The sequence below is a fragment of the Oryzias latipes genome, chromosome 5, assembly GCF_053564925.1.
Source record: "Oryzias latipes strain Hd-rR chromosome 5, Olatipes_Hd-rR_3.1".
In the NCBI taxonomy this organism is placed as follows: Eukaryota; Metazoa; Chordata; class Actinopteri; order Beloniformes; family Adrianichthyidae; genus Oryzias; species Oryzias latipes.
In genome coordinates this window covers 26,651,880-26,796,058 of record NC_136241.1, presented here as the reverse complement: position 1 = coordinate 26,796,058, position 144,179 = coordinate 26,651,880, and the positions used below count along the sequence as shown (strand labels likewise).

The following is a 144,179-nucleotide window of genomic DNA, read 5'->3' as shown; positions in this document are numbered from 1 at the left end:
TCTTCTTGCTGTCTAAAGATGCGTTCACTCCGAATTCTTCCATTTGCCACATCTTCTAAGAGCGCAAGATCAGCCATTGTGCGTCATTACGCATTGTGATGGGACATTTTATTTCCATCCATTTATTTACATCTGACAAGCTACAGATGTCGGTAATAATCGACGTGGAAATGGGAAATTGTTCAGCGCAAATGTAATTTCTTGTTGCTTTCTGAATGGATGAGACATACGCCATACATTGTTTTATCAAAAATAAAACAAACTAAAGGCATATGCATGAATATCATAATTCTGTAGCCTATGAAGAAATGTTTTACTATGTAAACAACTTTCCCCAGTGGACAATTAATGCATCTCTCTCTATCTATCCATCTGTCTGTCTGATTGCACGTATATCTGCTCCGCCAGACGGACACATTAACGAGAATATCAGTTTTGTACATTATTTCGTTCTGTTAACTTTATTTATGAGGATGAATTGCACAACATGCCAATATTGCAAAACATATTTCACTTTTCTTTTTGCAAATAAGTGTTCATTTGAATTTCTGTTATAATTTTCGTTTGATTTTTTTGTTTGTTTCACTGCTGATCGATCAAACGGGTGTTCGTGTAGGCTGTTAATTGTAAGACTTTCTTTATGAAGTCTTCATGTTATTTATGAGAGGCAGTATTGTCATTTTCACTTTTACGTGTTTCTTCCATCTGCCGACGGCGTCGCCGTTTCTCATTTCACCCGTTTTTGTGCGTACGCCTGGGTCAGAGCTTGCGTGAAGGACCGCACATTTTCCCGTCAAGTTTGCTTTTTATAAATCTCATCTATTGCGTAGAGAGTGGCGTACGCCTTCTTTTGTGCGTACGCAACGTTTATAAATGAGGCCCGTGGTCTGTTGAGAATGTTTATGGTTACAGGATGTACCAAAGTGCAGGATTGTTTCTGTTGAGCCATGCTGCGTTCACACTAAGCGTGATGTTGTGATGTTGCAAATTCACATCGACTGTTTAGGTGTAGCGTCGAATTCCCTGCTCAGCGCTTGTGAGAAAGTGTTCATAAACCTGCCACTTCCGCACTGTGTGGGAGGAGCTATGGTTAAAAGTTTACATGGAAGACACGGATGATGTTGAGAAATCAGGTTTATTTATTAATGATAAAGCATTGATAATCCTGTCTCCAAGTCCGGGTTCATGACATTATTCCGAGCTTCTTGGTGAGGTTCTGAATGACAGCCGCTTTCAGCAGTACTTCGGTCTCTCTGTGACACAGTTTGACAACTTCCTGGTCCGATATAGGAGGGGAAAAAAATGAAAAGATTTTTTAAAAATTATTGTTTCAATGCAAAAAAGAAAAATATCATGAAGTTCAGGAAGAGAACAATCCGCTTCTCCTCCATGCTGGTTTTGGACTCCACCCACTGTTTACGTAACCAACATGTCACGGGCCAAAGCTAAGTTCCTGATTGGTTGATGCAACGCAAAGCTTTGCCAAAGGTCAGATATTTGAACTCTGGAAACATTGCGTTGTTGCTAGAAAATCACTTTGTGCCTGACGCTCAAAACACGCCAGACTTCTCATCACTTCTGAACGTTGGCTTTACATTAAAACTGGACATCACTTTTGCACGAGTGGCATTTGTAGTAAACACAACCAGGCTCTAAGGTTATTGCTGGGTTGCCGTCACCAAACTTTGCGTCTTGGGAACAAACGGGTAAAAATGAGACGTAAACAAGACATCGGTTGTTGTTCTGGAGCTCAGGATCCATCCATAACCTCAATATTTGACGCCTCCTCTGCTGATTTTGGTCATAGTTTTAGAATATAATTACAAATGTATCATATTTTTAGATTTTAGATATTTTTGTTTACATTTCAGTGAATGGGGCCCGACCTGCCCCTTAGTGGTCACCTGCTAAGCCGACTTTGTTGTGATGACATCGGGTTTGCAGTCTGCTTTTTGTGAAGTGACCTCATCCAGATCCCTCAAACTAGTTCTTGTAGCAGAGAGGAACCGAGAGCTGCAGGAGGAACCACACTCACAAGCTCTGAGCAAAAGTCAAAACGAACAAACCATCCAAACTTTCACGAGCGAGAAGATCAATGCATCCTCAGGTGTGCTGCTAGTCCACGATCTTCGCAAACATAACTTTGTTTGAACAAGAAAAAGTCCAGCTTCATTCAAAAAGAGGCAGGATCCTGTGGACGCCCGCAGAACGATGTGCTGATGTGAGCTTTTTAACCGCTGATGGATCTTTAGCAGTAATCTTCTCCATGTTTCATTAAAACGGCTTCTGAGGAGTAGAGATGTTGCCTGAAGGTTCGGAGGCTTTTTGAAAGACGACACCATTGCTCAGCCGGACGGGTTGGGGCTTTGGCGCCGTGCCCGCCGCCGCTTTGTTCTCATCTGCTGCGGGAATCGATAAGAAAAAGGGGGAGCTGGAGACTCTTCTGTCAGTGATGCAGCCTGGTGATGAAACCTTCTTCATTAACGCCCTCGAAGAAGCGGGCGGCTCCAACATTAACACCTGACTTATTGACTTTATGTAAAAACCACGAAAACCAACACTTATTCCTCTGTGGAGGCCTTGCCCTTTGGTTCTTCATCACTTCCAACTTCCTTAAGCCTTCGACACAACCGCCTTTACACGGGCAGAAAATGGTCAAACGGGGCGCGCAGCTGCCTATCAGTGCCGTTCTAGTGAAATGTGCGCACAGCTTGGTTGTTAGAAACAAGGAAATTAGACAGAGTGTGTCTTTGAGTCCTACATGGACCCACGTATCACCTGCACACCCTGATCACAGGGTCAGTATGAGCCGCTGTGCACGCCTCAAATCCGAGTCCCCGATTGGTCCAAGTTCGACCTGGTTTAACTTGTAATGCGCATTCAATGTCGACGCATTTTGTACGTAGAGCCCAAAAATGGTTGTAGAAATGTGTAGTTATGTGTGAGCGCAAGAGTTTGGAACACTGAAGTCTGAAATGCGCATTCACATTGGCTTTTCATTGAAACTGGCCACTTGGACGTGTGTTGCAGATGGCACTGAGAACCCTCCACGGGCCCGGACAACCCAAAAAGCCTGCAGATAACCTGCTTAGATATGCAACTTCTTAAAATGCTTGCTCTCTGTTATTTTGGGAATCAAACACAGCTTCCCCCCCCCCCAGAGAAAGTTCACTGGCGCAACAATGAAACACGGTGGTGGTAGTGTGATAGTGTGGGACTGCTCTGCTGCTTTGGGACCTGGAGAAATCTGACTCCACAAACTCTGTAAAAAATACTGAAGAACCACAAAAAAATGACCCAAACGGCAGCAGATTCTCCTGGTCAAGTAACGGTTCTAGAGCATTTTTGTCTGAATTGGACTTTTCAAAAGAAATTCAGAATAAAATCGTTCTGCAAAGAAAAGTATGAGTGATTGTCATAAACACCTGATGAGTTTGATTCTGTTCAACCTGTCATTGCTAATATTTCTGGGAACATTGTGTGTTCCCCGCCTGTTTCTGGTCCTGACTTCTCGCTCTTGTGTTCCAGGTTCTCCCGATCCGATGAGCTGTCCCGCCATCGCCGGTCTCATTCGGGCATCAAGCCATACGAGTGTTCTCTGTGCGAGAAGAAGTTCGCCCGCAGCGACCATCTATCCAAACATACGAAGGTCCACCGCAGCTCCAGGTCCAGCAGGATTATCCGAGCCACCGTGTGACGCTTGGAGCCGACCCGAACCGTGCCCAGACCGAGCCTGGACCCGCCCCGTCGGCTCTGACTCAGGACGCTGAGGCTTGAGTCTCAGGAGTTTTGGTGCTTAACAAGCAAAACCTTCGGAAGAATCCGAGCCGGATGATGTTTCGGTGTCCGCAGTTTCCTTCCGTTCTCTTCCATGGAGATTGAGCTAAAGCTGCGCCGGAACCGGACTTCCGGTCCTCAGTAAACTGCAAGGAACTTCTCTTCGTCGTTGCTCTTCCTCACAGATCAGGGTTTCTACGTGAAATATCTAAACTCTGCAGCGTCCATCCATGAAGCGTATCAGCAGCCTCCCCTGCAGGAAAGGAAAAGAGGATTTGGCAAACGCTGATGCGTAAAACTTAGGCCTTGTTTTTACAATAATCACACAAAAAAAACCTTCCTTAATCGGACCCGTATGCCTTTTCTTCATTCCCCGCAAAAATCTCCTCGTCGATGCCTTCGTCCTCGCCACAAAATCTCGTCTCAAACCTGCTGCTGTTGGGCTTTCATCAATCTGAACGCGCCCGTCAAATATCCGCTCCTAACAGGTAGGCGGCGCCAATCCAGAAAAGCCTGTGAATGAAAAGTCTCCCCCCGAGGAAGTAAAGAAATCGTGAAAACCCAACAGTGCAAAAACGATGTGAAAAACATTCTTTACTTATTTACAGTAGCACTTACTGAAAAACAGAACAGAAAGGTCTTCTTTCAGTCATAGCAGCAAGAAAAGCTAGTAGTGTAGCGAGCTGTGAAGGCAGCTAACACTTCGTCAATCATTAACTCTTTCAGAACGACCTGTACTGAAACCAGGACAGTGTGTGTACAGCTTGTTGCCTTTATTTAGCAATGTTTTTTTTTTTTAACTGACAGTTTTTAATCAGTGCATTAAGCTATCCGTTGGTGTCTCCGGATAAGGTTTGTTCCGTGATTGTGATCGATTCGTGGAATGTCTGACAGATTCGACCCCAAATCATAAGCTACGTATGCTGATCCCAAGTGCACTTGTGTCTAGAGGAATCATGGGATTGCAACAAAGGAAGAAAAGCGTCACGTGGACGGCTTTACCCACGAAAAAGTGATATTTCGGTGCTTGGCTGCACAGGTCACAGCCTGCACTGGACGTTCTCAGCTGGAGCAACACTGGTGCTTTAGAATAAGCTTGAACGTGGAGCACTTCTCGCGGAGCGCTCACTCCTCATGGCGTGTCGGTCCCGCAGCGGGACGCTCCAGGTTACTACGAGTTAAAAAAAGAAACAAGCTCGCTCTGTAAGGTGGAAGCAGACAGACGGGCAGACGTGTTGATCCGTCTGGACTGGTGCTGTCTTTGTGTCTGAGCCTCCCCAGGCTGCTTCCACTGACCTACATCCAGACCTGAACGCCCCCGTCATCGCCCACTGCTCCCTCTGTCTGCCCGTGTATGTCCAACGTACATCCAACAGACAAACCTGCCTGTCTGTGCTAAAAAGAGAAAACACTTTTTGGGGGGTTATTATTATTTGTTTTTTTAATACAAGAAATGCTATTTTCCTATCTGCAAAAATAAAATGAACAAAAAAAAGGCGGTAGTTGAATCATTCTCTCTCTTGTTTGAAGAATACTTATGTAACCCTTGTGCTATCTTAGATGACCCCACCCTTACATCGACGTGTTCTCCCTACCATGACAAAGGTGGATAAAGGTGGAAAGATTTCATGTAATCCATGGACACCAGTGAAGATCACAAATTATTGAAGAAAAAAGGTTCAGAGCACTGTCTAGTGGGTCTAGATGACCCAACTCCCAATGTTAAAGTGCCTAGGACAGCACAAGGGTTAAAACCTAAGAGCCTGATACCTTTTAAAGACCCACTCCAATCATCCTTTGATCTTTTTTGTAAGCATTCCACGTGGTCTTTTAATTATGATGAAGCCGTTTTAAGCTGAAAGTTAAAAAAAAAGTCACTTTCTAGGACATAGGGGCTACAGGGCAGCTCTAAATCACTAGAACTTTTGAGTTGTAGGGAAGACTGTTAGTAACCCCTCCCCCTTTGGTTGCTGAGAGCTCTTTATTTACACTCTCTTCCCAGCTGACAGGCCCTCACACCCCCAAAGTAACATTAACCAGTGCAACAAAAAGAAGGAGCAAAGCAAAGACGTGCACAGATCTAGTCGTCTGCAAGTGGATGCATTGGAATGGGGCGGAGCAGGAAGCGTGTGCCCCGCCCAAACTATTTACTATGGCACAAACGGCCTTTTTTCCTTTGCTCCTGATTCACGATTTAAATCAGGAAATACTCAGAAATGCAATTTGAAGCTTCATATATGTCATCCGGAAAACACCACAAGAACATTTTAAAAACACAGTTTTCATTGGAGGGGGCCTTAAAAAACATTCCAGTCAGGTTTTTATTTGAAAAATCTTTATTTAATCATGTTTTGAACAATGGAAATTAGCTTTATAAGTAAAACAAAATCATTATAAAAAGTCAAATCATTAAAGCAAAACTCTTTAAATTATAATTGAAAAGTTATGATTGAAACTTTCGGTTTATTTATGACTTCAGCTTTTATTTTTTAAACTCAATTGTTAAAATAAAGGTTAAAAAGCTTTAGCAGACATTAATCAAAAACACTTTTCTGTTGTTTTTGGCTTAAATTCAGCAGTTTTGGCCCACATGTCTTTTTTTTTTTAGGTGGTGGGGCGTGAAGGTTAATCATCTCCATGCATTGGTCTGCTTTGCAGACTTTAGCAATTCCTCCAAACACCTGCTTTGCAGCAGCGCCGTGAATTTCCTGCAGTACGCACTACGCAGCAGGATAAAAAGCTCCCAACAAACAAACAAACACAACAGGACAGAAGCTGCAGGCAGGTCTCAGTGCTGTTTGTCTGCTGCAGCGTGGAGCAGAATCTCAGATCAGATCAGGGATCCGTTTGGAGTTTGGGAGGAAACCGGGGGCGGCTTCAAAGACAAACGCAAGAGCCGCCTTTGTATTCCTGCTCTTTCACATTTGCAACCAGAGTGTGTTGTGCTGTCCTACATAACACTGCAGGCAAAGTGAGGGGAAAAGGAGAAAGGGGGGCTGGCCCCTCCCTCAAGAGAGGAATTGAGGCTGTGGGCGGAAACATGACAGCCAGAGGTTACTAAAGGACAAAGCACTGTACTGGCTTTTAAGGAGGAACTGTGGCGCCGCTAGAAAACTGCAGATTTATGATGGTTAGAGCAAAGTTGATGAGGCCGAATCCAGATCAAATTAAAGTGAATGAAAAACAACACTGACAAATTGGAAAAAAAAAACACATTTATAAATAGTTTTTAAAATCAAAAGTACACATTGTAAATTTGATCATTTGGGAAATGGTCAATATGAAGAAATACTGAAAACCTGAACAATAAAACCCACAAAACTACAAATGTTACCAAATGGAAAATACTTGTTTATTCATAAGCTGCAATTTTGTGTTTTCAACTTTCATTTTTCTGTTTTATTCTTTGGTTTTAGTCCAGACCATTGACTATATATGAGAACTGGACCGAGTGCGTGTGACATCACCCACAGAAAATGACTTTGCCATTTTTTTCACAGTACGGACGTCGCCATGCCAGAAATCATCAGAAAGCAATACTTGGTCTCAGTCAGCATTTCTATGGCAACCACTCTCACCAATCAGGAGGGAGCTTGTAAAAAGACCACACCCCATCACTTGAAAGTTGGCTTCACGAAAACTGTCAATAAACTGCTTCTAGACCACCTAATTTTATCGAGGCATCTGATTGGTCAGTTTGTAACTTAAGAAAAATTATGAAAACAAAAAATTAAAGAACAGGGGGGTATTCCAGGAAGCATGTTTAAATTAGCCTGACCTTAAGCCTCAACTCTGGTTGAAATCCGCCTGAACTTGCTTACTCAGGGTATGTCGGTTCCAAAAGACCGGATATGAGTTGGCGTAATTACTCTCGACTTGGTAACCCTGGGTTAAGGGCACAGCACAGTGCACAGCAGGTACATAAAGACATTCTCAATGGATCGCCGATTTACGGAGTCACCATGGAAACGCGTGTTGAAAAAAAAAAAAGCGCTATACTTCGGTGAGACGGAGTCTGAGATTTTAATGACGGCGTATGAAGATTATACGTCCATCAAAAAAGTAATACGGCTGCATCATCAAAAAAAAGAGTTTCTGCTTGTAGTAAGAACAGACAAAGTAAACGCACAAGTTTTTGATCTTATTTCCATTTTCCTTGTGACGCATACATATATATAACTTATCCAATTTTGCCACCTTAAATGAATTACTTCTATTGGTAACAAGTAATTGAGTTGAATTTATTCAACCTAATTTCTTACGTCTATAAAACTCAGTAATTTTTTTACAACTCAAATTTACATATTTATTTAACTAAATGTAATATTACTCCAATTCAATTAATCTTTTTTCCATCTTAAATAATTATGATTCTTGAACTCTCATATGTCTAAGTTTGAGCCGGCAAATATGCTCATTTTTATAAAAATTAAAAGGACGGGGGGGAAAAATGCACGGAGTGCAAAATTCATTAAAGAATTATCCGTCATTATAACTACAGTCAGAGAAGGTAGGAGTGCTATATAAACTCATCATCCTCTCCTTCACTCTCACTTATGGTGCAGAGACGTAAGCATAGTACGACAAAATAACTCGGCAAAACACAGTAAAACAGCTAAAACAGTTAAACAACTAAACACATTTTGTCAAAAACCCACACTTAAACCCAAATCCGTCCAGACAGGCAAAGGGAATGATATCCCAGAATACCTTGCGGTGCCGATCTAACAGCGGCACCAAAGTTACACCTACTTAATTGAATTAATTTGAATGAAAGGAAAATAATTGTCTGAAACTGTGTGTTATTTTTAAGGTGACCTAACAAAAAATAATTTATCTTAACTGAAGCAAATAATTAAGTTAGATCAAAGTAAAAAAGTTGAATTTTCCAACATCCTTATGTGGTCTTATCACCCCCTCACGGTGGAAAAAGTATTATCTGAGCTTCTTCATCCACTAAATCATCTTCAAATGGACACGCCATGCTGCTTCACCTCTCTGAAAAGGAACTAACCTTCAACTAAACCTGCTCCAGACCAGGTTATGTTCAGAGAATGAGTTGCTATGGCAACTTGACATACCCTGAAACATACCTCCACTTCTGGAACCGAAAACTGAGGTTATCAACTTCCTTAGCCTCAAACTTACCGTGGGAGCTAGCATAACCTGCTTTCTGGAATACCCCCCAGCAGTAGAACAAGACTGGTTATCTGACAAATAGAATGACTGAACAAAAGCTCAGTCCAGTCCTCATATTCAGTCAAGGATTTAAACTTTTCGTTTCCAAAATTGAGCTTCATTTTTCGTGGTTTTGTGTTTAACACTGTTGTAATTTCAAGTTGCGCATGCGTACATTGTAGGTTTTTGACATTCAAGTGTACATGTGAATATACAACTGCAAGTGCACACAGTTAGGCCCAAAACCTATTGTTTTAGTTACAAATCAAGAATTGTGCACACACAAATGTTTTGAGACTATTTCCTCTCTATACTGACCAACTGCAAAGATGATGTAGCTGATGAACAGTAACCCCGATGGATTCAATGTCTCCAGCCTTCCTCAGTACACGGTTCAAGCTCACCCAGAAACTCACAATCAGCTGGTGATTGATTGAAAGCTCCGCCCCTCTCTCCACCACACAAGTAAGTCAGGTGACACAACTAAACATCCTTTCAATGATGATGTGTTAGCAGGTGCACGGATGGAGCCTCTTGTACTCAAACATTGTGGTTCTTATGGACAAACTGTGACTGGCACAAAGGTTGAATGTCAAAGCATTGCGCCGGCACAGCCTTCCAGGCATCACAGTTATCGCTCGAGAAGATGCTGAAGTCTCTTATAGAGTCTCCAGTTGGAGAACTTCTAGTTCCCCACTAGACTCGAAGAAGGCAGAGAACTATGGAGGGCTTTTTGTCCCGAAATATGTTCAAATCATAAAAGAAAGATGAGCAACTCAGTGTTTTTCATAACTAAAAACTTGACTCACAAAGTGTAAAACAAGTCAAATTTGCCAATGTTGACAATCCTAAAATGCCAAAAGCTCACAGGATTAACTGAATGTCAAGTCGGGATTCTAAAACAGCATAATTAACATCTAAATTTGCTCTAGTTAATTGTAGATTAGCTAAAAAAAAAAGTAAAAGTGGAGTCAAACATGTACAAAAACATGGAAAAGTGGCAACAACAAAATAATAATGTAAAAAAAATTAAAGGTAAAGATGGTATTTAAACTAAAACAGCCACACAAAAAAAGTTACGGTATTTGGGAATTAAAGTTGAAAAGAAGTTGAACATTTTTAACTTAGAAAATGCCAAATCAAACCCTAAAGCACAAACTATGAAGGCTAAGTTAGTAAAGAAAGCATAAAGCTAAAAATACAACATATCAATGATGAATAATGCCAGCAGTTTTAAACAAATGCTAACAATGCTAATTTTGTGCTGAAGTCTGAATGTTGGTTTACAGTTGTATTTTTATTTTTATTTTTACCTTTGTTGAGTATAGAACAGTGGAACACTTGATTTCACTAAAAGGTGTCAAATTAAATTAAAATTAATTTAAAAATTATATGGGCGATATGGCCTAAAAATAAGATAGATAGATAGATAGATAGATAGATAGATAGATAGATAGATAGATAGATAGATAGATAGATAGATAGATAGATAGATAGATAGATAGATAGATAGATAGATAGATAGATAGATAGATAGATAGATAGATAGATAGATAGATAGATAAATAGATAGATAGATCGATCGATCGATAGATAGATGTAGAGATTTTATTTTTAGGCCATATCGCCCAGCCCTAATACACACACACACACACACATATATATATATATATATATATATATATATATATATATATATATATATATATATATATATATATATATATATACACACACACACACACACACACAATATTGCATTTTTAAAATATTTAAAATACATTTTTAATTTATAATAAAATGTATTATTTAAAATGTTTTTATTTAATGTTTTTTATTATATTTATTATAGTATTATTATAGATATTTGTTTCAGCTCCACCATCTTTTATGAAGACATTGTTGAAGTCGTGTTGTTTCATTGTAGTGGTCTAGCGCTCCCTGCTGGTTTACAAAAAAACTGACCCCAGCGGTCCCTTTTTAAACTTCCCTAGTTTGGAAGCATTTGTGCAGCATAATTAAAAATAAAACTAAATACCGGAAATGCTTTTTCATTTTCAAAATGAAGCTGCAATTTTTGACTCAAAATTAAAATTAAAAATCAATACTTCAAAATGCTTTTTCGTTTTCTACTTAAAAACCGCTTATTGTGTGTCATAATTAAAACAAAAATGCAAAGAGGGGATTACATTTGCGTTTTCACATCCACCCTGCGAATAGTGTCACATTATTTAATTCGACTTAGCATTTCCAGAGGGGAGACGGGGCGATGAGGTCAGTGTTATCTCCGTGTGTCCTGCTGCTAAAAGACACACACATGCTTGGAGCAGTGCAGCCAGGCTTGTAGCTTTGTGTTAGCGGCAGAGGAGAGGGCTTTGGGATGGTTGTGCTCTTCTGGTGATTCTACACAGCTTCTCGGGGCTTCGTAGCAGCATTTCCGCCTTCCGTGGTCCTCCTTCGGACGCACCGCGGTTCGTCGAAACCTCCTTCCGGACTAGCTTTGCCTTCGGACCAGCAGCCGCCTTCGCATAGCAGAGTGCTTAGCCCCACGATCCGAAGCACATTTAGGACATAGTCTCCTGCAGCTTCGCACTGATTTTTCAATGCCGCAATGAGCATCTTGAATGTAAATATGTGGAAATGACATCAACCTTTATTTTGTCTGGACACCACTGAGAACACAAATTCATAAGATGATTTAGAGTTTCTCAGATCTGCGTAGCAGCACTTCCGCCTTTGGCGATCCGGATGCCGGTCCGAAGACAAAGCTAGTCCTGGGGAAAGTTTCGACGAACCACGGTGCGTCCGAAGGAGGACCGCAAAAGGCGGAAATGCTTTTACGTAGTCCCGAGGCGCTGTGTGCAATCATCAGGAATGCACAACCTTCACAAAGCCGTCCTCTGCCGCTAACACAAATCTACAAGCCTGACACACGGAGATAGCACTGACGTCATCGCCCCGCCTCCCCTCCGGAAATACTAAGTCGAATGAAATAATGCAACACTATTCGCAGGGTGGATGTGAAAATGAAAATTCAATCCGCTCTTTGCATTTTCGTTTTATGAAAATTTTATGACACAGAATAACATTTTTAAGTATTGATTTTTTTATTTTAATTTTGAGTCATTTGATGCAGCTACATTTAGAAAATGAAAAAGCATTTCTGTTAACCCATTTTAATTGTCAAATTAGACATTTCTAAATGAATTTTGCTACACATTTACCAGAGAACTTTTTGAAAATGAAATGTCAAAGACCATTTTCTTTATCATTTTAATTGACAGAATAAGCAGTGTTGAAAAAGAAAAGGAAAAAGCATTTTGGCAGATTGCTTTTTCCTTTTACTTTTGAGTCAAAAAATTCAGCTTCATTTTAAAAAGGAAAAAGCATTTCTGGTTTTGACTTTTATTTTTAATTATGCAACACAAATGCTTTCATACCCTTGTGCAGTACAGATGGCTTTCGTTTTATTTTTATTTTTAAAAATGTATATGACGCAATATAAAGAATTGGTTACAAACTTGAAATAAAAAATAAAAATAAAAGATCACTACGTAGCCCAAATACTTTCATTTATCATTATGAATATTATTTTGAAGTCTGTTTTGTTTTTGTAGAATTTACTTTCGTTTTTATTTTTACAGCAAATTTATTGTTGTAGTATTTTTTAAAAAATAGTCCATGTTTTCGAAACGCATATAACAATGCAAAAGTGAAAGTAAAATTGAGTTTTGAAACAAATCCATTTAGCCATCTGAAGTAATATTATTGGAAAACATATTAGTTTCTTCACTTCACTTCACTACAATGGCCATATGCCAGAAATAGTTTAGATGTATTTTGTTTTTGTTTGGATTTTTTGTGTGTGTGGGGGGGGGGGGGGGGGGACAATCAAAAATAAAAAACATCGATGGAGGAAATGATCTCAACGTGCATTGGTTGAGACGTTTAAGGACTCATAGAACGGTAGGATTTTTTGGTTTACATCAAGTGGACAACGCTTGAATCAATAAAAATGGTCAGTAGTGGAACTTGTTAAATAGTCAAATATACATATAAAATAATAAAGATGTCTTTAATAATATATTTATAATGTTCGAATCTCTTTTTTTTTGTTTAACCAAAGTAAAAACATCTGACTAGAATGGAGGGGCAGAGTCTTGAGATGAACAGATAGCAATGAAGGCAGCATCAGTTCCTGGTCAAAGGATACATCGTCTGTTGAAGCCAGTTTGATGCATTTTCTGTTTTGCTATTTCCTTGACGGCGCTTTTGTGAAAGTTATTCCCCGGGCCATGACACTTCACCACAGTTTCCGGAGATGATTTGGGAATATTTGGGCGCGGCTCGTCGACTCGGACACCCAGCGGGCCCCACCAGAAAGGTACATTTAGCGAAACCAGCTAGCTAACTTGGAGCTAGCGGCTAACACTACCAGTTAGCCCCCCCTCAAAAAACGTCAGTGTCTCGGTTTGTTTTTGTCTCCTCGAGTGCAATGAGCGGCGCCGCACGCGGCACCCTAACCCTGCCGTTCCGACACTCAAAAGCCGCCTCCACTCCAGCCGGGGCGGGAAACTTGTTCATCAACAAGTGGTCCTTCTTTTGGGCGCGTGCGAGCTCAAGCAGAAGCCTCACTTACAGAAAACGTCTGATGATGGCCTTTCTGAGCTCACACTTCTTTATTTTTTAACAATGTTACATAACGTTCCCCGGTAATCTCCCCCCCACCCCCCGGCGGCAGTTTTGACTTCGTCCCATTTTCCCACAGATCTCGCCGGTTTTAATATGACAGTCCGGGACAGATTGTACGAGTGTGTGTGTGTGTGTGTGTGGGTTGCGGTGTGTCCATCCCAGCATGCATGCATGAGTCAGAGCAGATTTATTCGCAGCTATAAGAGGCTTATACACACACACAGACACACACACACACACACACACACACACACACACACACACACACACACACACACACACACACACACACACACATGTGATGTTGACAGGCAGAGTAGAAGTCATCATATTGGTCCTCAAAAACCGGGCAGACCGTGACTGTGAAGGAAAGCGCACAGCCTCTTGAGCAATCTTGCTGATAATAACTTGTGTTATGGCTCATCCTGGCAGAGGGAGTCGCGTGGGCGTGAGTCCTACAGTGTTCATTAACCTGCTGCAGAGGAGAATAAAAGCTCAGAAGGAGCTGCTGGAATCCATCTGCTAGATTTCTCTTCTAAGTCCATTCTGATTTTTCTATAATAATGACAATTTTGCACATTTCTTGCTCTAAAATGATTCACATCATCAAGTAAAATGTGATGCAAATTTAATTTTAGGGAAGTTTTTTGTGTGTGTGTGAAATTTGATGTCTAAATCTGCCTGGGTGTATGCAAATTACTAGTTTCTATCTAAGCCTTGGATTGTTTGGTGAGAAAAACTCGATTTGATTTGAGGAATTTCGTTTAGTTCTTTAAAGATTTGTGGAATTGGGGGGGGGGGGGGGGGGGGGTTCAGCATAACCAACACTTTAAAGACCCACTCTGATGAAAATAGTGTTTTTATCATATTTTTGTTGGATTTTTCTGATGATGTAGGACAAATATAAAGATAAAATGGCACTTTTGTGTATTTTGTTATTCAAACCATTGTGAATCAGGAGCAGATGAAAAATGCAGTTTGGAAAAGATTGTATTTTGTCACCATTACAAGCTCGACAAATCGATCCATGCCTGTCTTTGCTTTCCTTGTTTGAGCTGGCTTCTGGCTCAAAACAGTACATCCTCTCCTGCCCGCAAACACAAAGCTACGAGTCCTGCTGCTCTGCTCAGAGACACGAGTCCTTCTCACGGAGCAGCCGGCCGGTCCTGTTCGCGCTCCAAAGCCTCCTCTGGAGCGCCACACCGTCTACACATGACGTAAAACACAGAGCAGTAGTGACCCACAATCGGAATAAATTGTTGATATGCACCATGATCGGATCAACAATCGGCATAACCCACCTATCGCCATCAGAAAGGAAATTTTGATCTTGTGTTTACATGACGCATTTTTATGCTGGTCGTTTATTCCGATTACTTTTGTCCATGTAACCGCAGCTTATGTCTTTTTTGGTTTTGGCTAAAAATGGCATAATCAAAACGGAAGGACTACTGGAAACACTTTGAAAATAGATTTAAAGATGATCAGTGTGGGGCTTTAAAATCACGTACCAGGATCTCAGTCCTTTCCTTTGCTGCAACCACAGCAAAAATCTTCATGTTGCTATTTTTTTCGGAGGCGGAGCTGCTGCTGTTGCATGATGTTTGCATCATTGTTTTTGTTGCAGAACCGAGATTCTGTTGAGCTTGCGATCATGAACAGATGGACGGCTTCCTGGTGGAGCAGAACTCATGGTTCCATCTATCACAACAGATCCTGAAGCAGCAAAGCATCCCCGCATTATCTCACGACCACTGCCGTTTTTGAGTGTTGCTTTTCTGAAATACTGTACACACTTAGTCCTTTCCACCGTCCACAAAGTCAGAATCTTTGTCCACTACTCTGTCAGCTGTGGCTTAAATAGAAACATGTGGACATTATGACGTTGAAGCTGCTGATTGAAGTTCTCCTAATAGCACTTTTAAAACACTGATTGCTGGGGAAATTTATTGCTGGATTATTAATCCCAATCCTGATCACAGATTTAAATTTTAAAGCCATTTTCAAAGTACACCACTGCGGGTAGTGTGCGCCCTTTCTACTCCTGAAGTTTACACGCATTTGCTTTCACAGGTGTGGTGACTGTGAAGTTAAAATCTGAAGCCTTCTTGCTTAGTACTTTAAGACTTTTTGGCGCTTGGCTTGTTATAAAATTAATTTAAAAATATAAGGTTTATCAGGTTTCTCCACTTCTTTGTTTTTCTCTGCTTCAAAATTCACAGACTGAGATTTGTGTGTCACTGTTTTCTGCTGATAAGTACGCTGAAAAGTTTTACGCTTACCTTTAAAGGTAAAAAGAATTAAAATAAATAACTGCTGCATTTTTAAATCATCTGAACATGTTAGTACAGAATTACAGCTGTTTAATCCTGCAGTAACACATGCATGGATTAGTCTCTCTAGCATCACTCTGAGGGCTCAGACTCTGCCCCCCCCCCCCTCCCCGCCAGCACTGTGTGGAGGAGATGAGTTTTACTCCAGAAGTCCAAACAGAGAGGTGTTGGGAACACAGGAGTTTACTCCACGATTAATCTTCAGTTCATGTGTGGTATTTTATTTTGAAAATCGCTGCTGTTCTTGTACCCCCTTGTCTTTCCATCAAAGGCTTCCTTGTGTGAGTTAACAGACACGTGCTGGTCAAAGTTACTGCATCCGGTGTAATTACTTTAACAGGTGAGTGAATGAAGAAGCTGCAGAAGATCCTTAACACAGAATTCAGAAACGGTTTAGCAAAATTAAAGTCCTAGGACAAAAAAGATGGGACTCAAGGCTTCATGTACAGTGGTTCCTCGTTGTAACGCGGTTCAACTTTTTTGGTCTTGTTGTTTTGCTGATTTTTTTCTCTGCATTTTTGAATGTTTTCTTTTTTCTTTTTAACAGGGCACTGTGTGTGCGTCCTGATTGGCTACAGACCTAATCAATCAATCAGAGGTTTGCACTTTGAGAGTTTAAACAAGAGAGAAAAGTGTGAAAATGTTGACATCTGTCTGAGAAAAGTGTATACAGTGGTGTAGTAAGGAAGAGTTTTACAGCTTTAAAACATCTATATGAATAGTAAAAAATTAAGTTTGACTGCTTCCTGGATTTTCTCTTTAGAATACAACTACCGCGATAACTGAGGGACCGCTGTACTTTTTTTTTATTTTTGCAGATAATTTAAAAAGATATATTTTTCATAGAAGACATTTTCTCTTGTACCATAATATGACAAAGATGGAGTGTTTCCACACTTTAAACATCTGGAGGAGAAGTTGAAGTTCGCTGATTCGCTGCATCCCTACCATCTTCTGATGGTTTTACCTCTCCTAAAGAATCTAAAGTTTTTTACTTCTGGAGGCTGAAACTGTTTTTATGTTTTCCATCCTTTCCTCTGTCGTTCAGACTGAAAAATGTTAATCTCAAGATTTACAGTAGAAAACTAGAATTAAGCAGAGTACAGTCGATGTCTGCACAAAGCTGAATCTAACAGGAGTTTAACCTTAGATCAGACAATGAAAAAAACAAATCTCAGGAAAAGAGAAGGTCATTCCTTTGTTTTGGCTCATATTTTTCATAGCTCACGTGTCAGAACTTGCCGTCCGGTCGCAGTCTTGGACTTCTGGGATTAATGAAATTGATGCATCCGAATTCCTTCAAGGCCTGGTCACTGCCGCCTTCGATTCGCATCACTGCTTCATCCTCAGCTTAGTTGACCTCATCTGTCAGCTGTGAAAGCTCACTTGAACCCTGGTCCTCCTGAGAAGCTGCTGCTTTTCGGTGTTCATGTAGACTAGGGCTGCCCACACTTTTAATGTATTTCTATACAAATATGTCTAAATGTGTTAAACACGTAAATTCTAAATTGATTTTGCTGCCTCAATCCAGGTGGCGCATTGGTTGGGTTCTTGCCTCACAGCAAGTAGGTCCCTCGTTCAAGTCCCGGCTGGGGGCCCTGAAATGAGGGACCTTTCTGTGTGGAGTTTGCATGTTCTCCCGTGCATGCGCGTTTTTTTTTCCAGGGACTTCGACTTCAAAAACATGCTTCAAAGGTTAATTGGTTACTGTAATCGTCCCTAGGGATGTATGGGTGTGTGATTTGTGGCTCTGTGACAGACTGGCGGCCTGTCCAGGATACAACTGGGCGGGATAGGCTCCAGCAGCCCCGGCAGATGAATGAATGAATTGAAAAAATTTGTAAATCGAATAGTTTCTGGAAAATATTGGTGAAACCCAGCCCTACAGATGTGTGCGCCGTATACGCGATATCAAAGTTAAACATTGGTGGTACGGTGGAGCGGTCGTGGAAAGCCACAAATTCCCGGATGCTTCTTGCAAAAATCACACACCATTGCATCTAAACTACGTTAAATGCACATAGACTGCATAATTCTCGACCAATCAAAAATTTCAAACCAAAACTTTTGATCCCCAACCGCTCCACATCATTGTTGAATTTGTTTCTGAAGTTTAGTTTTGGTTTAATTATCTTAATTTCAAAGCTGCACAAGAAGATTGATGAACTTAAAAACGCTCTACACCGCTCCCTAACCTCATATCTGCACAGCATAGAACAGGTCCATCCTAATGTCCCTTGAACCCCATGAAGATGGTGTGACCGTCAGCATACGCCACTCTTTCAATCAGAATAATTTTTTCTGATATGCGCAGAACTATCTACAACACGGGAAATGGCCGTATTAGATGAAGTAGCGAGTCCTGCTGCTCTGCTCAGAGACATGAGTCCTTCTCGCAGAGCAGCCGGCCGGTCCTGTTCGCGCTCCAAAACCTCCTCTGGAGCGCCACACCGTCTACGCATGACGTAAAAGACAGAGCAGTAGTGACCCACAATCGGAATAAATTGTTAATATGCACCACGATCGGATCAACAATCAGCATGACCCACCGATCTCAATCAGAAGGAAATTTGGATCTTGTGTTTACATACGTTCCTCACTAGTGTTTCCTTTTTTTATGTCTCAGTGAGCGACATGGACAACTCTGTCACCCTGTGGCAGTTTCTCCTGCAGCTCCTCCTGGACTCCAGCAACCAGCAGCTGATCCGATGGACCAACGAGGAGGGAGAGTTCAAGCTGCTGCAGGCGGAGGAGGTGGCCCGGCTGTGGGGAGCCCGCAAGAACAAGCCCAACATGAACTACGACAAACTCAGCCGGGCCCTCAGATACTACTACGACAAGGTAAGGTCCGCCTCTGTGCTCCTCCTCCTCTGAGGAGGAGGAGGGATCACATTACTGCTTTATGCATGAAAACATGAAAACAAATTTATGTGGATGTTGATTTTTAAAGGATGTAGCTTCACAGTAAAAGTCAGTTTGAATAGTTGGAAGTGAGCGTCTTCCACTCTGCACGAACGTGCTGAAGCAGTTCTGAACGGAGAGTAGAAGAAGAAAGCGAACGCTCTGTGTCGCCCACTCTGTGGTTTTCCGACCTGTGGGCGTTTAGGGCAGCACTGCAGAGTTTGTGTCTCTTAATTTGGCGGGGACAGGAAGCCACAGGGCCTTGCTGCATCTATTTTGGCCCCCTCTCTTCTTTCACGTTTCCTTTCCTTGTTTGCAGAACATCATCAAGAAGGTAAACGGTCAGAAGTTTGTCTACCGCTTCGTGTCCTATCCTGACATCCTGAAAGGAGAGCCGGCTCGGTCAGAGGACACGCCAACAGCCAAGAGGCCAGACGGCAGCCTGCAGGAGGCGGAGCTCGCCGACAGATCCAGGGTGGCGGCAGCAGCAGCAGCAGCTCTGGGCGCCAGCAGCAAGCAGTCCAACCGCAACGACTACATCCACTCGGGCCTGTACACCTCCTTCCACCTCAACTCCCTGCAGAACAGGCCCCAGCTCTTCAAGTCCATTAAAATGGAGAACCCGGCAGAGAAGATGGAGAAGAGGCTGCTTGCTGTCACCTCGCAGGGACAGGAGTGTCAGCCGCTGCAGCAACAGTCTCCACCTCTGTCGTCAGTCATCAAGTTTGGAAACAGCCCCCCGAAGCCGGCGCCGCTTCCTCCTCAGGTTGCCACAGAACCCGGCTTGATGCCCAACAGCTCAGATCCTTTGCAAGCGCCGCCTCCAAGGGACGAAGACGCCGCCACACACTCCTCCCTGCAGCACCAGCCCGTCTACTCCTTCGAAAGCAGCCGCCAGTCGGAACCGGCCTTCGGCTTGGCGGACATGAGCTCTGCCAGCGCGTCCCCGAACCTCGTGCAGGATTCCTCAGAGGAGCTGGTGATCCTGAGCGACATGGAGGTGAACTCCTCCCAGCCTGAAGATCCCACAGAACAGGACAAGGTACACGCCACGGAAACGTGGCTCCACCCCCTTCTTTTACGTCATCTGTCACATCTGTTTTTAAAGCGAAAAAAGATAAAGAATTCGCTCATCTGCAGATCGTTTAGTTCTGAAATTCAGCTCACAAGTCATTTAAAGTTTCTTTAAATAGCTGACACTGAAACGCACCACGTAGCCTTTAAAAAAAATCTGTAGAAAAAATTGGGAGAGATTAGATTAGAAAAGTTTACACTAATCTAAATTTTCATTAAAAAAAGCAAAAAATTTTCATCAAAATCAAATCTATGATATGAACTTTGCTTTAAAGCAGTTTCTCTTGTTTTGGGGGGGCAAAAATGATTTTCTAAAATATTGTACAAAATTATATTAATATTAGGGCTGGGCGATATAGAAATTTTTATATTATACAATATAGTTTTTTCTTTCATATCAGGCAATAACGATATATCACGATATAATCCAAATAACTATTTTTGTCATATTTGAAAACTGCTGCTCCTAGGAGAAACATGTTATCATCAGCCGGTTGTTTAGATTTAAATATTGATTTCCAATCATACTTTCAACAGAACACTGAAGGAACACAAGTAAAACAAAAGCTTCAAAAGAGAACATAAACAGATCGCTAAACTGTTTGATCTGCTCCATTTAAAAACAAAGCATTAAATCAAGTTTTACTCAAACATAACATTGACAAACATTTTTGTTGACATACTGTAAATAACCCTTGTGCTATCCTAGGCACTTTAACATTGGGAGTTGGGTCATCTAGACCCACTAGACAGTGAGCTAAACCTTTTTTCTTGAATGATTTGTGATCCTCACTGGTGTCCATGGATTACATGAAATCTTTCCACCTTTATCCACCTTTGTCATGGTAGGGAGAACACGTCAAGGTAAGGGTGGGGTCATCTGGACCCCATAGGATAGCACAAGGGATAAGCTAAGAACTAAAAGCAAATTCTCAGAATTTCTTCTCGTAGTAAAATACTTAACACTTTTTATTAATCGGTCTGTTGCTGCTGTAAGTGAAGCAGCTCCAGTTCTGACTTAAAAACCGCCGCATGTTCCGCTGTTTCATCAGCTTAAACTTAGTGCTCCACGCAGGTGAAGTGACCGCGGATGGGACGGATTTCTCACATGCGTTTGTTTATCTCGCGTGGAACCCATGGAATAAAGCTGAAAGTCTGCACTTCAATGTTATCTGAGTTGTTTTCTTAAAAATTCACTGTGGTAATGTACAGAAACTAAATTAGAGAGAATGTGTCTCTGTCCAAATATTTATGGTCCTGACTGTATGTTTGGCCTCCTCACCCACTGTCCGTACCATTAAAAAAAGAACAATTATGCATATCTCATATTATTTTTATGCAAATGGAACATTCATCCAAATCTACCAATTATATCTACCAATGTCTACCAATGAGGTCAAACAATACATGAACACAATATAGAATTCTGACAATAAGAAAGCGATGAAAACACTTGATCTGTGTGTCAGTGTTAATGTCTTTGTGTAACATGTAATCATAACCCCCTGGCATGTTCTTTTCCTGTATTGCACTGTATTGTATTGGATCGTTGTGAGTAATAAAGTTCTTGTTAAAAAAACAGAGAACTTCACTGAAGTAGCTTCAACAATCAAGTTATCTAGTAAATATAGTAAACTATCAACTACAAAAAAAATTCTTAACCATTAAGAAGTAAAAATAGAAAAAAGAAATTATTAACCATTTACTAGAGTTTTCTATTAACTACTAAAAATAGTTAACAACATGATCATACCTGATTTCTGATCAAATGATCAGATAACTCTAATATAAATCTAAGTGTATTTAAATGCTGTTCAATCTGGAAGCTGCACGTGTGAGTTAGAGGTGGAAGGATTTATTTTAACAAGGACTGTTGTTACCGAACTAACTGAACTAAAACCAATCCAGGACATCTTCAGCCGATACTTTAATCAGGGTGACTGAGAGATAAACAGCTGTGTACTGAACAGAGCAGCTGAAGTTTTCCAGATTCTTTCTATTTCTGGCATGATAATCAAGTGTAAATTAAATACATGAACAAGCAAATGAGTAAACAAGAATTAATGACAAATCAATTTACATTTTAGTTTCCTAAAGTTCAGCACAGTTGTTCTTCCACATCCAAATAATCCATTTTTGGAACATTCTACCAAACTGTTATGGCCGCATGTCTTTGCTAAATTCAAAGTCTTTCCACACATTAGACTGGAGTGATGGATTTGTGATCAGTTTTTGCTGACATCACATGTGAGTTGTCTGCTGTGATGCACTTGGTTATTTTTACATTACAGTAAAATAAACCTACCTTGTCTCAATCTAAATGGTATTTGATAATATCGATAAAATTGCTTTCTTTGATTTAAAATGATTTCTAAATCATTTCTGTCAATTCAATTCAATTCGATTAACAACTTGCCTCAGACAGATTAAATCAATTCAGTGATTGTTACAACTCCTAGTGTGAATCCAGATCTAATGGATTGTTTAAGTCTCAATGTTTTTATTGCCCAGCAGGACGTTAGAGATGCAGTTGCTGCTGCTGCAGCTGGAACAGCCTGTTTGGAGGCTTATCGCAGGCTATCTTTACCTGACATGCGATTCAGTTTAATGATCTGAAGACTTTAAAGTAATCCAGAGTGTTTCCCCGACCCCAAGAAAGTAAAGCAGCATTTTTGGTTTTGTCAGGTGGATGGCGGCGGCGCTCAGCCCGGAGACGAGATCAACTTGGTGGACGCGGAGACCAGCTCGTCGTCGGCGAGCAGCAGCACCGCAGCCAGCAATCAGAGCTCCGGGAAGACGCGCAAGCCTCCCAGAGTCCTGCAGATCAGCCCGCCTACTCTGCTGGTCACCGCCTCGGACTTCTCCCCCATGAACAACTGCAGCCCGTCGCTCCCCACCCCCTCTCTCACGCCCGCCATGCTGCAGGTGAGTTCTGCCTGTGAGCAGCAGCAGGAAGCTCCGCCCACACGAGTCAGGGACACATTAGAGTCAGGATGACAACAGAATAAAAACAAAGGTACAGTCAGATCGCAGCCGGACAGGTAAACCCCTCCCCCCCATAACGGGATGCGGTCTGACCAAGGCTTTAGCTGTGGCTTCAACAAACGAAGAGTTAGTGAAAAAACAGCTTTTCTAAATATCTGACGATCATTTTTAGGAAAGCTGTCATCACCCTCCATGTTTTCTGCTTGTCCTGCTCGATTTCTGGATCAAATGATTCCAGCCTCAGATTCACTGAACTCACTGGGTTCAGGTGATCAGCAGCTGGTCAGACATCTGGAAATCAAGCAGATCAGCTCTACTTTAATGCACAGATCTGAAACATGCAATCAGTATTAATGCTTTCTAAAGATTTATAAATGTTAAAAATATTGATTCTGTTTTTCACATTTCCGTTTAAAAGCCACATTTGCTTGATCAAAGTATAGAAATAAAAACAATAAATGGTTATATAAATAGCGATTCAACTGTTACAACTTTAAGAAAACCACTTATTCTCATATTTTAGAAACTGATCTCATAAGTCAACCGATTTTTCAACCAATCTGAATAAAAAACAACCTTTTTAGATTTAAATCCAGCTTCAAAGACATCTATGCTTTGACATATACACAGCTCAGATCTTGGAAGTTTAGAGCAACCAACTTATCCATAAAAGTAAAACACAAATCAGCTTATTAATAATCTTAAAAAAATAGATGCCTTTGAATTGAAAAGAAAAGTGGGCCTAAAGCTGCACCCTGAGGTACACCACATGGAACTTTGATGTCTATGATTCGTACGTTTTTATGATTTGAGCTCACCTTTTATGGAAGCGATTCTGTAGCATTAATAAAAAGCAAAGTCAAAAACAGAAATGCTTTTTCATTTTCAAAATGAAGCTGCATTTTTTGACTCAAAAATAAAATGAAAAAGCAATCCACCAAAATGCTTTTTCTTTTCCTTCCTCAACACAGCTTATTCAGTCACTTAATTAAAATTAAAATGAAAATGGTATTTGACATTTCATTTTCAAGACGTTCTCTGGTAAATGTGTAGCATAATTGATTTAGAAATGTTTAATTTGATGTTTAAAATAGATTAATAGAAATGCTTTTTAATTTTCAAAATGAAGCTGCATTTTTTGACTCAAAATTTTAAAGAAAAAGCAATATACCAAAGTGCTTTATCATTTTATACTTCAACCCAGCTTTTTCTGTCACTTAATTAAAATGATAAAGAAAATGGTATTTGACATTTCATTTAAAAAAAGGTCCACGGTAAATGTGTAGCAAAATTCATTTTAGAAATGTCTAATTTGACAATTAAAATGGATTAACAGAAATGCTTTTTAATTTTCAAAATGTAGCTGCATCAAATGACTCAAAATTCAAATGAAAAAGCAATATTTCAAAATGCTTTTTCATTTTATACTTAAAACCGCTTATTCTGTGTCATAATTAAAACGAAAATGCAAAGAGGGGATTGCATTTGCATTTTAACATCCACCCTGGGAAACTTGTAGCAATATTCATTTCTTAAATGCATTAGCAGAGGGGAGGCGGGGCGATGACGTCACTGCTTTCTCCGTGTGTACGGCCGCTGAGGGACGCACACACACACACACACACGCACCAGGAGCAGACTGTGTTAGCGACAGAAAAGACGGCTTTGAGTTGGTTGTGAACTTCTGATGAGTTTCCACAGCTTCTCAGGACTACATAACAGCATGTCCTTCTTCTGCGGTCCTCCTCCTGACGCACCGCAGACACGCTTTTGTTCTTTGGACCGCCAGCTGCCTTCGCATAGCGGAGCGCGAAGCTCCCGATGATCGCTGAAGGCGGAAATGCTGCTGCGATCTGAGAAACCATCATATGAATTTGTGTTTCCAGTGGTGTCCAGAACAAAATAAAGACTGATGTAATTCCCACATATTTACACATTTATTTGCAGCTTCGCGGTGAATTTGCTGTTTGATGACAGCTGGAGCTCCATCAACAGATAGCAGATTTCTCCATGCTAAACGTTGCTGGTTGGACCAAAAACACTCACTCAGCGCGAAGCTGCAGGAGACTATCTTCATAATGTGCTTTTATTACTGTCATGATTATTATTAAGGGCCTGCTCTGCTCGATCATATGTTTTTAAATCCGTGCGGTCAGACGACGCTGAAGAAGTTGGGTTGCGATTCACAGCTTCTGATTCGCGAGGGAGATAAAGGAACATTCTGCTGCATTTCTCGCATTAAGATACAGGAATCCAGGTTTGAGCAGTCCAGGTCCAGCGGTTTGTGAACAGGACCCGGTTTTAGGTGATCTCAATGCGAACACAGACACACCAGGTCTCTCAGCGACAGCAGCCGTACACACGGAGAAAGCAGTGACGTCATCGCCCCGCCTCCCCTCTGCTATTGCATTTAAGAAATGAATATTGCTACAAGTTTCCCAGGGTGGGTGTTAAAATGCAAATGCAATCCCCTCTTTGCATTTTCGTTTTAATTATGACACAGAATAAGCGGTTTTAAGTATAAAATGAAAAAGCATTTTGAAATATTGCTTTTTCATTTGAATTTTGAGTCATTTAATGCAGCTTCATTTTGAAAATTAAAAAGCATTTCTCTTAATCCATTTTAATTGTCAAATTAGACATTTCTAAATGAATTTTGCTACACATTTACCGTAGACCTTTTTTAAAATGAAATGTCAAATACCATTTTCTTTATCATTTTAATTAAGTGACAGAATAAGCTGTATTGAGGAAGGAAATGAAAAAGCATTTTGAAGGATTGCCTTTTCTTTTTAATTTTGAGTCATTTAATGCAGCTTCATTTTGAAAATTAAAAAGCATTTCTATTAGTCCATTTTAAATGTCAAATTAGACATTTCTAAATGAATTATGCTACACATTTACCAGAGAACGTCTTGAAAATGAAATGTCAAATACCATTTTCATTTTAATTTTAATTAAGTGACAGAATAAGCTGTGTTGAGGAAGGAAATGAAAAAGCATTTTGGTGGATTACTTTTTCATTTTATTTTGAGCCAAAAAATGCAGCTTCATTTTGAAAATGAAAAAGCATTTCTGGTTTTTACTTTGCTTTTTATTAATGCTACAGAATTGCTTCCATAACTTTTACAGGTTAAAACAGAAGTGACTACAGTAAAGTATTGTGATGTGGCCAGCAGGGGGCAGCAGTGCTTCATGGCACACAGCCCCTCCTCCGCTTTTGGGAAGTTTGATTCCTCCAGCAGATGTTGTTAGCAGGTCACATGGCGTCATTCTTCACTGCACAATCAGGCGCTGTTGTTCTTCAGGTCAGGAGATCATCACATCGCAAACGTCACCGTGGCGTCAACAACATCGTCGCTTTGGCCTCATCTCTTTAAATTTAGTTTAACTGGCAATGTTCCTAACATGTCAGCAGAGGGCGCTCCTTTTGTGACTGTTAGTCACTGCTTTAGTACATTTAGGAAATTCTGCAAACACAGGGTCACAAATACATACACATCAGATCAAACCAGTTATTTAGTTTTATTGTTTTTATTTATGTTTAAAATATGCTTTAAATAAATAATACAGGAAAATACTTAAATACCTGGAACCTGAGATGCTTTTATTTGGTAAACATGAACAAGAAAGAATGTTTTTTGGGGTTTATTATCAGTTCTTTTATTTGTTTATATAAAATATATCTTTTTATGAATCTAAAGATGTATCCAGAATGAAATCCTTGCTTTCGGGTCACAGAATGAAGGACCTGGGGCCTGTTTCATAAAGGAGGTTCAACCAACTCTGAGGTTAAACTTGAACTCTGAGTTGGTCAATCGAGAGATTAACAACTCTGAGTTTTCTGTTTCAGTAAAGCTGATCGGAGTTAGGTCAATCAACTCTGAGTGGACTGATTCGGAGTTAAGCGTGCGCACCGCGACTATAAGAAGCCATTATCAATGGAGCGCAGATATTACGAGTCACCATGGCAACCGTGAAAAAAAGAGGTCTGCATATTTTGCGCCAGCTGAACTTGACGTGCTGCTGCAGAGTTACAGTGAATTTGAGCACATATTCCAGAAGAAAAGCAACATCTGCAAAACAGAGACAGTTAGCGTGGGAAAACATAGCTGCTCAAGTTAATGCGTAAGTTTGCATTTAAATCATTGTTATAAAATATTGGCTGTAATAACTTTTCAAATAGCGTAAGGTGTGAAATAAAAAAATGGCGATATTTAGGTGTACTTTTGAAGTGTTATTCCTGGTGTGATTGCATGAAATGCTGCATAGTGTACAGAACCAATCTGGGGGAAAATGCATTTAACGTCGGTAATGTTTAGAGGACTTTTTTGTTAACCTTCCCCTCTTGCAAACGTTGGTCAGTTTAATATTAATACATGCAATTGTGTTTTTAAAAGTGAACCTTTGTCTACCCTTGTATTGATCAAGTGGTATAGGTTTATATGGGATTAAGAAAGTAAGCAGTGCTAGCAAATTGTGTTTCCTAAAAGTAATTGTTACATTAATCTAATTCAATGTCCCTGATTTCATTTTCATGTAGATGCAATCCTGCAGGAATTAAAAGAACATGGCAGCAGCTAAAAATGAAGTATAAAAACATAATTCAATCAGGTCAAATTTGAGCATGTCATGGATGTAGGCTTTGTTGACAATATTTGATATATGAAACATCTACATAGCAATACCTAATGTTGTTTTCATTGTATATATGTAATTGACTGCAACGAAAAACGGTAACGCTCAAACAAAAACGTATGGGGAAATGACAAAAAAATCGAGTCTAGGTCTCAAAATCCTCGCACGACGTAAATGTAATTCTCTACGAATTAATGCAGCCTCCTCGTCTATTGGGTCCTCCAAAAAAGGACAAGCCATTCTTGTCACTTAGACCGTCTCTGTGTGACGGAAATGTGGGCAATGAAGGTTAAAGCGAAAAATACCGCTTCGTCTTTAAAAAGGGGAGGGGACCGGCAGAAACCTTGAGTTTAGAGGATAAAACTTGCTCCCGACCAGGTTAGGTTCACAGCGTAAGTAACCATGGACACTGACTCCGAGTTTAAGTTACCTCTCTTTCAGAAACGGGTTTGACTTACTCTGCTTTCTCTGGTTTAACAAACCTCCCATTCTGAAACGGAAAACCCAGGGTTTCCCTGATTTCAGGGTTAACGCACTCAGAGTTTACACTTAACCTCCTTTCAGAAACAGGCCCCTGTACTTTTCCTCAAGGATCATTTTTTAAAGTGTTGTTTATTTTTTCTTCCCATCAGACTCCAACCATCCTGCTGACTCCCAGCCCTCTGCTGTCCAACATCCACTTCTGGAGCACACTTAGTCCGGTCGCCCCTCTCAGTCCGGCCACGCGGCGTCAGGGAGGCCACCTATTCCAGGTGAGAGGAACAGCCTCCCTGCGCTCTCCTCTGGGATGATGAGCGTTTTAATAACCTCCCTCCTGTGCTCTGTTGCAGTTCCCCTCCGTCCTCAACACCCAGTTCCAGATCCCGATCCACAGTCTGGATGGAACCAACACGCCCGGTCCCATTTCTCCAGACGTTCAGAAAACATAGAAGTCCCACCTCCCCTGAAATGCAAAACAAGCCGCCATCGCCCCCCTCACCGCCTTACCTGGTGCCCCCACATCCTGGACATTGTTGTGGGACCCTGTTCTCCATCATTCCCTCATCCGTGTGGTGCTTTGACTTGCACACTACACCCACGAGAGCGCCCCGACAGGGCGTGAGAAAACAGGCGAGGGTTAGGCGCCTAAACCCTCAGGATGTATCTCTGTGTCACGTCTGCACGCCCAGGTAACAACCATCCTTACAGACTAGCAGAGCCAGAAAGGGTTTCCATGACAACAGTGTGTGGACTGGATCAGAGCAGCCACATATGCCGTGATGGATCGAGGAGATCGCTCTCAACCCGGGTCTTTGTGTGTGTGTTTTTTATTTTTTCCTAAGCTGCTCTCCCCTCTACTGACTGATATTCTGTTGTAACTCAGCTTTGTTTAGAGGAAAGCTTTAACCTCCCAACATGCGGCTCTTTCTCAACCCAAACTTATCCAGACCTGCCTGAGCTGCTGTCTAATCCCACCTGAATCCGAGTGATGCCTCCACGTTTTAGCTGCAGGAGAAATATAAGCAGCGTAGAAAAGTCCTAAAAGCCACTGTGGCCTGTCCCGCCCTCAACCTCCATACTGTAAGCTGTCATGAAGAAAGAAAAGCCATAAACCCTCGCTGTGCGCCGATAATGCAAGCAACCCCACCAAACCAAACCTCTGCCTGTTTTTTTAAGAGGAAACCCAAAGACCAGGGGCCAGAAAGACTCAGGCACCAAAGTGACAGCTGTGTTCAGTGCAGACTTTCCCTTCAGTGGGAATTTATCTGTTAAAGATAACGGTTTTCACAGAGCCCTGGACATGACAGTCTAAAAAGTATTGTTGGAAAAGTATAATCTATCGCTTTGAGATTACTTTTCCTTGTTGCATGTTCAATAAAGTCGAGAAGGAGAAACCACGGAACTCGGCCGGATTAAAGATTAACACATTTATTTCCCTAACAATATTTCTAAAACAGAGTAAAACAAAATAAAACAGATATCCGGTTTCCCAAAGTTTCAGAGCTAGCACAGCGCCAAATTACAAACGTCTTAACGTGTCAGCCTGTTGGGAACAAAGGGAAGTTCCTCCGTCCAGCTGTTTTAACATCTCGGTTTCAGCCGCCTCCTTCGTAGCACAGCATGGTGTCCAGACTCCTCCTCTGGACGCTCGGATTGGCTGGCAGGGAGCCTGCCTACCTCGTCCGTCCATATTAGGAGTTACAGCATTTGGTCCTGGCTTCCTGCTTCAAACGTCCAGGGGGGTTATTTCAAAGACGGACCACTGTCCGACCACCAACGGTGTCCCCATGGGGGTCCAGCACAGCCGCCCGGATCCCTCTCCGCAGGCAGTCAGTCTCAACCCTTTGTCCTTGTCATGCGAGTTGACACCTCCAGGGTTTCCCACGATTTAAATTGAATCCTAGAGACAATTTAATTCTGGTCCATGTCAGATCTACAGTTAAGGCTTCCAGATGGTCTTAGAAGATCAAAGACTGTTTTCTCCTGGAGAGGGATTAGTCTGCAGCTGTAGCATCAAAACCTCTTTACATATGCAATTATCAGGAAGTCCCTTTTAATTGAAATGACTGAAACCCACACACAGTAAACCTGAAAGAAAACCTTCAAAGAAATAAAGATAAGATAAAAACCTAGGAGAAATAAGAACCACAAAAAATAAATTCCTTCAGTATATAAAAATATTTTACATTATTATTTTTATTTATTATTATGATAATTTTAATAATTATAAACATTTGTGGCTATTGTTCACACAAAACAGCATTTTTTTGGCCACAATGTAACATTTTATGGCCTTGAATTTAGTAATTTATGCATACAAATGACCACAAATTAATATTTTGTGCGAACAAATGAGAATTTTTATGGGCACAAAATGAGTATTTTAGTATATGTTCTTTCTACAATTTTGTTACAACAAAATTTAAAAAATGCTTACACCAATTAATTTGTGGAGGGGAATAATTGTTTTTTTAGACTAAACAAACATTACAGAATTAAATTAAGTAAATGTTAGCATTAGCAACATCAGCTAGCATTAGCAGCTAGGCGCCTGCTGCTACAAATTTTAGGGGAATTTTCGTCCAATACAATGTGAACACGTCTAAAAGTCCGTGTGTTAAAACAGCTTTCTGTAAAATTTAATTAAAAGAAAAAAAAAACTACAACAAACAGAATCACTAACAATGTTAAAGCTTTAGCATGCTAACCTTTTTTCTAATTCGTTATAAGGACTTTAGGAAGTCATATCGCCACCTAATGTGTGGGAGAGGTATTGCAGAGCTGTCCATCTTGAGAGGTGAAAGAAGAAAAATCCTAATGCAAAAACTCACTTTTGCTATGTTGTATGCAGCATCAGTGCCGGCGGGTTTTCTCCCTGTTTGGACCTCTATATGCCTTGTTTTTCTCCTCCAACCAGCCCTGCAAGGTTTTCCCCTACTTTATGTCTGACGTTAAAGCCATAAATCTTTAGACGTCCCTCTTACCAAAGTGTCAGTTGAAACCCAGAGATGCAACTTCAACCCCCCCCCCCCCCCCCCCCCCCCACACACACACACACACAGATTAAACTGTGCCTTACCACTTACTGCAGCCAAGCCCTCGTTTGTCCAAAAACGATGCATTACTGCACACAGACAGCAGCAACCATGTCTCTAAAGCTCCTCAAACTTATATATATATATAATTAAATAGAAATCCTGTCAGCTATTTTATGTAACATTATTTTCCTGTAACCATAGAACTTTAAGATTTATTTTTGTAATAGTTATGTCTGCTATTTTTGAGGTACTCCGATTCAATGTTCTCTTTGTGCATGTTCTTTTTTTCTTTCCTTTTGTAGATGTTTTTCGGCGCAGTGACGCCTCAGGTGATGTTTGCTGTTTGAGGAATCTAAAGCCTTACCGGGAGAAATCTATGTTTTATATGTCAAGTGTTTTGATATGGTGTTGATATTGTTGGAAAAAAAGAAAATGCAGCTGTTGTGCACTTAAAATCTGTTTTCTAAGACTCAGATTTGTTTACTGAGAAATGTCTATTTTTCCCCAAAGGGAGGGTGCAGTTATGCACTTGGTTTTTATACGGCGAAAAACAGTCAAATCGAATATTTTACAGCCAATTGTAATCAGGCACTCCCATATTTATTTAATAGAGCTTATAGTGCAATTTAGTATTTTTACCAAATAGTTTTGAAACTATTACAAGAAAAGCTGTAAATTTGGCCCACTTTTAATTCCTTTTTTTGAAATGTAAATTCCTCTTGAATCTGTTTTGTCCCGTTTTTCCTTGTTTCAAACTTTTTCAAATGTTTACAAGCCAAGTTCGTCTTATTGATGTGCGAGCAGTCGAAAGTGATCAGACCAATAAAGAGAGCGTCTCTGACTCCGCCCCCTCTGTGTGATTGACAAACACTCAAACAGGCGACAGGATGATGCTCTAGAATTACGGTTTAATGGGGTTAAGAGTGAGTCTTTGTGGTCAAGAGTGAAGCTTTGGTTGATCATAAGGCTTGGAGGTGAGTGGAAGGTGCAGCAGGTTCCTCTGGTTTTCAGGAGTTCTCCGTCTTTGGCTTCTCTTTTATGTCCATTTGTTTGGAGATGTCTGAAAGGAGAGTCTCTCAGTTAGAACAACAAAAGCGTGAACACACCTGAGACCAAAATGAGACGTCTACACGTATGTGCCTGCTGAAAGAGAAATGGCGGCTTTGATCTCAGCCGCTATGACTTTGTGAAAGGGAATGGGTGACATTGGCGTGTGCCGCGCCCAAATATGCAACAATTTAAACTCCCAGGCTATGTTTATGCTGTAGGGAATTCTGTAATACAGACAGAAGCCAACAATGGTGTTAACCCTTTAACACCAGAGCTTTAGCTCCAGTGTTGACGTTATTTAGCGGAACTCTACAACCGTTTGATGTAATTCCAGTGGATCCTGAAGCGGCCTTCCATATCGGCTTTGTGGTGTAACGGTACGTTCAAATCAGCGGATTCACATTCAACGCACAAGTGGTCGAAGCGTCATGGTGTGTCGAAGAACGTTTGTTATTTAGCCGTCGCTGGTGACATCTCCTCTCTGGTGTTAAAGGGTTAAACAGCATTTGAGCAAGAAAAGAAATTATGTTTACTTTCCACAGACATGAAATATTTAATAAAACTAACTTTTTGGGAGTTATTTAACCCTAAAATCTTGTTAGCTCAACTTCAAACAGCTCTGAAGAACTTGGATAAAATTGATCTGCTGATAGAAATCTTGAGGAAACATTCTGATTATTAGGAGGAGTTTTTAAATGGCCACATGTTTTACATGTTTTTGTTGAAAGTCATGAATTTAAATCCATGCATTTTCTCATTGATGCCATTTTTTACCTTTAGTGTCTCTAAATTCCCCAGTGCATTTGCCAATAACATTGGCCGTTTACGATCACTTGGGGATGATACCGACCCCCCCCACTTTTAAAGTTTTTGTTCAGAATTTATCGTGAAGGTTTCAGTTTTTAGCTTTGATTTTTTTTTTTTTTTCAAAACAAAGTTCCCTTTGTGGAGCTTCACCTGTATTTAAAGACATTTTTGTTATCCTTTTGACTTTGTTTTTCGATTTATCATTTTTATTTATCTTTTTTAAAGAACATAAAAACCACTTCATTTCAATTTTTCCAGGAAAAAAAGAAAATTTAATTTTTCCCCAATTTCAGTTTCCGGTTCTTTGTGGATCGATTGTGTAATATAATAAAAATATGTCTAAAACAAACATAAGATGGGGTTGTACTCAAAATAAAGTGTATATCAAGCATTGTCACAAAAACAGTTTTAAACATAAATTATCAGAGCAAAATGTAAATGAACGCAAAATGAAAAGGAAAACGCTCAAGACGACCCAGATGGTTAAAATCTAAACCTTTACAGATTTGTTTCTACAGATGTTTTTTTTTTTAGACTGAAGTTGTGAAATAAAAAATGTCCAAAAAGTAATGGGGCTGTTCTGACCCTAAATGTCGCCCATAAATCACCTATAAATATTCTGATGTCCTAAACATGAAAATCATGGAATGACAAGATAACAGCTCATTTTTGCTGACTGACTACTTTCTTTTTAATTTAAGAAAAACTACTTTTAAAGAAAAAAAAAAGTCTGCATGGACATACTTCTGTAATTGTTTTTATAATGTGTGTGACGTCTCAGTGAGTTCTCACCTATGTGCTGCTTTCCGTGGATGTGATGTACGTACAGAAGCAGCAGGAAGAGGCAGAATCCGATGCAGGACGCGATCGTACTCGACAGCAGGAAGGAATAACTGCCTTGACTGTGGATCACCTGCAGGAAAACCAAAACTGAAACAGCAGCAGCAGCAGCAGCAGCTTTAACCCTTGTGCTATCCTATGACCCCACCCTTACATTGACGTGTTCTCCCTACCATGACAAAGGTGGATAAAGGTGGAAAGATTTCATGTAATCCATGGACACCAGTGAAGATCACAAATCATTGAAGAAAAAAGGTTCAGAGCACTGTCTAGTGGGTCTAGATGACCCAACTCCCAACGTTAAAGTGCCTAGGACAGCACAAGGGCTAGACCTTAGTGTTTCGTCTCCTTTGTCTTTTTTTGAATAAATTATCTGTTAGTATTTATTTGTTGCAGCTATTTCATTACCATATCCCTGCTTTTTTGTTTGTAAACAAACGACAAACTCAATTTTCATTCTACTGAATAGCAATAAGAATAAACACAGGAAGTAACTACATTGACCCATCTGTTCCATTTTTTTTAAATAAATCTGTTAAAATTCACAGATTTAGTAAAATACAGTATTTTTAAATGAAATGCAACTGAAACTGAAATTTTAATTAAACAACATTTTTTAAAAAAAAGTTCAATTTAGCACTGAAGCTAAAATTAATAGAAAATATTTCAAATGTAATATTCCAAAAATATAATCATAAATGTTGGGTATTGTGTTTATATTTTACAGCTATATTATGTGTTTGCCATCTGTGTTTTTCCCCCTTTCTATTTCTTATAGCAGGAGAAGTTTTCACTTTACATTGTCACAAAAAAGTGAATTGTTTTGTTTCTGTAATTGTTTTGTTGGAAACAAAATAATTAGCATAAAGTTTTACTTTGCTTTTATTCGGGCCGTCTTACACTTTAGCCTCTCTGGATTCCTCTTGTTAATTTGTTTATTTGGAGTATTTTTACAGTAATAATTAGTCATCTTTCTGCTCAATAATTTTTGCTAGTTTAGGTATTAGCAAAAGCATTATTCAGCTTTAATTAGCTTTTTATGTTTCCATTGATTTTTGCATTAGCACTTAGATCAAATATTAGGCCACGTACAAATTTCCCAGACAACCGTTTGCCTAAATTTCCTTGTTTGGACACGAGACAATAACACAGTTGAATTCCTTGCCTACTCAGGATATGCTTCATTATGTAGCGAGTAGTGAAGGAATTTGGACATAAGATTTGAAAGAAGAGAGGTTTCTTACTGATCCGACCAGCAGCTGCAGCAGCATCTCTCCTGCGCTGGCGCTCGTCACCAGGACTGTTGTGGCACAACCTTCAATACACGACATAAAGAAATCAAATTCGAGTCACTTCTGGTGAGCTTTGATCACAAACTCCTTTGTAAAAATGTAAAAATGTGTGACTGATGGAAAGCCTCCAATTTTAAGCCAGTGCCTAGATGAAACACTTTAATATCAAATATTAAAAAACAACAACTGCTAAATTACACCACAAAAAAGTAAAAATAAAATATCATGATCTTTCTGACGAAAACTTCATTCACTAAGGTCAAAGGTCATGCGCACAACTGGCTTTAACCAGACTTACATGACCAACGTTTGTGCCAATGTTCATAACTATGTGAAAGAGTCTTTTTATCCAATCTTAGACGTGAAACCTGTGTTGGTTGCCATGACGATTTTATCCTTTTACTTCTTTTTTTTTTTTAATGGATCCAGATTTTTATGTATTTTCATACTTTATACAACTCTCGAGTTCTTGTCTTAACTGAAAAATGTGCAGTAAAAAAAAAAAAAAGAATAAATATCTCAAAGATTTTCAAACATTGCAAAGTTCTTGCACATCGGGTTGTCAGTGATCACCTTTGTAGTCTAGAGTGTCTTCTGTGAAGGCCAGCATGGACGGAAACACGCTGCTGATGCACAGACCCAACACACAGGTGCAGATGAACAGAAACACACAGCTGCTGTAGAAGAACAACATCAGGAACTGGACCAGGATGACTCCCACCTGTCAGGAACAACAGGAACCACATCTGTGAACATCTGCTTCACCTTCCTCCCAGAGGAACCCACAACACATCTGCAGGGAGCTTCTACAATGACAAAACTGAGGGACAAAAAGGCTTCTACAGGTCGCAGTGCAACTCTGACAGGGACTGAACCACTGACTACAAAGATCCAATTCTGCCCTCAAGTCCCAATTGAAATGATGAACTCAAGCTCAAGTCTCAAGTCTGTGGTTTGAAACTCGAATCTTTGGTCTATTAAAAACAAGATCCTGAGTTTTCATCCAAGTCTTAGTTTATTGGAGCGGAGCATTCAAATGTAGTCTCAAGTCAGAGAAGCAAGTCCAAGACCAGAGTTTTTGATCACAAGTTCAACCTGATTTAAGGCCTCATCAAGCGTGTTTTTTTTTAAACTTGTCCTGTCCAACAGCTGAGCAGACAGATGACAGCTGAAAGCTTCTTGTGTTGGACATGTTCTACTGTTACAATAGGAGTTAGGAATCGTTTGACACACTAGCTGTATATTTAAATAAACCCCTTTTGTAATTTAGGTTAAACATTTTTCATCTTACTCATATCTGTAACAGTCTTTTGTTGGACCGGACAGAAAAGAAAAGAAGGGAACAAGAGAGAGGGATGCCGGGGGGTGTGTATGTGTGTGTGTGTGTGTGTGTAAGAGGGTGATTAAAGAAGAAGGGGGGGTAGAACCGTGAAGCAGCATAAAGCAACAAGTTGCTGGATGTTTACAATTATTACAGTCAGGTTTATAAGTAATATAAATCCAAAAGGGGGCGGGGCCTGTCCACACTTGCACCCAGATGCCACAAACATACCTGTGGGCATAAAAAATGCTCACATACTAAACGTGTCAACATGTACACAATACAACTGATGTTCACACACGCATACATATACATTCAGACTGACCCATGTGAAATTTTTCATTTAATCACTCAAACTATTTGTACAAACCATCCAACATGTTTGGAGTCCCAGAACTTTAGGCCAAAGTTGCAGATCAAATGTTTTAGCATAAACCTCTAGTCCACATGTGTCAAACTCAAGGTCCAGGGGCCAAATGTGGCCCTCCTTGTCATTTTATGTGGCCCATGAGAGCATAAAAGTTTTAAATTTCTTAAAATACAAATTGGTGTGTATTTATTCATATCTAGGGGGAATTGGACTTCAAATTTTGGGCAGCTATACATTAGGACTTAAACATTGTCCATACAACCTAACCTGACAGAATCAAATTTAAAAGGATTTATGCTAGAGTAACAAGCAAACATATGTTTTCTACCCAACTGTAATTGTCACTTTAAAAAGTTATAATAAATAAATAAATAAATAAGTTAATTAACATTAAGTTATGTTTATTTTTCATTACATTTAGTTACACGAATAAGTTATGTCTGGCCCTTTGAGGACAACCACTATGCTGATGTGGCCCTCGGTGAAAATGAGTTAAACACCCCTGATCTAGTCGATTACATTTCTGTGTCTGCACTTCAAAAAAAGTGTTCTGCAACCACAAAGAAGGACAAATCTTCAGACTTTCCCAGCACTGTCGAAGGTACAACCCGCTCGCTCGTGCATAAACGAGTCATCTCTGTATTTACATTTACATCACTGATGGCAAAAACTGAGTCAATGACGAGGCTTACTTTCAGTCTGCCCAAGTGTTGAACTTTTAACACAGATGACTCCTCAGAGTCTCTTCATCCCAATATTTACACCTCCACCAAGTTTAAATATTGACTCTGTTCAGCTTCTGTCACAGGGATCATACCAGGCTAATGGTGAGCAGCACGGGGGCCGAGTATCTGTACGACAAGTAGATAAAAGCCAGTCTTCCCGCCGTGATGGACGCCCAAAACACGCTGTCCAGACAGCCCGCCGCTTTCCGGCCCATCAGCAGAGGGGGGGACACGGCGTAGGTGTAGATGAAGCCGGCGTAGCAGCCCTGTGGGAGCAAAACACTGTCAAGAGGAGCAACAGCCGCTGATCCAGAGCCGAACGAGCACTTCATACATAAAGACTTTGGTCCGTCATATGCACCGGTTGAGTGAATTCCTGCAGAAACCTCTGCTAGTTTTGGCCTGAAGGGGGCCTGGGCTAAACAGACCATATTGTTTTCACAACTCGTTTGTTTTCTGCTCATTTGAGCAAAGATTTGGTCCTGGCACACGCTCAAAAACTCAAATGAGCCCTGTTGAAGTATCTGGGGAAAATGAATTTTTGACATAATGAACGAAAATAAAAGGTTTTGTTGACCTTTGGCCTCAGGAAGAGGCAGCCATCTTGTAGAAATAAATAAATAAAATAATCTATTGCCCCATAACTCCTCAAAAAAAAAAAAAAAGTTGTTTCTTTCCTTTTCAAAACTAACGGCGTTAGCGTGGCAAGTTGGCTGATGTCACGTTCTTTATTGCTAGCACATCTTTACCAAAAGATTGTGAAAATGTAATACATGAATCCTCCACTCAAGCGGACCAAACACTACAACATACGATATAAACAATATTAATATGGGGTCTGGTTCACATAAAAAACTGTTGTCAAGGAAATCCTAAAATCTACTTTAGCAGAATCTTCTAAAAATGTCAGACCTGTTCGTCACCCCAGACGACCAAAAGATTTAATAGTTGCTATGGAGATGACAGAAGACATTTAAAAAAAAATTTTTTTTTTGCACCTAATGGAGTATTAAGTTAATCAATTGAAGCTAATAAGGTTTTAATAAGCTCATTATTTTGACTCCTGGAGGAAGAAAACCCTTCAGCCTGCAAGAAAACAGCTTGATGGGCCCACTTACGATAATTCCATCAGTGATGAAGACTATAGCACTACCTAGTGCATAGATGAAGAAGGTGGTGGTGGGCTGGCCCTCCAGTCTGGCTGAGTTGCAGCAGCTGAACACGCTGCCATGACCTGCGGAGAGAGCGTCGCTCATAGGTCAGCCGTCTTTTCGGCAGCAGGCTGATCGGGGACTAACTGTGGGGGGGCGGTACCTTGGCCGTCGTCCTCCGCGGGGCGGGACTTGGGCCCGTCCTTTTCCAGCAGGCGGGGACTGCTGCTGGAGCAGAGCAGCAGCCGCTCGTGGAACATCAACATGAGCACCGCGGCCGGCACCGGGAGCTGCCAGCAGAAGACGCACACACAGAGCTCATTGTCCACTCCTAACAGGCAACACCTCGTGTCAGCTGATTCAATACATGGACCTCATCAAAGCAGACTCCATCTTTATTAGTTTTGTCTTGGCCTCTGCAATAACCGCATCCTGTTTAAACAGGAAATAAGGTCAAATGGAAAAGCGTAAGCTCAACATTTATCACTGAACAGGAGGAACAACATTAAAACATCCTGACGTCTCACGGAAAATTAAACTTGCTTTTTTTTCCTCCTGGTTCTTCTGAGTAATAAAATGTTATAAAATAAACTACATCATATAAAAGACATAGATATACACTTATGTACGACGGATTTTAGGGGGAAAAAAAAGTAAAATTAAGAGATTTTAAATCGTAGATTTACGAGAAAAAAAAACTTGGGATCTTACGAGATAAAGTGGAAGTGAGCAAACATAGCAGCAAGTGAACGCTGTGCAGCAGCAGAGCAGACCGATTAACCTCAATGGAACAGATGAGCTGAATGTTTATTGATAATGTTCCAAATGTTTGGAAGCTCATTTGTTTGATTTATGATTTATTAATATTTTATTTATTGATGGGGGGGGTTTGCAGGATCTCTGCAGCCCATTGATGAAGCCGATGAATCGGTGTCCCTGCAGGCAGCTGTCCACCTGGATCCTTTCTTCCTCCACCAAAGACCAGATCTCTACGTTTGTGTGACGCTTCCATCTGAGGAGGAGGAGCACTTTTTGGTATTGTCAACGTTTTAATGCTATTATCAACGACTATTTTCATTCCTCTTTATTCTTTTATGTTGAAACGGGACGTTTCATCTGTAGGAGGGGGCTTATGTAACACTGTTTACTTCTGCATTGGTGTTTGGATGTTAGGTTCAGGACGTAAGATGACAAATGAACCTCAGGTTATGTGAATGAAAAGGAGAATAAAGGCTGCAGCGATCCTCTACACCCAAACGTGTCTCTGAGCTCCTTATTTTACATACGAAACTGCTTTACTGACACTGAACCCTGGAAAAACGGCTCCACTGAAAATAATCTGATTTTGAGTCACCAAAAGGTTCAGAATCTCTTTGTTTTTTTTAAACCTATCCGGAAATAAAGCCTCACAAAAACCTCCACATATTTTATCTTCTAGCTAGGCTCCGATAAACGGAATATTTTGGTGTTTTTTCCTCGTTAATCTATGACTTTCTTTCTCGTAAATTTACAACTTAAAAGTTGTAATTAAATTTTTTTTTTGTAAACTGGGCCTAAAACTCCGTCATATTCAAATTTGCATGAATGCAAAAATGTGTTTGTAATTCCACATCTGCTGTCTATGATTGCATCATTTGAAATGCATGTTTGTGAAAAATCGCTATGCTTTTAACTCTCTCATCCTGAAAACCAGGAAGAAAAAGTCCAGTCAAATTATTATAAAATCCTCCAGAAACCTCACATTTGTTGTCATTGAAAAGCGTCACCAAAATGCAAATTCATGACAAAAGGAAACGACACCTAAGCTTTGACTGATACAGGTAGAAAAACTAGAAAGGGAAGGAGGTCACATCATGGAAAACCTGAGGGCCTTAAATGACAGCTGAATGGTGAACTACAACTGAAAGGTTGAGCTCTGTATTTTTTTGGAGCATAAGTTGCGGTTTGTTGCATAGTTTGGAAGCGGGTGCAATTTCAACTCTGGTGTGACTTGTATGCGATTCTTTAAAAAAAAAAAAAAGGTTCATTTATTTATTTTCTCACCAACAACCACTAGAGGGCACCACTGTATTTGCCACCGACTGCAAAGCAGAAGAAGAAGAGCGCCGCTCAGTCTTACCCAGAAGAACTGTTTAAAAGCGTCAGATGTTTTCTTCTTTATTGTGCATTTTTAGGCTGCTGGCACTTGACTTCTGGTTAAAATACGGTAATCCTTCAAAAATGGAAACAATGTTCGCATAAAGCAGATAAATGTCTGAGGAGTATGACAAAACCATTTCACAGAGATGCCATCAGTCACGGTATCTGTGAAAGACGCCTGGAGAAAATATTTATTACTGTTCCAAAGTAATAGTTCAAATATTTGACGAAAGTCTTTCACTTTTCAAAATCTCAGCTGAAAACTGAAATGAGTTTTTGGTTTGTTTCAAAGTCGGTCACACTTCAAGTTTGAGAACGTCAATAATGTTATACATAAAGCCAAATACAGTTTTACTGACCAAGATGTTCATATTTGGGAAAATAAGAATTTCCATTCCATTTGGACGTGTGGGGAAAAAAGGATTCTACACTTTCTAACATCACTGTAATTGTGTGTGCACGAATGTGTGTGTGTGCAAATATATTTGTTGATTTATGCGAGAATTTTCAGTAAATGTTTTGTGAACATTGTACTGAGTTTTTAAAGGGCATAATTCTGCAGAATGAACTTTTTTGAGCTTTTAAGCGTATTTTAATGTTCATTCCTCACACAAAAACCAACCCAAAGCAGTAATTTGATCCATTCACACATTTCTGAATTTTCCTCTAAAAATCTGCTCTCCAAGCACCAGCCCCTCCCAACCCACAAAAACGAGCAGGTTCTCATGAGCTGATGTAGATGACAGCCCCTTCCAGGAAAGGTCTGTGCTGCCAGGCTACCACACACACACACAAACACACTTTCTCTAGCGGTGATCGGCAAAACGCTTCTCTTTATATGCAAAATATGCACATCAATCTTTGCAAAAGTTGTGATTTTCTTTGTTATTGGGTGTAAACACGCTGCTGAGGTCAGCTCTAGGATGACACCATGAAATGGGCGGGTCCCACTGAGAGTGAAAGGCGGGCCTTCAGAGATCGAGTCGTCTTACGTCCAGGTAGAAAAATGAGCTGTAAAAATAACTAATATTTCTTTAAAAATCATTCTTTAGTGTGCCAAAGGGAAATATATTATCATATATATGGATATAGTTGACTCTGAAAACCTTAGGAATAGCATGATTTAGGCCCTCTAAATCCAGCACACTAACCTTTGACCTCTGAAACTGTGTCTTCTACCTGTCTGCACCATCCTCATGAAGCTCTAAGTGTCAGTGACCTCACACTCACGTTAATCACGGCCATGATCCAGAAAGCGTAGGACACTTTGGTGACCACGATGCCTTCGGTGAACAGATGATACTGGGAGGTGTTGTGAATCGAGACCCCTTTTCCGGCGAGGGTGTTACGGAGGTGCTCCAGGTCCCAGGAAGAATTGGAGGTCCCGTTCAGACCCAGAACGCAGCTGTCGTCTGCTAAGAAAGGATCCGCCACCAGGGGACTGACCAGCGCCCCCAGGCCTATGAAGAAGTGCAACGCCTGAGGAAACAAGGACAGGATTTTTGATGACAAAGTCTTTTTTGTAAGGATTTCTTAAAGTATTGTAAATGTAAAGTGAGGATCTATGACGCTCATGGAAGCGGTTTTGAGAAACTTAAGGTTTTTGTTTCATTGATGTGGTTGGTAACCTGGAAGATGGGTATCGATTTCACTGTAGTGCGTATGCAGAACACATTCAGGGCCAGATTTTCTGACACTTGACACCAAGAACAAAGTCTGTGTTGTTGGAGATTCTAATAAAAGCTGCAGGAAGTCCAAAAACACACCTGTTTGGCAAATGTCACAAAGGGAGGCCACCTTTTCTGAGCAAACAATACAAAAGGATTAGCATCGAAATGAGTGATCTGGTGTTTCCAGTCCATTGCCAATCATGACGTGTTTTTTTAATCAAATAACTAAAAATACATGTCTGAGATTGGCTTCAGAGGAGAGGCGGAGTTCAACAACAACAGTGGCAGAAAAGACGGGCTGCTTCTGAAAGGTTGACTTGGGTGAACTTGACTTGTGTTTGCACTTCAGCTTGGATTTAGAACCGCACCCAAAGAAACGGAAACACCCACTGGTGTCGTCTTCCAATGATGACAGCGGATCATACTGTATATTTGGTGAAGACTAAACCTGACATCGGCAAATAAAATCAGTGATGGGCGACAGAAGAAAAGATCAGTCTGCTTCACCTGAGATCCAGGAATAATTCTGAGACTTTGGTCCAGACTTTGCATCGGAAACTCAAACCTTCCCCCTAAAATACTTAAAAACAGTTGATTACCGGTATGTCTTTACTGACCCTTTTGGGGGGAAAAAATTGCTCAAGTCAAGAAAATGTAATGATGGATGCTGCTGGATGACCTCCAATGTTGTTTTTGTCAACTTTGCTTTACCTGTAGTTGCATTAGTATGACGCAAAGCTACGCATGCGCCCTCACCTGAATTGCCTGGACTATTCTAAACGGGACCCAACTTGACAGCTCAGTGGAAACGATGCCGGAGAGACAGAAGTACGGCTGTCAGTAGCTGTACTAACCAGTCCCTGTACCGGTAGGGTCTCTGAACGCAGACATGGCGACCCGTTTACCGAAACAAACCTGATCTCTCAACATCAAATCTTTTGACAGTAGTTCCGCCCACACCCACCTGGAGCGTCGGGTTTACAAACACAAAGGTGGCGGACGAGCATTTGTTGCTCAAATCACGTTTGGTGTGAACGCAGCACAACACCTGGGAGAAAGGAGCTACCGCTAAACCATGGAGACGAATGAGAATCATCGACCAAAACTGACTGAGCCACATTTCTCCATTCATCATCCGTGGCTTCCTTCCTAAACATGAACGCATCTCTAACCTGCAGGAAGACAGCAGAGTCCTTCTGGTACAGCTTGACCAGCTGCAGGTTGGCGATGGTGTCTATGATCCCCATGGCGGTGCCAGCCAACCCCATGGCGATTGACAGCAGCATGATGTGGTGGCAGAACGGTATGAAGGCGAACACCAACGAAATGACGAGAGTGCAGAAGAAGAGAGCCAGCAGGGACGACAGGAGGCTGCAGAGGACAGAACGTAGGAACAGATATGATAATTAGATCCCATCTAGACATTTCCTACTTATTGCTGGACTATTGTCTCACAAACATCCTGGTAATTGTCTCCATGTGTACAGTCGGCCGTTTCCCCGCCCCCTTCTGACCTCGTCTCTTACAAATGATCCAGAAAAGGACACTTGCTGTGGAAAAGCTACCAGATTAAATGACGCCCGTCGGTAATCACCGGAGTGAAAGTCAAACATAAATAAAGCCTCCATGAAAACGATTCAACCCTCATGAGCTCGGAGAAGGTCGACTTAGTAACGTAATCTTGGCAATAAAACAAAAGTGTAAACCTTTTTCTGCTATCGCACAAAGGCAAACAAGATAGGAGGTTTCATGTTAGCTTAGGAATCATTAACTTTTGACAGTTTTTCATCCCCTCTGAACGTCCATAACCTGGTATAGTCAGGCAGACGGCTGTGTATCGTTACTTAGGTGACGATCTGTTTCATAAATCAAAACCAACAATTACAGATCCAACCAGAATTCTAATTTTTTAATACGTGTGTATAGTTGCTACACGTTTGTCTTTTTACTGGAAGTGTAAAAATTAAAATTATATGCATTAAATCGTCATCCTTCATACTTTTAGTTAGAACATTAGATCAGAATCAACAAAAGTGACTAAAAAAACATGTAGATAAAAAGAAATGGTTTTTGTCTCTTAACTAAGTTTTTTTGTTTTCGCCAACTTCAGCAGTAAACAAAACATGAACATCACTGTTGTTTTGGAGGATTTAACAGATCCTGAAAATCTTCTTCACGGTTTTTCCATCCTCAAAGTTCTGGAATCGATCTACGATCTAAAGCGTTGCATGTCGGTGCAAAGCCGCTTTTCTCCGCTGCAGAATCTGCCGTAATTACTTTAATTGCTCCATCGGAGTTATTGTAAGGAAAAGATCAGGTGTTAAAGCAAATTCTTCTTTTTTTTTTTTTTAAACAGAACTTCAACACCCCCCCCCCCCCAAACTTAAAAGTTTTATTTTAAAAAGGAAATAATTCACGAGATTTTGTTTTGGAGACTTGTTTACTTCTGGTGACCGTAGCGCTGCGCATTCAGCTTTTTTTTTATTCATAAAAAAATCCAAAATTTCAACTGCATTTCAGAGCAATAAATGCATCGTTCCCAGATTGTATGTTTACTGCACTCTACTGTATTTATAAAGATCGCGAATCGGCAATGTTGGATGTGGCGAATATTTGCACTTGAATCTGAGCATCTGAGTACTCGGATACTCATTACGGCCCTACAAAACATGGATTTCTAATCCCCCAATCAAATTAAGAAATCCTAGTTTTCAATATCATTGACATTTAGGAAAACAGACTAGTCAAAAGTGGTTACCTTCAATCTTGTTAATCAAGAGGAATCACTATTTGTTACATTTAAAACTATGAAATGATACATTTTTTCCATTTGTTTTGGTCTTCTTTTACAGTATGAGGTTTGTAGGAACTTCTGGCTATTTTCTGACAATCAAAACAAATAACTAAGTTTTTGGATTTTTCCTTTTCACCTCATTGCAGAGTTTGTAAAGCAGTGCATAGAAATGTTCAAAACCCTTTACAGCCATGTTTCTGTCATAGCACAAATGCTATGTTTTGGTTGACTGGGGGCCGACAAACAGGTCTGTGTTATTTCAAGAAGAATCTGCAAAAGTACATTTTTGGATTTTCTTGTCAACTGAAATGTCAAAATGGTGCAAATCTAGTGAATCTTGCTCTAGGCTTTTTCTTTAACAGCTCTATTCTGATTCAGGAAAGAATTGGTGTAGAATTCAGGCTGGATACAAACACAGTTATTTATTTCTCCTTCGTGATCAATTTTGGGGTATAGAAAGAAAATATGCAAGAAAGTCACCTAATTTAACCCTTTGACACCGGAGCTGTCGTCAGTGACAGTAAACAAGACATTCTCAGAACTACTCCAACTCTTAAACCGTTTGCGCAAAATCAAGTAACTTCAGCAGATTTAGAAAAGCAGCTCTGCGCTGAAATTGAACACTTTACGGTAGTCGCAGCGATTCCTGCGGTGCGTCGAGTTTTCCCACTGTGATGCAGAAGAGCAGCAGAAGGGCGACGGAGAGTCAGTGGAAGAAATATGGATCATTTTCAGCTGTTGTTTTTGCAGTGAAATGAGTTAGAAATTAGTCTTTTGAAAAAGTATGTTTAATCAGGAGGAGGAGAGCTCCCCTCACATACCGTATATAGAGGAGGAAGAGGAGTAGGAAAAACGGGAGGAGACACAGGGTGGGTCATCATCCCAGATGCTGTAAATAAAATCTTTTTGTACAAAAAGATGCCTTAGATTAAATTGACCAGAATAATTTTAGTGCAATTTTTACTATTAATGTCAAGTGGGACCACTGTGTTTTTATATATAGCAGTTCCTACATATGCAGGGATTTGTTTTAGTAAAAATTCTACTTACATTCTAAATCACAACGATTGATTGACATCCTGTCTGCATTCAGAGTTTCTTCTGATGAGGGGAAACCATTGAATGTAAGGAATGTGGAGTTAGGCTGGAACTTCATCTCATCAAAATCTAACATATGATCAGACACGTCCATTTTATTATCAACTTCAAGAAGCTGTAGAAGTAAGGGTTAATGGCCGGCAAAGTGTGCATTATCACTTTTTAACGCACGCAGTCGCGTTGGACGGTTGCTTCCACTGTGCGTTATTGTTATACCATGGTCTGGGTGAATACTCGATTCCAATTGGCTGCTGGGTGCGCATTAAAAAGTGATATACCACAGGATAACTGCACGGTGAAAAAAGAAGTTTCGGTCACCTAGCTTAAATGGCTTCTTTAAAACAACCTTTTGCTTCATCATTTGGACAAAAACAAGCGGTAAGAGGGGAACTTTCTCTCTGAACTGATTCTTTATTCAACCCATCGGAAAGATCAGCATATATATATATACATATATATCACTATATATCGCCGAATCTTGACTGCAGCGGTGGTGCGGCGCGTCACGGACTCCGCGTCGCGTCAGACGGTTCAGGCTTCCACGGCGTGCGTTAAAAAGTAATAATGCATACTTCGTCGGCCATTAACCCTTACTTAAACCATCCAGACAAACAGAACTACTTGAGCTGGTTTATTACCGTTAAAATTGATTTTTTGTCATCTCAAAACTTTTGGATCAGTCCATCTACAGTTTTATAAGGAAAAACTTGCTGAAAGCTTGTCTTTTTAAAATTTGTTTCACACTTTTTTAGCATTTTGAACATAAATGATTAATATTTGATTGACTTTAGACATTAAACTTATCCTAAAAAAAGGGTGGGCAAAACATTTCAATCATATTTTGTGAGATTATGTGATGAATAAAGAACAAAAGCCTGACTTTCCAGGGGTTGAACTGTTCAAAAGGAGCTTTAAACACGAAGTCTGAAAGACTTTCAGGAATAATCCTGACAGATCTCCTCAAACTTCAAACCTCTGAGTCTGTAAGCAGTTTTCAGGAAATGAAGATTTGAAAGTACAGGAGCATCATGCAACATGACATTCTGGGGAGTTGGACTTGAGCTCCAACGAAAACAAATGCAAGTAAATGGCTGAGAGGCCGTCCTGCCCTCCAACCATGGCTCCTCTTTATGAGTCTAATGGCCGCCTGGAGCAAACACAGGAGTCTGGCTTGAGTCCTATCAGAGAGTTTGGAGTTTGCAAACCAAATTCAGGACTTCATCTGCCTGAAAAGTGAAGGTCTGGCAGAACTGGAAGAGTTTGGAGAAGTCACGTGGTCTCAGAGAGGCTGCATGACAGTGGTGGACTCCAAAACACTTTTAGAACTTCTCAGGAATAATTTAATTTGACCAATCAGTTTAACAGCCTAATGTTTTTGTTTGTTTTCATTGGGTTTAAATGTAGTCAGATACAAAGAGATTTTTTAGGCCTCCTTTTAAAAATCTATTTTTTTCTTTCCTTGTTTTGATGTAAAAAAAAAAGAAAAATTTGTGGAAACACATGAACAATAATAACTTTAAAAAAATTTTTTTAAACGGACTGCAAATGAAAAACTGTTTCTAAACTATTTAAAAAAAAAAAAAGGGTTTCAAGTCAAAGTTTGTGGACTCACGTTTTCTTAAAGAGGCCTGCCACGCAGCTGCCCACCAGCAGGAAGAACTGCTGCGAGAAGAAGACCCAGGTGATCTCCTGCAGCGTGGACTGCGTCTGGCACCGCAGGTCCAGGATGGTGGGGCCGAGGAAGGCGATGCACAGCCCGAAGCTGAAGAAGACGCTCCAGTAGGTGAGCGTTTGCTGCAGGTGGTGCTTGAAGAGCGAGCAGATGCGCTCGTCCAGCGGCGTCATGGCGCTCTCGCCCCCCCAGAGAGAGAGCAGGAACGTCCTCACGGCCGCGCGCTGCTCATGTCCTCCGTTCCCGGTTCGGATCCGTGTCGGTATGGAAGGTAAACACACCGCTGAGGAGTCGCTCCGAGGCTGACAGCTGTCCGCACTTCTGCCAAACTAACTCAACTGGCACACCTGGCGCTTATTGGCTAAGGTGTGACAGCCACGCCCCCTTTTGGTTCCCAGCGTTTGCTTATTTTTAAAATTTGTTTTTATTTTTATTCCTTCAAAAAAAAGTTTTAAAAAAATTACCACATTTTTTAACTTAATTTAACAAATTTATTAAACTTAATAAAATAAATATTTCTTAAAAAATGTTTCGTCTTTTGATTTACAGCTGAACATGTCATATTGTTATTGTTAGCATTTAGATATGCGTCTAGAAAAAATGGCTGATTACGTTCCAACAGCGTCCTGCTTTGTTTAGAATATAAGTATATATTCTTTAGACGTTTTACAATAAATTCACTCTGATTTAAGTAACTAAGTGAAAGCTTTTTGTTTTGTTTTTGCTTTTCAAGTTTGAAATACATTTTATTGTGTTAGCTTAAATGTGAAAAGTGCTTTATAAATAAAGGTTAATTTGAATGATTATGGCTTCCCATGATCCAAATATGTTCTCCTGTCACTAATAAAGATAAAGTGACTCCAAATCCTGAAGATGTTTCCCTTTTACTTTAATGTCATTTATAGCAGTGAGTCATGAAGTGTGTGACATGATATGAACATTTTTACATCTGAGGAACTTGTTTGATTTGTTCGAGCATCTTTTGTCACGTTAACAGAATGTTCTTAATGCTCTTAAATGCCTCTCAGGTCTGCAGAACCAGTTGAGCATTGACTAACAACACACCTAAGCAACAGGGGAGTTGCTTCAGCATCTGCTGTTTGCTTTCATTCTTTTTTCTTTTTTCTTTTTTGTATCTAAGTAGAATGAAGTTTTTTAAGTCACCAAACTTTTCCATTTTCTATCTTTTACATTTAAAGATGTAATTTTGCTATTCAGTACTTAAAAAAAAGAACAATTTCAAATCTTAGAAAAAAAAACTATCCACTATCTTTAAAAAAAAGCAAAATTCCTTCGCAAAAAGTAGTATATTTGAAGTTTATTTTATGAAGTATTGAAAGTGGACTACAGACCATGTACATGTGGTGTAAGAAGTATATTAGCTGAATACTTATTAAGACTAAATTGGAACATTTTAAGTTTACAATTGAAAAGGAAACTTCAAGTACACTGCCTCACTTTTAGTACTGACAAAGTATACTTGTACGCTTAAATAGAATACTTATTTTTGAAGGAAAACTCGGCTGTCTGATACACATCTCAGGTATTTTGAAATAGTATATTCTAATACACAATAGTGTAGGAAAAAATTTTTTTTATATATATATTTATACAGAAAATGAGAAATTCTCAAAATATAATAGTCTTTGTTTTCATATGGTAAAAAACAAAAAGAAAATATGTTGTGTCTCTCTAAATAAATGATAAAATTGTTTTAATTGTTTTAAATATTTTATTAATGGACATTTAGCAGAATCTACCTTTTTTCATACATTTTTAACATTATTGTCAGGCACTACTGTTGGAATTTCTTTTTTAAAATTTATTTTAACTTCTACTTAAGTTCAGCATTCTTCGACCCAATTTCAGCTGTCATGCATATTTTTCTCAACCTAGTTATTAACATTGTTTTTAACATTTCTTTTCTATTTTTTGGGAGTGTCTTAACATTTCTGAAGTGTTTCTCCACATTTACCAAGCACAGCTTGTATTTAGTGAATCAAATTTCTGCTGTTTTTGAATTGTCTTTTCATTTCACGTCTGGAACTCTTTCTGCTTATTTTCAAATGTACAACCTTTTCCTCATTTTAATAATAAACTTTGCCTCTTTGAAGCTTTATTTAGTTGATATCTTAAAGGATTTTAACTCTAATTCATGTCCAAAAGACACTTAGAACAAAAACTTTTAACATTTTTATTTCCAGCTGTTCCAAGCTTTAATTTAATTCAAGATTCGGTTTACATGAGACTTATTTTTAGGGGATTTAAAGTGCAATAATATGATATGATGTACTTGGACGTCTACTCCAAATATTTAAAAATCGTACAGATAAAAAACTTAAATCATTATTTTATCAGAACGCAGTTTTATTAGTGAAGTGGAGCAGCTGAATTGCATTATCTGCTTTGGTTTTTGACTTCTTTCTCTGTCTTGGTTGCTCACTGTTGATTTTATTTATCTATAATTGGGTTTGATGCAACTTCATTTTTATTTAACTAATCTTTTTTCATATCCTCTTCACGCAGATGTCGTCTACATTTCATTCCTAAACGTTTTCACACACGTAAAGAAATGGAATATGCTGTTTCCCCAGACCTTAAATCCATAAAAGATTCAACGCTTTGGGATTTCTTACAGGAAAGTTTGACCCTTTGAGAGGCCAGACACTGATGTTGGATGAGAAGGTCGGATGAATGAATGAATGAATGAATGAATGACTTCATCTGGTTGGTTTTACACACTATCTAGAACACATTACAACAGCAGTCCTGTTGTAAACAGATTTTCAAACAAATGGAAATGTATGTTCTAAGCTCTTCATGTAGCAAATGTAAATCTCAGAATCAGCAAAAATGAAATAAAAACACAAATATTTACAAAAACTAGCAATTGCAACAAAAATCAGTACTTTTGAATCACAATAACATCAACACTAAATTAAACAGCAGCTCAAGAGTCTAAGTCTTTACATTTAGTCACATTTGGATAATTAAAAACTTTCCTTAAGAAAAGATTAATTTAGCTCTATCATCTAAATCTATTCAATTATCTGACATCAGTGTTAACATTTCCCCTTATTTCATACGTTTCATGATTGACCATAAAGTTTTATGTTTTTATTTGAAAAAGGTTTTCTTTACAATACAAAACATTTCTAAGCTGTGAATTTTCATGAGTATCTTTTAAAAAAGTTCATATCGTGGGAGATTCTCTACACCCAGCTTTGCCTTTTAAACATTTTCTCAATATTTTACTTCAAAAATGAAAACTATGGTGCAAAATACAGGATTCATTACCATTTATTCCTCAACAGATTTTTACTTTGATTAAATTTACCAATATTTTTTTTTTAAATAAGTGGATTCTATTGGCATCTTTTCTTTGTTGATGGGCTAATATAACTTTAAAAAAAATGTCTAACACGTCTGTTTCATTTCCTTCAAATTAAAAGTTTCTGTTGTCTGTGACCTCACTGAAGTGATTTTATACACATGTGGATATGGAAGACACACCTGAATTCAATGATCTGAATGGTAAATATGAATATTTTTGGCGTCACAGAGTTAATATTTTCTTGATTGCTGGTTTTCTGGTGCAGATAAACAAAAAAATGAAGTATCTGTAACCTGAAGGCAGTAAGAGCTGGAATAACATGAGGACACGTGTAAGAACATCCTGTACTGATCTGAATTTATGCAACAGTGCCACCTTCTGTTCATTTGTGTTACTGCATATTTTCCATTTAGCAATATTAGTGGCCAACAAAAATATACAACTTAAATATTAGGCGTAAACGAACAAGCAGAATTTCAATAGTTTATTACTTTTCAGTGAATTTTGTGCCTGTCGGCAGTCACGTTACATTCATTTCTCTTTGTATACAATTATAGACAGAAATCACGTAAAATATCACTTCTCATACAAAATCTAAAGCCATGTTTTATAAAACATTTAGAACTCATCTGCAGTTTGGTTTTCCTAAAACGTGTTTTAAATACAGGGTTCTATTGTTTAACAGCATGAAACTCACGGAGAACGATGAAAACATGTTAAAATACACAGATCTATTCATATATATATATTAATTTCCCTTCATAAAATAGCTTCATTTAACACAAACACAGAAATACTGCTGGCGTTGAGAATAGGGGGGGGGGGGGGGGGGGGGAGTGTGACATCCACAGATATGGCTCCCCTCTGAGGTCACGGCCTTATGTTACTCCGCCCGCCGCCTTCGTCTCAGAGGCAGGTGAGCACAGGTGACACACCTTTATTCTGTTCGCCGACTTGTAGAGGTAGAAAAAAAAAACGTCCCTCCCCCGATTCCACAAATACACATGCTTGGCTCAATGGCACTAAAAGCATCTCTGTGGACTTACAGAATCTGATCGAGTGGTTTAAAGTCATGTGATCTTTAAAAACAACACCTGTAGGTTGGGGCTGAAGACTTAAGGTCACACTGAGCGTCTCATCTGCCTCCTTTCTTCAGGACCACACCCCATGTTGGAACAGGGTGAAGAGCTTTTCATCTTCAAAACATAAAAAGGATGGAAATGGTTTTACTGAGTTTTTTGTCAATGGATTTTTTTTTTACTGTTTAGTCTCTATTAACATTTTTCAATGTACAACAAATCCTTCAGATCTCAGAGCAGCAAAATGAAAAAGTAGTTGCCATTTTAAATTAAAAATGTTATGTTTAAATGTTTTTACTCGTTTTACCTTTTAAGAAACTTAAAATGGTAAATTTTTTTGTTTTAGCACATCACGGTTTAAACTAAATTGACCGAACTGTGATCATGACCGTATTTTTATTTGTCCAAATAAACTAAACTTGAATCCTAAATGAACTGTAACATGTGAAACAGTTTAATGAATACATTTCCTGTATGAGTTGTTTATGGCATAACTGATTCAAAATAACTCAAACTTCTTTTTATGAAAGTACGACACGTCCGAATGAGATCAAAAAAAGCGCCCGCCACTCTTTAAGATGAGAACACTTATTTGGAGTGGAGTCCTCATGAGCTTAAAAAATGCTCTATGTCAAAAGCCAATAATATCATTTAAGTATGTTTTCCAAAGTTTTTTTTAATCAAATATACTTAAAACCAAACATATTATTCTTCCATTAGTTTCTTGAAGAAAATCATCAAGAAAATAGATGAAGAGGGAAGCCACAGATTTGCTCTAATCAGCCTTTTTGCCTCACAAAAAAGAATAAATGTATATAATCCACCAAGCTGCAGTACACAACCTCTCCACTAGATGTCACTAAGCCCCTCAAACACTTGGCCTGAGACCCTAAATGACTATTCCTCCTCTGTTTTACATGTTTGGACCTCAACAGGAGAAAGAACAAAAAACAAAAACAGATCAAAGAGGTCCTCAGTTTAGGTAGGAGGGAATTGAACCCAAACACAGGTCTCAGGGAAAAGCTGAGGGCAGCGGGGGCGTCTAAATTTACCCCGGACCGGCCGATCTGATTAGATGTTGGGCTCCTGTTAGGAAGAGACACAAAGGGAGGGGAGCAGGCTTCAGAGGACACTTTTGGTTTGTGCAAAGTAGGAGACTAGAGATGAGTTCTTTTACAGAGACGGAGTCTCGTAGTTACAATGGCTACACGAGATCAAACAGTTTCTTCACAAGCCAAAAGAGATCATGCAGTTTACTAAGGCATTCAAATCACCGGAGTGATGGCAGCGCTTAACATCATATGGAAGAAAAAACAAACTGAAAACAGCTGTTGAATTGTGTGGGAGGAGTCACTGAAGGCTTTATGTTCCGGTTAGAAATGAATGGAAGGGGTTTGTCACATGCTAGCAGAGGAATTGATGCTACCACGGCGGTGTTGGCGCTCCCACATTCGCATCACTCACAAACCCATCCACTCTCTCCCGTTTCCTGTTCGGGGTCAAAAGGGGTCGCTGCAACAGTGTCTGTGCGCCGATAACCTAGCCATTTAAGGGTGAAGTCACCGAGAAACTCCCCTCGCCTTTCCCCTTTAACACCCGACATGTGGTCAGCGACGGCTAAGAAACGCCCACTTTTCAAACTAACGTAATGCGGCGTTCACAGAGGCCTCGGCAGCGTGCGTCTACGTTAACGGGTTTCCGCGTTAGAGACATTCACATTCGCTACATAGGTTTTTAAGAGCATTTTCGGGTTCTACGTACAAAAACACGCGGCCATTGAATACGGGTTGAATATTAAATGAGTTGAACTTTGACCAATCCGGAACTCGACTTTAGTGGGTTTTAATTTGTGTAATTAAAAAGTGATCATGAAGGAGAAATTGAATGCAGGTCAACTCTTTGAACATTTTGGCAATCTAAGTAATGCCGATGGATTCTGAGGCGGAGAAAAGTGGCTTTGCGTCGCTATGCAACACTTCCCGTCAGTAGAGTTCTGCACATCTGCGCACATGCGACACTGTTGGTTAATTCACCGCGTGCCGACACAAAGACGGTTTTTGTTATCATTCTATTTACGTTGACTGTGAGAACACTTAGCTACTGTGTAGCATAACGGCGTATAATAGTTAAGCTAAAACAGCTGAAAGAGTGTCATTTAGGTGAAGCCGTTGACTTAAATTGTTGGATATCGCCGCATCTGCAATCCCTTATGCTAGTAAAGTGCAACTCTGCATTAGCAGCTTTTCTCTGCGACAGAGACGTCAGCTGATCGATTGTGTAAACAGGTGACTACTGTAAAGTGTAGCATAGCATCGCTATGCTACACTTTACATTAGTATTGGGCATATACAACAGTGTATGTAGGCAACACGCCGCTTCAGAATTGGGTTAACAGATAAAGAGTTGCGGTATTCCACCGGATTAGAGGAGAAAAGCTGCCTTCCTCTCATACGTCACTCTCTACGGTAGTGACGTGTTTACGCAATCAACGTAAACCGTCTGATTCTGCGGCGTTACGCTACACTGACGGACGCTGCTTTTGTCCGCGTCAGAATTTGTTTGAATGACGTCAGTTGTGTTTGTGGAGTTGCACTTTTCCAACTCCACAAAGTGCTTTACATAAAAATAACACACACAGAACAAGAATAATAAAATCAAACTGTAGTTCAAAGAGCGTGTGGATCTAGGCGTCTCCGGTATTAAACCTTTCACCTTTTGCCAAAAAAAACTTTTTTGAACATTTAAGAGAAAACGATTTTGCTTCTGAAAATGTCATTATATATGTGTAAATTTATACATTTAACAAAAAAAGACATTTTTTGATGTAATGAAAAATAAGACTGTCAAGCGGTCAGGTTTCTATGCTTTTCTTCATTTAATCAGTATTATTCTAAAAGTAGAATCAGGAAACAGATTTCTTTACATTTTATTCACTTAAAAATTCACTCAAATTTTAATTGTTTTTAGTTATTTTAGTTAAAAAAAAACATTGTCAGGATATTTGACTTTATCACTGGAGCATTTTACTTATTAGTCAATGTATTATTTAACCGCGTTATTTTACCATTAAAGCCCAAACCTATTCAGTTTTTAGGCTGTATTATGGCCATTTCCAAAAGAAAACGTTGAATCATTGGAGTTCATTTGGACTCCCTAGAGGTCTGCCATTGTTACAGTTACTGTGTAATTGTCTGGTTTCTGTCCTAAAGCAGATGTTTTTCAGTTTTTTCTCTTTCCTGTCAGACCAAATCAGATGAGGATTTCTACTGAATCTGGTTCAGCTAAAGGTTTCTCCATGTTCCCCTTTTCTTTGAAAGTTTTCCTCTTCATTGTTGCTTATTGCTGGATTGGAGTGGAAAAGTACACCATAGAGGGGTTTGCACAGAAAATGCTCTGTTGGTCACAAAAACAGCTTTTAGAATTATTTGTCATAAATTGGAGTATACATGAATTCTTTCTTGGTTTTACGTTTCTTGCTTTCTTTGCGTCGCCCTTTAGCGTAACTTTTATGAATGAGTTGAATTAAAGTGTTTTGGCAAACACAGATGAATGTGACCTATTAGGAAATGTTTATCATCTATTATTTAGCTGGTATGTAATATGTCATTAGCTGTACATAATGTTCCATGTTTTTCTAATTTTTTAAAATTGTTACTTTGCTGCTGATCATGAATGTGAAGCTGAGTTAACCCCGCCCCCCTTTGATCCTGCAGGACCGGCGTTTTGCCGGCGTGTGATCTCTGTCCTGCATTTGCGTTCAGGAGGAAAACACGACGGCGGCGGCTGAGTGTTGCTGTTTGTGCAAATGTGCAAAGTTGGACGTGTGTGGAAGGAGGCGTGTCTTTGAGGTGATGCTTTCGTCATGGAAACACGCCAGGTCCAGGTGTGTTGAACGGGGAAATGGGGACTCAAAGGCAACTGCTTGACCTGCGACCTCTAGAAGATGCTTTGTCGTCGATTCTTTCCTCGACCTGAAGAGCAGCAAAGTCAGAAGTGATTTCTAAAGAAGAAATCCTTTAAAACCAGAAGCCAACAGGGCGGAGCTTGTTCTGACCTAAAGGCTGGAACACGGAGCTGCGGTGACCCGGATCCTTCTGAAGCTGCAACTCTCTGAGGGAAAACACTGAAGCCGCTGCAGGAAAGCAAAGCAGAGGCGCCGATTTAACCTGAAACGCAAAAGCTTCAAAGATTCTGATCATCACACATGTTTGTGACACAGACACACACAGACCAACATGCAGTGAACATCAGAGGGGTGGCTGTCAGAACAAAACAGACAGAAACTTTCTGACCGTTATCACCCAACTACAGTAGCTGCTGCTGCCGGGAACGCCACGACCGATTCTTATTATTCATGGGGAGCAATTACTTTTCACTTTAGCAAGTGTTGCTCTAAACAGCTCCAGAAGTTTTTTTGTCTTCTTTAGGCTGTGGTCACAAACACAACTGCCACCGCGCGATGGGGAGGCATCGGCAGAGCCTTTTAGATTAGCTGCCGCCGCCCTATTTTTTGCCGGGAGTCCTTGATCTGGACTCCCGGGAGAATATAAAAAGCGGCGCTCATTCTAACTTTTAGACATCATGCCTCCCAAAAAACCCAGCAAGGGCGAAGCCCCGGCACCAGAAACGAAGGTCCAAGCGCTCTAACCACAGCAGGAGTCTTCATGGGATGAAGAGCATCACTGCCTCATCAATGCAGTCTCCCCATTTCCGACGGCAGCATGGGGGCAGGGGGCTGGCTGGACGGTGGCAGTCTGAAATCGGCAGCTCATCAGACGATTTTGGGGACCCTGGAGACCCTGGGCCGCCACCGCGCCACCTCCAAATGTGCCCCATGTCACATGTGGGTTTTTCCTAAAACCTGCGCTGCGCGGCGTGTAAAAATGCGACTGTCGCCTCCAGTTAACAATCGGCCGATTTGGCTGAAAAACCTGTATTTAGGTCACTGCACGGTGGCATTTTAGGGATATGCAGCCGAGGTTTTAAAGGAAGAATAACAAATGATTTTTTTCACAAAAGGGAACTTACATTTCAAAAAAATTGAACCGTGTGTGCGTGTGTGTGTGTTTGTGGTTTGTCTTACTATCAGCCAAATTATGAATGTTATCCCCCAGACTGAGGAAGTACGGGTGACGCAGGGCGTCTTCAGAGGAGATCCTGCTCCTGATGTCGTACTGCAGGAGAACAGAGAGCTGGTTAGATCTGCTGCCGCTGACGGCGGCTCTGCAGGCGTTTGTCTCATACCAGCAGCAGCGCCGACAGCAGGTCGATCCCCTCAGTGTCCAACCTGACGGAGAAAAAGCACAACGTCAGAGTTCAAAGGTTGTGCAGACCTTTACAGTGAGCAGAAGGTCACAAACTCGGTCTAATCATGTGAAATCTTGTCTCATGTTGAAAATGTCAGGATCTCATTTTTAAGGGTCATAGGGGTTGGAATGGAGTTTATGTTTTGCACCAAAGTTGAAGCCTGAGCTGCTGCACAGCAAAACCTGTGAGTGCAAAGATTTCTAACTTTGTTTTTAGACATTCAAGATATTTCATTAGGTTGGAAATCGTTTGAACTTCTTTGTTCTAATCTTTTCTCAAAATCAGCACTGTTCAGAATTTTGAGGCTCATTTTTCTTATGAAAGAGAACAAATGTAAAATAAAATTGTTTCTTTTTTGCATTTCTGAGGATTTCTGCTTTTCAATCTCTGTAACTGAAATTGCTCGGTTTGATTGACAGATCGGTTGGAAATAATGAGCCAAACAATCTGCATATTCTAGCATCAAATCAGTTCTGAGCCACGGCCGGCCAGTGCTGTTTGCTGCTGTAATGTAGCCTAAATTATAAAGTGATTCACAGCATCTTCTTATCAAAGTTCTTGTAATTTTATCAAACAGCAGGTCTGGCACATTCCACACATTCTTCAAAAAGGGTTGATTTGGAACCAAAAAGATGTCACTTCTCATCGTTTCTCTATCGCCAAAGATAAACGACCCCCCCCCCCTTGTCTAAAGCTCTTCACTCATGCAAGATACAGCTTGTAGAAAGGGGGGGGTTGAGGGCGGGGCTACTCAGCTCAGCACCAATGGCCACGCCCACGTCGAGGAGATTTTAGAAACAGAGGCTTCAGATAAATATAAAATATGGCTTTTTAGGACTTTTAGGTTGTGGAATTTTGGTTAAAAACTTCATAATCATAAATAAAATACCACTTATAACATTTTTATTTAAAAAAATTTAGGACTCAAAAAACTTAAATTGTTTGATTTTGGAAATATTCATAAGACATGAAAATGAATTTTATTTACCGTAGTAAAGTACAATCTTATGTATTTTCTGAAGGTAATAGCCATTATAAATAAATATAAATAAATGTTAGTCAAGCATTTGTTATTATTTTGGAAACAACAAATTTAGTTTTAGGTTAGAAGAATAAGCAGTAATTTTAGATTTTCGGAGGATTTATTCAGATGGGCCAACAAGTGCCAAGATTTTATTTTTCTCTTGTTCCCATTTTTCTCTAAAATGAGTCCTTTCAACTTATTACATTACATTTTCTGTCATTTTATTTAAAACAAACTACAATTAGGAGCATCAAAACTCCCAAATGCAAACCAATTGCTTAGAAGTAGCATAAAACTACTAATTCTTGGACTGTCTAATATTTTGAAGAACGCCAGAGGACTGAAGTCTTCTTTGGTTGCATCTTACCGCGGCACATGGTTGATCAGACCTTGGGGTTTGTATTGAGGAAAGAGGTAGGACCTAAACTCCTCATTGCTCCCGATTCCAGGCCAAGTCTCCTCTGTGGGAGTGCCTGTAGAGGTCAAAGGGCAAAACATGAAGCAACCTTTACAATCACACTTATTTCTGCTTTTTTATGCCTTCATATCATTTTGAGGAAGACTCTTCCACCGTTTACGCCGGTGGTCCCCAACCCCCGGGGCTCCAGATCGGTACTGGCCCCAACCCCCGGGGCTCCAGATAGGTACCGGCCCCAACCCCCGGGGCTCCAGATAGGTACCGGCCCCAACCCCCGGGGCTCCAGATCGGTACCGGCCCCAACCCCCGGGGCTCCAGATCGGTACCGGCCCCAACCCCCGGGGCTCCAGATCGGTACCGGCCCCAACCCCCGGGGCTCAAGATCGGTACCGGCCCCAACCCCCGGGGCTCCAGATCGGTACCGGCCCCAACCCCCGGGGCTCCAGATAGGTACCGGCCCCAACCCCCGGGGCTCCAGATCGGTACCGGCCCCAACCCCCGGGGCTCCAGATCGGTACCGGCCCCAACCCCCGGGCTCCAGATCGGTACCGGCCCGTGGGCCGCAGACAAAAAAGAAAAGCAAACGCTAACATTGAAGATTTCCGTTTTGTTTATTTTCTGATACTGAAGGAAGTTTTATTGTAAAACACTTCCGCTTTCTGTTCCCAACATCTGTTTGTCTTCATGCGTCACATGACTTTAAGCAACTGCTTGGATCGCGAAGTTATTAGCCTAAAGCTAAAAAGCTCATAAAAAAACAAACAAAAAAACCCACTTGGAAAGTTTTATTTGAAGAGAAAAGAAAAAAAAAGCTGCTTTTTACAGACAAAACCAGGAGTTTTACCAGAAGCCGCTCTGCCTGAGACACGGCAACTGACTTTTTAATGTTTCACACATGCAGATAATAAAGTTGCTGACATGATAGATTTATTATTACATGTAGAAAATATCAGTTTTACAACAGTTGTGTCATTTTTCTTTTGCTTTATTTGTCCATCACACCTTAAAAGTTGGTCTCAGCTAAAGTTAGCTCCGGTTGTTAGCCTCCACTTCGACATCTTCATCTTCATCACAAAGTTTAAACGTTTTCCAGAGAATGAAAATGAAGATTCAATCAATTAAAGTTGTGAAGAAACTTGTAAAAGGGAGATTAAGGCTGAATTAGGCAGACGGCTGTTAAGAAACTTTAGCACTGAATATGTTCCTGTGATAAAACTAAACACCCAATGAATCAGGATTTATGCAAAAACAAAATACGAAAAATCTTTTTGCTCTGAAAGATGATCTGAGCCTCAGTTAAGTTCTCAGTGTTACATTGGCATTCAACGGAAAGATGATGGAATTTTTACAAATCAGAAACAAATTCTACAAATCAATTTTCCTTCACTGTCATCTGCAATGACAGAGTTTTAGGGCCACAAAAAGAAATAATAAAATAAAAAAAGGAAAGTTACAAGATTTAAACTGGTAAATTTACGAGATTAAAGTCAAAGTGAGCACACAGAGCAGCAAGTGAACGCCACGCAGCAGCAGAGCAGAGCCGACCGACTAAACTTAGTTGAACAGGTGAGCTGAATGTTTGGTGACCTCAGATGGCGTCTGAACGCTGACTTAACATTGAAACTTGACGACTCTGACGCGTTCAGTGTGAACGCAGCATTAGACTTTGCATTGAAAGTCGCTGTAAACTTAGTTACTTTTACGAGTGCTTTTGATCTTATTTTTTTTACCCCAACAAGACCACATCTATTTAGAGCCAAACTGTAAAGACCATATGAATATATGTTGATGTGCTGTAGGAGTGGTAGTTAGCATCAGTTCTCTGTTGTCCAACAAATCAATCAAATCAATCCATCCATCATCAGAACTTGCTGAATCCCCTTTCAGCATCATGGGGTTGCTAAAGACAACCCAGCTGCTGTTGGGCGAAGGCGGGGTACACCCATGACGGGTGGTCAGTCTGTTGCACACAGGCGGGGTACACCCATGACGGGTGGTCAGTCTGTTGCACACACTCACACATCTAGGCATCATTTAGATTCACCAATTAACCTATGAAGCATGTTTTTGTTTTACTGCGGGAGGAAGGCGGAGCAAACCCACAAATGCACGAGGAGAACACGCAAACTCCACACAGAAAAGTCCCGGCTGGGATTAAAACCAAGGCCATCTCTCTGTCAGTGCTAAACACTACACCCCTGTACAACCCTCAACAAATCCATATGTTGCAGAAAGAAATACTCATAATTTGAGAATTGATGCCTTACCCATAAGCCTAAAAATGAGGTGCAGCTCCTCCTTGACAGTGGCTCCAGGAAACATCGGACGGCCTGTCGCCATTTCATACAGAATACAGCCCACGCCCCTGGAAGAAAAGAGAGGTGATGAAGGAAAAAAAAGAAAACTCCCCCCTTTATTAAAACACTTCAAACAGTGCTGCTAATAAATGCAGGCGAGTGCGGTGTAGGTGGGCTCAGTCAGAACAGGCTTTTGTTCGTGGCAGGGCAGTGGGTTGAAGAGGCGCTGCGTGGTCTGATGAGGGGGTTCTGGGTGAGCTCAAAGCTGAGCGTTTCTGCTGCTGAAGATCCTTCTGTAATCCTCTAATTTTAGCAAAGCGAGGGGGGTGTTATCACCGCAATGAACTGCCGATGTACAGAAAACACATGACCTGCACCTGCGCCCGTCTGCAGAATCGTCTGTCTGTCATCACACTTCAGGTTTTGATAGGGATAGGGTAGAAAATTCAGACAATGGGAATGTCTTACAGGTATTTCACTTCCACCTGCTAGATTTACAGAAGACTGAAGTTGACATCTTTACAATCTTTTGGGTGTATTACCTAAACCGAAGTTTGGTTCCTTAATTGTCACAATCACACGTACGGGTGGATCGGGTGTCTGCTGGCAAAAAATGGGCAAACCCGTACGGGACGTAAAGGTGAAGTGCACAAAAGGTCCTAAACTGTTTGGTGAACCCATAGAGTGAAAATGTTCATTTACATATTTTTCTATGGGTGTGCTGCGAGCAACAGGTTGTAGCGATTTGCTATACAACAGATAAGGGAAAAGTAAGGGCCAAGATTTTTCATTATTTCAACCCCAACAAATCCTGGGGAGCCTGTGACTGCTGTGCAAGCAATAAGTGCCCAGTCCTTGCGTGCAGCCTGACTGTTAGAAATGAGATCATTTGTGCGGACATGTGGCATTTGCACACGTCACTAAGGAGCCAATACTCGTACCTCACTGATGATTAGAGTGTGGCATAAGTGCACTGCACGGCAACATCTCCTGCAAGTCATATATGTTCAATCAAATCAAATCAAAATCATTACCCTTACAAACACCTTCCAGTACATCTACCACACGCATGACAGTGGTATGTTCCATTTTCATAGCATCCCTTGAGGTGGTCGCATGGGCCTTAAAGGAACCGCAAGACGCACCTGTGCTCACCTTAAGATGCAGCCACTCCTCTCTATGACCCTTAAGATGCAGCCACTCCTCTCTATGACCCTTAAGATGCAGCCACTCCTCTCTACGACCCTTAAGATGCAGCCACTCCTCTCTATGACCCTCCATGAACCGGGAAAACCCAAAAACCCACAGCACCCATTCGGGACTAAACCCGTACCGTACGGGTGTATGTGACTAGGTCACTGTTAAGTTAAAAAATAAAAAGTTGATTTCTCGAATAGTACGCATCATTTATTTGGTGGAAAAACTGTCTCTTGAACTCTGGTCAGACAAAGAGGTGAAATCTAGTTTGCCTGAAAACAAAAGTCTCAGTCGAAGCTGCACGTGGATGTGAGGCATGTTTGTAAAATTACACTAAAGTCCAGTTTGATCTGCATTTTGGAGAAGAAACCTTGAAGTTGGTTGATTTTGTACCTAATGGACAAGTAAAGCTGAGTCACAGCAACAGATACATTTATAGAGAATTAGCAGGAATGAAGTCATTCACCATCCATCCATCGTCATAAGCCACCTTTGGGGTCAACCCAACTACTGTTGGGCGAGACAGAGTACACCCTAAACAGGTCTGCCCAGGGCTCCAGACTAACTTTTTTCACTAGGAGCACAGTGGCCCCCAACTGAAAATTTTAGGGGCTCAACCAGAAAATTTAGGGGCGCATACCGTAAATCAACATTCTAACCAAATCTACTAATTTCCCCTGTATTACTAATAAATACTTTAATAATAGATGCAGAAATTACAATGTGCTGTTTCTAATTCAGTGTCACATTTTATTCTGCACTTTTGAAGATGCAACAAGAAGGTAAACTGACAGCACCATCGCTGTCATGACAGTACAAATAAGTAAAGAAAACGGATGGAAATTTATCTTTGTGACACCAAATAGGTGCAGCCAAGATGCACAATAAGCGTGTTTGAGATCACCCAGGTGAACTCAACGCTGCACAGAACCCCTGGTGTGTGACATATATTTTTGTTTTTGCTCCAACATCAACTGTCAATCATCACAAAAATATCGTGACAAAGGGGTGGGAGCAAGGGGCAAACCTACCCGGACACAGCTGGAAACTGAACTGACTGAAAGCTGCCCTACAGACTACAAAACAATGCATTATGGGACATGTGTCCTGATGGTTTTTGTAGTGGAGTGATTAATTAAAATAATTTAAAATACCAATTCATTAAAAAAGGCTACATACATCACAAAACATTAAAATAATCATAAAATATATAATAACACAGATCATACTAAGGGGGAGAAGAATATTGAAACTAAATTGAATGTTAAGGACAACTCCAATTTCCTGTTCTCCTTCAGTCTTGCTGCAGATTCGCCTTCATCTCACAGCCCCCCCCCGCCTGGTCTCCCCAACGATTCAGGCGAGCCGCCGGTTCATCTCAAACACGTCTGTCGTTGCATTTTCCCCACGTATTTTCAGTGAGTCTAAAACTAATGTTGTTTTTGCTCGAGTGTGTTTAAAGTTCAAGCCCCGTTAGCTGTCACGCATGTAGGTGTGGGACATTTATTCTCCTCAGCTGACCCGACTCCCGCGGGAGCGGTGTGCTGCCGTAACGGCCGTGCATAACCGTTTGATGCGCCGCCGTAACCAAAACCTAAACCTTCCTCCGGTTCTGTGTGACCCAGAGAAAAGTTCAGCACGGACTGCATGTATTTAGAAAATTACGAGCGAATAGATACGTTCTAAAGGAAAGTAAGGAACTCCTTAATGTGGTACGGGGAGGGAGCTGTCAGGTGTCCTGCTTTCAGGCCCTGTCATCGTCAAGCCCCCAAGAGTCATATACCCCACTGTGATTGGTTGGTCAGCTCCGCGCACGACAATGAAAAAGTGTCATTCATACAAACTGGCGGTCTGCAGTAACATTAAACCTTCATATTAAACATTAAACCTTCAAAATATCATCTTGGGGGCCGCAAATAGCCCGCGGGCCGCGAGTTTGAGACCCCTGCTGTACATTCTGGCACTGGTACACTAGCCGCAGGTCGGAAGAACGAATCAATAGTTCGCTTACCCATAGTTCAGACGCACATATCAGGTTGTGATATTTGTCTCAGTTTCCTTCCCACAGATGTTTACGCGCACTCGATTATCTCTAGGCCCCGCCCCCTCCACGCATTTTAGCCACTCACAGTGGCTTTCCCTATTCTTCTCACACGCAGTGGCCGCCTCACAGACAGGTATCACGCGAGAGTGTACGTGCTCGCGTTTCATGAGTATGTGCGCGAGTGTGTGTGTCTGCCTGCGTCCGTGTGGGCTTGCGTCTCATTGATTATTTCATTGATGATTGACGTGCCCCTTCCACATTTAATGTATAAAAAATACGAAGGGTGGGGGAGGCAAATTTACTGGTCGCGCATGTGCGACTGGATGTAAAATTCAGTCGCACACTCTCAAATTTTGGTCGCAAAATGCGACCAATTGCTCGCAGTCTGGAGCCCTGGGTCTGCCACTTACTCTCACATGTACACCTAAGGGCAATTTAGAGACAATTCATATATGAAGCTTTTTGGAACGTGGGAGGAAACCGAAGAAAACCCACCCATCAATGAAGAGAACATGCAAACTCCACACAGGATGGATCCAGACGGGATTTGAACCAGGGCCTTCGAACTGTGAGGCATGAATGCTAACAACTACCCCACTTTTTACTGATGATTTAAAAAAAAGGAATGTGGTGTTTAAGTGTTACTTAAGGTTAGCAGCCTAAAAGTAGTAGTCCCAGAGCAGAGCCCTGTGGTACACCAAAACTAAGAGGCTTGTGAGAATGACTTAAATCTCTACAAAGTTGTGGAGGTTAATTGTGTGATTGGTTCTTTGAGTCTCCATGAACCCGGAGTAAATGACTCACCACATGTCGATATGCATGGAGTACTCTGTGGATCCCAGCAACACATCGGGCGGCCGATACCACAGTGTGACCACCTCATTGGAGTACGTTTTTGTGGGGACAGATTTGGCTCGTGCCAGACCTAAACAGCACAGGATTGACAGTGAATAAATATGTAATATTTCACAAATGAACATTTCCTCAGTAATTTCTATGACTGTCTGGGTGTAGCTGCTCAAAAACCATCAACACCGCTGGTGTGTTTGGCTTCATACTTTCAGCATCAAACTGAGGAAGCTCGGGAGAGAGGGGCCTGGTTGCTATGATACGGGACATAAAGGCTGCCGAAGTGATCCGGGCAGAAGGAAGCCCCCAGCGTGTTAATAAAATGAAATGAAGCTGACAAACAGCGTGTTTTTAAACAGCACTGGTGGAAGGAAGCCCCATACTGCAAAGGGTTTTAGGTCTTCCTACCAAAGTCCGCCAACTTGAGCTCGCCCTTGTCGTTGATGAGCAGGTTCTGAGGCTTCAGGTCTCTGTGGAGAATTTTTCTTTTGTGACAGTAGGCCAGACCGCGTAGCAACTGGAACATGAAAATCTGCAGGGAACCCAAAAAAAAAAAGAAAAGGTAAGAGAATTCAGCGTCCATGTATCTATCTACACAGGGCGGGAAATTAATGTTTTACATTTTTAAAAATAGATTTAGTCCAGAGAAAGAAGTGGACACTTTTAAGACAAAACATCCAAAATGTTAGAAAATGTCATATTTTTCAGTTGGGCTTCTTTGCATTGTTGGTCGGGGGTGCGACTTATACTCAGGTACGACTTATATGTGATTTTTAAAAAATAAATAAGCTCCTTTGTTTGTTAATTCCCCACCAACAATCACTAGAGGGCACTGTAGGTGTTGGTATCAGTGTTTGTTGCTGACAGTAACGCAGAAGAAGAAGCACTGCTCAGACAGACAGGCGGTGTTCACACTAGGGTTGGGCGATGTCCCTTAAATTGGCCGTTGACGATGTTTGCTGTCAACCATCGGGATGGACGATGATATCGCTGAGGGGGGGGGAGGGGGGGGGGCTATTTTTAAATTAGTAATATTAGTATAAACTGAGGGAAGTGACTTTAACAAAAGAAGTAACAAACAAAATAGAAATAAGTAGTCCGCTCCCGCACTTAATTAGTCAAGTGCACCGGCGGAGCGCGGACTTACAGCTTTGTGTTTGAGGGGAAGGGGGGGGTTGCTTTGTTACATGAGCGGTATGTGTGGGAGATTTAAGACTGCGATCCGTCCCGCAGCTCTAGGGGTACGAGCTACCGAACTCAGAACCGGGTCTAAAAGTGTGTGTCTCAGAGCAGAGCTCGGATCGTCAGCACACACACCGCGGTTTGAGCTTCAAAGCAGAAATGTCGCTCAGTCCTTAGAAACCGTTCAAACAATCACGTGGATTAGTGTTTCCAGTCGTGTCCCGACTAAATAAAGGCTGATGTTGTTCCCACATGTTTACGTGCAGCCAGGATGCAGATTGCAGCACCACCCAAAGCTAATTTTGTTAGCCCGTGTTAGCATACTGCTAATCCTGGCTTCTTTCCGGCTACGTTCAGAAAAAGCACTGACCACGCGGATTAAAATCCAAATGATGAGCGAACAGGCGTTTCATAATAACCGTAACATTATTAAAAGCACGTTTAGAAGATCGTCTCGTATATGACCGAGCTGACATGTCAATGTATAAAGCCGCTCTGCGCTGTTTAACATTGTTTTGTATTGAATTGTTACATTCAATAAAGTTTGAAAAAAAAAAATAGCCGCTCAGCGGAACCGGAAGTTTTTCAGCCGCTCAGAAAAACTTCCGGTTTTTCAAACCCTACTGCGCATGTGCGAATGATTTATTCCGACCGAAAGTGTGACCTTAGTGAACGTTTGTTATATTCTGAAAAGGTTTTTCTGGGCCCATGTACACGGTTGAATTCTAATCCGACCATTAATCACATCAAGATATTTTGCACATGTAACCGCGGCTTATGGTGTCGACTCGCAACGTGGCGGGGGCGTGGCATCACGATGGTGTCTCTCCATCGGGATGTCACTCACCCATCACGATGGACGATGGTATCGTCCATCGGCACAACCCTAGTTCACAATGGACCAGCAGGAGAGGCTTCTTATTTTTCTACGGTTTACCAGCACACGTCTAACACCTACAGTCTCTAAAAGCCTTTTTCGAGGTTTACCTTGACATTATGCATGCTCATGAGACTTCCACAGTTGTCCAGATAATGTTTTAGATCCCTGTCCTGTAAGAAAGACAATATCATTCCTTTTGGAATCAGTTTCCTTTCAGTTTCCCTTATCTGTTTTTTGATTACTGATGTCCTCACCAGATACTCAAACACCAGAGTGAGGCAGCGGTCCGTGTGGATGATGTCGTGCAGCGTGACAATGTTGGCGTGTTTGAGGTTCTTCAGCAGAGACACTGGTTGTAAAAGGAGAAGACATAGAACATCCTGTTTTTAAGTCCCAATTTAAAAGACTTTTTCTGTCAAAAGACAAAACGATCAATTTTTCAATCCCGTTCTGGGTCACAGGGTTGCTGGAGCCTATCCCAGATACTGTTGGCCAAAAGCAGGGTACATCCTTGGTAAATCCCCAGTCTGTTGCTGGGCCACACATTTACACACACAATGTCTACTTACCAAAATAAAAGCACTAACATCTTCCATTTCTACCACATTTAGGATTAAACATGTTAAGATATGGTAAGGTTTAAATGTTTACATTCACATTTGCATGTGTTAGGCTGAAATATAACAAAATCTGCAAAATGCTTCATGATTTTGGTTTCCTCTCACTTCCTAAGTCAAGACAAACATTTTTGTTTCTTCAATTAATAGCAGAATCCTCAAACTCTGCAGATTCCAGTCACAAATTAATTGTATATTCATCGGTCTGATCAGCAAAAGTAACCAAAGGAAAAAAAAAACCGTAAACTAAGCGGATCGCAGTGGAAGAGACTTCACTGAAGTCTTTTTCAAATTTTCTGTCACTGTGAACGCGTGGACTGAAGCTCCCAGCTCTGGCTACACCAGTTTTAAATGGAAATCATCAGATCGTCTTACCCTCCCTGATTGCAGTGCAGGGGGCTCCTTCCTCGTGCTCCAGCCGAATCTCCTTTAGTGCAACCAGGTTTTCTGTGAGTTTGCTTCGCCCTTTGAACACTGTGGCGTACGTTCCCTGCAAACATAAAGAACCACAATAACGTAACGCCACCCATTAGCGTCCTGCCCCCCCAGCTCATTTATGACCCAAAAGCAGAGAAGATCGGACCAGGCAGTGCCAAAGCATTGGCTTCAAAGGCCTCACTCCATTAAAATCTTTTAGGAAGTATGACACTATTGTGGTTCTGATGCATCTTTTTTCTTCATTCATGCCTAAAATGGAAAAAATATTGAACCAACACATTTGCAGTACAGTTTCCCCTCAGACAGGGAAAACAATTCCCGTCAATTCTTTGACTCCACCCTCAATTACTATTACCATGGAAACACAGTAAATATGTAGCTGCTTGACACGACCAAGCACAGGTCAGATTAGGGGTTTCTCTTGGGGGGGGGGGGGGGCATGCCTCTACAAACATGGCTAAACTTGCCCTGTCGATGTTTTGGTGCAGCATCTACAGCAATGGATTGGGCTAAACATTAGCTTAAGCGAAGATTTAAAAATCAGTGCTTTCCTTTGTCTGTAAAGCAATTCAATTCAACGTATATTAATTCAATTATATTAAATTTAATTTAAATCCAAAGAAGTGCGTGATGAACTGATGGTGTCGTACCTCGCCCAGTTTGCCAAGCTTCACGTATGTCTCCAGTTTCCCAAAGCCTATATCCGACTAGAAACAGAATAAATACATAAATGACTTTTGAACACATTCTTGGTGTATGCTGTAGAGGCATCATGTTAGAACTAACAGGAATCAGAACACGTGATACAAAACGGCTGTGTGGCGGAAAAAATGGCGGTAGGATCAATCAAACAATTACTGACCAGAGAAGCCCGTCTAGACATGCGGGTGAGAGGTTTGCAGGGCGCAGAGTTTTCACTCTCCTGCTGCAGCTTCTTCAGGAACTCTGGAGGCAGGCGGATGTCCATGGGCAGAGACATGCGCTTACTCACATCCTGCAAGAAAATGATCGCCAAGAGGAAAATCTAAACAATGACTTCGCTGGAATTTTTGCTCCTTCCTAGAACTTTTTAGGTCCAGCGCACAATCAGTGAATATCAGTTTTGTAAGTAGAGGCCGGGACCAGACTTAAAAACATCAGAGTGGCATTTACGACTTTTCACCCTGACTTTTCATTGAAAGTGATTGCTCTGCCACGTTTTCAAGCCCAGTGAGAAAGTAGCATCAGTGGGAAGGTGAATGAAGCTGCTGTGATGAATAGTTGCATCTCTTGAACAATAATCTTCTAATGATGCCCTTAATGAATGAAGTAAAAAGGCATTTTATGCTTTTAATGAGAAAATTGCATTTTTATGGCTGTGAATGTGCGTAAGCTCTCAGTTATCGCGCTTCGATTTGTCACTGCTTCGCTCGGTGGCCTCTCAAGAGCTGAAGAGTCATAGTGATTCATCTTCTTTCCGCTGGGATTTTACCCGAAAAGGTGAATCTGTGAATGTTCTTGCATCTCAAAAAAGAGGAAAATGCAGCCAAATGGGAGGGTGAGAGTGTCTAAGGTGATTCATTTCACTGAGTGGGCAGACGTGGAAATGGAAAAGTATCTTCAGAGTAAGACGTTTACCCTCTTGTGCTCTGGTTAATCCCATGTGTAGTAACACAGCAGTGGATTCACTGTGGAAGAGTCAGCACAACGAACGGTGCAACTGAGCAACAATTGTCAGCAACTTTGCAAACACGGGAGTAAAACACGTACATTTCAGAGCAAGGTTTCTTTTTTTTTTTTTTTTTTTACTTGAGTTTGGCCGAGTATTCAACCTCTGTGGCTTTGCTACTTACTTCCATGGAGAAGCGTCGATGCTGTGCCTTACTGTGGTAGTGGAGGGGGGATGGAGAGTGAGCTCCTGGTGTGGTCGCTTCAGGGCTCAGAGGACTGCCGTCATGGGACGGAGGACCAAGGCTGTCCGGGGTCAAATCTGAAGCAGAAGGTAACATGGTAACATCCAAAAACTCATTTAGTCAGGGATTTAGGTGATGGTTGCAGTTTGGAGGTGTTTTATTTACGTAATTCCAATTTTTTATGTTTCTTTTACATCAATGTCCTTTTGTAAACTTTTCTATTCCTTCAATTTTTAGCTTTTAGCTGCATTTTCTTCTTATTTGTTAAGCTATCTTTTACCTGTGTTTTTAAATGTCTTGGTGTGTTATATTCCGTTTTCCTTCAGCTTGCATTATTTTTAGGTTTTATCTTTTTTTTAAAGGGTCTATACCATGCCCAATCAATTTTTTGAGCTTGTAAGAGTATTAAAATGTTCATTCATCACAAAAAGAAACCCTAAAGTGGTTTTTTAATGCGTTCACGCATTTCTGAGTATTCTTCTAAAACCAGTGCTCTGAGCACCAGCCCCTCCCAACCCCCAGAACACGAACTGTGCGTCATTATCGTGCCGTTTATATGGAATTTATTAGTGATTCGTGAGTGGATTACATAATTTGAATGTGAAATATGCGCCGTTTACTCAATATAAAGGTCATACATCAGTGGTACATGCCTGAAAAGTCCATTAGGCATGCGTGGACATACGTGTAATGGTCATGGAAAGCCACAATTTGCGTATGCATCTAACAAAAATCACACACAAACATGCATGGAAACTACGTAAAATACTAATAAACTGCGTAATTCTCAACCGACCAAAAATGTTAAACAGCAGAAAACCGAATTCACGTAAAGACCCATTGGCCAAACCATCGACGGACAACTTCGCACATTGATGAATGACAAACACAAGGCAAACTTATGAATCACGCATATCATGTATGCGCCACAAAAGACCGAAATTTCATACGTGGAAAATGTGCTAAATGTGGCGGCTGAGTGAACAGACACGGAGAGGCCTGGAGTGATACAAATTTCTCCTTTTTGTTCTCTCAAGTGGCTAACAATGCTCCTTAGGACGTCCCCTTGTGTGGATCAGTTGTGTTTGAAACCTGCTGCAAATGCAGGGTTCTTATTTTTTGGATATAGTTTTAAATTCTGTAATGAAAGCTTTTTATTCAGGGATTTAAATCATTTGTCAATTTTTCTATAAACTTTCTGTTTTAATTTTCCAAACATAAAGGTTTTCTCTTTGCAGTTGTTATCTTTATCTTATTGACTCTGTTTTTTATTCAGATTATAATCGTTACTTTAATAAATTAAAACTTTCAGTACTTTTTGCTGAGCCTGGTGAGAACTCTTGTGTTTGGTTCACAAGTCGCCGCTTTTATATAAACATTTATCTGGAACGCTGCAACAGAAATAAATCTATAAATATAGGTGCTGGTAAATGTTTGCGGACTCTCCTTGAGTCAGAGCTTGAGTGGGTTTAAGGCGCTGGCGGAGCCTCCACACACCGAGCTGCAGATAATTGGAGGGAAGGGAAGGTGACGTGTCATTTGGAGCTAATTGGTGTTTTGCAGAAGAGAGGAGGAAGAGACAGGAAGAAGGTCTGGAGGGCCAAGAATCAACACAGACGCTGCAGGCATGACAGTTATTTGGTTTCCAGGAGAAAACTTTTTCTTTCAAGATATGGAGTCAGTGGACGACTACTTAGGTCGAATACATTTTTATCATTTAAATTCCACGTGAAAACAACATTATGTCTTGATTTGTTTTGGGGTTTTTGTCCACCTTCTGCTCACCAAGTTTTTTTAAGGCTTTGTTATTGCAAAGAACAGGAGGATTTAGCATCATTTTGTTTTCATCCTTTATCAATTTTAGGGTGCAAAAACATTTTATTAAGATTTTTCAAGTGTACACAAAATATGCTTCAAATTCACGTACTAAAACATAATTTTAGTTAGCATATGTGAACAACTTCATATACAATTAGCATAAAAAAGGAGGAAAGTGCAGAAGTGAGGAAAAAAGAAAAGAAAAAAGGTATGCAAATGGGGAGGATATATGAATTAAGGAATCATTTATCTTGTAAAAAAACAATATTGATAATGTTTTTGATATTTTTTATTTTGTTTGATAGAAGCAGGTAGAAAAGCAAAGCGTTCTACTATAGTACAAATGGTTTTACTCTAAAACAGTTAATATCACACAGGGGAATAAAGAAGACATCCAATAAATGTCAGAGGGGTAGTTGAATCAATTATTCTATATGTACATGATGAAATGTTCAAAAGTCTACTTTTAGATCGAGTAATGTCATTCATAAAGACTTGTGGAGGAATTGTGTCAAATAGAACAAGCAAATGTTCAATGTAAACAAAGCAAAAAGGCTTTCGTCAATGTATTCAAATGCAGTGTGAACAGAACAACAGAATATTAAAACATATACAGAATTTTAGTGTCATTTCTTTTCTGCAGACATCAGATCTTTATAATTGGAGGAAATGCGCTGAGAAAAATCAAAGAACCCAGAAATAATGTACCCCACTCATAATGCGACCTTTGTCTAATGGACTCTATTGTGTTGGGAACATTAGACTTTGATCATCACATAACACTGTGAATCGTGTGTTTGTGTCTTTTGAAGCTCCCGCTATGGAGCTGGAGCCGCAGTTTGATCCTTCATTCATCGGCCACCTTGCTGGTATGGCAGACCTGTCGACGTGTGCACACACAACATATCATCAAGGACCTACAGTTGCCATGGGGACGGTGGCAAACAAGGTAACCAGGTGTAGCTGCAAAACAAAACCTATCTTTGGCACTATCTTATATTCAGAGCAGCTTAGCCAATACCTCCCCATGTCACAGATTTCTAATTACAGCATAAACACATGCAATTAGTTAACACTGCCAGTGTCTAGGTGGCTGTTAGAGAGCGCGGACTACAGAGAGGCTTTGGACAGGCTGTTAGCCGTTTGAATGGGCGGGACGGATGAAATAACAACCTGTTTACTGGTTATTTGAATATCACAGACACACAGTGTTGCTTTGATCTCCTGATGCTAATTAGCTCCACTAAAGGCAGCGCTAATATGATCACGACCCCCCCACGGCGCCCCACCGCTGCAAGGAACTCAGGAGGAATATGAATGAACGCTCACTACGATTTGCAGTTCCTGCACCTTAGAAATGTTCAAAGATAATTCAGAAAAAGTTGCATTATTCCCATTGAGTGACATTGTTAGTTTCCATGAGAACTTTTTCATTAAAGCAGGGATTCTGCTTTTATCTAAAAGCACACACACTTGTTTTATCTGAGCCCACACGCACTACAGTCGCAGGAATTTTTCAACAAAGTCTCTTTAAGACATCCCTAGGGGCTCTTTACACCTTTTTAAAAAGCCTAGTAATAATCTGCATAGTCATTACAATGTGACAGGGGAGGCAGCAGAAGATAAAACATTCCATTCCATTCCAATCCAGGCCCTAATTTTCTACATAGAAATGTGTGTTGATCGGTGTGTGAGCAGCCCTTTGTAGACCTATGTGTGCATTGTGGGTAAAAGTGTGTGCCACATAAAAACACATGTAAATTGTATTAAAATCAGGGACCCCAAATGCTTTAAATCTTTTATTTAGTACAATCAACACCGTGGTGGCAGCAGGTAGGTGGGAATCCCTCCGTCGCCTGCTCAGGTTTTTCTTATTTTGTTTCATCATTTTCTTATTGTCATCTTTTTTTTATTTTGACGAGCATTGACTTGTTTACAGCTTATAAGCAGGATGTCTGCTGCTCTTTTTTTCCCCCCACCACCCCCGGGTCCGGTGCGTTGTTTATTCGGTCAGCTGTTCTCTCCTTAGAACAGAAAATGCTTCAGGACATCGCTATTATAATCTGTTTTTTTGTTGTTATCCAACAGAACTATGGTATCAAGATAAGGTATCAAGACAATTTTCCTTCCAGGGGATCAATAATATTCTCAAAGGTTTAACTCTGTTGTAGTTTAATAAATGAGGCTCAGAGCGCATGCTCACTCAGTTTCATCGATGTTTCCGGACTCGATGTTGTTAACAGGGGAAATTTCATTTTCAAGACAAGCAAGAGTCGTATTCAAACGTAAAACTAAATGTTGTATTTAAATTTTTATCTGAAGTTGTGCACAAAGTATTCATTTTAAGATAATTTTGTATTTATGCATATGTTCGTTATTGATAGTTATGTCACCACATTTATTTATTAAAAAACGTTTTTTTTTTTCAATAAAATTGATGATTGATGATTTTTGTCATATCAACTTTTAACTTGCACGTTTTTTTCCCATTAGCAGGTAGCTTAAAATGCAACAAAGGATTAAAAAATATATATAAATCAATTATTTTCTATCTAAAAGGTCAAACAAAACACTAGTTAGCATCATTTTGTTCTTGCTTTGGGGCCCAAAACAAAAATGGTCTTTATATGGGTTAGAACATATTGGCTTTTCAGATTTAATTGAATGTAATTCATTTAATTTAAAAATGCTAACAATGTTGTGGTAAATTATGCACTTAGATAACAGACATGCTAGCTAATATTGTCTGTGACTAACGGGTTCGTGCTAATATTTTGCACTTTAATATTAGTAAACAGTAGCTTATTATTAAGTTTATTATTATGTGTTATTATTAAGTACTTAGTTTTGATGTTTTCCTCAAACTGTCCAAAACCAGGCTTGATGGGATGTAGAGCGATTGTCTTTCGGAGTAAAAACTGCACGGTCATGTTTGTGTGACAGCAGGGACAGGCTCTTCCTTTGACCCTGAACTGAAAAATGAATCAATTAATACAATTAGAGCTGGCTGTCAAACAGAAGTTGTGTATCGCGGTGACTAATGCAATTGCCCTCAACATGACATTAGCATATTGGAGCCTCGCTAAACAGATTAAATTGCTCTTCAATGTGAAATGTAAACCGGGGCATCCTGCCAAAAACCACACATTACAGGTTTGCAGTGCTGGAGACCAGAATAACATATGTTCATATTGACATACAGTAAACACTTGTTTTTCGCGGGGGTTCATTCCAAAAAGAACCCGTGATAGGCAAAATCCGTGAAGTAGAAACCTTCATTTTTTTTACAATTATTATACAATTAAAAACTCTATAATACATTGAAAAGAAAGAACAAACCATTTTACAGGCTCAAGCATTTGTTTCACAAATAAAAGTACTTTAGAAACGTTTTTTTCAACAAATAACTTCTGTACTGTACTGTCAAATAATAATTTGAATCATCAATGTGAACAGAAGGCTTCAAATTGCGGAGATTAGCCCTGCCCACTGCGACCCGAGTAATTGGATTAAACGGGAGAAAATTTAAAATGATTATGAAAAAAAATACAAAGTACAGTCGGACAAATAGTGACTCAGGTGTATTTCACTGCTCTTCAGACTGAGCCGCTGCTTCCTGACTCCGCTCTGCAGTGTTTTCTCCTTCTGAAGCCCGCGGTGCAGCTGTGTTTGTTCAGGAGAAGAAGTGATAGTGATAGGCAGTTGTTGTTGTCGCTCTTTTTTCTATGGGTTTTAGAGAAACTCGAAATTGCAGGAGAATTTGCACGTAATGTAAATTCGTCAAGCTGATTTACGTACCTGTACATATTAAACTGCAACGTTATTGACGCACAGGTAGAGAAGAAGCGGAGTGACTTTTTAGCCAATCAGAATGCAGAACACAATGCACGATGCAAATCCGTGAAGTAGCGACACCGTGAAAAGTAAACCGTGTTATAGCGAGGGATTACTGTACATGCTTTTCTGCACTGCAGTTTGTCCAATTTAATTGAAAAAAATTCTTAAATCAGTTACCTGTTTTTCATATTTGTGTTAGATCCCATCTTTAGAAAAATGATTAAATTATATAATGATTACACTGTAGTCCGTTTTTATTTTGACAGTTTGCCTGGTTTTATTGTGAAATGAAAAAATCAAAAACAAACAATATAAGCAATTATGTATCAATTACATTTTAAACCTTAGAAAAAATTGCTATATTTGACCAATTATATGATTATTATAGCTCATTACAATGAACGGCATATTACTATTCAGGTTGGGAGGTTTTTTTTGTTTGTTTTTTACTCATACTCCGTTGTCTCATACTCTTTAAAATAATATATTTAAAAATTGTTCTGGTACCGTCTTTGAACGTAGCCCGTTGTGAGGACTATTGTTGTAAAATCGGGCTATATAAACAAAATTGAATTGAAGTGAATTGAATCGTGATAAGTATATTGTATCGTGAGACATATACGCGAGAAGTATTGCATTGCTAGACTATTGCCAATACACACCCCTATTAAAAAGTGATAGTAATTAACCCAAAAAAATAACTATATTTTGCACTGTGAGATTTACATTTTGAAAATATGTTCATAAATGTATATTATTCAAGATTATGTACTGAATCTACATGGGCTGAGAAAGCTAAAATAAATTCAAAAAAACTTTCTCTTAGAGCTCAACTTTACGGAATATAGCACAAAATTCATGTTAAGGTCTGCCTGCAGCTCCAACAGACCACATTCTGTGTTTGTTCTTCCGGTCCCTCAAGCATCATTAAGACCCACGTCTTTAAAACTTGGGCACTTTTCAAATTAAATTAAAATAAGCGATTTCACCTTTACTGAAAAAAGGGGGGCTTTAAAAAAGACTGAACCAAGCAGGTAACTGCATCTACAAACACCAGTTTTTATTTGGAAAGGTTGCAGATGCGCTCTGAAAAATGAACGTTCAGGGAAAAAAAGAAAGAATTTACTCGATTCACTGGACTTTACGTCAAATATCGTCTCCAAAGATTCCCACAGAACTGACCTCAGCAGAACCCGGGTGACAGAAATACTGCGTCAATTATCTTTTCTGTGTAAATTCTCTTTAGTTATATTGTTTTGAGTCATGGAAATGTTGTGTTTTGCCTGACATTTTACTGCGTTAGCATTGTTCTGGGCTTTCGTGATTGTAATTTTTGTTCTAATCCATCTGCTTCCTGACTTTGAATCGTCCACCACACACATGATCTCTATGCTCTCTGACAGCTCACCTTCTGTTTCTGTTTAGTGTGGCTTTTTAACTAGTGATGGGTCGGTGAGGAAGCCGTTCTCAGAGCAGGCTGCTGTCATCATCAGAATTTGTTTTTCTTAAACCACATTTAACAGCCCCTTAACGCTGACAAACCTCATCTGGATGCTGTTTTCTGTTTGATTTCTAAATGTTAGTTTTACATTTGGAGAAGTCTTGTCTAGCCTACCAATAAACTGTAACACATAATGTAGACTAAAGTCATCCCCATACGTTGCTCATGGTGGTTATAGGCTGGCGCCAGCGTTAAGACAGCTGAGCCACCACCATGAATATGTGTAGATGAGTGAATGGGACTGAAACTGTGACTGTAAAGCGCTTTGGACCTTAAACAAGGTGGAAAAGTGCTACACAAGTATACACCGTTGACCGTTTTTTTACCATCCACATGATTCCTGTCTTACTTTTTCTCTACAACACAATAAAAAGTGAACAATGTAACACCAAATAGTTGACATTTAAATGAGACATGAGATGATGGCTGAATAACCCCCATCTTAAGTCCGTTTAGTCCATAAAACAAAAACAATGGTCAGGGTCAGTCTACTTTAACCCTCTGGCCCCTTCCTATTGATCCACTTCTAGGAGCATAAGGTGTCCGAACAAAAACGAGTGGGTTCTCACATTGTGACATCATAAAGTGAGGAACAGCTTCTTCCAGGAAGAAGTCTGCGCTGCCAGCAACCCCCCACCCCCCAAGGCTAACACACACACATACTTTTTCCAAGAAGCTAGCGGTGGCTAAACGCTTTTGTAAGGCTCCACGATACGCACATCCATCTTTGCCAAATGTTGTGATGTGCGTTTTTGTGGGTGAAACGCAGACACGCTGTGGAGGCCAGCTCTAGGATGACATCATGAAATGGGTGGCACTCACAAGGAGCAAAAGGCCTCGGACACCGAGTTGTCATACTTCCAGGTAGGAAAATTAGCTGTTTAAAAAACTAATCGTTGTTTAGTGTGCCAAAAGTAATACATTATCATATATATGGATATATTTTAGTCTGCAAGGCTTATAGCATGATATAGAGCTTTTGAATATTAAGTTTGGAAAATAGATTTTGATTAGTTGCTTCAACAAGGAGCGGGAGGAAGTGAACTTGTATAATCCCAGTGCCCTCAGAAACGCTGCGAGAACAATCGATTGGAGTGTCAGGAGCCATCCCTTCATGCATTTGTTCTCCGTGTCCGCCTGCTTCCTCCTCCGAGCATCAGGAGCAGACTGAGGTTCTCTCTGGAGGATTACAGTCCACTAAAACAGCTGCTGGCCTCTGCCAGCCAGAGAGGCCTCCCTTTGACTCAGGAGACCCGCAGCCTGATTGTAAAAAGTGTTTAATACGCCACAGAAATAACCTGAGTTTTAAATGAATAAATGAGTCAGGAGGGGAAAAAAAACAATTGCCCTCCTTTTATAAGTAAATATCCTGTCAGTGACATGAATGCTTGTATTTATTTAGCAAAGATTAGCCGCTGAGCTTAGATTGGACAAAAGCATTTGGATGGTTCCACAAATTTCCTGAAAGGTATTCTGTGGACTAATGAGATAAAGGAGGAACGTTCTGGAAGGTGTGCATACATTCACAGTTGAACAACATTATAGAAAAAGATTCAATTTTTAGGCACTTTCTGTGCCTAAAATGTCTTTTTTTTGCCCCAATCGCATGCTGTGTTTCACTTTGACAGTAGCTGTATTGAAGCGTAACCTTTATTTTCCAAGAAATATCAAGTTTTTCTTGTTTTTAGGGCCCAATTAAAAACGATTTTGCTCACAATTATTTCGTAAAGTCTTGTGCAACTTTTTTTTAATTTTTTTTTATCATTTCTTCTTAAGAATCCTGTTCCATAAAGGAGTCAGAAGCGGTTGGACGGCCAATTCAAAGTGTAATCAGCTTCTGTGTGTGATGTAATTCTGCTTATTTTAGCCTAATTTGTGCTCGGAGCAGCTGATCTTCTGTGGGGGCGGCGGTACCAGTCAAGGCAGGAAAAACCTCTGCTAATCTCAGGGACACAGAATCTGAATGTGGATGTGCTTCATTACCCAAATCTTTGCTGCAGCAACCACGAGTTTGTTTGCCGTCAGGATTCGGCCTGTTTCTGTGTGTCTCGTTGTTTATTGGGTCATTTATCAGACATGATTATTTAAGAGTGACTTTTTGTAAAAGAGCAGTGTGATTCTTACATCTGCAGAAGCGGATTGACTAAATCAGGGCCGACCAAGACGCCTTAAATGATCCATTTTGTCAATGCTCCAGTCTGTGACTGTTCCACATGAATAGATTCAACCATTTGCACGGTTAAAACGTTTATTTTTATGAGGGGAATTAATTAAAGAACCACTTTAATGAAACGTGTGTTTCTGGTGTTTTTAACATGTTCTTGTGGCATTTTTTAATGATGGGAGACATATACAAAGAAAAGTAAGATTAAAACTGCATTTGTGAGTATTTATTTAAATCGTAAATCAGGAGCAGACGAAAAAGATCTAATTTTTTACATAGAAAATACACTGGGCAGGCCACAAGCTCCATGCTCCAAAGTCAGTTGAATCTTTTTTGCACCCTATGTCTGACTGTTTTACATCTATTGACGTTTGTCACATTAAGTCACTTCCCTGCACTTTAATCTTTAAATAATACTTGTAAAATTCCAATCGATTTTATTCTGTGGACAAGTTTTATGACGTGTGCGGCTGACCTCCTGACCAGGTCTATGGGGTCAAATTAGGATCACCAGACTGTATGTAAATGACCTGGTAGCCAATGGGCTAAAAGCCCCGCCCCCACATAAAACAGGATCCGCCTGACAACTGAATTGAAAACTGAGAACTGAAACAAAAACCCCAACAAAAACAAAAAAAACCAAATCAGAATCAGAAATACTTTATTGATCCCACACGTGGGAAATTTGTTTGTCACCATAGCAACTGACAGCAGAGGAAAAAAAAAAGACTTAGAATGATATAAATAAAAACAAGAACAAAGAAAATGTAGCATACATGCAAACATCAAGGTAGTATAATTTAAAAAGCTATTTACACAACAGTGCAGGTAAAAAGATGTGCAAAAGAAATGTGTAAAATAGAAAAAAACTAAATAAATAGATAATAAAAAATGTGCAAAGTTTATCTTTTGCATTGTGATTTGTTGTACAGGGTTATTGCATTGGGTATGAAGGATTTCTGGTACCGGGCAGTTTTGGAGCGGAGTTGTCTCCTAGAGAAGGAGCTCCGCTGTTTGTCCAGAACAGGGTGGAGAGGATGCTCTGGGTTATCCATGATTGAAAGGTGTCTGTTCAGTGACCTCCTCTCCATCACTGCTTCAAAAAATGTGGAAAATACAAACAAACTTTTGTTTTTAATTTGGAAGCAGTTTTAGGTTTATTTTTTTCTTTTTATTCAAGTTTTTAGTTTACAATTTTATTTTCAAATTTTCAACAATTCCTCCAAGTTAACTATGTTTACTTTTGAGTTTAAAACTATTTTCAAATTTTCAATCGTTTTTTTCTGGTTTTTCATTCATTTTAAGCTGATCCTAATTTGACCCCATACACCCTTGAAAAGGAGATCTTGATCTCAACGGGTTTTATCTTGATAAATAAAGGTTGAATAATTATTTTTTAAAAGGATTGATTCATGAACCACACATAGAGATGTGTATCAAACCATGTGAGAGAGTAAAGATGGCTGACTCCGTCTTACCCTGGGTGTGGCATATGTTGAGCTGATTGATCTGCTCAGTGAACTCATTCTCCTCGATGGTCTCAGTGCGAGGAACCGACAAAGAAAACCGCCTCTTGAAGTTCTTCATCTTGTTCATGGTGTTGAGGAGGAAACCCTGTAGGAAAGGAAGAAAAGAAAACATCACTAAGCTATGTTCATATCGCCCTCGGCAACTCGCGATCAAGCAGCCACTTCTGCTGAAAAGTCCATGGTTGTGTCCAAATTCCTTCACTACTCACTGCATAGTGCACTGTATAGTGCGTTCGCCATTTTGTAGTGCTGCCTGAATATACAACTTCAATTTTTACAACTGTTTTTGAGGTCTCCGTACAAACATGTGGCCCTTAAACACACATTGCCAGCTAAACCAGGTCGAACTTTGACCAATCAGAGACTCTGATAGCAACGTGGTGAAACTAACCAAACTCAGAGCATAGCTGGTTTATCTGGTGAACCCATAAATGGCGAGGAGCTAGACGACGTCTGCCTTTGTTTTTCAAAGATAAATTAAGGCCACTCGCCTGACATTATGGTAATCCCTATCAGCAAATGCAAGGACGCTAGCAATGAACGGAACTGTTTCCGTTCCATGCCCAAATTGCGAGCCCGACATATTGTACGAAGCCTCTTCAAATTGTAGGCAGCAGAGATGCACTAGTAAACAGTAGAAAAAGAAGAAGCCCCTCCCCGCTTGTCCAGTCTGAACACTGTGGGCTAAACGCACGTCAAATGTGAATGTAGCCCTAAGCTACAACTACATGATTGGTTCTTTCTTATGCTCAAAAGTTCAATTTGTTCTATTAGACACAGGAAGGAAACATATTTTTTGTTTGAAGTCATGGATGTGCTGGAGAAAAATCCGAATCAAAGTGTCATCACTCCTACTAAGCTGGAACAAGCTCCACAGCATGATGTTGTGCTGCTGTGATGGATCTTTATGAGGAGCTTGACTAAAGACAGCTGTCTGTGTCATTGGATAATGAGGCAGAAAGCAGCAGGAAGGCAGATGATTATTCCACACTGGGTTACACAAGCACAACCGGCCTGACTAGTTAGCTTTCACACTTCTTGCTCCTTTATTTTTGCCATAATTCTTTTTTAGCTTCTCTGGTTTTTCTCTGTGTGTGTGTGTGTTTGTGTCCTGTCATCTGCAAAGCCTGGTGTCATGGGGGTCTTTGTGAAATTTTCCCGCTGACATGAATTTGTGACTAAGCGTTGGTGGATGTGTGTTTGTGTCTCATTACTGCCAAACCTTTGGAGATATGTGTGGAAGATTCAATTACAGCTTGCAGCTATACTCCCTCCTGTTATCTTTTAGCTCCGTCAGGACGTTGCATTAAATCCTCGCAAAATGTCAGATGTTTCCTGTGTGGCGCTGTGCAGGTCAGATGGCGTGACTGTTACGCATACTTTTACAAACAAGTCAAACTATTTTTGATATTTTTAACAACCTGTTCTTTAATATAATGCCACATATGACAAAAAAGCACACATTTTTGGAAGATTAACAAACTAACCCTGCTAGCTAAAACTAGTTCATTACAAATCCAAAACTTTATTGACAAATTAGCAAGACAACGCAAAATATGCACAAAAATAAACAAAAAATTACACAACTGCTTACAAAAATGTGGTGCCAAATTAGCGAAAGAATACTAACCAATGAGTTACTAACCTAAAAAGAAAAAGTATTTTAACGCTAGTAGTAACATTGTTAGCTAAAATTAGTTCATTACAAATCCATAACTTTATTGACAAACTAGCAAGACAACGTAAATACGCTGAAAACAGAGACAGAAAATTCCACCACTGCTAACAAACAGGTGATTCCACATTAGCGAAAGAATATTAACCTATAAAGAAAACGTAATTTAACGCTAGTGTGTGGTAACATGGCTCTAAATTAACACGCGCCCACCCAACAAATACGAGCAAAACTTGAATTTGGCGGGTAGAACTAGAAAGAAGAAAAAAATTCACGAGCCACTGAGTTCATCATCTCTAACAAGAGGCTCAAACTCACAACCATGACTTTTAAGTGTCTGCCTCACCTCTAACATCCATCCCAGAGTTCGTTCAAAGATTTAACGCTGACTATTGCACAGTTTTAAAATTCACGTAAGCTGATGCAGGTGGTGCATTCATGGGCTACATGGAATTTCTGCACTTCTGCTTCATTCAGGTTCGCTGGTAATTTCTAGCATTTACTCACACTGACCTCAACTAAGACAAACAAACAATCACTTATTGCTCCACGTCATTCTAACTCTTTGAAATTAATAAAGCACACCACACAATGTATGCATGTTTTTTTTCCAATGCTTTTGGAAAAAAACCTTTAGAGTACAGTAAATATTGTTTATCACTATTTTCATACTTACTCTTCTGTTGTACATTGAAAAAAACATTTGTGATAAATGACGATGACTAGAAATAAACATTATAGGACTTTAATGAAAAGGTTCAAAGATCAGAAGGGTATTTTGCTAAATTAGCATTACATTTTTGTAACGTTATAAAACCTGATATAAGACAAGACTTTCAATAATTATTAGTGTTTTGTTTTTGCGAGAGAATAAACATTAACAGAAACTTTATAAGTAAAGGGAATTACTTTTTTGCTTTCAAATGCATACATTATTTTCCAGATACATTTTTGGCCAGTAGAAATCTACAGTGCCTTGCGAAAGTATTTGGACCCCTTGAACTTTTCAACCTTTTGCCACATTTCAGGCTGCAAACATAAAGTTATAAAACTAAATTGGCAACAAGTGGCAAACAATCATGAAGTCGAACCAAATGTACTGGATATTTCAGACTTTTTTAAGAAATAAAAAACTGAAATATTGGGCGTGCAAAATGATTAAATCCCTTCACTTTCTGTACAGCAAAGTCTCTCCAGATGTGCAGTGAGGATTTCTGAAAATGTTTTGTCTTGAAGAACAAGGAACACACCAGGCAGGTCTGAGACACTGTTGTGGAGAAATTTAAAGCCAGATTTGGTTAAAAAAATATTTCCCAAGCTTTAATCAGAATCAGAATCTTTTATTATCAATATGCAGTGCACAACGAAATTGTTTTTAGCAGCTCTTTTTCAATAAATAATTGAATAATTGCACATAGAAATTTAAAAGTAAAAAAAATCCCCCAGGAGCACTGTGCAAGCGATAATATTATAATGGAAGGAGTATCCGACCACTGCAAATCCACAAAAACCCAGCCGTCCGTCTAAACTTTCAGCTCAAACAAGGAGAAGACTGATCAGAGGTGCAGCCAAGAGGCCCATGATCACTCTGGATGAGCTGTGGAGATCTACAGCTAAGGTAGGAGAGTCTGTCCATAGGACAACAATCAGTCATACTGCACAAATCTGGCAAATCTAGAAGAGTGGCAAGAAGAAAGCCATTTCTTAAAGATATCCATAAAAAGTGTCGTTTAAAGTTTGCCACAAGGCAAAACCTGAAGCAAATCTACAATGGAATGGTTCACAGATAAACATATCCAGGTGTTAGAATGGCCAAGTCAAAGTCCAGACCTGAATCCAATCGAGAATTTGTAGAAAGAACTGAAAACTGCTGTTCCCAGACGCTCTCCATCCAACCTCACTGAGCTCCAGCTGTTTTGCAAGGAGGAATGGGCAAAAACTTCAGTCTCTCGATGTGCAAAGCTGATAGAGACAGACCCCAAGCGACCTACAGCTGTAATCACAGCAAAAGGTAACGCTACAAAGTATTAACTTAAGGGGGCTGAATAATTTTGCCAATATTTCCATTTTTTCTTTGTTAAAAAAGTTTGAAATATCCAATAATTGCGTTTCACTTCGTGATTGTGTCCCACTTGTTGATTCTTCACAAAAGATTAAAGTTTTATATCTTTATGTTTGCAGCCTGAAATGTGGCAAAAGGTTGAAAAGTTCAAGGGGGCTGAAAACTTTCGCAAGGCACTTTAATTTGGCTGGTGGACTTTGGATGTTACCGGCCACCCCGGCTTGTAATCGAAAGAGTTCATTTAGAGCCCTGGCTAGTAGTTACACTGCCAGCTAAAATTAGTTTCATTACAAATCCATAACTTTATTGCCAAATTAGCAAGACAACGCAAAATATGCGTAAAACAAAGACAGAAAATTCCACAACTGCTAACAAACAGGTGATGCCACATGAGAAAAAGTGTCCTTCAGCAAGACACTGAACCACACATTGCTCCTGGTGGTTATAGGTTGGAACCAGCGTTTGGCAGCAGAGCCGCTATCAGAGTGTGAATTTGTGTGCATGGATAAACAGGACCGACTGTAAAGTGCTTTGGGACTTTGAAGAAGGTAGTAAAATACTATAGAAGTGTTATTTACTGTTTACTTATGCAACTCTAAAAGCAGTTCTTCTTTCTGAGGAACCTGAGGTGGATCAAGTTAAACAAGGAGCTCCTGATCGTTTTCCTCTGCTGTTATGTGATGAACAAAAAGACACCTTTAGAGTTTTTTAACCCCACCCTAAAGATGATCAGCCAGCTTCTCGCTACAGGGCGACCATGAGACGACAACAAAGACTCTAGATTCTGGTTTGAAAAAAACTAAATGATGATGATTGGACGGCAAAGAATTGTTTCTTCATAGATTTGTGAAAAATGACAAAAATGCATCCATTTTTTTCTTAAACCGCTATATTATTTTATATTATGATTTTATTTCCAAAGCTTTCCTTATGAAATTTAAAGTAAAAAGATGTTATAAAATCATAAAGTTGCTAATATCTTCTAATCTTTAAAGATTAAAAAAGTAAAAAACAAGTAACTCTAAACAAACAACAAACAGACTATGAAAAAATTGCAAAAGATGTTTGTGAAAATCAAGAAAGAAATAAGATAATCTTTGAAAAATCAGCACAGACTTTTCCTTTCAGACTAAAAAGACCAAATTGTTCATCCATTTGTAGATGTGAGAACGTTTCAAAGTGCTTGGTGGCAGACATACAGGTGTCAAAAGAAGAAAATGAAGTTGTTACAGACGTGTAGGCGGCGGCCATAAACTGAACAGTGAGTCGGAGGGAAGATGCGGTGGGAAAAAAAGAAGGGAAAGCTAAAAATAACCGACACGCCGCTCAGCGCAGAGACCAGCCACATCTCTGATTCCCGGCAAAGTGGAGGCCTTTAAAATGGACTGAATCAATTTCATGTGACTCTTCTTCATGTAGAGAAACCCCATTACTGCAAAAAATAAACAAATAAATGTAGCCAAAACGGAAAAACACAGTAAGTACTGCAGACAAAAGCAGCGTATCGACCTCAGCTGGAGAATTCTGGAGTTCATCTTTTCAGGAATATATTTTTGGCTTTTTAAGGAAAGCACAACAATAGACTTTTGTAAAGCTGAACATAAAACATTCAGACACAAAGCAGATTTATAGAGCCGAGAAGTGAAGATTCAAGAGGCTTATGGCACTGAGAGAAATCAATACGCAGACTAAAGTCCTGGTGTGTTTGTGGGATTTTTTTTGGTTCCCTTCGAGAGCTCATGAGCTTTTACGACTTCAGCCCTTGTTAGTGTTCTGACAGCACGAAGGAATGCAAGAAAAACAGATTACAGCCCCACCACTGCAATGAACTTCTCTGCAAATGACATCATTTTGACGAGACTAAATTGAAGGCGTCCTCCCACCACAAAGGAATCCAAGTGGGTTTTTCTCTGCAAGTTTTCAAGTCGTTTTTTTGACACCATCAACATCTCATGCCTTGGTTACAACTGTCCTTACGGGTGAAGAGAGGCTGTCTGCGGCTGAGAAAATGGGCAAACTTGTGCGGGGCATACAGTTGGTGAAATGTCAAGGCCATGGATTACTCAATGAACCCGGTTGCATGTTTTTGGGTGGTCCGGCCTATGGAGGGTCGTAAAGAGAAGAAATGCAGGTGTGTCTTGTCGCAACCTTAAGGCCGCCATGAAAATGGAACGTACCATTGTCGTGCGTATGGTAAATGTACCATGAAGTATTTGGGAGGATACTGGAAGTTGCACACTTACAACGTATGTATGACGCAGTTGTATGATGCCCTTACACCACACTAGTCCAGGGGTGGGCAAATATGGCCCAAGGGCCAAATGTTAATATGGCCCACCAAACTGGAATAAATTATATTGATAATCCTGATTAATGCTTAATATTCCCTGCAATTCTGGTGTCTCTCCATAGATGGTGCACTACAAATACATTGACCTTTGTGAAGTTGTTTGCATGTTGTGTGCTGTTGGAAGATTTGTTTTTTCTGACATTTATGTAGCTTGGGGACCTGAAGCAGAATCACCAATGGGGAACTTTCTTTGTGGACTAGCCATGCTCTCCCCGTGCATGCGTGGCTTTTCTCTGGGAAATCCGGCTTCACAGGTTAATTGGTTACTCTAATTGTCCCTATGTGTGAATGTGAGTGTGCATGGGTGTGTGGCCCTGAAAGGGACAAACATGTCCAGATTTCATGTTATTTCCTTCTCTTATGGAGGGGATTACCAAAACACTCCACAAATCTGCTCCTGGTCAAATTTTAGAACCCTTTGTGGGCCCACAAGTCAAAAAGTTTGCTCACCCCTACCCTAGTCGTTACTAAGGTGCTCCTTACTGACCGCACACCAATGCTGGATGCATGGGGTGTGCAGGTCATATGTAAGTGCCCCTAGGACACCCACACAGACTGTCTAATTTCCAAATTTTAAGGAGCGCATACTTTTCATTTGAACAGGACCAACAGGCTCCTTGGGATGTGTGCAGTTTGGGGGAGGCTATTTAACTTGAAGTGTTATTTAAGGGTCATGACATGTCGCTCGCAGCACGCCCATGGGAAAAAAGCGCGTAAACATTTTCGCTCTATGGGTTCACTGGATTGCCTACAATCTTAATATTTTGTATTGGTCCCCTGCGTGCCCCATACAGTTTAGCCCATTTTTTCACAGCCTGTAGCCAGCCTTTAAAGTCAGTTGTGACTAAGATTTCCTTGCACGCCTCTCCAGTTAGAAATTAGGAAATAAGACCAAGAGTAGTGTGGACGTACCATGGGCACAAACGTATCACCTCCATGCTCCATTCGAGAGGCATTTTCACACAGTCAGTAAGGAACCAGTACCTGCACCTTACTAAAGACTAGAGTGTGGCGTAAGGGCACCATATGCCAGCAACACCTTTATGTCATAGGTACATGTAACTTACACTATCCTCACAAATACTTCAATATACACTTACCAACAATGGTATGATCCATTTTCGTGAGGTCTCCTAACATGCCCTTACAAGCCTCGAGGGAACTGCAAGACACACCTTCGCACCCCTTACGCTGCAGCCGCAGACTCTCCACAGACCCGGACAACCCAAACACCTGTCCAGGTGCGTGGGACTAAGGCTTAAATTCAAGGCATCCTCCCACCACGGCCAGAAACATCAATCTGTTTTATATATTTATTTATTTATTTATACAGTTTTCTCATCGTTTTGATTTTTTTTGCATCATCAACACTTGCTTTACTTGTATTTGGTTATTTTAGGCAGGCAATCTAGTGAAGCTAAAGTTTTATATGTAAAGGTGGTGGTTCTGCATTGATGGGTAACGTACCTCAGGGTTCCTTTTAAAAAAACTGCTTGTTATAAGACATATTTTTAGTTCATAAGTGTTAACTGGTTACAGACCTCTTCCTAATGTCTGCTTTAGCTTTAGAGTCATCGACAAAAGTCTTGCAAATGAATGAAAGGACCAGGAAACCTCTGAAAAGTGTGTTGTTTGAGATTCATGTGGCAGTAAATGTACAAACAAACACACGGGTTATTAGGAAGCTGCAGAGCTGAAGCAGCTGAGGGCTGACACCAGCACCGAGGCAACAATAGCCCCTCTGTTGTCGGAAAGCCCTGCGTGAGGTAATGCAATCACCCAGGATGACACCACTTTGACTTCCAACGATTCATTGGGCAGTTTTTATATTGTCAATATGCCATTGCACAGACGGAAGCTGGATATGGTTCACACACGGTTGGCTTCTTCTTTTCACCGTCAACTTATGCAGAAAAAGAACTTTCTGGATGGACTTACATTTGTGCCTTTGAACATCCTTCACAGGAAGTTCAGACCGAAACTTGAACACGTTCAAGTCAGCTTTTTTTTGTCAAATATACTGTATACACATGTTATACAGCACAGATGAACTTTCCTTCGTCTCAACTCACGATTAATAAAAACAAAAATCTAATGTACAAAATATGCAAACATCTACAAATCTACAAAGAAGAAAAAAAAAACAGAATAAGATTGGACATTGTATGACGTACTGAGACATAAAGTGGCAATAGTGCAAAAGTGGTTATGAGATAATGCATAAAGTAACAAGAGCATTTCAATTGTGATGTAAAAAATACACAAATACTTTATGTTTGGCTTCTGGGGGGCTGTAAGCTAGCAGGAGAGTGTGTGAACAGAGAGCTCTCAGCAAAGGGGAGGGAAGGGGGGCGGGGCTACTCCGAGCCAACAGTTCCACCCACAACTCGGAGGTAGATTTCTAATAACCATCGGAAACTATGTCCTAGAAGATGTCACAGGTTTTGGAGGATTTGAAGACCACTTTGTACACGTTGAAAATAGATCAAAAGATGATCGGAGTGGGACTGTAAGGAAAAAAAAGGCAAAATAGAAATTTTGATTCATATTTTACCCTAGGACTTGACCTATTATCTGTCATAAACATATTATAGAATGCGTTTTTCTATTTCCCAACAACAAAGAGGATCAGAATAGGTACATGAGTATTCAACAGCCAGATTTTATTTTGTGTTCATGTCAAAATTGTCCAATTCTCACACTTAAAAATGGGTCAATTTTGATCCGAACACAATACTAGGGTTAAAAACAGGTTTGTTTTATCCGAAAATATAATTTTACAAAACATTTTTCCATCAGCTGGTAAAATCAGCTGGTGAAATGTCTTGTTGTCTGCTTTAAGTGTATTTATCCAAATGTGCTCAAGAAAACAGGAACACTAGTTTAATTTTTTTAAGCCACAAATCTGATTGATTGATTAATTTAAAACAATAAAAGAACCAAACAATAAAAGAACCAATAGAAGGGAGCCGGTTTAGCTCGTGCTGGTTTGCGGCGCCTGCCGTCCGTGAAACCAGGGTTCGACTCTGGGCTGCTCCCTGTTTCCTTCTCTACCTCTGCCGGTTCCAAGCCCGGTTTGAGAAGGTTGCGTCAGGAAGGGCATCCGGCGTAAAACAATGCCAAATCTACCATGCGACTCGTTCACTGTGGCGACCCCTGATGTGAGAAGCCGAAAGAGGAAGAAGAAAAGAACCAATAGAAAATAGACAATAAAAACGGATATGGCTTTAAACAAAATAAAGATAGACACTTTCTTTGAATACAAATCTTATTCCAGTGATTGTTTACATTTGTAGTAAAGCTGTAGGAGCCTGTCTGTCTATTGTTTGTGTCTTTGGTTGGTTGTAGTGCTGCCGCCCAATCAAACCTAATACAATCTGAGCTGTGTTTCACAACTGAACTGCAGAAACTGCATCAAAAACCATTTAAAAACGGAAACTGGGTTTGTTGTTTGGAAGGAAATCAGATCTTCCCAGAAAGCCGATATTAATCCACTTCCTTAAGTTTGTGTCCAGAAATGAGCTGCCAAGTCAGAGCAAAACATTGTCGTTTGGGTCGGTGATCAGCTGCTCAGCCGTTTGCCGCCTCAGGGGAACTGAGGCCCGTTTGATTCAGAAAAAAAAGAAGCCATATGTCATGTTTCCAGAGGCCTGTGTCAGCTCCAGATGAATAAACGCACACGGTTCTCCTCGTGTGCGCTCGCCGAAAGCTGATGGCAATGATGTGAACTTGTCTGGATGGTTTTATGCAGGTCAGTGGGTCCACGTCAGAATAATAACATAACATCTACATACGGGCGCACAGTGCAGGAATGTGACTCATGACGTTTGACGAGCTCTGGTCAGACTTGGATACCTTTTTTTTTTTAATAATCTGAAACCACAGCAACTTTTAAATTAGGCTTTTTTCACAAAAATACCTCAAAGTTTGCATTTAGAGGAATGTTAAGTATCCTCAGACCCCAAATGTGCTCCCAGTTTACAATTTCTCTGTTAATGCTTTCTTCTTTTATCCCTTTTTTCCCCATGTTACTTTGTTTTCATAACCCAAAAACTATTGGCAAAAAGGAAAATGTACATATATAATAGTCCCAAGACGGATTTAAAAAGGACATACGGTGAGACATTCTATCACAATAAAAGCACGTCACACATTGTTTACAGAAGCGGCTCCCAATCCCCGGGCTGTGGACTGGTACCGCTCCGTGGGACAGCAGACATGAAAAACATGACCTACACTTTTTCAGTTTCATTTATAATCTGATTCTGAACGAAGTTTTATTTTGAAAAACTACTGGATTTTCCCCACCACATCTGACTCATTCTTAACGGATGTTAAGTTGCTCTGTCATGTGACAAAAATCCATCTGCCACTTTCTTTAAGCGGCTTCGTTGATCGCTAAAATAAAACTGTCAAGTTAGCAAAGTTAACAAAAACAAACGTGTTTGAAAAGTTTGCTTCAAAGTAAAAGAAATGCGCATTTAACAGGCAAAAAAAAGGACTCTTTATTCCAAATATGGATTTATTGTGTCAGTTGTTCCCGTGGACTGTATTAATAATGCAGGATATTCAGCAACCGACTGTCTAAGGTTACAAGGAGGCTGCTAATAAAGTTGTTCATACAGTAGGTTCACATCCATTATCATATTTAGAAAAAAAAACTGTTTTTGTGATATGTTTAATTTTTTTTGTATTTTGTCGCATCTTGAAATTCAGACAAGGCTGAAGTTGGCGTCTCGTTTTTGAGCTCCCACTTTGTCAGTTATGGCTTAAGGGAAAATCAATAACACATTAATGATTCCTGCAAAGAATCTAGTTTACAAATGAAGTTTAAAGCATTTGCAGATAATTCAGAGAGGATGAAGAAAACTTTACCCTCAAAAGTTAAGGGAAACATAAAATAAACAAATAAATCAGATACCCATTTTAGCCTTATACTACGGAAGAGGGGCCATAGAGAGGAAAAAATAAAGGGCTAAAAATAATTCTGACTTTTTCCTCAGAATTCTGAGATTAAAATGGCCCTCTATTTTTTTAATCGCCTTAATCATCCTCCCTATCATACAGACTGGTCCGTGAATACATGAAAAAGGGTGGGGGTCTGCTGCTTTACAGGACTCGTTTGCTTTCAACCTATGTTTGAGGCAACTATTGGATGTTTGTGCTTTCCATTTCTTCCGATTCTATAAGAATTTCTTTTTGAAATATTTTCGCTTTGTCATTTTCTGATCTGTTTTTTCCCCCATTTCTTCCTCACTAAGATGTGTCCCTCCATGAATTTGTCCTGTACTGATCAACAAACCTGCACCACTGAGCTTTTAAGACCAAAGGTTAACTTGTGGCCTTCCTGTTTGTAGCTACATTCCGGGAGGAAAGGTTAAAAGTATGTCAGTTTGGTCTAAAAACATGCATGTAGCATGCAGTGCACTCCTGAAACCTGGCTGTGTGCATCAAAAGCATGGAACATCGAGTCTTAAGACCTCTTAAATCCAACACGTGTGTGTACAACCAACAAGTGGTTATCTCTGTCTTAAGATACACAAAAATGTCCTTCACGATGGTTTTATACTTTCAGTTTCACCTTTAGATACTTAGAACAAAGTGTACTTTTGTGCGTTAATGCCTCTGCCTGCATCATCTGTGTCTCCTGTTTTGTGTTAGAAACTGACCTTGGGCCTGGAGTTACATTACTGCACGCACCACTGATTCAAATGAACCAAAGGAAGCACAGTAAATGGGAGGGAAGAGAGAAAACAGTCAAAGATGAAGGTTGGTTCAGTTTTATGGAATTTTTCTATTATTAGCTTCTTCAAGGCCCTGTCCTGTTTATTTTCTGGACTTTGATTAGATTGCTTCACAAGATTGATTTTATTTACCTTTCTCTGTGTGTTGCAGAGTTGTTGGTGTCACAGGATGTTCCATGACTGTTGAAGTTGAAGGCAGCGTTGATGGGTTTTCTGTTTCTTCTATTGTAATAATGTTCCATTTTCTAGGTGGAGATACTGTATAATTACAGAATTTTCCACATGCTAGGGCGCAACGGGTTTCTGGCCCACCGTCAATGAAACTTCTGTCATAAACCAGGTGCACCAAAAAATAAGGTGCATTAAGTGAGACAAAAGAGTTTGACAGAAGTCCATCAGTTAGTCAGTCAGACCCAATTAACTGCGTTCACAGTAGCTTTAGAACTTGTTTTAACATGCGCCACGTTAGCCAGCTTTGTTTGCAACACATATACAGTAAAAACAGACTGATACCACTAAAGCAGGGGTGGTTCATTTTGTTGATTGCGATCGAACGAACATTTGGGTAGATCGTGGGCCTTTTAAAAATAAATAAACAAAAAAATTAAAATATCTTTAAAAAATAAATTCCATCAGCAAATAATCGTCCTCACCGGGAAGTAGGCACTTGATTGACTCGCAGAGCGGCCAATCCCACATCCTCTGATACATGTGTAGCCAGGTGGAGAAGGTGTAGGTACAGGGTTGTGCCACTAGAGGGCGCTTCCTGGGTTTTCGGTGAACAGTTCAGTGAGGAGGTGGTGTGTTCTGGGGACCGTTATTTGACAGTTGTTTGACGGTTGTTTTGATCTGCGGATTAAAGCCGCTTGAAACCTGGCGTGAAGAGTCGTTAAGAGGGTAAACAAACATAGAAAGGTAAAAAAATAAGTTGTGTTTACTGTAATTGTTGTAAAAGTATTCTGTTTTAAGAAATTTGATGAAATTAGTAATTTGATTTGTACAATTGTCGCTGCATTTTACGTGTGTTTTACAGCAGTGCTCGACGGAGCCAATGTTGTGACTGGTGATCAACTTTGCCGTCATTCCTGTTACAGTTCGGGCCACAGAGCACCTGCTGTAGTTATTCTTGTGTACTCTTTTTCTTAAATTTGATCTTTTTCTCCATTTTTGTTTTGTTTACACTTGTTTTCTTTCGTGATTTTGGAAGATCGGAAAGTGACTGGCTAAAAGAAGCATCTAGATGGCATAATAGATCCACATTTTGTTTTTGTTTTTTTATCTTCCTGATTACCATTTTTTTTTAAATCTGAAATCCTGAGTTACATTTTTGTTTTGGAATAAAGAACCCAAAGACAGTTTTGTGTCCTGTGCAGGCTTGAATTCGCCAGGCTACACAATTTGGTACCAGGAGTGGGGTTCTGCAAAATTAGCAACTCAGGAGTTTTTGCAATATAATAAAAAATATATTAAAAAAAATGGAGAAAAAGATCAAATTTAAGAAAAAGAGTACACAAGAATAACTACAGCAGGTGCTCTGTGGCCCGAACTGTAACAGGAATGACGGCAAAGTTGATCACCAGTCACAACATTGGCTCCGTCGAGCACTGCTGTAAAACACACGTAAAATGCAGCGACAATTGTACAAATCAAATTACTAATTTCATCAAATTTCTTAAAACAGAATACTTTTACAACAATTACAGTAAACACAACTTATTTTTTTACCTTTCTATGTTTGTTTACCCTCTTAACGACTCTTCACGCCAGGTTTCAAGCGCCTTTAATCCGCAGATCAAAACAACCGTCAAACAACTGTCAAATAACGGTCCCCAGAACACACCACCTCCTCACTGAACTGTTCACCGAAAACCCAGGAAGCGCCCTCTAGTGGCACAACCCTGTACCTACACCTTCTCCACCTGGCTAAATTCTCCCCTGCTTTCCAGGCACCGCCCTCGGTGACCTAATTTACACACTTTCCTTCATTCATTGCTTCTCTGAAGAATGCTGTACCCACATTGATCAACAGCTGTGACAATACATCAGGACTTAAAGAAATAGCATTACAGGTTGATCTGGGGAGATGATGTGGATTTGAATGTAATCCCGCGGTTGCTCTCTGACTCCGGCGAGGGGCTGGAACCGGCACCTCGGTCTCAGCATCTCTTCCAGACATGCTGTTTGTCACAATGTCCTTTAGTTCTGAACCTGGGAGAGGTGTTCCACCATCAACCGTTCCACCAGTGCTCCAGGACTCCAAGACCTGGCAATCAGGAACACCATCAGTGTCTGTGTTCAGTTCTTGGTCCAAATGTGGATAAGTTGTTTCCTCCAACAGTACATAATCTGGGTCTGACTCCAGATTCTCTTTACGAACTTCCACAGGAGCAGCTATAGTAGAAGTGGAAGTGTCCTTTTTCAATTTCCTTGGTGCTGGAACTGGGCCTGGACAGGGTCTTAGGTTTACTCGATGGACCCTTTTGATGGAACCACCCTCCAATGGCTCAACAGTGTGTGTGCTGTCTTGCACATCCAGGACCCGGTAAATCACTGAACTCCAGGCATCCTGAATTTTGTTTCTACCCTGGGGCCACTGACGGAGATAAACTAATTGACCTATTTCCACAGGAGGACAGTGAACTTTGCTCTTCTCCAGTTCAAGCCGTTCTGCAGCTTTTTGTTCAGAATACTGCCTAGTTCTGTTATGGGCCTCATGCAGACGTTCCTGATGAACCACCAACCAGTCATGTTTTCTATCTACCACCTGATCTTGATTTAACAACGCATCTACAGGGAGGTGTGGATGTACCCCATACAGGAGATAGTACGGTGAGTACCCCGTGGTGGCGTGTGGAGTTACATTGTAGGCATAAATCAACTCTGGCAAATACTCAGGCCACCTACGTTTTTTCTCTGGTGGGAGCGTGCGCAGGAGGTCATGCAGAGTCCTATTAAAACGCTCACACTGGGCATTACCCTGGGGATGATGGGGTGTGGTGCGCGTTTTCTTAACTCCATACAATTTACACAGTTCCTGAATGACCTCACTCTCAAAGTTCCTTCCCTGATCGGAATGTAACCTCTCAGGTACCCCATACTTCATAAACCACTCTCTGAGCAAGACCTTCGCAGTGGTATCAGCTTTTTGATCTCGTGTTGGAAACGCCTGTGTAAATTTGGTGAAAACATCAGTTACAACTAACACATTCTCTCGACCATCGGAAGCTGGCTCCAACAACGTAAAATCCACTGCAACTACCTCAAGAGGGCGTGTAGCAAGAAAATGTTTCATAGGGGTACCTATGTGAGGTTGTGGCAGTTTGGTGAGTATACATCTTTCACACTGTTTCACCCACCGCTCGACATCTTCATACATCCCAACCCAGAAACACCTCTGTTTCAAAAGGTTCTGCGTGCGCTCTATTCCTTGATGACCCATCTGATTATGCACACTTTCAAGTACTGAGTCTTTCAAACATTCGGGCAAAAGAAGTTGTTGACACTCAAGTTTGTGATCATCCTCAATAACACGATATAACAATCCATCTACATCTATAATTCTTGACCACTGTCTGAGCAGGGAGATGACGGGTTTAGCTAAACTCCTCCTTTGCTGATAAGTGGGTTTTGTCTTCTGATCCCAAAACTGACAAAAGGACTTAATGGTTGGGTCTGTTTGTTGAAACTGCCTCAACTCTTCTTTTGAGTAACCTGGCAGAGTTGGCGTGTTACCTTGAAGATCTTTGTTCTCAACAACCTGCTCAGCAGCTGTAGCCCGCATCTCTCTAACCTGACAGCACTTGATACCTTCACACACTAAATCTGGGTCAAGGGATGTGCCTCTCTGAATCATGTTGCAAATGGATATACATCCATCAAACTCCTCGTCACCATTTGTTTCCGGCTCCCCTGCTAACGGCTGCCTAGACAGTGCATCTGCTGCTGCGTTACATCTCCCAGGGCGATAACGAACGTCAAAGTCAAACGGGGCCAACTGTGCTATCCAGCGCTGTTCAACGGCGCCCAACCTTGCTGAGTCGAGATGACACAGGGGATTATTGTCTGTCATCACAGTAAATTTGGCCCCCAAAAGATAACCTCTGAACTTTTCAGATACAGCCCACTTTAAAGCGAGAAGCTCAAGCTTCATGCTGCTGTAATTCCGATCATTCTTCTCTGCACCTCTCAGTCTCCTACTGGCATATGCTATAACACGCTTCTCCCCATCTTGAATCTGATAGAGGACTGCTCCTAGTCCTAAACTGCTGGCGTCTGTCTCCAAGATAAATGGGAGGGAAAAGTTAGCATACCCGAGTAGAGGGGCACTGGTCAGTCTCTCTTTAAGCTCCTCAAAGGAATCTTGACATTCTGCAGTCCAAACACTTTTAAACAGATTTTTCGACCTAGACATGTTACTCTGATTCAGGCAGGTATTGACCGCATCATGTAAGGGACCTGCCAGTTGCGAAAAACCCTGCAAAAACCGGCGGTAGTAACTGCAAAAGCCCAGATCTGTGCCTATTCCATCAGCGGAAATCTGGTGGCCCAGAAACCGCACGCTTGATTGGAGGAAATTACATTTTTCCACCTTCACCTTTAATCCTGTTTCCCTGAGCCTCTGAAACACAGTCTGTAACCGAGTCAAATGCCCATCGAACGTTGGTGAGTAGACCAAAATGTCATCCAAGTACACAAGCATGATCTGGAAGACTAAGTCACTCATAGTAGCCTGCATGAGTCGTTGAAAAGTTGCTGGCCCATTGCAGACTCCAAAAGGCAGTCTAGTGTACTCAAATAGCCCAAAAGGTGTTATAAAGGCTGTTTTGTGCCTGTCATTCTCATGTACTGCAACCTGATGATAGCCACTAGCGAGATCGATGGTTGAGAAAAATTTTGCCCCGTGCAAAGCATCAAAGCACTCATCGATCCGAGGCAATGGAAAGGCATCGCGTCGGGTTTTGGCATTGAGGCGTCTGTAATCCACACACAGTCTCAAGCTGTTGTCTGCTTTTCGCACTAGTACAATCGGGGACGCATAAGCACTGGTACTTTCTTGGATTACCCCCTTCCTTAAAAGTTGTGCAATATGATCTTTGACCTCCTTGTACTGAGTGGGTGGTACCCGCCTGTAGGGCTGAGTAACTGGGACATCATCGGTTAAGTGAATTTCATTTTGTATCCTGTCAGCATGGTCAAGGTCCTCATCACTCAATGATGAGTGATGACGCCTGTGTTCACTCAACGCGAACACAGGCGCCTCTACTGTGTGCCGGGTCCCAGGCGGAGGACCAGTCCCGCCCGCAGGAGCATTTCAGACCCGGGCCGGCCAGTGTACCTCCTCGACTGGAAGCGAGACAGAGACACCCCGTCTGACCCAGCCATCCTGCCAAGGCGCCTGTTACCGACCGAAGGAATTGGAGCCCACTCAGGCAGCAGTGTCCTCCAGAGGCAGGCCCTTCACAAGCCCTGCCCCCAGACCAGGGGCCACCGTATCTGTTACTACAAAAATAATATTAATACACATACACAACAAGCTATATACTCACAAAGATTTGTGTACTCTTACTGTGTAGTTTGAGTTATTCTTACATGCCAAAAACAAGTGTGAGGGCCCCTGCTCTAAAACAAACGTAACTGTGACTACGCTGACACATAATCTAGTTATTACTACTTAAAAATAAACAGTCCAACACTCGTAAACGTGTAAAAAAACAGAAATTTTGCGTTATGTGTCATCAGTAAACATAACCAAAAAATTATATATACATATAAAGCGTTCTGGATTAGAAGGAAAACTGTCATTAAAAAGGGGGGGGGGGGGGGGGGGGGGTTAAAGTGCACTTTATAGTGCATACCGTACTTCTAATCCATTGAGTTAAGAATGTGCACATAGGGTGAACAGTATGACCATGACGTCCCGAAGAAATTTTGTTGACATCCAGAAAACAGGTATAGATGTAAACCAGACCAGTTTCTGATTTTTTTTTTTAATTTGGATGAAAGAGTTGAGCACACTTTATGTTATTAAAATTTTCTTCCGGCTGTGAACAAAATCTTATGTCACAAAAATTAAAGGTTAAATACAAGTCTGTACATATACAGGTCTATTTCAGCTCCATTTGAATTGTGAAAACTGATCCAGAAAATAAACTTGTTTTTTCATGGTAATGTAAATCCTTGAAATTCCTAAGGAATTTGTTATTTTACTGTTTACTACTTGATTCTATTGTAGAGTAATTAATTCAGCTACTGACCCAGTTACTTTTCAGATCAAGTAGTGTGTGATTATATCTAAATAATATGAGGAAATTGAGAGAGTTGCTGAAATGTGTCACAACGTGGTTTAGAGGGAGGAAACAAATGCAAGTGACCAGACAAATGTCTAACTAACTAAATATATAAACAAACAAAAAAATGAGCAACTAAACAAAACTATTGAAGTAAGAACAGATACTGAGAATATACCAACAGAGGTTTCTAAATAAGTCACAGAACACAAGAACGAAGTCACCTGATGAAATAGCGGCTAATTATTTTGGAAACTGTAGCTCCACTAATCACTGTCAACAACCTACCTTCATGGTGGCTGTGAGGACGAAAAATACAATAAAGACACTTGAAAAGGAAAATAAAAGTCAACTCCACTGAAAAAGTGGTTTCAACACGAAGTTTATAGGTTTGGAAACACTCCCAAACCTTTCCCGGATGACTCTTTTATGCTGTTGCCTTAAAGCAAGAACAGATTACAGTCCTGGTGCATCAGAGAAAACCGTCTGAAGGCCCTCTTCATGCCCCAGCGTGAGAATCAATTCCTCCGGACGTGTCACACAGTGTTGTAAAGGAAAAAGTCCAGACCAACTGACCTGCTGCCGCTTTCTGCCCAACCGATTTCAGGCATGGATCAGCTGGACATCTGTGTGAGATGACACCTGGTGTTACATGCTGGCCTTGTCCATGTGGGAATCAAGTCCAATAAAGATTTTTCCCTTCCCCTTCTTACTATTTGGAAGTCAAACCTCATGAGACAACAACCTCAGCCTTGTTTTCTCCTCTGAAATCCTTTATCGGCACTCGATTCATCTTGCCTGGTTCCTTCCTTCTGAGAGTTTAACAAACACAGAGCAGATTTTTTAAAAAAAAGGTTGTTTGTAGTAAATGCGATAAAATTTGTGACAGAAACAATAAACCCCTTGTGTGTGTGTCGATATGCACCATTGCTCCCCTATCAACAGTAGCTCCACTGTCCTCTACGTGAAGAGCAGAGCTGAGGTCACTATCAGACCACCAAGGGGTGTTTAATGCATTTGATAGTTTACCATAACACAGTAGTCTCAGTGTTTACAGTGGAGGTTACCTTTGTGAAATGTTTAAAAGCTTAATCCAAATGCAAACGCAGAGAATGTAACTAAACAAATCCTTTCAAAGGAACCCATTCTCTTATTAAAATTCCACTCTAATGTTCTACGTGATCTTGGTTGTGTTGTTTTTAGCCATTTTTTTTGCTAGGACATAGTTTCTGCAGAACAGCAGTAGTTCATGAGAAATTTGTAGACGGGAGTATTGGCAGTAGTTCTGAGCTTTTTTCTCTAAAAGGTTTATCCATATAAAAGATGAGATTTAAAGCAATCTGTGTGGATGCATCAGAATCTGAAATAAAAACAAAATCTTTACAGAAAGAAAAAAATCAAGAGTCAAAAGCAAAATGAGAATCAACGACTCAGGGCTGCTGTTTTCAGACAACCTCAGTTTTAAGGACATTTGTTTTGAATGGAAGCACGAGATGATTCAGATCAGTCTGAAAGGGCACACTATAAAACAGAATTACGCAACGTCCTGCTGACCTAAGAAATATGTAGGTCAGCAATAGCTGCAGCTTGCGAGGCTGAAGCTTAGACGCGTTGCTCCTTGGCTGAGGAGCACTGCTGCTGTTCCACAGGCCCAGATTCTAAACCTTTGTTTTCCCAAGAAATGTTGCAATCTGCGTCATGGCTGTAGGGCTTTCTCTCAACCCGATTCAACAGATGAGTTTTCCAAATGTGGGAGACAACTCAAACTTGGCTAACATTTCAGGTCTGCCGACATTTTCAACCTCGTATGGGAGGTTGTGCTAAAGTTAAGGTGAATGGAGTTGGAGAGATTCCAGTTCTGCTTGCAGTTCGTTAAAAATATGTGCAGCATTGCATCACATTAATACAAAAAAAAAAAAAAATGAAAGCTCACTCCTGAAATCCTCTGTTTTTTACTTGGGTCTTGGCCCATTTTTTTTCTATAGGCATGTTGCAAGCAACAGGTGGTGGTGAACACTGCAAGACACGCCTACACTCCCTTTAAGATACTTTCCTTCTCGTCTACGACCCTCTACAGGCCTGGACAATCTAAAAATCCACAGCATTCATATCGGTCAGCTCCTCTATGGCACAAGTCAAACTCAAGGCCCGCGGGCCAAATGTGGCCCGCCATGTCATTTTATGTGGCCCGCATGCGCATAAAAGTGTTTAATTTCTTAAAATAAAAAAGGAAAATTGGTGTGTATTTATTCATATCTAGGGAGAATTGGACTTGAAATATTAGATTGGGCAACTATACATTAGGACTTAAACACTGTCCATATAACCTAACCTGACAGAATCAAATGTAAAAGGATTTATGCCAGAGTAACAAACATGTATGCAACTGTAATTGTCACTTTAAAAAGGTATAGTAAATAAATAAACAAATGAGTTATTGAACATTAAGGAGTAGTTATGTTTATTTGTCATTACATTTAGTTACATGTATGAGTTATATTTGGCCCTTTGAGGACAGCCACTATGCTGATGCGGCCCTCAGTGAAAATGGGTTTGACACCCCTGCTCTATGGGTACATGGGATTAAGGCTTTGGAATGATGGCAAATTTACACTGGAGTGTGTCTCCCTGTCTCACATTTGTCAGATAGTTTATCAGCGATGGGTAACTCCATGCATGTTTTCCAACATACCCTGCTCTGGCATGTTCAAATTGGCTGGACACACCTTAAGCAGGGTAACCAGTCATGAGTAGGGCTTGAATATCTGGAAATAATGCAAATAAACAGGCACTCAAGGCCTGGGGGGTATTCCAGGAAGCATGTTTAAACTAGCCTGACTTTAAGCCTGAACTCTGGCTGAAATCCGCCTGAACTTGCTTATTCGGGGTATGTCGGTTCCAAAAGACCGGATATGAGTTGGCGTAATTACGCCCGACTTGGTAACCCTGGGTTAATGCACGTGCATGTCAAGTACATAAAGACATTCTCAATGGATCGCCGATTTCTGGAGTCACCATGGAAACGCGTGGAAAAAAAGAAAGCGTTACACTTTAGTGAGACGGAGTCTGAGGTTTTAATGACGGCGTATGAAGATTATACGTCCATCAAAAAAGTAATACGGCTGCATCATCAAAAAAAAGAGTTTCTGCTTGTAGTAAGAACAGACAAAGTAAACACAGGAGTTTCTGATCTTATTTCCATTTTCCCTGTGACTCATATATATATAACTTATCCAATTTTGCCACCTTAAATGAATTACTTCTATTGGTAACAAATAATCAAGTTAAATTTAATCAACATAATTTCTTACGTCTATAAAAACACAATAATTGTTTATACAACTCAAATTTATGTATTTATCTAACTAAATGTCATATTACTCCAATTCAATTAATATTTTTTCCATCTTAATTAATTATATTTCTTGATCTCTCATATGTCTAAGTTTGAGCCGGCAGATATGCTCATTTTTATAACAATAAAAAGGATGGGAAAAGAATGCACGTTACGCACAACTTCAATAAAGAATTTTCCATCAATATCACTATAGGACTCATCAGTAAGGGTGGAATATAAACTCATCATCCTCTCATTCACTCTTACTCATGGTGCAGAGACATAAGCACAGTAGGACTAAACAACTCAGCAAAACATGGCAAAACACAGTAAAACAGCTAAACAACTAAAAACATTTGGTCAAAAAGCCACACTTAAACCAAAATCCGTCCAGACAGGCAAAGCAAATGGTATCCCACAATCCTTTGCGGTGCCGATCTAACAGCAGGACCAACGTTACACCTACTTAATTGAATTAATTTGAATGAAAGTAAAATAACTGTCTGATAACTGTGTGTTATTTTTAAACTGACTTAACAAACAAATGAGTTATCTTAACTGAAGCAAATAACTATGTTAGATAAAAGTAAAAAAGTTTAATTTTCCAACATTCATATGTGATCTTATCACCCTCTCACGGTGGAAAAAGTATTATCTGAGCTTCTTCATCCACTAAATCATCTTTAAATCGACACGCCATGCTGCTTCACCTCTCTGACAACAAACTAAGCTTCAACTAAACCTGCTCCCGACCAGGTTATGTTCAGAGCATGAGTTGCCATGGCAACTTGACCTACCCTGAAACATGCCTCCATTTCTGGAACCAAAAACTGAGGTTATCAACTTCCTTAGCCTCAAACTTACCGTGGGAGCTAGCATAACCTGCTTTCTGGAATACCCCCCTGGAGTTGATCATCCCTGGTTTGCATAGTCTTCATTGCATCTCCAGTCTGTCCCTCCTGGCTCCCAGAGGAGTGATTTGTCCTGCCGTGTCGACGAGTGGTTCTTTGGCAAACAGGCCCCATGCTCTCTACTTCCTCACTAAGTCCTTGTAAAACGCGTGTCTTGTGTCATAAATTCAAAGACGCAGCAGAAACGGTCATTCCTTCTTTCTGAGTTTATACTTCCAAAATTAAACTTTCCATGGTGAAAATGGACACCGGTGTTATCTGCTGTGTTAACGTGTGTTAACGCACGGACACGTCACCAAATAATAAAGTCATACACTTTTATTTTAAAAGTATAATGTTTTTCATTGTGAATCCCGGACCCGTTTCCCATTTCTCCAGCTTTTTGCTGCAAATTTGTCCATAGACTAAAATAGAACTCCTGTGTAAAACTTGCGTTGGGGAGAGACGGACGTCAGACGCAGACATGAGGTCATGTAAACATTCTAACTGATTAATGATCGATGGAGACGCAGCTCAGAAGGTGGAAATCAGCCTCGAGTCTAAAGTGTGAATTTATACAATTTAGCACAAAGATTATGTAGAAAAGGTGCATTAATGAAGATTTTTTGTCCCTGCTTCTTCTCGTTTTGACTATTTTCACTCTCCCTGCAATTGTTGAGTTCTTCCTTTCACTCGGTTATTTAAACGGCTGTGACCAGCGTCTCCTCCGTTAGGCCGTGTCACACAGCCACTGCATACATTTTGCACATCTTCCACATAGGAAATTTCGGTCTTTCGTGATACATGCATGATATACGTAATTCATAAATGTTTCTTGCGTTTGTCATTTGTCGATGTGCAGATAGATGTCCGTTTAGGGTTTCGACCCATTGGTCTTAACGTGAATTCAGTTTTGAGTTGTTCAAAATCATTGGTTGGTGGAGAATTACGCCGTTTATGCATATTTGACATCTTTATAAACATTTTATTACGTAAATCTTACACTTGTAAGATACTTGTGCATGATTTTTGCAAGATGCATACGCAAATTAGGTAAGTCTAATGGACTTTACACACATCTACCACCGGTGTACAACTTTCACATCGTGTATACAGCCCACATATCACAATACATTTACATAATTATGCATGAATTTTGGGTCAGTTGAAAATTTTCTGTTCATTTAGATGTTCTTTGTGTAGTTCATTCGTATGTCTTCTGTGGTTTTATTGTTGTTCTTTCGTAATAAATCTGTGAAAATTTTACATAAAGAGCATAACTTTTTAAAACTTTTTCCACGTATATATATATTCGTATTTAGTGGTTGTGTGACATCCTCTTACTATTACTGTGATCATGACACAGAATCTGCTCACCAAATGTCCCACATTTGTTGGACTTTGTCCACTGCCCTTTACTGGATGCCAGCAGTAATCTGATGTCTGATTTTTTAAAGGTGGCATTTTGTTGTAACAACTCTGATAAGACTTTAGAACAAGCCGACAGGAATACTGAAAAACAGAGCTCCTGAAGGTGGCGGTCAGAAAGTCTGTTCGCCACTTCCCAGCTGCACATCTGTCAGGCTGCATCGTTCCGCGGTGTGTGTGAACGTTCAGGTGCGTTGGGAGTTTTCCCTCAGGTTTTAGCCGACGGTCGTAGCTGCTCTGACTCACGGCTTACCTCTCACCCTTCACAAACAACCCATGATGCATTTCCCAAGGCGGTTTTTTAGGCCTTTAATCCCAAGCAGTTGCTTCACACTTTAAGTCCATCAAATCTACAAGAACCGGACTTTGGTTGCAAATAAACACAAAAGAGCAAAGGATGGGTTTCCCGCTCAAACAGCTCTTTCCTTCCGAAGCGCTGGCGTTTTCAGATAAGGTGAAGAAGTTAAAATTAGCAGGACTGCTCAGCTGCAAATGCGCTGCCCGCCCACCTGCAGAGACATTCAGAGGGGTGCTGGCTGTGCGTGAGGAAAACATGCACAAAAACACTTTGTATGCTTTGGGGCTTTTTTCATTGTGTTCATTTTAAACGCAGTGTTTTGTTGTGGTTTGTGCACCTAAATTCAAAGATGCAGCAGAGGCAGTCGCTCCTGCTTTCGGATTTTTCAATCGTGCAGGAATTTTCTGATTAAAAACACTGGATCTGCCAATCTATGATTTATAATCACTAGTTTGCATGTTTCTTTTCATGTGAACAAGCAGCTGCCATTTATGCAATATCCTATTTGTTTGTGATGTTTGGTTCAATTTGTAGAAACATATGAATATGTACTTGTCAAATTGCTTCACACTTATTTAGGGATGTTTCGTTGTCAAAAACCCAAAGTTAGATCAACGTTTTAATGTTTCCCTGGGCAAAAAGGTAAAAATAAAGCAGCCATTAGGTTTTACTTCAACATGAGGGTTTTTGTTGATTTTTGACATACCTGAAGGTCAAACTAAAGACACAAGTTCACCTCCACAAATCATTTTAAGGCAAATGTGTTTGGTTGTCATGATGCCATAAATGCCTTAATGAGAGAAACATTTTTGCTGCTTTGTATCACAATTGATTCCCCCTTTAATGTTTGAAAAATCATTCGTGTTGCACGAAACCTTTTGTAGTGGATCTTTGTGTTGTTTGAGAAAACATGTCCGTTGTGTGACACGTTGACACACGATGAGGATCAGTTGAGTCTCCCGTAATGAGATACATGGTCGAGAAACGCTGCTGCTTTTCTGCGGCACTTAATCTTCCAGGGGGCCTGGATTGCCAAACGTTTGTCCGCCTCCAAGAGCTGTTTTAGTGACGGTGCCAGAGCTATTGTTGAATACGGTGGGTCTGTCCTCACATTATCATGGCTGAGTGGGCCTGGGGCTGTGTGGTGAATCAGAGACTAGATAATAAGCTGCTTATGTAAACATTGTTACCTTGTCTAGGTTACAGCTTTTTAAGGAAAAAGGCTAAACATGAAATTTCAACTCAGAGTGCAATAAAACCCGTCTGTTGGGGAACTGATCCAACGGCTCCAACCTATTTAAAGTACCACCAATAGTGGAACTGTTAGGTTTTTTTTAAACTCAGAGCGGATAATCATTCTTTTTTTTTTAAGTATTAAATCAGAGAAGGCAACTAAACCCACGTTTTATGGACAGGTTAACTCAATATAATGCACCATAATCCATAAATAAAACCATTTACCAGCTGAGATTTACAACCTGATACTATAAATACAACTGATTGTAAAATAGCACCTCGAGAGAACCAATCCAGTTACATCTGGACACAAACTAATTTCTATTTCCAAATATTAGAGCAAGCATTGTGGTGGTAGTGTGATGGTGTGAAGCTGTTTTACAGTTTCAAGACCTAGACGATGTAAAAACTGATGGAACAGTGAAACCTGTTCCTCAGTCCCTAGATTACCTAAAGCTCAAAAATACTTTGGATGTGTAGCAATCCATCCACCCAAACATTAGAGCAAGGATGGTGGTGGTAGTATGATGGTGTGACAGTACAAGTTCAGGACCTGGATGATGCGGTTCTTCAGTCTCTTGATTACCTAAATCTCAGTAGTTCTTTGGATGTGTAGCAGAAAAATAATCGATCCATTGAACATTAGAGCAAGCATGGTGGTGGTAGTGTGATGGTGTAAGACAGAATTGAATCCGTTAGTTCAAAAGGGGCCCAAGTCCACAATCTTGCGTGGGTTTTGCTTTATCCCATAGATGGCAGCACTAGTTCTCCAATATGGCAGCGCCCGTTTAATTCAAGAAGGGCCCAAGTCCAGAGACTTTAGTTTGCTAGTCCTCTGAAATTATAAAAGTGAGGTGCTTCATATAATAGCATTTGTAAGCTATGAACTGGTGCTAAATCTGGGTAAAGTATTATCATTTGGTGTAGCCTCCCTTTAAGCCATGCAATTAAAATCCTTTCCTGGAAAAACAAACCTCTTGGACTTGGGCCCCTTTTGAACTAACCGATTCAATTCCAGTTTCAGATGATGTAAATTTGAATGGAACTGTAAATTCTGTCCTTCAACCCCTTTATAACCTCAGGCTCAAGAGTACTTTGGATGTGTTCCACAAAAATAATCAATGTCTCCAAACATTAGAGCACACATGGTGGTGGCAGTATAATGGTGTGAGGCTTAGATGTAATATAACTGATGGAACCAGGAATTCTGTTCTTCAGCCACTTGATTACCTAAAGCTCAAGAGCAGCAGAAAATAATTGATCCATCTTAACAGAACAAGCAAGGTGGCGGTAGTGTGATAATAAGACAGAGGTACAGTTTCAGGACCTGGATGGCGTAAAAAACACATGGAACCGTGAATTCTGTTCTTCAGTAACTTTACTACCTCAAGCTCAAAAGTACTTTGGTTGTGTAGCAGAAAAAAATCCAAACACAGCAGCAAGACAACCTCTTCAGTCGGATTAAGATGGACAAACAGATCCTTACCCAGGAACAACAAAAATTGAGATTTGAATTAAGATCCTGTTTCATGACCTTATAAGGACATTCCTGCTGAAAAACCTTCAAATGTGAATTAATCCAAGAACATTGGAGAGTCCTTTCCCCACAGACGTGAGACTCTCTCCGTCATCACAAAAACATAACGGCAGGAGCTGAAGCCGGTGGAGCTGAGTTATCAAGCTGTCAAGTTTGGGAGGTAATTACTCTTTCACAGAAATGTTTGAGACATAATTGATTGATTTTGTCTAATGAACAGGAATTTCTACATAACTCATGAAATCTACCTTAATCTGGTAATTTATTGCCTGATCGCCTGCCTGCAGACAGGTGATCAGGCACACAGGTGACCCACATGAAACAGCATGGTCGTAGACTGTACAGCGGAAATGTTTATGCACATTTTTTTCTCTGCAGGCAGTTCCTGCAGGCAATGGGTCGTAGGAAACACTCCTGCAACATTTACGGGTAAGTAAGGATAAAATAGGTGAAACGGGGTTGTGTCCTATGAATTTTTCCTTTTTTCAACTCCCCCAAATCCTGCGGACTATGCAAGGAGCCTGGCGTGCTGTTGCCATGATAAGTGTGCTCTCCTTGCACGATTTGTAAAAAGTTGCCCATTTTACTCCTGCATTAAGCCCATATAGCTGTGAGGGCAGTTGTGACTAATACTTTACGAACAACTACGCATGAGGGTACTGTATGACAGCCTCACACGAGTTATAAGTGCGTGCAACGTCCACCAGCCTTACAAACACTTCAGGATACACTTACCACTGGCACAATAATGGTACGTTTCAATTGAACGACGTCCCTTGTGGTGACTGCACCAAAGTACCGTTACTTTTTATTTTCACTGAGCCTCAACGAAACTGCAAGACACACCTGTGCTCCCCTTACGATGCGACTTGAAGTGACTGCTTCTCTCTGACTTTCCAACAACCCAAAAACCCACAGCACCCGAATGGATCAACCCCCCCCCCCCTTCCCCCCATGCGCGGGCACGTGACTAGACCTCAGGCTGCAGGAGACCAAATAAATGATTGACAAAGGAGCTCCCAAAATCTAAATTAAACCAGAGATTTATCATTTTTCCAAAGAGCCATGAAGGGCATGCTTGGCTACAGTGACCCCCACCCCCTTGCTGGTGGAGGATGTGTGGGGGGGCTGGTCTCATGAAATACCCCCCGTCTTTCATTTCTGACAGAGAGCATCCAGCAGCATTGCAGTTCCTCATGAAGATCTTGGACTATTTTTGTGTTGACCCTTCAGCCGGCAGCAGACTCCACTCTGCATGATTCAACAGCGCATGGTAATGATGTGGAAAAAGGGAAGCAGGTATGTGCACGCACACAAACACACACTCAATCACTCACTCACTCACGTACACACACACATTAGACACTCAATTACTCCTGCAGGCTCCTATAGGTAAACAGTGAGGTGTGTGCAGCAATTATAGTTGGACTTCAGTGAGCAGGAGAGCAGTCTGTGTACGGTTACATGAAAACTAATGCATGACACTCATCAGGGATGAGAGAGTGGCTCTGGATTGGGAAGGGGGGGCCTGGCTGAGAAGCTCCAACAGGTACTTGTTGCAGAAACATCAGCTTGTGCGCAGACGTGTGGAACTTTTTCTATAGTGCTGCTTCACCTTTCCTCTGCACACGGATTATGTAACTGCCGTGTGGACAAACGCACTCCGTGTCATGACCTTCCCATTTGTGAAAAAAACACCCAAAAACACCCAACATTCTCTTCTACTACGAGTGGACTTCAGTTTGCTAACATATTCCTTAAACTCTCAGGATGAGGATGCCAAAATGAAAAAACTCCAAAACTACTAGAAAATCGTTGGAATGCCTCATGAGGTGTTCAGGGAGTTTCAGGAAAAAATGATTCTCTCTGGTGAAAAGAGTGAGGAAAAGATTATTACTTACAGAGGAGCAGAGGTCAGTTGTACAGCGGCTGGATTGCCAGACAGGTGGATGGATGGATGGATGGATGGATGGATGGATGGATGCAGGAGCAGGTTTGAGGGAGTGGGGTTGTGAGCCTCCACCCGCCTCTCTCTGGTCAGGTTTCGCCTCCCCAGGTGTCACTCACAGCAGGGATAAATCCACGGGATGCTCCGTCGCAGTGATGGACAGGCAGTGAAGGCGGTGGGGGGTGGGGGGTCAGGGGGGGATGGCGTTCTCCTTTCTTCCGTCCTCCTGAAGGAGCTGCTCTCTCCAGCCAGATAACAGGAGAGACTGTATAAAGACAGGGTGACAGCGAGGAGAGCTCAGCAGAGCAGAAAATGCTGCTCTGGACGCCTTTATAATCATGAAGCCCCTCCCTCACTTCTCTATGGCCTAACCCCTCCCTCTTTGCTATGGCAACAGCCAATCCCAGCCCAATTCCCAGCAGAAGAATCCACCTCCCATCCCTTCCTCCTCCTCTGGTGTTGACAGGATTGTCACACACACTGGCGATCTCCATGCAAGCATGGACGTGCGTGTGCAAGTGTTTTTGTATGGTCTGGTGAAAAACGCATGTTACCTTCTTCATGCAGACTGAGTGGATGTCTCTGTGTCTGGGAGTCTTCTGTTTACCTGCATGTTTGCAGTTACATGCGTGCATGCTCGTGTACACACATGTAGACGAACGTGTGCACAGACAGCAACAAACACATCCATTCACACAGGAATGTTAAAAAGATTCTTCTGCGAACATGAATTTCTCCAGACAAACAAATAAACAAAGAAAAGAAATAACAAATCAGTTTAATCACAGTTATAAATTATAACTAGTAGTTTTTACCAATCAAGTGAATCAGGATTATTTCAGGGCCATGAATTCACCAATGAGAATTAATTAAAAAAACAAAAAAAAGACCCATTTTATTTAATAGAAAATTATAGTTCATATTAGTGCTGTCATGCAATTAATTTTTTGAACAATTAATTATGACCTATAATTAAGTAATTATTAAACTAGTTAATTCTTTTTTTTTAATCATTTTTGTCAAAACGAGGCTGTGACAACTAAAAAAAATGGCTTAACGAAGCTTTATTTTTATTATTATAACAGACTTCCTACCTTCACTTTTACTCCATCAGAGGAGATTTTTTTAAACCTCGATTCAACTAAGTCATAAAAAACCCAAAAACATCTGTTCCACAGTGCTTTAATTTACCACATCAACACAGTAGGAAAACTTAATACCATAATATATATTTTATATATATATATATATATATATATATATATATATATATATATATATATTTTATATATATATATATTTTATATATATATATATATATATATTTTATATATATATATATTTTATATATATATATATATATATATATATATATATATATATATATATATATATATATATATATATATATATATATATATATATATAAACTTTAAAAAAAAAACGCCCCTCTCACCCTCCGCGGGTGGTTTCTCCTCCAAGCTCGGGTCCTCTACCAGAGGCCTGGGAGCTTGAGGGTCCTGCGCAGTATCTTAGCTGTTCCTAGCACTGCGCTTTTCTGGACTGAGAGGTCTGAGGTCTTTCCAGGTATCTGTTGTAGCCACTCCTCCAGCTTGGGGGTTACTGCCCCGAGTCCTCCAATTACCACAGGCACCACTGTCACCTTCACTTTCCAGGCTTTCTCCAGTTCTTCTCTGAGTCCCTGGTATTTCTCCAGTTTCTCATGTTCCTTCTTCCTGATGTTCCCATCGCTTGGTACTGCCACATCCACCACAACGGCTTTCCTCTGTGCTTTATCCACCACGACAATGTCTGGTTGGTTCGCCATTACCATCGTATCAGTCTGGATCTGGAAGTCCCACAGGATCTTTGCCCTCTCATTCTCTACCACCTTCGGAGGTGTTTCCCATTTTGATCTTGGGGTTTCCAGTTCATATTCTGCACACATGTTCCTGTAAATTATTCCAGCCACTTGATTGTGGCGCTCCATGTAAGCTTTACCTGCCAGCATCTTACATCCTGCAGTTATGTGCTGGATTGTTTCAGGCGCCTCTTTGCACAGCCTACACCTTGGGTCTTGTCTGGTGTGGTAGATCTGAGCCTCTATCGCTCTGGTGCTCACGGCTTGTTCCTGGGCTGCCAGGATGAGCGCTTCGGTGCTGTCCTGTAGGTCAGCCCTTTCTAGCCATTGGTAGGACTTCTTGATATCAGCCACTTCAGTTATGGTCCAGTGGTACATCCCATGCAGGGGTTTGTCCTCCCATGAGGATCTGTCCTCCAGCACTGTATCCTCTATTCTCCATTGCCTGAGACATTCACTGAGCACACTGTCATTTGGGGCCTTGAGCTTGATGTATTCATGCATCTTGGATGTTTCATCCTGGATTGTGGCTTCTACGCTCACTAGTCCTCGGCCTCCTTCCTTGCGGCTAGCATACAGTCTCAGTGTGCTGGATTTGGGATGGAACCCTCCATGCATGGTGAGGAGCTTTCGTGTTTTAACATCCGTGGTCTGTAACTCTTCCTTTGGCCATCTTATTATTCCTGCAGGGTATCTGATAACTGGCAGTGCGTAGCTGTTTATTGCCCGGGTCTTATTTTTGCCATTGAGCTGGCTTCTCAGGACTTGCCTTAGTGGTTGGAGGTATTTAGCTGTTGGAGCTTTCCTTGTTGCCTGCTCCAGGTTGCCATTTGCCTGTGGAATTCCAAGGTACTTGTAACTGTCCTTGATGTCTGCTACTGTTCCTTCTGGGAGTGAGACCCCTCCTGTGTGGACTACCTTGCCTCTCTTAGTCACCATCCGGCTACATTTCTCTAGCCCGAATGACATCCCAATGTCAGTACTGTAGATCCTGGTGGTGTGGATCAGGGAGTCAATGTCACGCTCGCTCTTAGCATATAGCTTGATGTCATCCATGTATAGGAGGTGACTGATGTTGGCCCCATTTCTGAGTCGGTATCCATAGCCATGATGGACACTTGTGCAAGTGGCTTCCCATTGGCTTCAAGGGTGGTTTTCCACAGCGTCATTGAGTTTCCTATGAAGGCTCTTAGAGTCCTGTTGACTTTGTACAGCTCCAAGCATTCAGTGATCCATGTGTGTGGCATTGAGTCATAGGCCTTCTTGTAATCAATCCAGGCTGTGCACAGGTTGGTGTGTCGTGACTTACAGTCTTGAGCGACTGTTCTGTCAACCAGGAGTTGGTGTTTGGCTCCTCTGGAGTCTCTACCAATGCCCTTCTGTGTGTTACTCATGAATTGATCCATGTGCCTATTTATCTTGGTTGCAATGATGCCTGACATGAGCTTCCATGTTGTGGAGAGACAGGTTATTGGCCGGTAGTTGGATGGGACTGCACCCTTTGAAGGATCCTTCTGGATCAGGATCGTCGCCCTTTGGCCTCTAACCGTTGCTTCCATGGTGGGTACTGTTTTCTTCCATGGTTGCTCTTGTAGCCAAGCATCTCAAGGATCACTGCTGCTGAAGTGTAAACCAGTTCATTGGTTTCTGGGATGGTTGTGGTAGGAATTGCCCTCAATGCTTCATTCACAGTTTCCAGTAGACTTTCAGGCGGTACATCACTTAACCATTGCTGCCTCGCTCAGCGTAATTGTGGTTGTTGGGGCTGTGTACCCAATCTCAGGGTGGGAGTGTGGTATAACCTCCTCTCTGACCTGCTGTTCTGGCTCTCCCGTGGCATTGTATTGTATCGCTTCAATCTCAAGTTGTGATAGGAGTTGCCGTTTGTGTATGTTAGAGCACTGGGCTACCAGTTGTTTGGCAGTTAGCCTTGATTGTGGGTTTCGAAGCATCCATTCATTCCACATTCTCTGCATGTAACCTCTCTGGTTGGGATTACTTGAGTAGTAGCATTCTAACAGAACCTTGTTCTCACATCTAGTCCCTTTCCGTCTTGTTCCAGTAGCCCACTTTCCATCAGGGAATCATCCTCAGCACCTGACGCAGACCTTGTTTGGCCGGGCGACGTCTGAGCCGGCATGACATGTGGTTCATTGTCTCTCATGTTGTGAGGTAGGCATTAGCGTTAAGGGTCTTGCCCAAGGACCCTCACTGGGTGATGTAAATTGCCCGTCATTGTTATGGTAATTGCCCCATTTCCATGGTAATTGCCCCATTTCATTGCCCTTTTTTTCTATTACCATTAATTGTTCGTTCCGCCCTGGGAATTGAACCCGGGTTTCCTGCATGACAGTCCTGCACCTCCTGACTCTCCTGACTGCCCCTTATATATATATATATATATATATATATATATATATATATATATATATATATATATATATATATATATATATGTATATATATATATATATATATATATGTGTTGGCACACCTTATTCCACAGTTTATCAAAACAGCAAGTCAGTAGAAAAGACAAGAGTGCTTTTTTAGTTTCCGTTAACCTGTTTGGGGAATTGGATCATGTTGAAGACGGATGAAGCAGAAAAAAACATTAGAACGAGGGGACGAGACACAAGGAGGTGAATCGGGAGGAGTGGAATAATTTAGAAATTTGTTATTTTGCTTCATCATCTGGACAAAAACAAGCGGGAACAGGTGAACTTTCCCTCCTAAATAATGCTGTGTTTCACTCACGTTGATCAGCATATTTACCTCTTTTCTTCACTGCTACAGAGTGAGATTGGTGCGGGCTCTGTAGCTGTTACCCTGGCAACACAATTGCCCGCTCTTTGTGAAAATCAAAGAGCGGATTGGCTTGATGTTGAAACTCTGCCTATACAAGCACATGCACATTGGTCCCTATATGGAGACTACGAGGATTTGGTAGTGACACATGAACGGCGCCTCTTTTCATTAACGGAGGTGAGTCAAATTTCAAACATAAAGTCTTTCATGTTTCGGAATAGAGCAGTGAAAGAAAAAGCCTCAAGCGAGATTTACCAGATTTGCACCGCTCCCACAGTCCACACCAAGCCTCTTCCAACTGTAGGTGTCAGACATGCACTGGTAAACAGTAGAAAAAGAAGAAGAAGAAGAAGAAGCCCCTCCCTGCTCGTCCAGTGTAAACATCATTTGGTGAGGGACAAAATTAGAATTACCTAACTGATATGCATGGTCACATTTAAAACATTTGGCACACAGTTGTTAAAGAACAAACAAACATTTATTCTCACATTTCTGTTTCCAACTAGCAACTAACTAAAAATTGACGTAGTCGGCTCTTTCAACCATAGTTGAACAAGGCTTTTTGCTTGAACATTAAAAGTCTCCCTTTTGTGTTTCTAGTATAGTACATTCTTTAGCAAATGACATAAGATGTTACAAGTTGAATGAAGTTGAATGAAGGGAATAACATCAACAGCAGTTGCTGTTGATGTTATTTAAGTTAAGGAGGAGTGGGTGGTGTTGGGCTCTGATGTTGTCTGTGGGAACTTTGACAGCTGCTGAGAGACCAACACGTATTTGTGCCGTTTGCATTAATTGGCAAATGAGTGTTGCTGTTTCCAAAAATCCTAGTTTGAGGCAACTGCTCCCTGAAAGTTGCTCCATTAGCACTAATTGCTGCCGGCAGGGGTTGTAGATCGTTAGACAAATAATGAGAAAAAAGAAAATTATAATGTTTCCCCAAAACTTTATAGAATTTTAACTTTTAATTGTCTGACAAAAGTTTTATCCTCATGTTTTATGCCGTTTTTTAAAGTGACAGTTTTTTAAAGTTCATTCTATTCAGCATTTCAATGTCCAGAGATGGAAAAAAATGTATTGATTGTGCACACGTGTTCCTCATATCAGATAAAAAGTACATTTTGAGATCAATGAAACTTAATATAAAGCCGTAGGAGTCACAAAAGCAGGATGTAAAAAAAATGTTTGACAAAATTTTGGTAGGAATTGTAAAAAAAAGCAACAAACTAATGCATCCGTTGTGATAAACAGGAGGGAAGCAGCTCATTCAAGCCATCCATCCATCTTCCAGTTCTGCTGAATTCCTGTACGTGAAGTGCATCATCCTGATGCAAAGTGGGAAACGACAGCAAAAGTTTATTTTTTTCTGGTGTCAAACTTTTGCCGAGTAAATAAATAGAGTGATAGTTACAGGTACAATGCAAAAAATTAGAGTTCTGGGAAAAGTTCAGTAGATTTTGTTGGTTAATTCAAAAAGTGAAATTCATATTTTTGTATAGAATCCTCACACACTGATAGAATTTCTACAAGCCTTTTGCAACCTGCCTCTAGTGGTCTCTTCGGGTGTTTTCAGACTGGACACATCTGGTTTACTTAAAGTGAACCAGAGTTCTTTCCTCCAATAATCTGGAACACAATTTCAGTCTAAATACACCCAAGCGGTTCCTGGTCCGGTATCAGGAACCGCCCTCCATCCCATCTTCGGAGGTGGGCTTGGATCATTTCCTGTCTGACTGAGCTTCAATTTGCTCTGAGATTCGTCAGTCTCAATACAATTCGTCCTCAGAGCGGAACAACTGAACCAACATAGCCGATGGTCACATGATCTAAACACAGTCAGAATGTAGCAACAGATGAACAACGGACAAATGTAAAGCAACAGCTGTCGTGTTATCAAAGAGAAAAAAAGGGTGCAACTGTTACTGTTACTTTACTTGTTAGAATGTTTATTTTAACACCATTGAAAATGCATTTATATGCTTTTTTGTGTCTCGTTGCGCGGCACGCGCTGATGTCTCAATGACGAGACACAACAACTCATTGAAATGTAGTTGGATAAATGCAGGCTGATCAAAACAACTCTTAACATGATCCACATTGCTTCTCACCGTTTCCCCAGCAATCTAGGTGTCAAAGACTTATTAGCGTACCTTCTTAGATGTTTAAAATAGGTCGGCAAAATTTAAAGTTTGAATGAACTACCCCGAGAAGGACTGCAAAGCGCAGAACTTCACATAAATTCTTTTACTAGCTTTGCTTTGAATCAAGAAAGGCCGCTTGACGGTAGTCTGAATACACAAACGCAAGGTTTAGAGCTCAATCCGGACCAAATTGCGCATACTGGCTCCGGAACAGACAATTTTCCCAGTCTGAATACACCCTGAGATCCTACGTTTGAATATGGTCTATGCCCAGAGTAGAACAACTGGACCAAAACGGCCACGGTAGCCGGTGGTCACGTGATGTGAACAAAGAAGGAAAGAAGCCAAGGATGAGCTGCAGACAAATGTAATCAAAGATTGTCGTGTTATCAAACAGGAAAAAAATGTCCAACTGTCCAACACCGTTGAAAACGCGTGCTTTTCTGTGTCTGCTTTTTGTGCTTTTCTGATGCAGCAGATTAATAAAAAGGATGGAGGAATTAAAGGGTGTGGCTTGTAATCAGGTGTGCTATATAGCCCGGAATTTATGGAAATCATAGCTGAAAGACCATTGGAACACTTTGAAAATTATTCAAAAGATTATTGCTAGGGTCTTTAAAAAATACTTCCAGCTGTTTTCAAGGAAAATATTTGTATTTCTATTATTACTTATTTGAAAGAGTTAAAAATGTCATGACTAGAACGAGGAGGAAGGACCCAGATGCTGAAAACCCAGAAAGGCAGAGGCAGGTAAGTGAAGAGGTAAGTATGAGGTTTAATTTTCTTAATGTCTCTTGCAGTTGTTTATGGTGTAGTGGGTAATCGTGGCTGTGGCTTTCGATTGTAGATCCAGAACTTCCAGAGCGGGAGCGAGACAAAGTCTGTGGGCAGGATTCTTGAACCCGGGCGTGGCGTGGTGATCTTGAAGAACGTGGACGCTCAGTGGACACGTGGCGTGGCTGTGGTCTAGGTGAGAAACAGAGGCTGTGGCTCACAGTGGCAGGAAACGTCAGCGGTGGAAGGCTGAGGCTGCTGCTGCTCGCGATGGTGAACTCAGGTGACTCTCGTGGCGTGAGAATGTAACCTGAGTGCAGAAGACAAGACAAGGTTAACTTAGTCCAGAGGCAAGGGGGCCAGACGTAGAGCTTCAGGAGACTAGGCACCATCAGGGTTAACGGACTGGCGATGATTGCTGGAGCTGGGTCTCCTTAAGAAGAGCAGAAGCTTGATGAGGTGAGTAGTCACAGCTGAGGGAGATGAGCAGCAGCTGCTGGAGGGGGAGGAGTCTGACAGGCCACCATGACAAAAAAATTGTTTTGATTTGGTCAATGTTTCAGAGGGTGTAGTGATGCAAGTTCATGCTGTACTGTCCAGTTATTTTACTTAAAAAAACACATAAAAGACTAAATGGCCGAATTCTTGGGTTTTTCTGAACCTCCGTCTCTGCAGAAAAAGGCCAGACTGTGCAGGTTTGGGTTGCAGACACCTGCGTGTTCCGATACCAGTGGAAGTTTTGACCAGCACAAACAGAGCAGGCGATGGATGTCAATCATGACAGACAAACCCCCCCGCGGTGACCAGCAGACACATAAGGACCACTGTAACAGAACCTATGCTCATAGGCACTCAGGTGCCTGACAGCAGACGAAGGCAGCAATAGCTTCAAACAAGCTAATAGCAGTATTTTGGGAGAAAAAAATGACAAAACATAGTGGCCATTCCAACAGAACCACACTTTTTGCCAACAGTAAGGAAAAAGAAAATCTAAAAACTGAAAGTTACGAATGTAACTGCAACCATCTACAAATACCACCAGAGTCCTTGGACCCTGTGGTTCCTTGTGTTCTTAGGTTTTTGGGACCACGGTCCTGGTACCATGTGGCTTTATATCACGTGGGTCACAAGGAGTTTCTCAGATGACTTTGTTGTCAGTAAATTCTCGAACTACGCATGCGCAAGAAAGATAATTCCTTTTTCCATAAAACAGATTCTACGTTTGGTTGATCATAAACTGAATTTGAAGAATTCTGTAAAATGGATATTGACTCTCCTGACTGCCCCTCAGGAGAGTAATGATGCAAACTTTACCCTCCTGAATGGGTGATATACCAAAGAACATGTGGGCTAAAAACAAAAACAAGCTATAAAATTCAAATAACTTACATGAGTAAGAAGCTTCGGTTTGAGGGGAAGAAGAAAACTCACAGAATAAGCAAGCACAAGGCCTATGAGCTTATATTAGCTAATCAAAAAACAAACAAACAAAATTCCTCAAAGCTGACAACAGGTTGACAGATATAAAAAAAACACACAATTTAAAAATGCATTTAAGTTGTATATCAGACAAGTAGGGGTGTGCCAAAATATCGATATGGTGATATATTGCCATATTTAGTCCTGTGGTTGATTCTTGATGCGTCTTCATATCGACTTTTTATTTATATTATATATTATATTTATTATTATATACGTTTAAAGACCCTGTAAACCGTTCACCATCCAAGACGATTCTTCGGAGGGTCGAAAAGGGGCGTTCGTTGCGGGATTGGCTGTCGCGGAGGGACGAAGAAGAATACACAGTCAAACAAAAATGGCGAAGGGGAAAAACAAGGAAAATAGTGAGAGCAGCAAGTTAAAAGTCGCGCCGGCAGCATTGAAGCTGCATCACCCGGAGTTGTGTGAGAAGCCAACACAACCCGGCGTGGATACCTTTTTCCACCGTCTTCTGCGAGAGCAGAGGCAATAACAAACGAGATTGCTGTTTAAATGTACAAGGGGCTCCGTCCCTGCAGCGAGGTGGAGAATGAGGGATTTCAGTTTTTATTGAATGCATTAGAGCCATGTTACGCCCCCTTGTGTGTCTAGGGGTACCTAGGGGGGCATAACATGAAAAAGTTAAGTTTTGGCTACTAAATTTAAATTAACACACCAAACAAATGTCTCTATAAAAGATAACAAATTTATTTATAAATAAATAAACGACCAGCAACAAGAACTAAAAGTGAAGCAAAAAGGCTTCAGGGTGAACCAAGGCCAAAATAACAAACAGTGAAATCTTGTTTTCTTTCGCTTTGACATTCTCTCTCGAAAATACTGAAAAAATGATCCCTGCACTGTACGCCCAGACCACAGCTATGGTTGAGATGGAAACAGCAGAAAGAGTGGCATCCCTGCCCTTAGACCCCCCTTCTCCTCAAAGCAGCGGCAGACAAGCGTCTTGATGCCAAAAAGCCTGTGATTCTCAAGAAAAACATGAACATAAAAACATACATCACATGCAGCTTTTCCCCAAACGTTTTGTTCACAAAGATGCTTACTTTTAGATGAACTTAAAGTTCATGTATTTTATCCCAGGTAATTTATTTTAATTTATTTTTGTTTACACCACATTTGAACTAAATAGTGTCATTTATTTTGAACAAAGACACTATAATTTGTTCACAGAATTAATATCTGATATACAGCTATTTTAAAAAAATGATGCGATGGCTTTGGCTTTGTTTTTCAAAGGATAATATAAATGTGCCTGGCAGCTACTTGACTTATTTATTTTTTATTCTGTTTACAGCAATTTTGTACTAAAGAAAGGCACTGCTGTTCATGTTCACTATTGTTTAAACCGAATTTTACAGATATTTCCTGATTAAAATTGTCATCATTTGTTAAAGACAGAGCATTACAGATTTCAGTAATGTTACACAAAATTCTGTTATTCATTACACCAAATAGGACACAAGTTGTTCATCATCATTCTGTTTAGAATCTAAAAAATAAATGGGGACGTTTTCCAAAAAGCAGTTTTTCATTCTTAAAGTTTGATATATCGTGAGTTGTTCGAGACGATATATTATCACATTATCGCCATATCGTGATAGTATCGTTATCGTGAGCAATGTATCACAAATTGTATCGTATTGTGAGGTACCCTGTGATTCCCAGCCCTACAGACAAGGATGATCAAACTGATGTAAAAATCAATTTAATAAAGAAAAGGCTACAAGTGATCAGAATTTGGGCATCATCTGTGATGCCTTCAGTGACCCTACGAACAACTATACTTAAACTATAGGTTTATCTGACTGTTTCCTCAGATTGTCATGATTCAGAGATAAATATTGTCTAAATCTGTGGTTGGCATGACATTGAATACTAAATCATCTAAACTAAATTAACTAAATTCCCTAAATTAAAAATTAAAATCTGGCAGTTCTGATGGACGATTTCGTGGCTTTAATTTTGGCTTCTGTTTTTTTTTTTTTAGTTTCACTCTCCTGCTTTTACTATAACTTGCTTGACTTTAATTATTGTATTCACTTAACCGTTTTATTTATATTTCATTTAACCTTTATTTGTCCAGGCAAGACAGATTGAGAAAAAAAAAAGTATTTTCAACTGTCACCTGGAAAAAGGCAAGACCTATAAAAAAAGGAGTCATAGGAGACACACAGAAAAATAGCATTAGGATAAAACAGCAATTACACAGATAATCATTAAAATCATTAACTTACTAAAATCTTTAAAATAATCATGCAACATTGTGTCATTTAATGATAAAATTGAGTTTTAATGTATGTAATGAAGAGTTTGTGCAAAAGATATCCATGTACACCCGGTGATCAAGAACCCTGATCCTGATCCTCTCACGACCGGCTCACCACCAGGGGGGTATTCCAGAAAGCATGCTTGAACTACTCTGACTTTAATCCTGAACTCTGGCTGAAATCCGCCTGAACTTGCTTACACTGAGTATGTGGGTTCCAAAAGACCGGATATGAGTTAGCGTAATTACGCTCCACTTGGTAACCCTGGGTTAATGCACGTGCACAGCAAGTACATAAAGACATTCTCAATGGATCGCTGATTTCCGGAGTCACCATGGAAACGAGTATATATATATATATATATATATATATATATATATATATATATATATATATATATAAATATATATATATATATATACACCTCTCACTCATGGTGCAGAAAGAATTAAACATAACAGGACAAATAACTTGGCAAAACACAGTAAAAAAGCTAAACAACTAAACACAATTGGTCAAAAACCCACACTTACACCCAAATTCGTCCAGACAGAAAAAAGGGAATGGTATCCCACAATTCCTTGCGATGCCGATCTAACAGCAGCACCAAAGTTACACCTACTTAATTGAATTAATTTGAATGAAAGTAAAATAAATGTCTGATAACTCTGTGTTATTTTTAAGCTGACCTAACTAAAAACAATGTTTTATCTTAACTGAAGCAAAATATTAAGTTTAAGTAATGTAAAAAAGTTTGTCTTTATAAGATCCATACGTGGTCTAATCACCCTCTCATGGTGGAAAAAGTATTATCTGAGCTTCTTCATCCACTAAATTATCTTCAAATGGACACGCCATGCTGCTTCACCTCTCTGATAACAAACTAACCTTCAACTAAACCTGCTCCAGACCAGGTTATGTTCAGAGCATGAGTTGCTATGGGCAACTTGACATACCCTGAAACGTACCTCCTTTTTTGGAACCGAAAGCTGAGGTTATCCACTTCCTTGGCCTCAAACTCACCGTGGTAACTCACATAACCTGCTTTCTGGAATACCCCCCAGATGTCAGGTTTTGGTGTTTTTAGCTGAGAAGAAACTTCAAATTCACCCATATTTAAAGTGGATCGCTGTTGGATTTAAAAGACAAACATGGCAGAAAAATGATCAGTTTTCAAATGAAATGATGGAAACCACTTCAGATAACAAAAACAACAACAAAGGGAAGCAAACAGTAAATTAATGTTTACTTTTTGAAACTTTTCTGCCTTTTTTATAAGATAAAATGAAGATAAGTGAAGATAAACTTGATAGTGAAGCCAAACTCAGGTCTTCATGTAAACTAAAAACCTATTAACCTTTTAAAGAAGCAAAATGAAAACATATATTGAAAACATTTTCATTTGCTGCAATAAATGCACTTTTTATGATTTTTTTGTGGGATTATGCTGGACTGCTAACAAACCTCATAATTGTGTATTTATTGAGATTCATGAGATCCACCTACTTTTAAGGGATCTGATTGGTCAGTTTGTAACTTGAATAACTTGCGCTACTGAAAAAAACAAACAAAAAAACAATCAAAAGATCAACAAGATCAAGAATGTTTATTCTGACCAATCAAATGACTGAGTGACCTCATGAGGGACACACCATCTGCAGGACGTTGTCAAACTGGACTAAAGTAGATTTTCTTTGCATTGTTACATCTAGTTTGAGTAAAAACAAAAAGATTTGGACCAAAATGTTCAAGATCCCAAAGATACAGTTCGAGTGTTTTTGTCAACTGTACACCTTTTCTGTCTTTTTTTACTTTCCACGACTGTTTCTATCATGGTTGCAGTCCCGGACACATTTCTCATCCCATAACAGGGTCTTGCTCTGCCCGCCCATGTGTCAAAGTGCCCTTGGGCAAGACACTTAACACTGCTTCCTGTGGCCTTGTTAGCGGCCTGCATGGCAGCTCTGCCGCCATTAGTGTGTGTGAATGAGTGAATAGGACTGTGACCGTAAAGCGCTTTGGGCCTTTGAAGAAGATAGAAAAGTAAATACAGTATTCCCTCTCTTTTTTTTCCAGTGCTATCTTGCCTTTTAACTTTTACTGCTCAACAACAGTGATCTAATTTTTCTATGAAAAAATGAACTTTAAGAGTCTAAATAAAAGGGAAAAGTGTAAAAAGGTTCATGTCTGGCAGAAAAAAAGCACATAAAGTGAGTAGTAAGGGGTTGGAGAGCCTTAAAAAATCTATAATATCATTTTGCACTTTAGCCATCGCAGGTTATTTTTAGAACATAACTCCCTTGATAAAACCAAGGGTCAACCTATATCATTTTAACAGGCAGGTTTTCATTTTTTCTTTCTGCTGTGACTGATGTGTGTCTTCTATCCTATAGACGTTTGTTTGTCTCTTTCCTGTCTACTCGAGCTTTTCCAGCAGACCCTGTTCTGGTACTTGTCCTTTCCTTTTACGTCTCTTTGCAGCCGGGATCTGGTTCTCAGCTTTGCTTCCAAAAGAATCTCTCTCTTTGGCTAGAGTGGAGAGCGCACAAACGTAGTAAAGCGGTCCCTCACTTTAACCTGATTCACTTTTAGTGGTCTTGCTGTTTCACAGATTGTTTTGGGTGCAATTTTGCTGTTTGCTTATCTATAAATTTGTTTATCAGAACATTGTGTTCTGCGCCCTGATTGGCTGTAGACCTTTGTCAATCAATCTCCTCCGTGTCGTGTCTCCTGTTCAGAATAGTTTCGTTTTTTCAAATCTTTGATCATGATCAGATTTTTGTTGTCATTATATAATAATGGGATTAATTTTCTTTGAAGGTTTGAACTTTCAGAGAGAAGAGTGTGTAAATGTTTGTCTGTCTGAAAAAAGTGGATGCATTGTGTAGTGACTAGTTTTACAGCCTGAAAACATTTATAATTGTACTACATAAAGTTAGTTTACACAGGCCTCTGTGCATGTGATGCATTGACTAAAGGTAGGAAAATACAAAACTGCCATTATTATTTATGCTGTAGGACAGTTCTGGAGCAAAAATCATTTGGGATTGGTGGGAAATATTGTGAGCTTGAACCAGAAATGCCCAGGCCAGAAGACGCCAATGGATGCAAATATTTGTTGTTCACATCATTAAAAAGAAAAAAAAAAGCTTCTTCTCCTCCTTCATGAGACCTAGGAGCTTGGGGTTCGTGCGCAGGATTTTTGCTGTTGCACTTTTCTGGACTGGTAACTCTGGGTTCTGTTGTGGCCAATCCGCCAACTTTGTGGTTACTCTCCCCACGGTTACACAGTCACCCTCACCATCCATGCTTTCTCCAGTTCTTCTCTGAGTTTCAGGTATTTCTGATGTTCCTTCTTCTTGATGTTGCCATCGTTGGCACTGCCACATCCACCACAACGGCTTCCCTCTATCCATGACTACAACGCCTGGTTGGTTCTCCTTTACCATCCTGTCTGTTTGTACCTCTGATAATCAGAGTGAGCATGGATGAAGAACCACCTGCAGAGGAGAGAAGATCATTTTTATTCAGAAATGTTCCTTATAATTACTTTGTAATCAAAACTAGTTCAAATCATTTAACTGCAAAATGTTTAAATTCCCAATCTGGATAGAAGTTGAGTTTTCCTGCTCAGCTTTATATCAGTTTGACTGAAATCCATTGCAGCAGCCAGAAAACACAATGGGGCGTTCAAATAGAACACAATAGGAAATTTTTATGCTCTCTGCAGCAGTGAATCCAAATCAGAGGCCTTGTAACTCTGCTTTCACGGCTCTTTGTTCTCTCTGCTTTTACAACACGCTTTTTATCTCCCGATTCTGAAAACTGACGGGTATTCGGCAGGTGGGCGAGCGCAAACGTGAGTTGAAGGTTCGTCCTTAATCTCTACGATTAGATTTTAAAAACAAGTAACTGGAAATGAAAGAAAAGCACAGATAAAAACATGTAAAGCAGCAATAAGAATAATGAAAACATCTGAATTTAGTCAGAAATCAAAAAAAGGAAATGAGAAAAATGAATAAGAATAAAGAATTATCTAAAGGCTGGTTTATTTACACTGGCCGCACATATTTGCACATATTTTGTTGCATTTCTTCTCCTGTCCACCTGTTCATTTGTTTACAGTGGGTTTTCCTCAGCCCCACCACTGAATGCCTACATGGGTGTACCCCACTGACTTGACTGGTTGTAGAGTTAGATAAGCTAATTCTTCTCTAAGAGTCCTGGTACATCGCCTGTTGGTCCTGGGAAGGATCCCTTCTTCATGTGGACACCACGGAGATTTAATCTTTTTTTTTCCCGGAATCTGTTTTTTTTTTAAGTGAAGGAGGGTCTAAGGGCAGAGATGGCCAGTTTAGTTTAGCCTGTTTAGTTTAGCCATTACTTATTGAATTCTATGACTTCATGTTCTTTATGATTTAATGTTAATTATACAATCACTGGTATGAATTCCATTGAGACGACTATTGTTGTAACTCAAAATGAATTATAAGATTTGAAGTACATTTGTTTTTGCTTATTATCATGTTTTTAACATTTTTTGTGGAGCACAATCAAAATAACTTTAATCAACTAAACTGAGAACCCAAAGAGAGGTATTTTTTGATAAAAACAGAGGTTGGAAATGTTTTTTTAAGCTGTTGATCTTCTAAAACCAATCAAGTATTTACAGACGGCGTCCCACAAGAGACGGGGAGGGGGTGGTCTGCGCGCTGGCCGACTCTCCACCAAGCTGCTTCCTCCGGGCTCGACTCGTCAGGCAGATCTGACATTAATTAGGTTTGCAGACACTAATTACCACCATCCCCGCTCTGAAAAGGTTCTTTTGACATCTGGTGGGCTGCTGGCCTTTCAGGAACAGGTGGTTGATGTGGGAGGGGGGGCCCACTGGGAGAAGAAAAAGCGCCCGGAGGTGAGGTGAGAGGATGGAGGGGGGGATGGGGGGGGGGGGGGGGTGTTAGTCATTCTTACTTTTGCTGCTCAAACAGAAGCTTTACTTAAGTTGAAGTGAACCTGTCAATGTTATTTCTGAAAACACAAGACAGTATTAACAAAGAAAACAGACACCAAGAGTCAGGTACGATTTCTCACGAGGAGAACTGGAAACAGACAACCCTTCTGCTCCAAACCGCTCTGCCTAAGGGTGACTGTTGCAGCCTCGCACTTTTATTCAGTTCTCCCTAGTTACATGGTGAGTGATTTATCTATACGTCACAAGGTAGTTGTCAATAATTTTCTTTTGTAATCACAGGAAGTTCTGTCTTTCATGATCAAATTATCTCACATTCCAGACACTTCTTTCATAACTGCTGAAGTGATCACTTTTCTGAAATGGCACACGGATTGTGACCAGGCTCGGCCACCAACTGTGGCCGAGCCTGGTCGGGCCATATTTACAACACCCCTTGTGGGCCCTCTTTTTTCCCCGGGGTTCCCCCTCCTGGGCGGGGGCGGCGGGCCCCTGCCTTGCTCCTCCCTGGACCAACCGTGGGCCGGGCGGATGGCTGCCTGGAGTGCGGAGCGGGTCTCCCTTGGGGGGTCCTGGCTCGTACCTGGGGTAGGGGCGGGGGGATGCCCGGAACTCCTGGGTGGTGGTGGGGTGCTCGTCTGGGGCTGTGGGCGTCCTTCTCCGGTGGGGCCCTGCGTTGGGCGCCCCCGGCGCGGCGGGGGGGCTGCTCTCCTGGTTGGGCTGGGGCGGCGCTCTCTTTCCCTCCGTGCCTCCCTGCTCTCTGGCTCTGGGGGCCTTGCGGCGGTCCTGCTGGCCCTGGCCTGGGTGGCGGGCTTGGTCGCCCGGGCGGCGGTTGTTCCCTGCCGGTTCCCGTGTGGTGTTGGGGGGGATTCCGGCTGCCGCTGCTGCTGCGGTGGGGGTCTTGGGGTGGGGATGGCTGGGCACTCTCCCTCCTTCTTGTCACGTTCCACCATCCATTTTAGAAGAACATAAACACTCACCTGAGCACAGGTGTTAGCTCACCTTTGCACTAACAGTTTGCATGATTGAATGACTGAAATATTTCACACTAGTTGGTTTTAAGGCATAAGTATGCGTGTGAACACTATCTGTTTTGTGTACATGTCGACAGGTGGACATTTTTGCAGCTAGCAGGTGTCTTTATAACATTTGAGTGTGTGTGTGGATAGGCCCCGCCCTTTTTGTACTACATTTGAACCTTACCATAATGATTAACAACCAGTAAACTTGTTGCTTTATGCTGCTTCATGGTCTTACCCCCCTTCCCCTCCTATTGTCACCCTCCTACCCCCCCCCTCTCTCTAACGTCCCTCTCTCTTCTTCCCCTCTTTCCTTTTCCGTCCGGTCCAACCCCAAAGATTTTCAAACATGATTGAAATTAATAAAGTTTGGCCTCAATTACAAAAGGGGTTTATTCAGACATACCTTTGGTTTGTCTGAAGATTAATAACCCCTCTTGTTAAAGTAAAATATGTCCAACACAAGAGGCCCTCAGCTCTCATCTGCCTGCCCAGCTGTTGGACAGGACAAGTTAAAAAAAAAAAAAAAATGAAATGGCACACGGAAAGATTCTAACACAAACAACTTTAATTATGTAAGAAAAACAGAACACACAAACTGTATTAAAAACAGAAGTTTGAATAATAAAGAAAATATATATATTTAACAGAACCCCTTACTGTTGTCACATTTTATTGGTAAAAGATGTTGTAAAGTACACAACTACTGAAAAAAATATATAAAAAAATACAAATCTCAATTTTGTTTTCTGACTGTATATGAGAACTGAGAGCTGGCGTTACAAGCAAGAAGTGCCCACCGGCTACTCAAGAAAAATATTACTCAGTCATTGTATTTGTCAGAATACTTTTTCTTCTATGTTCTCGCCAATCCTATTTTTTTCAAGATTGTATTTTCTGTAGTGCAAATTATTCAGTATAGAAACTGACTAATCCGATGCCTCAATAAAAGCTGGTGGTTTCAGTTTTTTTTTAAGTTGCAAACAGTGTTGGGTGTTGTAAATAAGCTGACACAGCTAACATGTGGCGGTGTCGTTTTTTTCATGTCACCAACAAGGTTGTTGGTTTGCATGTAGCCTATGTTTCAGCAGTATCGGTCTGTTTTTTTACGTGCGGCAAACAAGGTTGGTAGTCTGTAATATGTCATCAGGTGAATATGCTAAAGTGGCTGACGTGAACCTTAGTTAAGTTACTGTAAACACTCTGTCTAGTTCTCATATGCCGTCAATGGATAAAACTCAAGAAGATTAGATGGCCTATTTCATGCAAAATCATTTTTTCAGCTTTTTAAGTGTATTTTAATGTTCATTCCTCGTGAGAAAAAATCCCAAAGCGGCATTTTGATCCTTTCACGGATTTCTGAATATTCATCTAAAAACATGATGTCACAAAGTGAGAAACAGCATCTTCCAGGAAGAGTCTGTGCTGCCAGCACTGCACACAGACACGCCCACTTTCTCTGCGGAGCTGCTGGTCATCGGCAAAATTTTTTCCTTTTCTACGCACAATATGCACACATCCATCTTTGCAATAGTTTGGATCTTGTCTATTTTTGTGGGCGAAACGCAGATACGCTGCCAATGCCGGCTCTAGGTAGATATCATGAAGTGGGCGGCATCCACATGGAACAAAAGGCGGGGCATCAGAGATAGAGTCATCTTGCTAAATAATATTTAATAAAAAAATTGTTTGTTTGTTGCCAAAGATAATATATCATCAAAGTCATAGATATTGTTTAATATAAAAGGCTTAAGAATAGCATGGTGCAGGCCCTTTCATTTACTGTTAATTTTTTTATTTACTTGCGGAAAGATCTAAATTGGTTTCTAAGGCCCTGTAAAGAATAAAATAAAAGACTAACACAAAGAACCACAAACAGAGCATGAAATTTGAACAAATCCTTTTTTTAAGATGTTGTTTAAGCAGCTTTTCTAGTGAAAATTCTCAGTCGCTCTGATTCCTGCAGCTGTGATAACGGCTCTCATCCCACATTCCGACATTAGCCTTTATATTTATTCAAAGAAATTGATATTAAATTCCCACCCCATGACAATTATTTTTTCCTAAAGATGTTCTCAGTGGTATTTTATTCATGATTATGAAGTTATTAACCAAAATCCAAAATGAGTAGCCCCGCCCTCGATCCCCCCTTTCTAAAAGCTGCATCTTGCATGAGTGAAGAGCTTGACATAAGGGGGGGGGGGCACAAACGAGACCAACTGGCAGTGTCTATTTTTAAAAGTTGATCATTAGAGATAAAGAAACGTTGACATGTGACATTTTTGGTTCCAAACTGACAATTTTTTGAACAATGTGTGGAATGTACCAGACCTGCTGTTTGATAAAATTGCACTCGAAAAAGAACTTTAAGAATCCCATGAAGAATGCTTTGAATTACATTATGATTTAGGCGACATTGCAGCAGCAAACGGCATTGGCCGTGGCTCAGAACTGATCTGATGCTAGAACATGCAGATTGTTGAATACAGCGGCACAGCAAATAAAATGAATTCCAGAAAGAAAGTGACTACTCACAGGTAATTTTCCAAATATGTGTGGCCGAGCGCTGAAGTTTTTTCTTGGCCGCACGGACCCAGGGGAACGGTTGATTTTAGGATTACGGGTTAGTAAGCTGGTGTGTAGTAAGTAACTGCTTTGACGCGCGTTCAAGCTGCCACTTTAAATTGGAAGTCTATGCAAACGTGTGAAGACCAGAATTTTGGGCTTCCACGTCTGGAACACGGAATTACTGATCACGCGTGGCTACACAAGTTTCGCGGGCTCTACATACAAGTCAGGTGTTCACTGATTGAACATTCACGCTGAATCATGGCAACGCAGAACTGCGACTATTCAGGGCCTCGGATTTGGTACTAACGTGAGGGCAACGTCCGCTACCAAACATGGAAGTACCAACCATTATAAACATGATCATAATGGAGAAACTCAATTAAAAATTGCGGTTTGTGCCCAACCGTATTATTTTGACACCAAGACTGACATTTAAAGGAACAAAGAGGTGACGACAGAAAAATCTGGAGCAAAATATGCGGGATTTGTACCGTTTTGACATTTCACTCTGAGCTTCTACTTATTGTAAGTGGCGGACGGGGACAAGTAAACATTAAAAACACAAAAAAAAGTAGAATCGACCTCCCTGCCACTACCTGTGTGTCTAGCTGGTCCGGATTGTACACCACTGGCTAAATATGAAACCTTGTAAAACGTGTTCTTGAACGTACCACCAGGCCTGCAGCACGATTTGAGCAACCCGCTACCCAGGTTGCGGCGTGTTGCGGTGGGCCAGAGTAAAAAATCTGAACTCTGGCGAGGTTGCCAATTGGGTCAACCAATCAGGGACTTAACTTTGGACACGTGACGCCTTCAGTGTCGGCAGGTAGAAAACACATCCAGAATGTTGGATCAATTCAATGGTTCTCCTCCTGAACTTCCATTCATTTTCTCAACCCGCTGTGTCCTTTTCGGGGCAGTGGGGTCTCCAGAGCCCATCCGGGCTACTGTTGGGTGGAGGCGGGTAAACCCTGGACAGTCTGTCACAGAGGGGCTGGAGCGATCATGATCACTATGCCCGTGTTATGTTAATAACAACACCAACAATGCAGGAATGAGTACCGGTACAACAAAACGTCAAATAGAGCTGAACAACAAACCATAGAGGTATATACAGTACATACATATATAACTATCCATTGATAGTTTCTTTGTTTTATTTTATCTAAACATTGAGAAAAAGAAACACAGAACAGAGGCAAATAAATTATTGGGTGAACAAAGAATGTCTATTTTGCCAGAATCCCATGAAATAAACTTCAAAGCTTGTTCCATTGATCCACACTGGATTTAACTTCGCTGTGCGTCCGGCTGGTGGCCAGAGAGACCCGCTGTGGGATGGGGAGATAGCCTCCTGGACTTTATGATATTTTTCTTATTTTCATCAAGGCAATAATACATTTTTTATATTTTTGAACAGATTTGGGACTTTATGTTTAATATTAAATACCTGCTTGCCAACAGCTAAATCCAGCCTTGCATGCACTTAAAATGCGTGCACTGTTGCACAATTTAAGCAATCTAACAGAAGAGATCCAGGACAAGTTTTTTGCAGTTGGATAAAAGCTGTTCTTTTTGTCCTTACTTTGCGTGACTCAAAGCTTTTGCCTGAAGGCAACAGATTAAAAAGTTGTTTAAAGTTTTAAAAAATCTTTTTGAGTGTCTTTCCTTAAATTTGCTGGAAAAAAATTGAAAGCATTATTATTTTTTTTCACCTTAGTAAAACTTTTCATTTTATCCAGCAACCATTGACTAGAAGGTGCGGCGAGTTAAATGAGGCGCTCGTGGCGGTTAGTGATATTTTTATGGTCTGAGCTCTAAGAAAACATGCTAAAAGGCCAAATAGCAACATCTAAACACATTTAAAGTCTTGACCTGAAGCAAAAAAGAAAATGAACCCCACTGCACAAACGAAAGGTCAGGCTCCAGAGCTTCTCTGGTCGTTTTTATATAGCTCATTTTGATGCAGTAAGTTAATTTTCTCATGTGTACCTTAAAGTGAACAGCAGCAGTTAATTTGCTTCCAACTTAAATCGACATATTTTGTGAAAAGAGCTGCAGAATAATGAACCTGTCGAGCAAATGTAGCTGTAATTCCTCAGAACCACCAGTGGATGGCAGCAAAGATCCACCTGAGTGTTCCTTTCTGAGTCCAGCTGCAGTCTTTCTGTCACTGATTTAACCTGAACTGAGGGAATTTTTCCACCCTAAACATTTCTCTTGTCATCTGGTGACCGGGATTTAAAGGCGACTTTTTCCATCCAGCTAAAAATTACGGACACTACTTTTTAAAAACTTTGTTTAATTCAATTTACAGTTTCCACACCACAGGATTGAATCACTGCAGCTTTGTGTTGTGTTGAGGCTTAAACCTCATTAATCACGCTCTGATACATTGATCGCAATTCATTGTTTCACCACCTGAAGCAGTCTGGGGTGGCTCTTTGTTTCAGACTAAATCCACCTGAGCCGGCGTGATTCGGCTCAGAAAAAGAAAGGAAAAGTCACAATTGATATCAACGCCATTTCAACAGGGATTAATGTCAGACACAATCTCAAAGTGGGGGAAAATCCAAGATCTGGGATTTGAATTCATGGATGGAAAATATTAAAGGAGCTTTCTTTTGTTTGCATGTGGCCAAACAGGAAGCGCTGCAACACGACTGCGCTATGATGATCTGGCAAGGAGAGCCGAGGAGGGAGTTAGAATGCAGAACAGAAGCAATCATTCACAGGTGTGGCAATCAGCTGAACCAGACAAGCAATCAAGGAACAGGCGGGGGGGCAGGTGCAGGAGAAGAACAGAGGAGGGTAGTAGCTGGAGATGAAGGGTCCCATCCCACTGAAATTCACCACTAAGTTCACGAAAGCTATGTCTGAACTCCCTCTCTGTTCACCAATTTATGTCCGAATCTACAATTCCAATATGCACTGCCCCTGAAATTTCCCAGAAGTCTCTGTGAAAACTAGAGGGCATTGATACTCACTACTTTAGATTGGCAAATATGGACCACAATGCTTTCAGGTTCTGAGACGTCAGCTCATAAATAAAGTAATTGGGCACCTCGGCCCAATTTAGATCATCTCACCTTTGCAGAATCTTTTTTTTTTTTCAATTCATTGATCATACAAGCTCCCATATTTGCTGTAAAATGATTTAGGAAAACATGAGTCACACACTCCAGCACATGGGGGAACTGGTTTGCTAAACTAATTCAAACTGATAAGGTCAGTTGCAAGTCGTCATACGTTGAGGTTCCTTATGCCGGCATCTGACTGGTAAAACTGGCACTAAATGTGCGGCTTAAAAAGCTCAAACTGGCTCATAAACATGAGAAGAGGAACATTTTATATATAAGAAGTAAAATTAAGTGTTTTATCCTCCAAAATAAGAAAGAGAAGTTGTTAGTTTTCCAGAAATGTTGATTTTAAAGTCCCTCTCCGATCATCTTTTGAGCTATTTTCAAAACGCTCCTGGAGGCAGTTTAATTATGATGAAGCCGTTTTTTGACAAAATCCAAAAATCTGTGTAATAATTTTAGGACATAGTTTCTGCAGAGCGGCAGTAGATCATTTGAGCATAACCGATACGAAGCCCATTGAGACGACTGTTGTTGTGAACTTGGGCTATATAAATAAAATTGAATTGAATTGAGTTGAGAAAAACAAAGACGTCGCCTACAAATGGATGCATCAGAATGGAGCGGAGCAGGAAGCTTGTGGCCTGCCGTTGTTGCTTTTATGTCACAGCTACAGCTGCCTGATGATTGGCCCTGACCGATATGTGGTCGACCCCTAATCAGAATAGAGCTGGCCCGCCCAATGTATATTCTATGTCACAGACTTTTTCCAACAGACTGTATTTGTGAATCATTTTTTCTGCTCCCGATTCACAATGATTTGAATGAAGAAATACTCAGGAATGCAATTTTAATCTTAATTTATTTCTTACATGTCCTCCCTCTTCGGATGGAGGACATATGCTACAATGCTACAAAAACACCTAAAACAGTCTGTGCTGAGCAACAGTGGAGAAAAATAAAATCTGCATCACCTTTAGTACTTTCAGAGTCCTGAGGTCTTTGACACTTAAAACTTGCGAGTTTATAACCCGCCCCCTCACCGCACATCACCTGACAGACAAGCGTGGAGCCCAGAGGGAACCGGCGAGATGCTGGAGAAGATCGCATTTGCAACTGGAGCAGACACAGTTCACCCGACAGGATTTTCTCCAAAGCCCTCAATTGAATTTCTCCCTCCCACGGGGGGCGAGATGCTGCTCCCGCTCCCGCCCAATATTTCCCAGCAAACACTGGTGTCAGCTGTTTGTCTTTTCCAGTACATCATGACTATGAATATTTTATTGCTATAAGATAAATCACACAATGTCAATTAATTTCTAAAGTCATACAGAGAATGTCATTGTACAGTTTTTATGCTCTAAGATATTTGTTTCTTGGAGAACCTCTTTATATTTGCCTCATAAATGCTGCAATATTTGACTTATTTTTGTTGCTTTAATCCAGAACGAAAAGGAAAACCCACTGAAGCTTCCTTTCCAGTTCGAGGCAGAGACGATAGCTGTGGCTGCACAGCTGTGCTGTCAGTGAAAGTGATAGTATGTATTTCACAATAGTCTGATATGTTGCCGGTCAGGAAAATGAAGCTCTCTTATCAGTAACGCCTTTTCCTGAGCCCCTTTCACCCGTTCCCGATGCCTATCGTAGGTGTTATTGATGAGCACGCGAACGCACCCTCCTTCCCCTCGTTCCATTTACCCATTTTTTCCTCAGGCCTGATATAAATTGAGTGAATGCAATTGATTTTGGGTGTCTGGCTCTCGGCGAACAGGGAAGTTAGTGAAAAGAGGACGAGGCAGCAGCATCTTGGAGGGGCAGACAGAAATGTGTGCAGCAGCGATAGAGACAGACAGATGGTGTTGCTACACAGGAGGCTGCCCTAATGTAGTTTCGTTCAGCCCTTATCACCACTGGCAGCATTTTGGCACCATTTAAACACATATGGGGGATAGTAAACACAGCTAAGTACTGAAAGATTTATTACACTTTTCACGTTGGCTTTGACTCTGACACCAAAAAAGCTGTTTTTAGACGTGTGGAAGTGAATTCAATGCAGGACTACATTTCCAAACACAGCTTGTCATTGGTCAGTCCATCAGTTTTAGCCTTTGGAGGAGGTTGGGACACAAAAGAATGAGTGTGGTCTTCAGTCAGTCAGCTGTCACTGAATAAAACCTTTGTCACATGCACCTGGACAGGGGTTGACCCATACTTGTGCTGTGGTTTTTGGGTTGTCCAGGCCCTAGGAAAGTCATAGAGAGAAGTGGCCAAATCTTTTGCTACGCACACAGCAGGCATGTGATGCATGTTCAAAACTGTGCTAAACCCATACTTCAGCATACTGTGTTTACACTGGACTCACGCATCCCAATAGCACATGTACTCAGCACATGGAAAAGGCTTGGTGTGAAACGTTGAAGTGGTGCAGATCTCCTGAATCTTCCTCTAGGATTTTTCTGTCACAGCTCTATTCCGAAGTAAAAGACTTGGTGTCATATAGTTGCAGACAAATTCCAGATTCCAGACAAACTGCAGTAATTAGTTTCTCCTCCATGATACATTTCTAAATGGTTGGCACTTTTGTGCGTTGAAAATGATGCTACTAATATGTCACTACCAAATCCAATTCCTGATTGGTCAAAGATTGACCTGGTTTAACTTCCAATAACTTTCAATTTGTACACAGAGCCCAAAAATGGACTTAAAAACTTGTGAAGCGATACGTGAACGTGAGAGTTTTGAACTTGGAAGTCCGAAAAACGGTATACGTGCATCTACACTTTTCATTGGAGGTGGCCAACTGAACAGCCGTTTCCGAGCCCGATGTGAACACAGCTTTATGCCTTTGTCACAAATTAAGGGTAAATATGGGCTGTCTGCGGGCAAAACATGGACAAACCTGTATAGGGCACACAGGTGGCGCTTACAAAATATTACGATGGTAGAATGCTCGGTTAACCCATATAGCCAAAGTGTTGTTTTTTTTTTCTACAAGCATGTTGTATTAGAGTAGTTGTAATGAACCCTTAAACAAGACGTACGGGTAAGCAAGAGTAAAGTAGGTGAGATGCAGACACCTCATACAGATTTTTGATTTTTTTCAATTCCCGCAAACCCAAGGGGCCTGTAAGTACTGTTCCAGTGATAAGTCTGTGCACCCTGACTGTTAGAAATTCAAGGAATTAGATAATCAGAGTGTAGTTTGTGTGGAGATCTCACGGATAACCTACGGGCCCTCACGGATCACCTGCACAATCAGTGTGTGCAGCATTTGCACGCAGTCAATAAGGCGCTAGTATGTGCACCTTATCAACAACTAGTGTTTCTTAGTGTGTTCTTACGCCACGCTTTAGTTGTTAGTAAGGTAAAAATACTTGACCACGCACATATCGCACGCCCCGGGTGTGAAAATAATCGTCTAATTTCCTAATATCTAACAGCCAAACTGCATGCAAGGAGCGCTCACTTATCACTTGAACAACCCTGACGGGCTTCTAGAGGAGGGTTTGGAGTGACTGAAAAAACTCATATTACATGCCCGTGCCTCACCGTTTTCCCCCTTACTTATGTGTTAAGTGTTCGCTACGACCTGTCGCCCGCAGCATGGCCGTACAAAAAAAGGACGATTGAACATTTTCACTCTGCAGGCTCACCAAGCTGTCCACAACCTTAATATTATGTCTACCCAGTAAGGGTTTGCCAAATCTTCACCTGCAGACAGCCCGTATGGGCAGTTTTGACTGTGGCTTTTAAATATGTACCTATTGTCTCATATTTTAAAGGTTTAATCGCAAAGGGCCAATCTGATTATGTATAAAATGCACACAGCTACCGTCGAGCAGAAAGTTTACCCAACAATTGTGTCTTCTAACAGGGTCAATAAACAAATGCAACAAACCAGGGGAAGTAATTACAGCTTTGCTCTGCTGCTTGTTATACATAAAGACCCAAACTGCCTGATGTTGCTGTATGTGGGAAGCATAAATGTGCTTCTGTTTTTGCACCACGATGAAGGAGTACACCGTCTCCAAGCTCTGTACTCACATGTTTAACCAAAGACACATGTAGTGTTTTAACGTCACATCTGTTCCTTCAGGATGTGTTCTTTTAGTTTTCTCTTGAAGCCCTCCTGCCTGTCCATCTGCTCAGACACGTTCAGGTGAATTTGCACAGCGTAATAGAATAGACTCCATTTCTATCTTTAGCTCTGTGGTGTGCCGTGATGCATCCTGACTGCCTCATGGCTGGAATTTTTTTTTCTTTTTGTCACGTAAGGACGAAAAAGGCAAGTCGGGCCAGGTGTAAATTGCGGGTTATAAGTACACGCTCGCAAGGTTGCTTGAAAGACCACATGTATTGATCAGTGAATTTAAAATACAAAAAAACACACAGGGCAATCTTGTCACCCATAGAGCAGCAGCTTGTCATGAAGATATACGACCAGGTACAAAAGCACTGTATTACCTTGTTTCTCAAACCAGCCTGAATTTATTTCCTAATGTATAACAAAATAATTTTCTGCTCAAGGAGATGCATAATTAAATGAAGACTAGGATTCAATGGTGCACTGAAAATTAGCAACACACAGCACAAAGTGATTAAATACCTCTGCCCTGAATGTTTTACCTTTTTCCTTTGAATGAGACACTGGATTCAGCCCCACACCTAAAATGAGTCAATTAACTGAACAAGGTGTGTTAAACTAAAGACACAGTAAAAGCATGGAGGTGCCAAAGTTGAAAAGAATAAAATAAAATTTACACGGAAGCTTAAGAAAAAGCCATTGTGGGTGTTGTAAGTGTATTAATTGACTGGTATCCCTACAATCATGTCCTGTTCCTGATACAACTTCACTTAAATGAATGAAGTTTGTGGAAATTAGCTTCTTTTTGACATAAAAGAAGCAATCTGTCAGTGTTTTTTAACATATCTGCCATAAAAAGTTCCATATGGACTCATTTGGACGCTTAAAGAGAGCGTCAAGTCAAGTTTTAGGTGTTTTGGTGCATAGACTACATCCTAATGTAGTTAGTAAATAACTTTTAACTTAACTAAAGTACATTTTTCTGGCCTTTCAAACACATTAAGCTTTAATTTAACCTGTTGAGAAAAAGCCAACAAACAAAATTGAATGCAAAAAGCCCTGAAATGAAAGCAGCAGAAGAAAATTACTTGCCATGTTGTTCGCATTATAGGTACACAATAATTCCGACAATGATTGGTCTATTTTTTAACTTTTGTTATATAATAAAGCGTAAGGAACAATAAGACGCATTTAGCGAGACAAGAGAGACATGACTCAAAGGTAAAGAATTACGCACAAAACAACCTCGTCTGCTCATTAAAATTATAAAATAAGGTGCAATTAAATGTTGAAAAGCCACAAAGTGTCCTTGTCTTAGACATGATCCATTTTGTTTATGTGTTTGTCAGAATAACACCAGTCTATTTTGTTCGGCCGACTGACTTTATCCACAAACATTTCCAAAATGTTTCCAGGTTTTCCCTGACCGTATGAACCCTGACCATTTGTTCCATGCAAGTAGCCTGCATGGAATATCAAGGTTGTAGTCTGCTTGGTCAATTCGTAAAGTGAAAATTTTCATAACCCTTTTTTTCTATCGGCATGTTATTATTTTGCTTTCATCATATAAATAAAATTCTTACTTGTTTTGCTTGTGTATCTTTAGTGTACATTGAAGTACATAACTACTTTCACAGATTCTAGCAGAGTAAAACTGTCTCTTATTGACTGAGAATGGCCAAATGTAATTTGTTGTCAAAAACCCAACAAATAGTAATAAACCAAGGCACACTTTATCACCACCTCCCATCAGTGGTGGCTGTTCTCTGCAGAAAGATAGTTCTGTAATGCCTGTTCAGATTTTCTCGGGTGCTTCTGGAAGCATGATCTTCCATCAGCAGTAGATATTTATAGCTGTCCGCCAACTCAATTCCCTTGCCTTCAATTGTAGTGGGCGCTAATCTTCGAAAACTTATTGCTCTGTCCTTAGTTTTGATAATGTTCAAGTCAAAGAAAGTTACATCAGGCAGAATGGTCAGCCAGAACGGTTTGCTGGAAAGGACCGGAAGGAGGATCCCTGTCGTCCTTAGAATGACTGCTGCAATGTGACGGTTTGTCTTTATTTTAAAACAGCATCGAGTCATGACAGGGGGCTGCTGCTCTCCTCTGTGGATCACAGTCATCATATTTTGTGGCTCTTTTTGCTCATTGACAATAAATTGTCACTGATGTTACCTTGCAGGCCTTCAGAAATAAAATAATCAGATTATATTTTCAACACAGTCCCACCACTGCACTAATTCTCTGACGGCAGCTTTACAATTAGTCTTAATTTGTTCTTCATAAGCTATAATTTATCTATTCACCGCGCAGCATATGTCATTATTACAAAGGTAACGGCTGTTCTTTTGGAATAACACTGAACAAAAAAAAAATAACTTATAGCAGTTAATAACCATTAATTAAGTCTATGGTAAAACTAAAATTATAAAATGTGTACTAATCTGGAAAGGTCGCTCAAAAAAATAAAAGCAGTTCTTATAGCTTTTAAGTGTGTTATAATGTTAATTCCAACCCCAAAGTGGTAATTTGATCCATTCACGCATCTTTGAGTATTCCTCTAAAAACCTGCGCGCTGAGCACCAGCCCCCCCCCCCCCCCCCCCCCCCCCCAATCCAAGACAAAGACTGGGTTCTCACATTGTGACATCACAAAGTGAGGAGCAGCCCCTTCCAGGAAGAATCTGCACTGCCAGCACTGCCCCCAGGCTAACACACACACACAAACACACACACAAACACACTTTTCTCTGCAGAGCCAGCAGTGATCGGCAAAACACTTTCTTCTATATGCACATTACGCACATCCATCTTTGCAGAAGTGCGGATGTTGTTTGTTTTTTGGGGTGAAATGCAGTTGCGCGCCGCGCGGCCGGCTCCAGGTCAACGTCTTGAAATGGGCGACACCCACCAGGAACGAAAGGCAGTGCCTCAGAGGTCGAGTCATCTTATTTATGGGCAGCAAAATGAACTGCGAAAATAACTCATTTAATAAAAAATGTGTTCATCAGTGTGCTAAAGGTGATATATTTTCATATAAAGGGATATACTTTACTCAGAAAGGCTGAACAATAGCATGATATAGGCTCTTTATAGAAAGACACAAGCAATGTTAGACTTCAAAGCACTTCTAATATCTATTAATTGAACACTGAAAGGTCAACCAACATATATTTGGAGCTCGTCCACGATGGGAGATTTATCTTTTTGTTTAGATATTTAGCCACACTAAGAGGAAAGATGAGAAAGAAAGAAAAAACACTTAAAGCTCACATTTTACAATATGACCAAAACTGCTAAATCATACATTTAAAAAAGGGGCTGAACAAATTAGAAGACTTAAATACATTGCTGAACAATGCTTAAAGAACAACTTAAAATTAATTATAAAGTGCTAAAACTGATCTATGACTACTTACATGGGCTAAAAACAATCTGAAAAGCTTTTAATAGAAATATAAAAATTAAAAAGTATATTATAAGATCAGTAGCTGAATGATCCAGAAGAAAAGTAAAGTAAATTTGAAGAGGATGTGCAATAAATCTCAAACAAAATGTAAAAAATACAGATGTAACATGAGTTATGCAACAACAGTGCAACCCTAGTTCCTGTAAATGCTTGTCCTTCACGTTACACAAATACTTTAACTTCAGAGGGTTTGATGTTAGTTGACATTGACCGTTCTACCAGTGGGATTGCAGTTTCTGCTGCCCACAGAAAAATAGACAATCACTACAAAATGAGCATTTAAGGAGAACCACAGCGCTACATCAGCAGGAAGTTGAAATGAATGAGGTTATCATTGTGCTATGATTCTCCCATAACTTTTATCCACTGAAGTCCTTCCAGTAACATTAAAGTAACTTTGTCTTACACTGCAGGAAACTGAAGGTCAACACCATCCCTAAGAGGAAAGACAAGATTGTAATGACTGAAAATTGTTGTGAATAAAACCCCTTTTTTTTGGTAAGTTTGACTTTCTAATAAACATCTGATGACAGCATCTGTTTTAGGATGACAAGAACGCTGTATACATTTTAGCACAGACAACATAGTTTCTGTCTGATTGTGATCAGGTACAAATGAAAATTGCTGCTCCAACAAACAGTCCATGCTGCACATATCTCTAGATCATGGCAGTTTGGTAGAAAATAGTCAGAAAACCCTGTAACATTTGAGTTTGCCACCATATCAAGATTTTGGGTCTGTGAGGAGAGATGTTTTGGATACAAGGATATGTATTTAATGTTAATTCTGCATATTTACCATTACTTTTGCAGAAACAATAACACAGAATTCAGATAGTCACTTGTGAGTAGCTCAATTGAATTTAAAAACATAGTCATGTCTGCAATTTTTTTGGGTTGTCTAGGTCCATGGAGGTTGGTTAAAAAAAAGAAAAAAAAAGGAGTGGACGGTTCCAGATGCATCTTAAGCTAACAGAAGGCGTGTCTTGCGGTTACCTCAAAAGTCGTTGAAAATGTGACATATTATTTTCATGCATATGCTAAGTGTATCATAAAGTATTCATAAGGCTAATGTAAGTTGCATGCACCTGCCACCCTTATGTGTTAATTCATGGTTTTGATGCCCTTAGTGTGAATCTACAATTTTCATAGTCGTGAAAATAAAGAAAACTCTTTGAATGAGAGGGTGTGTCCAAACTTTTGTTTTGTACAGGTCAGTACTGTTTATACTACATATATATATATATATATATATATATATATATATATATATATATATATATATATATATATATATATATATATATATATATATATATATATATATATATACATATATATATTACTGTTGTATTAATCAAGGATTTTGCAACATGAAGCAAAGTAAAAATTTCACAAGTTGGAAAACATCCCTTTAAAATGTGGAGCCAACAGTAAATGTTGCAGCACGGATCCACAAAGTGCAGAAAATGTATGAGGAACAACGGTGTTTGTTTCTCTGCTGTGTGGGTGCAATTGTTTAAAGACACCCTGTTGGGCTGTAATGTACTGGCTTGGTAGAATCTGCCTCTTGGCAGCAGCCTGCCAACATGCCTCTGTGGTGTGAAGCCACAGAACAAAAGGCTCCACAGCAGAAGATTAACAGTCTGGCTCAGAGGAAACAGTGAAATCAGTCGGATCTGAGTGACATTCAAAGCTAGCATATGTTACTTTGTTGTGCAGATTGTTGTGACATGTTTTGGTGGATCAGGCAGGCATCCCTGACTGATAGTGTGTCCTGACTGCTGGTCAGAATTTTTCTGTTTTGGACAGAGAAACGAAAGGAACAAAAGGGTGTGGGCCATCATGTGTGTTGTTCCACAGATAAGAAGCTAGCTTTTTCTTTGTTTTTGTAGAGTCAAACACATGTTTGAAGCCTACCTTTTAGGCAAACTAGCAAGCCGTGGGCAATACAGAATCGGATTAGAAGAGAATAAATCAAAATGTGTCGGTTGGTCCCCAAAGTTTGACTTTTTGAATCACTCTGGAAGCTGTAAAATGTTGGTCTGCAAATTATCAGCCCAACCAAGAGAGAGCATCTTCATCCCACACATTCAGGATCCTGATATTTGTCAGAAATAATGTTTAGGTTTAGAAGCAGACAAATATTGATGCATTTTTTTTGTTCATCAGTTCATTGGCATGATATGAAATCAACAAAAGCTATGTTTGTTCTTATCTTTGTACTAACACATGAATATATTTTTACAGTGTGAATGTAAATTTTAACTATGTTAATTTTAATGGAAGAGCCAAGGACAGTAGTTAAGGTTGTATCTCACTAGATTGTGACTTTTTAAGAAAAGGTAGAAAATTCTTTAACAAGGAGCAGTTTTTACTTTGATTTAAATATAATCATAAAAGTAAACAGAGAAGGTCACAAGAATAAGTTTTTATTTTCAATAACAACCTGTGGGGGGTGTAGTGGATAGCGCTCCCGCCTCACAGTGAGAAGTCTCTTGTTTGAATCCCAGCTGGGGTTTTTTCTGTGCTGAGTTTGTATTTCTCTGGTGTGGGTTTACTGAGGATACTCAGGCTTTCTCAAACAGCCCAAAAATAAACATTATAAGTCAGTTTGTGATGCTAACTTCTGGTTGTGTGGCCTTTCAATGGCCTGGCCAGGGTTTACCCAACCTTCACCCAACAGCAGCTGGGATAGGGTCCAGCCACTATTACCCCAAACTAGCCAGCCATCTTTCTGTAGTAGTATTGCTGATGACATCTTCAATCTGAAAGGGTTAAATATTTCACTCTTACCGTCCATTTTTCTGTTTACATCTTTATCATTTTCTCTTTTTCCTCTGGTCTAAAACACAGTAAAGAAAAACTAACAAAGAGTGTTTAAGGACTGTTATAACGTGCTATTTTTAAAAATTTTTATTTGCTTTTCTCAATCTGTGTGAACGTGCAATTTCCTTGTTAAAAAGTCAGATTTCACCCCCAAAAAGCCAAAGAACAGTGTGCTCAAAAGTTTATTTGATATTTATTGCAACATTTTGATTTCAAAGTTGTGTGACAATTTTGCCCTTTTGTTTGTCTCTATTTTGTTTTTTGGGGGATTTCAGTTTTTGGGGTTTTTGTCCTGTTCTGTTGCCAGGTCTTGTATGTTTCCTCTTTTACAGTCACACCAGGTTTATATAGTCAATTATCCCCAGCTGTCCTGAATAAAGCTGATCCTCCTCTGTATATTAAAGCGTCCGGTTTTTAGGTCATTCTTTTCAGGTTATCTGCTATGTTCCTCCTTATGTTACTCTCTTGGATCTCAGTTTGTTCATGTTTGGGTTTATTCATTAAACATTTAAGTCTAGCATGTTGGCACACAAACATTTTACCTCAACAGATCGTTTGAACAGCCCTAATTTATGTTCTTGCCAC

The 144,179-nt window shown here is 40.5% G+C and overlaps 4 protein-coding genes and 1 long non-coding RNA gene across 8 annotated transcripts in view; 3 read left to right on the top strand and 2 right to left on the bottom strand.

The window, feature by feature from the left end:
- si:ch211-117k10.3 (Krueppel-like factor 15) overlaps window positions 1-4,789 on the top strand; it is a 9,871-nt gene extending 5,082 nt beyond the window's left edge. The window contains exon 3 of the mRNA XM_004069198.5: window positions 3,529-4,789. Coding sequence (XP_004069246.1) covers window positions 3,529-3,697 — 169 coding nt within the window. The 3' untranslated portion in view covers window positions 3,698-4,789. The remainder of the gene's footprint in view (window positions 1-3,528) is intronic.
- Window positions 4,790-13,124: 8,335 nt separating this feature from the next.
- Window positions 13,125-31,937, top strand: elk4 (ETS transcription factor ELK4). Its single transcript, XM_004069197.5, has 6 exons — window positions 13,125-13,339; window positions 18,607-18,821; window positions 19,201-19,923; window positions 22,641-22,880; window positions 28,211-28,330; window positions 28,409-31,937. Exons 2-6 carry the CDS (start codon window positions 18,615-18,617, stop codon window positions 28,505-28,507), a joined length of 1,389 nt encoding a protein of 462 aa, XP_004069245.1. The 5' UTR covers window positions 13,125-13,339; window positions 18,607-18,614; the 3' UTR covers window positions 28,508-31,937.
- A 47-nt stretch (window positions 31,938-31,984) lies between these two features.
- On the bottom strand, window positions 31,985-48,422 carry slc60a1a (solute carrier family 60 member 1a). The gene is made up of 10 exons (XM_023955114.2): window positions 47,966-48,422; window positions 43,634-43,832; window positions 42,022-42,270; window positions 38,816-38,942; window positions 38,620-38,735; window positions 37,594-37,767; window positions 35,659-35,806; window positions 35,038-35,108; window positions 33,746-33,866; window positions 31,985-32,156 (listed from the first exon to the last, which is right to left on the bottom strand). Exons 1-10 carry the CDS (start codon window positions 48,196-48,198, stop codon window positions 32,104-32,106), a joined length of 1,491 nt encoding a protein of 496 aa, XP_023810882.1. The 5' UTR covers window positions 48,199-48,422; the 3' UTR covers window positions 31,985-32,103.
- Window positions 48,423-51,828: 3,406 nt separating this feature from the next.
- On the bottom strand, window positions 51,829-110,733 carry cdk18 (cyclin dependent kinase 18). 4 transcript variants are annotated; one of them, XM_078948080.1, is made up of 17 exons: window positions 100,264-100,362; window positions 100,127-100,176; window positions 81,382-81,517; window positions 70,524-70,660; window positions 69,554-69,685; window positions 69,342-69,398; window positions 68,629-68,743; window positions 67,891-67,985; window positions 67,744-67,806; window positions 65,983-66,106; window positions 65,530-65,650; window positions 61,455-61,552; window positions 59,137-59,242; window positions 57,683-57,725; window positions 57,522-57,612; window positions 56,493-56,570; window positions 51,829-56,409 (listed from the first exon to the last, which is right to left on the bottom strand). In XM_078948080.1, exons 3-17 carry the CDS (start codon window positions 81,497-81,499, stop codon window positions 56,375-56,377), a joined length of 1,413 nt encoding a protein of 470 aa, XP_078804206.1. In that variant the 5' UTR covers window positions 81,500-81,517; window positions 100,127-100,176; window positions 100,264-100,362; the 3' UTR covers window positions 51,829-56,374. The 4 variants fall into 4 exon arrangements, with proteins under 4 accessions (XP_078804206.1, XP_078804205.1, XP_023810881.1 ...); XM_078948079.1 differs by lacking the exons at window positions 100,127-100,176; window positions 100,264-100,362 and adding an exon at window positions 110,344-110,733; XM_023955113.1 differs by lacking the exons at window positions 100,127-100,176; window positions 100,264-100,362 and adding an exon at window positions 110,178-110,537.
- Window positions 73,215-93,552, top strand: LOC144992333 (uncharacterized). The gene is made up of 3 exons (XR_013656210.1): window positions 73,215-73,350; window positions 93,181-93,288; window positions 93,415-93,552. It is a non-coding gene; the product is annotated as an uncharacterized LOC144992333 (long non-coding RNA).
- Window positions 110,734-144,179: the final 33,446 nt, after the last annotated feature.

Excerpts from the sequence above, each read along its gene's own strand:
- slc60a1a (XM_023955114.2), bottom strand. The coding sequence starts at position 48,198 with ATGACGCCGCTGGACGAGCGCATCTGCTCGCTCTTCAAGCACCACCTG. Across the intron at positions 37,768-38,619 it reads TCATCACTGATGGAATTATC|GGCTGCTACGCCGGCTTCAT; the intron begins GTAAGTGGGCCC and ends TTGCTCCCACAG. Across the intron at positions 35,109-35,658 it reads AGACACTCTAGACTACAAAG|GTTGTGCCACAACAGTCCTG; the intron begins GTGATCACTGAC and ends CGTGTATTGAAG.
- elk4 (XM_004069197.5), top strand. The coding sequence starts at position 18,615 with ATGGACAACTCTGTCACCCTGTGGCAGTTTCTCCTGCAGCTCCTCCTG. Across the intron at positions 19,924-22,640 it reads ATCCCACAGAACAGGACAAG|GTGGATGGCGGCGGCGCTCA; the intron begins GTACACGCCACG and ends TGGTTTTGTCAG. Across the intron at positions 22,881-28,210 it reads TCACGCCCGCCATGCTGCAG|ACTCCAACCATCCTGCTGAC; the intron begins GTGAGTTCTGCC and ends TCTTCCCATCAG.
- cdk18 (XM_078948079.1), bottom strand. The coding sequence starts at position 110,718 with ATGGAGATCGCCAGTGTGTGTGACAATCCTGTCAACACCAGAGGAGGA. Across the intron at positions 67,986-68,628 it reads CTGCACTGCAATCAGGGAGG|TGTCTCTGCTGAAGAACCTC; the intron begins GTAAGACGATCT and ends TTTTACAACCAG. Across the intron at positions 66,107-67,743 it reads TGAGCATGCATAATGTCAAG|ATTTTCATGTTCCAGTTGCT; the intron begins GTAAACCTCGAA and ends GGTTCCCTGCAG.